General features: G+C 43.9%; 1 protein-coding gene across 1 annotated transcript; it reads right to left on the bottom strand.

Moving 5' to 3' along the window:
• Window positions 1-56,889: 56,889 nt before the first annotated feature.
• Window positions 56,890-136,653, bottom strand: LOC122934213 (arylacetamide deacetylase-like). The gene is made up of 5 exons (XM_044289507.1): window positions 136,434-136,653; window positions 115,539-115,761; window positions 72,423-72,492; window positions 69,642-69,813; window positions 56,890-59,090 (listed from the first exon to the last, which is right to left on the bottom strand). The coding sequence occupies exons 1-5, from the start codon at window positions 136,569-136,571 to the stop codon at window positions 58,485-58,487; spliced, it is 1,209 nt and encodes a 402-aa protein (XP_044145442.1). The 5' UTR covers window positions 136,572-136,653; the 3' UTR covers window positions 56,890-58,484.
• Window positions 136,654-144,179: the final 7,526 nt, after the last annotated feature.

The following is a 144,179-nucleotide window of genomic DNA, read 5'->3' as shown; positions in this document are numbered from 1 at the left end:
ATTTCACTGCTTCATGTGTTGGAACAGATGCAGGTAAATCTGGCTGGTCAGGGGACTTGAGATGAGACTTGAGATGAGTCTACATTTCACGGCCACATGGGCCCTTTGGGGGCTGAACTGCAGGAGAAGGTGGACATTGGAGCACAAGCAATGTGTAGCGAAATGGATGGTTTTTCTACACAGGTGACAGAAGAGGAGGAGCAGGAGCAGTCAGAGGAGCTACAGGGCGATGAGGAAGACAAGGCAGAGTACCCAGACACATTGTGGCAGTATACAGTGGAGATGGAGGCAGGGAGTCCCTCTGAGTCACTTGCACAAATGGCCCGTTGCATGCTCACTTACTTGCGTAGTCACAGCCTAATTGTTGCCTATTGGCAGAGGGATGACTTCTGGCTCTCCACCTTGTTGGACCCTCGCTACCAGTCCAAAATGGTAGCTGAGCGGGAGGACAAACTGAACTACTACAGAGACATCCTATGTAGTCAGTTGGCCGCTGCCTATCTGCACCATCGTCTATCCTCTCAAAGGTCTGACCGGGAGGCCCTCTGCACTTACGTTCCTCTGCCATGGCTGCTGTAGCAGGGTGGGGGGGGGGGGGGTAGGAGCTCTTCCAGCCCCTTCAGCAGCAATTTGAGTCTAGAATCGCTGATGAGCAGCTTTCTTCACCCACCTAGTGAAGAAACTACTAACCAGCAGCATCTAGACCAGGAGCAGAACCTGAACTAGCAGGTGGTGGCATACTTGGACAGCACCCTGCCATCCCACATTGAAGAGCCGCTGGACTACTGAGCAGCCAAACTGGATTTGTGGACGCAACTCGCTGAGTTTGCCCTGGAAAAGTTGCCCTGCCCGGCCAGTAGTGTTAAGTCACAGCAGGTGTTTAGTGCGGCGGGGGCCAGGAAGAACTTGCCGGTCCACCCAAAATGTGGAGAGACTGACTTTTGTCAAGATGAATCAGGCGTTGATCAGCCAGGATTTCCACCCACCAATGCCTGATGCATCAGACTAGATCATTTGTGGTGCCACACCAACACTTTGACAAAGGAGACTAGTTTCTTCTGGCTACCTGCCTCAACTACTATTCTGATGCTGCCACACATCTGATGCCAAGTGCTCCTTCTTTCGCCCACCATCTTTAGCTGGTACTGGTATTGCCACCCCCACCCCACTCTGTCACCGGGTCACTCTGTGGTCTCCTGATGCTGCTGTCACCTCCACACTATGTCACCTCGCCACTCTGTAGTCTTCTTATGCTGCTGCCAGCTCCACACTATGTCACCTTGCCACTCTGTGGTTTCCTGATGCTGCTGCCACCTCAACACTATGTCACCTTGCCACTCTGTGGTCTCCTGATGCTGCCACCTCCACACTGTCACCTTGCCACTCTGTGGTCTCCTCATGCTGCTGCCACCTCCACACTATGTTACCTTGCCACTCTGCGGCCTCCTCATGCTACTGCCACCTCCACACTATGTCACCTTGCCACTCTGTGGCCTCCTGATGCTGCCACCCCCTCCACACTGTCATAGTACCACTCTGTGGCCTCCTGGTGCTGCTGCTGCCACCTCCACACTGTCATTGTGCCACTCTATGGCCTCCTCATGCTGCTTCCAACCTACCACTATGTCATAGGGCCATTCTGTGGCCTTCTCATGCTGTTCCCACCCTTCCCACTTCATGACTGGGCCACTATTTTGCCTTTCGGCCTTGCTGACATCATCATTTATTTGACCCTTCTTCTGATCTGTCAGAATGAAGGAAAAATTAGAAACGCACAATGGATCCTGTTTGTGTAGCAGCTGTAAGGCCTGTATGGTCTCATCAGAATTTACTTGTAATTTGGTAGCCAAAAGCAGGAGTGGGTACAAAACACAGAAGACATGTAAATATTCCATTCACGTGTCCTCACTGTTTTGGATCCACTACTGTTTTATTTGGCATTAGCAATACTGATGGATTAGGGCTCTTTCACACCTGCGTTATAGTCTTCCGGCATAGAGTTCCGTCGTCGGGGCTCTATGCCGGAAGAATACTGATCAGGATTTTCCTAATGCATTCTGAATGGACAGTCCGTCCTTCAGGATGCATCAGGATGTCTTCAGTTCCGGAACGGAACGTTTTTTGGCCGCAGCAAATAGCGCAGCATGCTGCGCTTTTTGCTCCGGCCAAAAATCCGGAACACTTGCCGCAAGGCCAGATCCGGAATGGCCATTGAAAGGCATTGATCCGGATCCGGCCTTAAGCTAAACGTCGTTTCGGCGCATTGCCGGATGCGACGTTTAGCTTTTTCTGAATGGTTACCATGGCTGCCGGGACGCTAAAGTCCTGGCAGCCATGGTAAAGTGTAGTGGGGAGCGGGGAGCAGCATACTTACCGTCCGTGCGGCTCCCGGGGCGCTCCAGAGTGACGTCAGGGCGCCCCAAGCGCATGGATCACGTGATCGCATGTACACGTCATCCATGCGCCTGGGGCGCTCTGACGTCATTCTGGAGCGCCCGAGAGCCGCACGGATGGTAAGTATGCTGCTCCCCCGCTCCCCACTATTACTATGGCAACCAGGACTTTAATAGCGTCCTGGGTGCCATAGTAACACTGAAAGCATTTTGAAGACGGATCCGTCTTCAAATGCTTTCAGTACACTTGCGTTTTTCCGGATCCGGCGTGTAATTCCGGCAAGTGGAGTACACGCCGGATCCGGACAACGCAAGTGTGAAAGAGGCCTTACTGACCAAATGCTGTAATGAAGCCAAATGCTGAGTGAAGGCGGATGCTCCACAGACGGGATCTGTTTTTTTTGGGTTATTGTTCTGATGGATCATCAACACAAACTTACTGCTGACACCCTCTCCACTCTGTTGGGGGGCTCTGCTTGTATAAGCGTTTAATAGAACAGGTAGAGAAGTGGAATAGACGGCTCTACTGCTCAGGTAAATGGTAGAGGTGCAGAGCTGCTTGGTCTGACTCACCCAGTCAGAAATATAAAATAACAAATAAATAAGAGATAAGCAGGCACACTCTTATTTGGGTACAGGTATTATTTATTGGTAATCTGATGTGCGTGCGGTCTAGTGGAAAATTATATAGGTAGTCCCTTTTAATAAAATGAAGGTATATTGGTGTAGTAATGAGTCTTTTTAACACATTTTCCCAGAGAAAATATAGGTGTAAAAATTTCCTACATAAATGGTGGGTAAATGCTTTAAATATATATGAAAAATTGAGAGAAAATTTACAGTCTTTCAGATGCAGAAAAAAATGTCTAAAAAATATAAATGTTCATAAAATCTTGCATATAATAATCACTGATCAGGATTAAAATTCTGTAATGATCTACAGGATGATCATTCAGAATCACTGTTACACAGGGTTGTTGTCCAGTGATGCCCCTTTGTAAAATTAAAATATAACAGATTGCCGTTCTGTAGAGGATCAATGATGCGCCTTTTAGAGAATAGTATACGTGTGTAACAGTTTATAACTGGTGGTAATTCTGTTCGTATGGTGCGCTGTGGAAGAAAGTGGTGCTCTGTGCCTCGGTGCGGCGTCCCGCACTGTCCCTGGCTACAGAAATCACTTACCCTTCCCGGCGCTTGATCTCTTGAGTTCTCTGGTGATGGTCTGCTGTTCCTGGGAGGCTCCCGCGATCCAGTCCGGTTCTCCAGAGACAGCGGCGTGCCTCGTGTTGCCAGGGACGCCGGGGGGCGTGGTTCGCGCGTCTAGAGGATGACGTGGGTGGTCACGTGATCACAGACTTTCTCTCAAGCGCCTTCACAGTGTTCTCCTAACTCTATGTGAGTGGTGAATGTTCCGATAATCCTCAGCTTCCTTAAACGCGTTTCGGGACTCTATCCCTTCATCAGTAAGTGGAGGATTATTGCGGATGCTGTGGTTTTTATAGGGCAGTGATTAACCTGTTTGTTAACCAATTATTGTCGCCAATAAAGTTACTATGTTATCTTGGTTGATGTATTCAATTGGTTACTTTATTTCAATAGGCGCATAAATTTGTGGCTGGAGTAAGAATGTAAGAATCTTCTGGTTCTCAAGAAATAATGATAAAATATAAGAATATAAAAATAAAAATTAATTATTTTATTGATAATTTAATCCATTAGGTTTGTGGTGTGAGTAAAAATATATAGTTCATTGAAGAGTAAGTAATGAAACCATCACCAGAGAACTCAAGAGGTCAAGCGCCGGGAAGGGTAAGTGATCTCTGTAGCCAGGGACAGTGCGGGACGCCGCACCTAGGCACAGAGCACTACTTTCTTCCACAGCGCACCATACGAACAGAATTACCACCAGTTATAAACTGTTACACACGTATACTATTCTCTAAAAGGCGCATCATTGATACTCTACAGAACGGCAATCTGTTATATTTTAATTTTACAAAGGGGCATCACTGGACAACAACCCTGTGTAACAGTGATTCTGAATGATCATCCTGTAGATCTTTACAGAATCTTAATCCTGATCAGTTAATTTTTATATGCAAGATTTTATGAACATTTATCTTTTTTAGACATTTTTTTCTGCATCTGAAAGACTGTAAATTTTCTCTCAATTTTTCATATATATTTAAAGCATTTACCCACCATTTATGTAGGAAATTTTTACACCTATATTTTCTCTGGGAAAATGTGTTAAAAAGACTCATTACTACTCCAATATACCTTCATTTTATTAAAAGGGACTACCTATATAATTTTCCACTAGACCGCACGCACATCAGATTACCAATAAATAATACCTGTACCCAAATAAGAGTGTGCCTGCTTATCTCTTATTTATTTGTTATTACCTGATGAAGGTGTAAAAGAAGTGTGCTTCTCCTTGGCGCTAATATTGACCTATAAGGCTGAGTTCCTACTTGAGTTATTTTGTCACTTTTAGCCCCGTGACTGCCCAAATAAGTGAAGTGTGCAGTGATTCTAAGAGCGACTCCTGTCATCTGCATGTCATACAGGCTCACAGTAATATTTCACTACCACAGCAGACTCCCTATGCTTTTTACTGCAAGGCACAGTGTTCTACACCACTATAAAGGCTCTCTGAAGCCATGAAAATAGACGTTTTTTTAAAGCAATTCGAATAAATGTTTTAAAAAAATTTGGGAACTCGTTCGAATCAAATTTTTGAAAAATTTGCTCATTGCTAGTCAAAGCATCTAGCAGAAAATAATGATATGTAAAGAGGAATGTAAAGAGGTATGTGCTCCTTTTTTTCCACTGGTGATCAAAACCTAGACGCCACTGGTTTACTTGGGAGCCTATATGTATTATGTTGTAGAAAAAGTGAAGCGAGCACTCGCTCTATGGCAATACTCAGATTTATTAGTAAAATGCTTATTAATTGCACTTAAAATACAGTAAAACACAATGGTAAAAACACTAAATAAAAAGAAATATAATAAAACTATAATAAGGTCGACCTTGGTATAACACTGATATTCACATTTGTTGTATGGTACCTTAGTTGAGCATAATAACTCGCTTAATATATACACATCTTCCAATGGTGTCCAAATAGGTGAAATAAAAAATAAGGTGATAAATTATTAAAATAGTGAGTTTTAAATAAAGTCTGTAATAATTAATGGTGATAATAGGTGCGTGAGTAAGGAGGGCACCTGTTGGAGCTGTGTGTCAATGCACGCTTTGTGTTGCTTTCTGTGGCAACCAAACAATGTCCCGATCACTCAATGAATAATAGACCGCGGCAGGCAGTATACTCCGTTGAAAATGTTCAACTGTTCAAAGGTGGTCTGATTAGACTCATCGACTGGAGTCTTACCTCTGTTTCGAGGTTGTGAACAAATCTTACCTCCGTATAAAGAGGTTGCTGGTTTCGAACGCTGAAAAGGACCACTGGGCTCACCGCTGCGTCTTCACGGCTTTGCAGGAGCTGACAGTCCAGCCCGGTATCGCAATAGTACGAATGAGACTTGCGTCCGGTCTCAGTACTTACTCAGATGATTAGAGCTGTTTCGCTGATTGTCCGGTGTCAGGTTCTTAAATAAATCTTTCCCTTTATTACATGGCCATGCAAAGTCCTTTGCAAGGAGGTGTGAACGGAGTGTCTGATAGCCCAGACGCGTTTCGGGATATTACTAATCCCTTCCTCAGTGGTATATCTTACACTCCTTACCTCCTCCTTTTTATACGTTCCTAGGGTCCTCTGTGAGACCCGGTTTCCATAATCCAGGATTGGAGTCATTTTGACTATTTCTGCCATGTTGCGGTTCTGGTGCGTTTTTATTGCGTTTTTTCTCTTATAGGTGCGTTTTCACTTGTTTAATCTTCTTATGATCATAATCAGTTAATAAACCCCAATAACAAATGTGTATCTATAACTCATGTATTTAAACCATGATATATCATTAAAAAAAAACTTATTTCATTGCATTAAAATTGATATTAACAATATGATTATAAAAATGACAATAATAAAAACAGCGTTATTCATACAAATATAAAAATGACAATAATGACAATAATATGAGGATTCAGATGAATGTTGGCAGTTCTATATTCTTGGCATGGAGATGGTCTCCATGCCAAGAATATAGAACTGCCAACATTCATCTGTATCCTCATATAATTGTCATTATTGTCATTTTTATATTTGTATGAATAACGCTGTTTTTATTATTGTCATTTTTATAATCATATTGTTAATATCAATTTTAATGCAATGAAATACGTTTTTTTTTTTAATGATATATCATGGTTTAAATACATGAGTTATAGATACACATTTGTTATTGGGGTTTATTAACTGATTATGATCATAAGAAGATTAAACAAGTGAAAACGCACCTATAAGAGAAAAAACGCAATAAAAACGCACCAGAACCGCAACATGGCAGAAATAGTCAAAATGACTCCAATCCTGGATTATGGAAACCGGGTCTCACAGAGGACCCTAGGAACGTATAAAAAGGAGGAGGTAAGGAGTGTAAGATATACCACTGAGGAAGGGATTAGTAATATCCCGAAACGCGTCTGGGCTATCAGACACTCCGTTCACACCTCCTTGCAAAGGACTTTGCATGGCCATGCAATAAAGGGAAAGATTTATTTAAGAACCTGACACCGGACAATCAGCGAAACAGCTCTAATCATCTGAGTAAGTACTGAGACCGGACGCAAGTCTCATTCGTACTATCGCGATACCGGGCTGGACTGTCAGCTCCTGCAAAGCCGTGAAGACGCAGCGGTGAGCCCAGTGGTCCTTTTCAGCGTTCGAAACCAGCAACCTCTTTATACGGAGGTAAGATTTGTTCACAACCTCGAAACAGAGGTAAGACTCCAGTCGATGAGTCTAATCAGACCACCTTTGAACAGTTGAACATTTTCAACGGAGTATACTGCCTGCCGCGGTCTATTATTCATTGAGTGATCGGGACATTGTTTGGTTGCCACAGAAAGCAACACAAAGCGTGCATTGACACACAGCTCCAACAGGTGCCCTCCTTACTCACGCACCTATTATCACCATTAATTATTACGGACTTTATTTAAAACTCACTATTTTAATAATTTATCACCCTTTTTTTATTTCACCTATTTGGACACCATTGGAAGATGTGTATTTATTAAGCGAGTTATTATGCTCAACTAAGGTACCATACAACAAATGTGAATATCAGTGTTATACCAAGGTCGACCTTATTATAGTTTTATTATATTTATTTTTATTTAGTGTTTTTAAAAATTGTGTTTTACTGTATTTTAAGTGCAATTAATAAGCATTTTACTAATAAATCTGAGTATTGCCATAGAGCGAGTGCTCGCTTCACTTTTTCTACAATTTTCATTACATTAAGGTAGGGCGTCCTTAATTTTTAGTTTGAAGCACCGTGCCACCCACTAGCAATAAGTGAGCCACTCCATTCAGCGAAACCTATATGTATTATGTGCTATTATTTTTGTTGTAACTTTATTTTCTGATACATACATTGACTTTTGACATTACTATTGGACTGTAGTCATACTAGTTCTCTTCTTGGGTGGCAGTATCTATCTCTTGTTAGGGACATATAGGGCCTATTAGGAGGTTCCTGACATGGGATCGCCCCTACCAGGGTGGCCATTCCATTTTGCTGGGCAGGACCTATAGTTTGATAGGGTGAGTCAATTTCCCTTTCCTTGTCCTGCCCAGCCTCATTGCACAAATTGGGTAATTTTTTATTATAATCAGTAAAAGTTACATTTTACACTGGTGAAGGTACTCTGTGATTACATTATAATAAAGTTAGGGCTGTTTCACACGAGCAAGTCCTTTGCAGGAATCACGCTCCGTGTGTGAGTGTGATCCTCCGCTCTGGACTTGCAGGAGCGCACGGCATTTTACTGATTTATAATGCTATGTGTCTCTGCATGACCTTATTTCTACAGAATCATACTGACAGCTTTATGTCACTGTGATCCTGTGGAAAAAAGGCCATGCAGAGACACATAGCATTATAAATCATGATAATGCCGTGCGCTCCTGCAAATCCAGAGCAGAGGATCACACTCACACACGGAGCGTGATTCCTGCAATGGACTCGCTCGTGTGAAACAGCCCTTACACTAGTGACTACTTGACATCTGATGTCTATATCTATCAGAACTGTGAAACATTTTTCAATTTTCTTTGTTAAACAGTTTTCTGCAACACTTTCCCTAGTGCATGAGCACTTGCCATGTCTCTCCCTATGCTCAACTTACAGGAAGATGGTGGAGACAGGGATGAGGCTTTTATATGGCTGTGACATCACAGGGGATGGCTATCTGCGGATTGGCTGGCTGCACGGCATTATGGGTGATTTTGCTTTTCCGGGCTTCTTACTTTCACTTTGTAACACATGCAGCCACCATTTAAAAAAAAATTTAAAAAAATTGTTACCACGGAGCACGAGGAATTTCAGGTTCATGGCAAACTGAATTTTTTTTAAACTTTGGATCCAATTCAACTTTGGATGCTTCGATGTATTCAACACAACTCCTTGTAACAGTGAAAATCTGGAGAGCAGAAGTCTTCAGAGCTTCTTGTGCAGTGGATTCAGGGATACCACAAATGCGGATGTTTTTTCTGTTAGCTGCGGTTCTCTTGATCTTTTATAGCCAGTAGTGCTGAATTAATTTGGGTTTGACATTTCAGAGCTTGATCTGCTAGTGCTGAGCTGTGAGATTGAATTGTGACATAAGTCTGGCCCAGCTGTTGTAAGTCCTCTTTTATTTCTGTGTGTTTTTTTTTTTATAACAGAATGAGAGTGCTTGAGAAAGGATCTAAATATAGGTGCAAACCTCTAGTCTGGTGCCTCAGAATCACTGTCTGAGGGCTCATGCACACAAACTCATTTTCTTTCCGCTTCCTGTTTTTTACGGACCGTATTCAGAACCATTCACTTCAATAGGTCCGCAAAAACAACGGAAGTTACTCCGTGTGCATTCCGTTTCCGTATTTCCGTTTCTCAAAAAAGTAGTGCATGTCCTATTATTGTCCTCAAATCAAGGTCTGAGGCCCCATTCAAGTCAATGGGTCAGCAAAAAATATGGAACGCACACGGAACACATCTGTATTTCATCAGTATTTTGCAGATCCATACTGTAGAAATGCTATGCCCAGTCCATATTGCTCATGTGTTTAGTGATTAATAAGTTACTGTTTCCGATTCTGATCCGCAAAAAAACTGATCAAATACGGAAACCAGGGGGGGCGGAGCTAGCGCCTGAGGAAGATGGTGGTGTGTGTCTGAGCTCCGTCTAACTAGCATTGCTTTATCGCAGCTTACGTCAGCTAAACCGACCAGACCATGGTAAAAATCGGCAACCCGAGACAAGGGGATACCCAGCAACATCAGAAGCCACCCGTTACCTCGGGAGATATGGACAGATTCATTAAAAAAGCGGCGGCAATACACGCTGCAAAAGAAACCAAAATGGCGCTGGCGGCTGGTAGTCCCTTTTAATAAAAGCTAGTGGGCGCCAAAATCTTCCTATTTCTAGGAAATACCTGAAATCGGTCCTTACCAAAGCACTGGAACCGCTAGTAAGTGAAGTTTCCTCCATGAGGCAGGACATTAAACAGATCGGGGGCAGAGTGGAGGATCTGGAAACTGCTCACAACGCCGTGCTGGGCTTCCAGGCGGCTGCTTCTACTAGCTTACAAACGGTCCAAAACCATCTGAATTGTGTCTATGCGGCACTAGAGGACCAGGAAAATCGAGGACGAAGGAACAACCTGAGGTTCCGAGGCTTGCCCGAATCTATTTTGACCTCAGAAATACCGGAGGCTATGAATGGCCTTATGTGAACAGCTACTGGGTCCCGATTATCCCAGCCCGATCATTGAAAGGGCTCACAGGGCCCTCCGCCCTAAACCGAAGCAAGCCGAGCCGCCTAGAGATATAATCTGCCGATTCTTAAACTTCCAGGACAAAGAATACATATTGGAATGCGCTAGAAAAAAATCGGAAATCTTGTTTAGAGACTATCGTATTCATATATATCAAGACCTGGCTCCGATTACCTTGAAAAAACGCAGAGTACTTAAGCCCCTGACAGAATGGCTCATCCAAAGAAGAATCACCTATAGATGGACATTTCCTTTTGGCATTTCGTTCCTCTACAACGGGAGCAGGGTTACAATCAGAACCCATGCTGACCTGGATCATATGTTTCAACACCTGGAGATTCCTAGCATGGTAATAGAGAACTGGGACTTAATCCAGGATGTTGCCTCCTTGCCTGAGGTCCCCAAGCCGCAACCCTTTGAACCCAGGAGGACCCCTAAAGCCCAGCGACAGAGGAAGAAAACCAACCCAATCACACCTAGACGTCTATCTACAGACTCCTTTTGATTCTGAATGCGTCTTTTATGTCTGTTTTCACCTAAACCAAATTTCTTCCTGTTAGAAGTAACCGAAGAAATGTTCTCATTTTCTCTCACATAAGTGTTTTGTACTCACCTTAGATGTTATTCTCTATCTCTTGCTCTAATGTCCCCCCTGCATCATATATATAGTGACAAGTTGTAAGGAGTCCTGGGGGATGGACATCTTTAGCCTTCCACATTAAGGGGGCTGAGACGACCTATCTTTATTAACCCCGGTCCCCTAGTCTCTTGAAGACCTCTATTGTCTGGTCGGTAGTACCGGAGTGGGAGGAGTTTTCTGGAGCGCTCCCTACCTCTGGTGCCTATATAAGGCAACCTCGTTAAAGCTCTGCTGTTTTAAGGGTTTACCCATATTCCCCCCCATACTGAGTAATGTACATGCAGATCCGTTGCTCATGCCTTATGTTTTTCCTTTGTTATTTTAGTTATTGTGTTCTCACTGTTATATCGTCACCGGAAGACCTCAGAAGGATGGACTTGGTATGGGATGCTCATCAAAGGTTAGACCTCTCCACCACACTGATCACAAATCTCTTCCACCAAACACCCCAAATTTACCACCTTTTCATAAGCTACAGAAAATTTGTCTCTCCTCGCATCCCAGATGGATGACCTCAAGATAGCTTCTTACAACGTCAGAGGCTTTAACTCGCCATCTAAAAGGGGTCAGATATTTGGGATGCTGAGGAGAGAAGGGGTAAAGGTGGTGTTCTCCATGAACGCACTAAGGGCCATTTCCCCAACCTTTCATACTCGTACTTCTCCCAATGGTACCATAGTGGCTCCAACTCTGCAAATTCTAAAGGAGTTAGCATAGGGCTACAGAGAGTTCAGTTCCAGTTTATGGATCAAAGTTTAGACCCGGAGGGCAGGTTTATAATGCTGAAGGGGAAAATTCTCCAACATGTCTATACCTTTGTCAATGTATATGTACCCAATAGGAAACAGATCTCCTGGTTGAAAAATATTTTGGATAAAGTATGCGACTTCAGGGAAGGAACAGTAGTGATGGGAGGGGACTTTAATCTGGTAATAAATCCCCTATTGGATTCTTCCTCGGGCAAATCTGTACACTCTCAGTCCGCTGTTCGTTCCCTGACTTCGAAGCTCTGGAGAACCCAACTTATTGATGTTTGGCGCACTTTCCACCCAGACACTAGAGACTTCTCCTTCCACTCGACAGTCCATGGCTCATATCAACGCCTGGACTATCTCTTTGTTTCCAAGAATCATATACAGTACTGCAAAGACACTAGTATAGGCAATATCCTCCTATCTGATCACTCCCCTATATACTTGACCCTTATCCCACCAAAGCAAAACAAAACTCTTCGATCTTGGAGGTTGAATGAACAATTATTAGGAAACACTGACTCCAGATCGAAAATTAAAACAGTCCTAGAGGACTATTTCCACCTAAACGCCTCCACAGAAATTTCCTCCCAAACCTTATGGGACGCCCATAAGGCGGTAATCAGAGGTCAATGTATTAGTATTGGTGCATATCTCAAGAAAATGAGGAACAAACAAATAGACGAGTTACATGAAAATATCACTAGACTAGAACAAACACATAAAGTTTCCCTACTCAAGACCCACTTAGAAGAACTAAACGGATATAGGCGATCTCTTAAAGATCTTCTTAATACTCTTTCAGCGAAATACTACCTAAACTCGCAACACAAGATTTTTGCCCACGGAAACAAAGCATCTAGATTTGTGATGAATAGGGTGAGGGCGAGGAAGTCAAACAACTTTGTCCATAAACTCTCCACTGAGTCAGGCTCACAAGTCTTTGACTCAGAATCAATTGCATCTCAGTTTAGAAGTTTTTATGAATCATTATACAACCTAGACACCTCTACCTCCTCTCTCTCCTCCCCAGAACTCTTGTCTTCTATCTCTGCCTATCTAGATAAAATACACCTCCCTACCCTCTCTGAGGAAAACAGAACCATGTTATCTTCCCCCTTCACACCAACCGAACTACTAGAGGTAATACGTAATTCCCCTAAAGGGAAGAGCCCCGGCCCAGATGGCCTACCTATCTCATATTATTCTACATTCCACGATATCCTCATCCCACATCTTATTCCACTCTTCAACCAAACCCTATCTAATACCCCTTTGTCCGGCGACATGACCAAAGCCCATATCGTTCTGATCCCTAAAGAGGGCAAGGACCCGACACTTTGCCCTAGTTACAGGCCTATCTCTCTCCTTAACATTGACCTTAAGTTGCTAGCCAAACTGCTGGCAAATCGATTAGCGTCTATCCTGCCATCGCTGATCCATAGAGATCAAACTGGCTTTGTTAGGGGGAGAGAGGGCAAAGATAATACAGCCAGAGTCCTCAATATTCTTTATCATTCTAAGAAGAAGGCCTTGCCTTTAGTCCTTCTCAGCACAGATGCTGAGAAGGCTTTCGATAGGGTCAGGTGGTCCTTTCTGAAGTCGGTCCTTTCCTCACAAAAATTTCCAGCTTCTTTCTTATCAGCTATAGATGCTATGTACTCTAAGGCCTCCGCTTCCATTTCGGTTAACAACACTATCTCTTCTCCCTTCATGATTAGGAACGGCACTAGACAGGGATGCCCCCTTTCGCCCCTTCTTTTTGTTCTATCTATGGAACCCCTCCTACAAATCATCAGATCCGATAGAGACATTAGAGGAGTGGATCTGGGGGACCAGGAACACAAGGCGGCTGCATTTGCTGATGATCTGATGATAATGATTAGAAACCCTTCTGTTGCTCTCCCCAAGATCTATTACCACTTAGAAACATTCGGCAAATTCTCCAACTTCAAAGTTAATCATAGTAAATCCCTGATTATACACACGGGCCTCTCCACCTCCCTGATAAAAAAGCTAGAACAAAAATCTCCCTTTAATTGGTCAAGTCCTCATTTAACATACTTAGGGGTTAAGATTAGTAATGACCCTTCCCAATTGTTTGCCTTAAACTACTCGCCCTTATTAAACCATATTTCCACCTCCCTAAAAGAACTTGACTTACCAATTCTATCTTGGTTTGGTAGAAAAAACTTACTCATGTCCCTAGTCTTACCTAAACTCACTTACTTAATTCAAGTTCTTCCTATTCCCATCCCCTCCTCATATTATGCATCTCTCCGATCATTGTTTAGTTCCTTCATATGGAACGGGAAGAAGGCCCGTCTCTCATATACCACCCTTAACAGACCCAAGGCCCTGGGAGGAATTGCCCTTCCTGATCCGGAACTATACGGGAGGGCTGTCCTGTTGGCTAGAGCAGTGGACTGGTTGAGAATTCCTTCTCACAAATCCTGGGTCCAGATGGAACAGTCATTAATTGGCTCTTCCTTTAAAGCTCTTCTACTGGGACATAGGTGCTCTCTTCCCCTTCCCTTGGAAGCAACCCCTTTGATCAGGGCTACTTACAACGCGTGGAAGTGGCTTCAATCCACATACCTCCATACCCTCTATCCTTCTCCACTTCTCCGAGTGTGTGATATTCTACGAACTGCCCCTAAAGTACTACAAGAGAGTTTACCCACGCACCTCAGAGATTCTGATATTAGATTAAGAGTTCTACTCACCGACAATACTCCTCTTTCATTAAATCAGTTGAGGGAAACCCTGGTGATTCCCACCTCTAGCACGCTTAATAACCCAGTATACTACATTAAAACATACTTATCCCAACACGTCTCTTCAGGTGACCTGCTGAGACCATTAACATGGTTCGAGAGTCTGATTGAGAATTCACAAGATCCCAAGAAGATCATATCGCAATTATATGGCAGATTTAGATCCCATTCTCCTAATGTCCTGCCTTCCTTCATTGGCCAATGGGAGAAAGACCTGAAACATAAGTTTACAGCTAGAGAGATTGACATCATCCTACAATCTCCACATAAATCATCTAGATGCGTCCGTATCCAGGAGAATGGATATAAGATAATGACTAGATGGTACAAGACGCCAGATGTTGTTTCTAGATATTCATTGTCGGGATGTGACAGATGCTGGAGGTGCCTCTCAGACAGAGGCTCTTTTATACATATATGGTGGGAATGTCCCAACCTTTATGGGTGGTGGGAGAAAATATTTAAAAAAACTAATCATATGTGGAACTGACCTAGCTCCTTCACCAGAGATTGCACTCCTGGGCGTCTTCCCCTCTGGACATAGGATCTCTAATCGAGAGCTCTTTAAACACTTGTTAGCTGCAGCCAGATTTCTCATTCCAAGATTATGGCTTTCAACAGATATCCCTTCCATGGATCAATGGCTCTTAAAAGTGGATCAAATCCACAGATTCGAGGAAATCTCAGCCTGGGAATTGAGAAATTTCCAAAGTTTTAAGAGAACATGGAAAGACTGGAAGACGTTCAGGGATGCCAACATATAGCTCAAAACTAGAGTTGAGCGAACACCTGGATGTTCGGGTTCGAGAAGTTCGGCCGAACATCCCGGAAATGTTCGGGTTCGGGATCCGAACCCGATCCGAACTTCGTCCCGAACCCGAACCCCATTGAAGTCAATGGGGACCCGAACTTTTCGGCACTAAAACGGCTGTAAAACAGCCCAGGAAAGGGCTAGAGGGCTGCAAAAGGCAGCAACATGTAGGTAAATCCCCTGCAAACAAATGTGGATAGGGAAATTAATTAAAATAAAAATTAAATAAATAAAAATTAACCAAAATCAATTGGAGAGAGGTTCCATAGCAGAGAATCTGGCTTCCCGTCACCCACCACTGGAACAGTCCATTCTCAGATATTTAGGCCCCGGCACCCAGGCAGAGGAGAGAGGTCCCGTAACAGAGAATCTGTCTTCATGTCAGCAGAGAATTAGTCTGCATGTCATAGCAGAGAATGAGGCTTCACGTCAGCCACCACTGCAACAGTCCATTGGCATATATTTAGGCCTAGCACACAGGCAGAGGAGAGAGGTCCCGTAACAGAGAATCTGGCTTCATGTCAGCAGAGAATCAGTCTGCATGTCATAGCAGAGAATGAGGCTTCACGTCAGCCACCACTGCAACAGTCCATTGGCATATATTTAGGCCCAGCACACACACAGGCAGAGGAGAGAGGTCCCGTAACAGAGAATCTGTCTTCATGTCAGCAGAGAATTAGTCTGCATGTCATAGCAGAGAATGAGGCTTCACGTCACCCACCACTGCAACAGTCCATTGGCATATATTTAGGCCTAGCACACAGGCAGAGCAGAGAGGTCCCGTAACAGACAATCTGGCTTCATGACAGCAGAGAATCAGTCTGCATGTCATAGCAGAGAATGAGGCTTCACGTCACCCACCACTGCAACAGTCCATTGGCATATATTTAGGCCTAGCACACAGGCAGAGGAGAGAGGTCCCGTAACAGAGAATCTGTCTTCATGTCAGCAGAGAATCAGTCTGCATGTCATAGCAGAGAATGAGGCTTCACGTCAGCCACCACTGCAACAGTCCATTGGCATATATTTAGGCCTAGCACACAGGCAGAGCAGAGAGGTCCCGTAACAGACAATCTGGCTTCATGACAGCAGAGAATCAGTCTGCATGTCATAGCAGAGAATGAGGCTTCACGTCACCCACCACTGCAACAGTCCATTGGCATATATTTAGGCCTAGCACACAGGCAGAGCAGAGAGGTCCCGTAACAGACAATCTGGCTTCATGTCAGCAGAGAATCAGTCTGCATGTCATAGCAGAGAATGAGGCTTCACGTCACCCACCACTGCAACAGTCCATTGGCATATATTTAGGCCTAGCACACAGGCAGAGCAGAGAGGTCCCGTAACAGACGATCTGGCTTCATGTCAGCAGAGAATCAGTCTGCATGTCATAGCAGAGAATCAGGCTTCACGTCAGCCACCACTGCAACAGTCCATTGTCATAAATTTAGGCCCAGCACCCAGGCAGAGGAGAGAGGTCCCGTAACAGACAATCTGGCTTCATGTCAGCAGAGAATTAGTCTGCATGTCATAGCAGAGAATCAGGCTTCATGTCAGCCACCACTGCAACAGTCCATTGGCATATATTTAGGCCTAGCACACAGGCAGAGGAGAGGTTCATTCAACTTTGGGTAGCATCGCAATATAATGGTAAAATGAAAATAAAAATAGGATTGAATGAGGAAGTGCCCTGGAGTCCAATAATATATGGTTATGGGGAGGTAGTTAATGTCTAATCTGGACAAGGGACGGACAGGTCCTGTGGGATCCATGCCTGGTTCATTTTTATGAACGTCAGCTTGTCCACATTGGCTGTAGACAGGCGGCTGCGTTTGTCTGTAATGACGCCCCCTGCCGTGCTGAATACACGTTCAGACAAAACGCTGGCTGCCGGGCAGGCCAGCACCTCCAAGGCATAAAAGGCTAGCTCTGGCCACGTGGACAATTTAGAGACCCAGAAGTTGAATGGGGCCGAACCATCAGTCAGTACGTGGAGGGGTGTGCACACGTACTGTTCCACCATGTTAGTGAAATGTTGCCTCCTGCTAACACGTTGCGTATCAGGTGGTGGTGCAGTTAGCTGTGGCGTGTTGACAAAAGTTTTCCACATCTCTGCCATGCTAACCCTGCCCTCAGAGGAGCTGGCCGTGACACAGCTGCCTTGGCGACCTCTTGCTCCTCCTCTGCCTTGGCCTTGGGCTTCCACTTGTTCCCCTGTGACATTTGGGAATGCTCTCAGTAGCGCGTCTACCAACGTGCGCTTGTACTCGCGCATCTTCCTATCACGCTCCAGTGCAGGAAGTAAGGTGGGCACATTGTCTTTGTAGCGTGGATCCAGCAGGGTGGCAACCCAGTAGTCCGCACAGGTTAAAATGTGGGCAACTCTGCTGTCGTTGCGCAGGCACTGCAGCATGTAGTCGCTCATGTGTGCCAGGCTGCCCAGGGGTAAGGACAAGCTGTCCTCTGTGGGAGGCGTATCGTCATCGTCCTGCCTTTCCCCCCAGCCACGCACCAGTGATGGACCCGAGCTGCGTTGGGTGCCACCCCGCTGTGACCATGCTTCATCCTCATCCTCCTCCACCTCCTCCTCATCCTCGTCCTCCTCGTCCTCCAGTAGTGGGCCCTGGCTGGCCACATTTGTACCTGGCCTCTGCTGTTGCAAAAAACCTCCCTCTGAGTCACTTCGAAGAGACTGGCCTGAAAGTGCTAAAAATGACCCCTCTTCCTCATCCTCCTCCTCCTCCTCCTGGGCCACCTCCTGTTCCATCATCGCCCTAAGTGTTTTCTCAAGGAGACATAGAAGTGGTATTGTAACGCTGATAACGGTGTCATCGCCACTGGCCATGTTGGTGGAGTACTCGAAACAGCGCAACAGGGCACACAGGTCTCGCATGGAGGCCCAGTCATTGGTGGTGAAGTGGTGCTGTTCTGTAGTGCGACTGACCCGTGCGTGCTGCAGCTGAAACTCCACTATGGCCTGCTGCTGCTCGCACAGTCTGTCCAGCATGTGCAAGGTGGAGTTCCACCTGGTGGGCACGTCGCATATGAGGCGGTGAGCGGGAAGGCCGAAGTTACGCTGTAGCGCAGACAGGCGAGCAGCGGCAGGATGTGAACGCCGGAAGCGCGAACAGACGGCCCGCACTTTATGCAGCAGCTCTGACATGTCGGGGTAGTTGTGAATGAACTTCTGCACCACCAAATTCAGCACATGCGCCAAGCAAGGGATGTGCGTCAAATTGGCTAGTCCCAGAGCTGCAACGAGATTTCGCCCATTATCACACACCACCAGGCCGGGCTTGAGGCTCACCGGCAGCAACCACTCGTCGGTCTGTTGTTCAATACCCCGCCACAACTCCTGTGCGGTGTGGGGCCTGTCCCCCAAACATATGAGTTTCAGAATGGCCTGCTGACGTTTACCCCGGGCTGTGCTGAAGTTGGTGGTGAAGGTGTGTGGCTGACTGGATGAGCAGGTGGAAGAAGAGGAGGAGGAAGCCGAGAAGGAGGAGGTGGCAACAGGAGGCAAAGAATGTTGCCCTGCGATCCTTGGCGGCGGCAGGACGTGCGCCAAACAGCTCTCCGCCTGGGGCCCAGCTGCCACTACATTTACCCAGTGTGCAGTTAGGGAGATATAGCGTCCCTGGCCGTGCTTACTGGTCCACGTATCTGTGGTTAGGTGGACCTTGCTACAGATGGCGTTGCGCAGTGCACACTTGATTTTATCGGATACTTGGTTGTGCAGGGAAGGCACGGCTCTCTTGGAGAAGTAGTGCCGGCTGGGAACAACATACTGTGGGACAGCAAGCGACATGAGCTGTTTGAAGCTGTCTGTGTCCACCAGCCTAAATGACAGCATTTCATAGGCCAGTAGTTTAGAAATGCTGGCATTCAGGGCCAGGGATCGAGGGTGGCTAGGTGGGAATTTACGCTTTCTATCAAATGTTTGTGAGATGGAGAGCTGAACGCTGGCGTGTGACATGGTTGAGACGCTTGGTGACGGAGGTGGTGGTGGTGGTGTTGGTGGTACATCCCCTGTTTGCTGGGCGGCAGGTGCCAACGTTCCTCCAGAGGCGGAGGAAGAGGCCGAGGCGGCAGCAGCAGAATAGGCCGAGGCGGCAGCAGCAGAAGAGGTAGCAGGGGGAGCCTGAGTGACTTCCTTGGTTTTAAGGTGTTTACTCCACTGCAGTTCATGCTTTGCATGCAGGTGCCTGGTCATGCAGGTTGTGCTCAGGTTCAGAACGTTAATGCCTCGCTTCAGGCTCTGATGGCACAGCGTGCAAACCACTCGGGTCTTGTCGTCAGCACATTGTTTGAAGAAGTGCCATGCCAGGGAACTCCTTGAAGCTGCCTTTGGGGTGCTCGGTCCCAGATGGCGGCGGTCAGTAGCAGGCGGAGTCTCTTGGCGGCGGGTGTTCTGCTTTTGCCCACTGCTCCCTCTTTTGCTACGCTGTTGGCTCGGTCTCACCACTGCCTCTTCCTCCGAACTGTGAAAGTCAGTGGCACGACCTTCATTCCATGTGGGGTCTAGGACCTCATCGTCCCCTGCATCGTCTTCCACCCAGTCTTGATCCCTGACCTCCTGTTCAGTCTGCACACTGCAGAAAGACGCAGCAGTTGGCACCTGTGTTTCGTCATCATCAGAGACATGCTGAGGTGGTATTCCCATGTCCTCATCATCAGGAAACATAAGTGGTTGTGCGTCAGTGCATTCTATGTCTTTCACCGCTGGGGAAGGGCTAGGTGGATGCCCTTGGGAAACCCTGCCAGCGGAGTCTTCAAACAGCATAAGAGACTGCTGCATAACTTGAGGCTGAGACAGTTTCCCTGGTATGCATGGGGGTGATGTGACAGACTGATGGGGTTGGTTTTCAGGCGCCATCTGTGCGCTTTCTGCAGAAGACTGGGTGGGAGATAATGTGAACGTGCTGGATCCACTGTCGGCCACCCAATTGACTAATGCCTGTACCTGCTCAGGCCTTACCATCCTTAGAACGGCATTGGGCCCCACCATATATCGCTGTAAATTCTGGCGGCTACTGGGACCTGAGGTAGTTGGTACACTAGGACGTGTGGATGTGGCAGAACGGCCACGTCCTCTCCCAGCACCAGAGGGTCCACTAACACCACCACGACCATGTCCACGTCCGCGTCCCTTACTAGATGTTTTTCTCATTGTTATGGTTCACCACAACAACAAATATATTATTTGGCCCAATGTATTGTATTCAAATTCAGCGGGATATAAATTTGAGGCCTAGTATTTAGGCGCTGGGTGACCGGTATGGATTTAGTGACAGAATTAGACTTGGAAATGCACAGAAGCGTGTGTGTGAAGTTATTCTGAATGACCCAATGTGCACCTTGAATATTATATACCCTTTTTGGGATAGATTTCAAATAGCTCTGATATAGCAGGAACCACTAAATTATGAAATTGCTAAATTGGGAATTGTACTTCAACCCAGAACAAAAAATGTGCTTTGACGGGCACTAAATAACTTTCCCAGCTACAACAGTACAGCGGTAACGAGAGATTTAGAGGGATTTAAATTTGAGGCCTAGTATTTAGGCGCTGGGTGACAGGTATGGGTTTAGTGACAGAATTAGACTTGGAAATACACAGTAGCGGGTGTGTGTGAAGTTATTCTGAATGACCCAATGTGCACCTTCAATATTATATACCCTTTTTGGGATAGATTTCAAATAGCTCTGATATAGCAGGAACCACTAAATTATGAAATTGCTAAATTGGGAATTGTACTTCAACCCAGAACAAAAAATGTGCTTTGACGGACACTAAATATCTTGCCCAGCAACAACAGTACAGCGGTGGGTAACGAGAGATTTAGAGGGATTTAAATTTGAGGCCTAGTATTTAGGCGCTGGGTCACCGGTATGGATTTAGTGACAGAATTAGACTTGGAAATGCACAGAAGCGTGTGTGTGAAGTTATTCTGAATGACCCTATGTGCACCTTCAATATTATATACCCTTTTAGGGATAGATTTCAAATAGCTCTGATATAGCAGAAACCACTAAATTATGAAATTGCTAAATTGGGAATTGTACTTCAACCCAGAACAAAAAATGTGCTTTGACGGACACTAAATATCTTGCCCAGCAACAACAGTACAGCGGTGGTAACGAGAGATTTAGAGGGATTTAAATTTGAGGCCTAGTATTTAGGCGCTGGGTGACAGGTATGGGTTTAGTGACAGAATTAGACTTGGAAATACACAGTAGCGGGTGTGTGTGAAGTTATTCTGAATGACCCAATGTGCACCTTCAATATTATATACCCTTTTAGGGATAGATTTCAAATAGCTCTGATATAGCAGGAACCACTAAATTATGAAATTGCTAAATTGGGAATTGTACTTCAACCCAGAACAAAAAATGTGCTTTGACGGACACTAAATATCTTGCCCAGCAACAACAGTACAGCGGTGGTAACGAGAGATTTAGAGGGATTTAAATTTGAGGCCTAGTATTTAGGCGCTGGGTCACCGGTATGGATTTAGTGACAGAATTAGACTTGGAAATGCACAGAAGCGTGTGTGTGAAGTTATTCTGAATGACCCTATGTGCACCTTCAATATTATATACCCTTTTAGGGATAGATTTCAAATAGCTCTGATATAGCAGAAACCACTAAATTATGAAATTGCTAAATTGGGAATTGTACTTCAACCCAGAACAAAAAATGTGCTTTGACGGACACTAAATATCTTGCCCAGCAACAACAGTACAGCGGTGGGTAACGAGAGATTTAGAGGGATTTAAATTTGAGGCCTAGTATTTAGGCGCTGGGTGACAGGTATGGGTTTAGTGACAGAATTAGACTTGGAAATACACAGTAGCGGGTGTGTGTGAAGTTATTCTGAATGACCCAATGTGCACCTTCAATATTATATACCCTTTTTGGGATAGATTTCAAATAGCTCTGATATAGCAGGAACCACTAAATTATGAAATTGCTAAATTGGGAATTGTATTTCAACCCAGAACAAGAAATGTGCTTGAACGGACACTAAATAACTCGCCCAGCTACAGCACTAGGGACAGATTTAGCTGGATATAAATTTGAGGCCTAGTATTTAGGCGCTGGGTGACCGGTATGGATTTAGTGACAGAATTAGACTGGGATATGGCCAAAAAATGAACAGACTATTGCTGGTTAAATGCACTTGGTGTGACAGCTTCACCCTGATGTAGGCTTTAGCCAAAAAACAACCACACCATTGAGGGTTAAATGCACTTGGTGACAGGCGCAGCTTGCCCCTGATTTTGTATATGGCCAAAAAATGAACAGACTATTGCTGGTTAAATGCACTTGGTGTGACAGCTTCACCCTGATGTAGGCTTTAGCCAAAAAACAACCACACCATTGAGGGTTAAATGCACTTGGTGACAGGCGCAGCTTGCCCCTGATTTTGTATATGGCCAAAAAATGAACAGACTATTGCTGGTTAAATGCACTTGGTGTGACAGCTTCACCCTGATGTAGGCTTTAGCCAAAAAACAACCACACCATTGAGGGTTAAATGCACTTGGTGACAGGCGCAGCTTGCCCCTGATTTTGTATATGGCCAAAAAATGAACAGACTATTGCTGGTTAAATGCACTTGGTGTGACAGCTTCACCCTGATGTAGGCTTTAGCCAAAAAACAACCACACCATTGAGGGTTAAATGCACTTGGTCGCAGCTTGTGCTGGCGCACCACAAGACACAAAATGGCCGCCGATCACCCCAGAAAAATGAGACTGACAAACGGTCTGTGCAGCCTAAAAACAGTGAGCAATTGAGGATCAGCAGCTCAATGATCCACAGCTGCAGATCGATCAGTTAATCAAGTCCTTTGGAGGAGTTAATCTGCCTAATCTCGCCCTACTGTCGCAGCCGCAACCTCTCCCTACGCTAATCAGAGCAGAGTGACGGGCGGCGCTATGTGACTCCAGCTTAAATAGAGGCTGGGTCACATGGTGCTCTGGCCAATCACAGCCATGCCAATAGTAGGCATGGCTGTGATGGCCTCTTGGGGCAAGTAGTATGACGCTTGTTGATTGGCTGCTTTGCAGCCTTTCAAAAAGCGCCAAGAAAGCGTCACAAAAGCGCGAAGAAAGCGACGAACACCGAACCCGAACCCGGACTTTTACGAAAATGTCCGGGTTCGGGTCCGTGTCACGGACACCCCAAAATTCGGTACGAACCCGAACTATACAGTTCGAGTTCGCTCATCCCTACTCAAAACCCATCTTTAGATCTTGGGTCTTCACCCCATTGGAACCGGAGCCCTAATCTCTCCCTACAAAGGTACCCTGAGTCTGCTAGATACTTTTTACCCTATATTACTCGAACTCCAATTGTCTCTGGCACCCATACCAATCCATACCTGTAATCTACACCTGTACGACTAACTTAAAGGATCTGACCGCAAGATTATTTGTGGCTAGTTTTGTAGTCTAGTAATGATAATACTGCATTGTTAAGCCAATGTATACCTTGTGATGATACTGTTACTATTTCCTGTTACCGTATTCGAGGGACTGTACCCTACAGTTGTATTGTCTAACTGATTTCAATAAAAAAATAAAAAAATACGGAAACCATACGGATATGTTTTTTGCAATAACGGAACGGAAGAGGACTTAAATTAGAGAAAAAAAAACTCAGATACAGAACAATGGATCTGTGAAAAACGGACCGCAAAACAACAACGATCGTGTGCATGAGCCCTGAGGCTGAGGTGTTGAAGAGAAAAGGCGTTGAAGCAGCAATAACTATTAATATGCAGATCTGCAGGATAGGTCAGGCCCAAGGATATAATACAAGATATTGCAGGGTGTGCGGAGATAGTAAGGTCTGACTAGTACAGTATGTAAACAGTGTTTCTTCACCAAGCACCAACAACCCAGTGATAGTCCTCTCAGTTAGGCCTCATGCACACGACAGTATTTTTTCACGGTCCGCAAAACGGGGTTCCGTTGTTCCGTGATCCGTTTCCGTTTTTGTTTCCGTGTGCCTTCCTTGATTTTTGGAGGATCACCAGACATGAAGGAAAGTGAAAAAAAATCTAAGTCAAGTTTGCCTTGTAAATGATAGGAAAAAAACGGACACGGATCACGGACGCGGATGACAATCTTGTGTGCATCCGTGTTTTTTCACTGACCCATTGACTTGAATGGGCCAGCGAACCGTTGTCCGTGAAAAAAATAGGACAGGTCATATTTTTTTGACGGACTGAAAACACGGACCACGGACGCGGATGACAAACGGTGCATTATCCGAGTTTTCAACGGACCCATTGAAAGTCAATGGGTCCACAGAAAATCACGGAAAACGGAACAACGGACACGGAACACAACAACGGTCGTGTGCATGAGGCCTTATAAAGAACATATGCAACCTAGGATATATAGGCTGAAAGTAGGGTGTGGTTGCCTGACACTATCACAAATCTCAGGCTTGAAATGAGTGATTATGCAGACTATTGTGCTCTCTTGCTTCCCCCTCTCAAACGCACAGTGAGGCCGTATAATCAAGATGGCCGACAAATGTGGATTCACCGGGTGGTGCAAGGAGGATGCAGGAACCTGTGACTATTATGTTGCAGGGTGGTCCTTGGCAATATTGCAATCTACTGATGTTGTGTCCCCCCTGGAGTAATCTGGCCAGTAGAGGTGAAGGTCTGAGGTCTTGTGAAGCTGTGTTTAAGAAGGTAGTCTGTTATAAATGGCAAATGAGGGCCATAGAGATGCATCATTTTTCAAAATCTAAGACCTATGCAATCTACTTGATTGTTTTGAAGTGTTGCATCTATTCATGAATTATCATCCAGAAAATCAAAATGGTTGCAATGGTGGTCGTGGCATGGCAGAGATAATGGGGACCATGTAGAGAGGTCAAGAACCCTCAAGAAAGTTACTGCTGGGAGCTGGGAGCCGTTAGGCAGGGTGGCCGGGTAATGAAGGAGATGAAACCAAGTTGCTGAAAGTGTGTTGAGCAGATATGTCTGATAAAGTTTTTTTTGTTTGTTATTAAATGCTTTTTAGTGTTTGGTGTCTTGTTTTTCAAAACGCCTGTTGAAGCTATGAGGTTTTATTTTTTTAGCATAGGTGTTTTTCCAACTCATTGTCTATAAGAGAAAAAAAATATGATTAAAATTCCCCCAAAAATGCACAAAAAATTATTGCGCATGAAAAAAAGGCAAAAGGTTTTCAAGGCATTTTTCTATGGTCAAACAAATAATAGACCAAAGTGCAGTTTTGTTTTTGGCATAATGTGTGAATAAACATTGACGTTTAAATTACAAACTTGTATTTTGCCTCTGTACTGCGCCCGCTTATCCTAACTACCAGAGGGAATCTCCACACTAGTTTGAAGGGAATCCTTCAAGGGAGGGATGATAAATTCCTGATTCTGAACTATTCCTATATTCCTCAATATTCTCCATTTTTACAATTTTAGAATATTCTAACTGTTATATGTCATGCAATTCAGAATTCCCATGGACTTTTATCCAACATCTGGAGCTGGATTTTTACAACCAAAAATGCAAACAATAAAAAATCACAATAAGTGCAGAAAATGCAGAAAAACCCTAGGAAACAAATGTGTGAACCGAGCCTTAGGCCCCTTTCACACGAGCGAGTATTCCGCACGGGTGCGATGCGTGAGTTGAACACATTGCACCCGCACTGAATCCTGACCCATTCATTTCTATGGGGCTGTTCACATGAGCGGTGATTTTCACGCATCACTTATGCGTTGCATGAAAATCGCAGCATGCTCCTCTTTGTGCGTTGCGGTGCGATAATCCACGCAACGCAGGCCCCATAGAAGTGAATAGGGTTGCATGAAAATCGCAAGCATCCGCAAGCAAGTGCGGATGCGGTGCGATTTTCACGCATGGGTTCTAGGTGACAGTCTATTCACTGTATTATTTTTTTCCATGGTGATGGAGCATGTGATCTGACATCACCACAGGTCCTTTAGCCCACAGCTAGCAAAGAACAGACCGGGAACGAACTACGCGAACAAGAGGATAAGGTGAGTTAACTTTTTAATTTTTTTAACCCTTCCAGCACTATTATACTATGCATTCTGTAGTCAGAATGCTATTATTTTCCCTTATAACCATGTTATAAGGGAAAATAATACAATCTTCAGAACATCAATCCCAAGCCCGAACTTCTGTGAAGAAGTTCGGGTTTGGGTACCAAACATGCGCGGTTTTTCACACGCGAGTGCAAAACGCATGACAATGTTTTGCACTTGCGCAAAAAAATCGCGCATTTTCCCGCAACGCACCCGCCTCTTATCCGGGCAAAAAACATGACGCCCGTGTGAAAGAGGCCTTATAGTGTGACCATAGCTTAAACTAGGAAAATAATTTGCAAGATAAAGAGCCTATCCTTTACAGTTCACAGACTATCATTTTTTTCCTCAGACAAGAATCTCAAAAGCAACAGAAAAACTCCATGTTTAAAAAGTAACAGAAAGTAAGTATAAAAAAAAGTTTGTGTCATGTGAATAGATTTATGGTGCATTCATGGTGAACTAACTCAACAGACTCATCTCCTAAGTAATGCAACTAGGCCATTTCTTTAATTTGCATTGTAGTTCGGTTCAGACGAACTTCAGGTCAAAGTTCGGGTTCGGGACCCGAACTTGGCCTGAACTTGACCCCGAACCCGGACCCCATTAACCTATTGCGGACACCGCGGCACCCTGGGTCAATGCCGAGGGGAGTTCTGTGACCCCCCCCACCCCGTATCAGTGATCGCTGCGGATTAACCCCTTCTATGCCGCTACCGTGGCATAGAAGGGGTTTGTGTTTGAGGTAACGCATCGATGTCTCAGAAGGCAGCCCGATGCCTTGCAGAGGCTGCCCAATGGCTTGCACGACATCAGGAAGTGCCTTCTACGGGAGCCGAGGAGATCCAGCCTCAGTCTTGGTCTCCTAGGCAACCTGTTAGTGTATTACTCTGTGTAATACATTAACAGGCAAACCATTACAATACAGATGTATTGTAATGCATTGCAGAGGGGATCAGACCCCCAAAAGTGAACGTCAGAAATAAAGTAAAGAAAATAAAAAGTTAAAAAAGTGTTTTTAATAAAATTAATAAAGTAATAAAATTAATAAAGTAAAAAAAGAAAAAATGCCCCTTTCCCCTTATTTTATAATAAAAAACTGAAAAAAACAACACACATATTAGGTATCACCGCGTCCATAATGACCAGCTCTATAAATATTTCACATGATCCACACTGTCCGATAAATACCATTAAAAAATTAAAATAAAAACGGTGTAAAAAAAAAGCTATTTTTGTCACCTTACATCACAAAAAATGCAACACCAAGTGATCAAAAAGGCGTATGCCCCCCAAAATAGTACCAATCTAACCATCACCTCATCCCACAAAAAATTAGCCCCTACCTAAGCCAATCGCCCAAAAAAATGAAAAAAATTATGGCTCAGAATATGGAGAAACTAAAACATCATTTATTTTGTTTAAAAAATGCTGTTATTGTGTAAAACTTAAGTTAATAAAGAAAAGTGGACATATTAGGTATTGCCGCGTCAGTAAGAACCTGATATATTAAAATATCACATGAACTAACCCTTCAGATGAACAACGTAACAAAAAAAAAAAAACGGTGTAAAAGAAGTTTTTGCCTTACATTATAAAAAGTGTAATAGCAAGCGATCAAAAAGTCATACGCATCCCAAAATAGTGCCAATAAAACCGTCATCTCACCCCACAAAAAATCATACCCTACCTAAGATAATCGCCCCAAAACAGTAAAAACTATGAGTCTCAGACTATGGAGACACTAAAACATGATTTTTTTGTTTCAAAAATGAAATTGTGTAAAACTTACATAAATAAAAAAAGTTGAGATATTAGGTATCGCCGCGTCCGTAATAACCTGCTCTATAAAAATATCACATGACCTAACCCCTCAGGTGAATAACGTAAAAAAATTAAAATAAAAACGATGTAAAAAAAGCCATTTTTTGTTGCCTTAAATCACAAAAAGTGTAATAGCAAGCAATCAAAAAGTCATACGCACACCAAAATAGTGCCAATCAAACCGTCATCTCATCCCGAAAAAAATGAGCCCCTACACTAGACAGTCACCCAAAAAATAAATAAAACTATGGCTTTCAGAATGTGGAGACACTAAAGAATAATAATAATAATAAAAAAATATTTTGGTCATATTTGGTATTGTCGCGTCTGTGACAACCTGCTCTATAAAAATACCACATGATCTAAGATGAATGTTGTAAAAAACAAAAAATAAAAATGGTGCCAAAACAGCTATTTCTTGTTACCTTGCCTCACAAAAAGTGTAATATAGAGCAACCAAAAATCATATGTACCCTAAAATAGTACCAACAAAACTGCCACCCTATCCCTTAGTTTCCAAAATGGGGTCACTTTTTGGGAGTTTCTACTCTATGGGTGCATCAGGGGGGCTTCAAATGGGACATGGTGTCCAAAAAAACAGTCCAGCAAAATCTGCCTTCCAAAAACCGTATGGCATTCATTTCCTTCTGCGCCCTGCCGTGTGCCCGTACAGCAGTATACAACCACATATGGGGTGTTTCTGTAAACTACAGAATCAGGGCCATAAATATTGAGTTTTGTTTGGCTGTTAACCCTTGCTTTGTAACTGGAAAAAAAATGATTCTAATGGAAAATCGGCCAAAAAAGTGAAATTTTTAAATGTTATCTCTATTTTCCATCAATTCTTGTGGAACACCTAAAGGGTTAACAAAGTTTGTAAAAATTAGTTTTGAATACCTTGAGGGGTGTAGTTTGTAAAATGGGGTCATTTTGGTGTGGTTTCTATTATGCAAGCCTCACAAAATGACTTAAGACCTGAACTGGTCCTAAAAAAGTAGGTTTTAGAAATTTTCAGAAAAATTTTAAGATATGCTTCTAAACTTCTAAGGCTACTTTAGCACTAGCGTTCGAGCGGATCCGTTCTGAACGGATCCGCTCATATTAATGCAGACGGTGGCTCCGTTCAGAACGGATCCGTCTGCATTATAACTTAGAAAAATTTCTAAGTGTGAAAGTAGCCTGAGCGGATCCGTTCAGACTTTACATTGAAAGTCAATGGGGGACGGATCCGCTTGAAGATTGAGCCATTTGGTGTCATCTTCAAGCGGATCCGTCCCCATTGACTTCCATTATAAGTCGGAACGGATCAGCTCGCCTCCGCACTGCAGGCGGACACCCGAACGCTGCTTGCAGCGTTCAGGTGTCCGCTCACTGAGGAGCGGGCTGAGCGCTGGCAGACGGATGCATTCTCAGTGGATCCGCCTCCACTGAGAATGCATTAGGGCCAGACGGCTGCGTTCAGGGCCACTTGTGAGCCCCTTCAAACGGAGCTCACGAGCGGACACCTGAACGCAGGTGTGAAAGTAGCCTAAGCCGTGTAACGTCCCCAAAAAATAACATGGCATTGTCAGAATTATCAAAACATGAAGTAGACAGATGGGGAATGTAAAATAATAACTATTTTTTGAGGTATTACTATCTATTATAAAAGTAGAGAAATAGAAATTTGCTAATTTTCTAAATTTTCTGTAAATTTGGTATTTTTTTTATAAATATTTGTATTTATTTTTTTACTCCATTTTACCAGTGTCATGAAGCACAATATGTGACGAAAAAACTATCTCAGAATGGCCTGGATAAGTAAAAGTGTTTTAAAGTTATTCACACATAAGTGATACTGGTCAGATTTGCAAAAAATGGCCTGCTCCTTAAGGTGAAATATGGCCTTGTCCTTAAGGGGTTAAAATCAATGGGAACCCGAACTTCACTTTATTATTTTCCGTTATAACCGAAAACAATACTGTTAGCTTTTTCAGATCTGAGTTTGAGTCGTGAAAACTCAGATCCGATAGTATATTCTAAAACAGAGGCGTTCCCATGGTGATAGGGACTGCTTGAAGTTAATATATACCATGGGATTAGAGAAAACTCTGATCCAATGGTATATTCTAACACATAGGCATTCCCATGGTGATGGGGACGCACCTCTGACAGGGCACTGCTATCCGCGGCACCTGAGGGGTTAATTGCGCGGGCGGCAACTCCCTGTCAGAGGTTGGGTGCCGGGAATATTTCTACAATGCTTGCGCCCCCCCCCCCGGTATTAAAATCATTGGTGGGCAGTGCGCCATCTCCCCCCCTCCCCAGTATTAAAAACATTGGTGGGCAGTGCGCCCCCTCCCTAGTATTAAAATCATTGGTGGTCAGTGCGCCCTCCCTCCCTCCCCAGTATTAAAATCATTTGTGGGCAGTGCACCCTCCCCCCTTCATCATTGGTGGCAGCAGCAGTTCTGATCGGAGTCCCAGAAGTATAATCCTGGGTCTCCAATCGGTTACCATGGCTGCCAGGACGCTACTGAAGTCCTGTCTGCCATGTTCAGTTATTCAGCAGCATTATACTTACATGCGCTGTGGCCGCCCGGCGTTCCTTCTTCTTGTAACTCACAGGTCTGTGCGGCGCATTGCTATAAGCATAAGAAATGCACCGCACAGACCTGTGAGTTACAAGAAGAAGGAGCGCCGAAACGCCACAGCGCATGTAAGTATAATGCTGCTGAATAACTGAACATGGCAGACAGGACTTCAGCAGCGTCCTGGCTGCCATGGTAACCGATCGGAGCACCAGCATTACACTGCTGGGACTCCAATCGGAACTGCTGCTGCCACCAATGATGGGGGGAGGCGGAGGGCGCACTGCCCACAAATGATTTTAATACCGGGGAGGGGGGGAGGGCTCACTGCCCACCAATGATTTTAATACCGGGGAGGGGAAGGAGGGCGCACCGGCCACCAATGATTTTAATACCGGGGAGGGGAGGGGGAGGGCGCACTGCCCACCAATGATTTCAATACCGGGGAGGGGGGGGGATGGCGCATTGCCCACCAATGCAAACATTGTAGAAACATTCCCGGCACCCGACCTCTGACAGGGAGCTGCTGTCCGTGCAATTAACCCCTCAGGTGCCGCGGATGGCAGCGCCCTGTCAGAGGTGCGTCCCAATCACCATGGGAACACCTCAGGCTTTAAATATACAATCGGATCGGAGTTTTCTCCAATCCAATGGTATATTTTAACTTGAAGTGTCCCCATTACCATGGGAACGCCTCTGTATTAGAATAAAATAACCCGAACCCGGACTTCAGTGAAAAAGTCCGGGTTCGGGGTTCGTGAACCAAAAAACGTAAAGTTCAACTCTATATAGGACAGTGATCTAACGTTACTGACTAATCTATGGCTCGGCGTCTTATTTTTCCATTCAAATGCTTTGTGCTAAGATTTAGTGGAACAAATTGCCATTTTTCATGTTAGCTATCATAACGTGTTTTTACATGAAACAAAACTGACAGGGGACTGTGTGAGATATTTAGTAAGATGTTTCTGGGTGTGTATGACAGAACTAAACAAGATGTTAGCCATAAAGCCTTCTAGCTAAGTTTTGTAAGGTTTTCCTATGCTATAAGGTGATTAAAGGGTTTGTCTCAACAAGACTATCCCTTCCCACAGCCACTGCTATGGCGTATTGACACCATACAAAGGGTACTCTGCCTGGGATCCTCCTATATTAGACAAAGTGGAGAGCCACTAACAAAGTGCAGCTCTTAAGCTTGCAGACCCAGTATATGTATGATGTACAATGATTCAACAGAATAACCGGCAGATAATCCACTGCCCATATGGGGTGGCTGAAACCTATAGAAATCCTTATCTGCAAAAACTATCTTCATGAGACAACCCTTTTAAAATGTGTCACTTTGTACCATTGTTAATGCCAGTCCTTCTAAAAAAAACTGGTCAGGACAATATCATAAGGCTGCAATTCAATTGTATTTTCACAACTTAAACCACTTTACTAGTCCACTTTATTTGATAAATGTACCACATTATAGTAAACTGTTTTAAAGTGTAAATGTCATATTTATTTTTTTGTAATGTGTAGGGGCAGTGATACTGGACATTTTTGTAATATACTTCAATTGCTGAATTTGTATCTTTCTATTAGAAAAATATCTCTAAAGTGGCCCATTTTGAGCCTTAGCAGCGCTCCTTTGTCTTCTGTTTACATAACTGTGGAGACTTGTTCAACACCGACTGTGTTATGTAAGGCTACTTTCACACTGGCGCTCGGTGCGGATCCGTATTATATCTGCACAGACGGATCCGCACCGATAATGCAAACGCTTGTATCTGTTCAGAATGGATCCGTTTGCATTATTCTTGAAAAATAAAAGTCTAAGTCAAAATGGATCCGTATTGACTTAGGCCTCTTTCACACGGGTGTGATTTTTTTCCCCCAGATAAGATGCTGGTGCGTTGTGGGAAAATGCACAATTTTTCGGCACGATTGCAAAACATTGTAATGTGTTTGCACGTGCGTGAGAAAAATCGGCATGTTTGGTACCCAAACCTGAACTTCTTCACAGAAGTTCGGGTTTGGGTTAAGTGTTCTGTAGATTGTATTATTTTCCCTTATAACCATGTTATAAGGGAAAATAATACAGATCGGGTCCCCAGCCCGATCGTCACCTAGCAACCATGCGTGAAAATCGCACCGCATCCGCACTTGCTTGCGGAAGCTTGCGATTTTCACGCGGCCCCATTCACTTCTATGGGGCCTGCGTTGCGTGAAAAACGCTGAATATAGAGCAGGCTGCGATTTTCACGTAACGCACAAGTGATGCGTGAAAATCACAGCTCATGTGCACAGCCCCATAGAAATAAATGGGTCAGGATTCAGTGCGGGTGCAATGCGTTCACATCATGCATTGCACCCGCGCGGAATACTCGCCCGTGTGAAAGGGGCCATACTTTGAAAGTCAATGGGGGACGGATTTGTTTTCAATTGCACCATATTGTGTCAGTGAAAACTGATCCGTCCCCATTGACTTACATTGTAAGTCAGGACGGATCTGTTTGGCTCTGCATCGCCTCAAAAGCGCAACTGAGACCAAACGCAGCCAAACTGATGCATTCTGAACGGATCCTTATCCATTCAGAATGCATTGGGGCTGAACTGATCCGTTTTGGGCCGCTTGTGAGAGCCCTGAAATGGATCTCACAAGCGGACCCAGAAACGGCAGTGTGAAAGGAGCCAGCAGAATTACAGAGGGGAGTTGCTTTAGAGCTACTTTTGTAATAGAAATGTATGATTTCAGCAATTAAACTATATTACAAAAATGTAAAAACACAAATGCAATCGCACTCTGCAACCAGCACTCTGCCCTGCCTTTATGCTGGATGTTGAATGAGGCATTGGTGTACATTTTGCCCCAAAGCGTAATAAGCCACTCACCACGTCAAGGTCGCCTTCATGAGTGGTCCCTAACACTAGTTCCTACCTTTTATGGGCCATGACAGCCACATAAAGTCCAGGGAGCGCAGGTACAGCATGCACGCCAAGCACACTCTGCTTTTAACCCCGTCCGGTGCCATTACAGCTTTCATCGGATCCAGGGATGCAAGTACTCACATGCATGCTGAGCCCACTTTATACTTCTCCTGGAGCCTAATGGCTACTGGTAGGTGCTGTATAAGCAGACTCAGTTTTATACTGACTTTAAAACCAGCCTCCAGGGGGCAGATTAACTGGACAGGTGTGCTTGACTGCTTGGAGATATTACAAAAATGTTCAGTATCACTGCCCCCACACATTACAAGAATAAAAAACAATTATTACAGTTACACTTTAACACTTTATAGGCATATAATACATGTGTCATTACAGCATCACTTTAAGTATTACAGGACTTCTGTACTTAAAGCGAGTGTGTCACCAGCAGATTAAACCAGGGACAATGCCTTGTAGGACAAGCTCAGATGAATATGATTATACTTTTCATGTAGCGTTTCTGGAGAAAAAGTATGCTGAATTCTATGTTTGTGTACAAACCTTCTTTCCTCTAGACGCAGAGGGTGTCCCCTCATCACAGTCACAGTCCTGGGGATAAACAGATGATGGGAGATATCTCTGTACTGATCCCTGATATACAGTCCTGATCAAAAGTTTAAGACCGCTTGAAAAATTGCAAAAAATCATATTTAGCATGGCTGCATCTTAACAAGGTTCCAAGTAGAGCTTCAACATGCAACAAGAAGAAATTGGAGTGAGACAAAACATTTTTTTAGCATTCAATTTAATGAAGACAAAGAATAAACTGAAACAGGCTGTTTTTCAGCTGATCAAAAGTTTAGGCCCACACCTCCAAAAATCCCCTAAACCCCCCAAAACAGAAATCCAACTTCCAAACATGAATTCTGTAATGAGTAGCTCCGCCGTTATTGTTTATCACTTCAAAAATTTGTTTCGCCATGCTTGATGCAAGCGTTTCCATGAGGTGAGTGGGAACATTTCTCTACAAGTGGTGAAGACGGCCGCACGAAGGCCATCTACTGTCTGGAACTGTTGTCTATTTTTGTAAATTTTTCTTGCCATCCATCCCCAAAGGTTCTCAATTGGATTTAGATCAGGGGAACACGCAGGATGGGCCAAAAGAGTGATGTTATTCTCCTGGAAGTAGTCCCTTGTCCTGCGGGCATTGTGTACTGTAGCGTTGTCCTGTTGAAAACCCAGTCGTTACCACACAGACGAGGGCCCTCAGTAATGAGGAATGCTCTCTGCAACATCTGGACATAGCCAGCGGCCGTTTGACGCCCCTGCACTTCCTGGAGTTCCATTGTTCCACTGAGGGAAAAAGCACCCCAGACCATTATGGCGCCTCCTCCAATGTGGTGCGTAGAAAACATCTAAGGTGGGATCTGCTTGTCATGCCAGTAACGTTGGAAACCATCAGGACCATCAAGGTAAAAAAATTCTCATCAGAGAATAAAACTTTCTTCCACCTTTGAATGTCCCACTGTTTGGTGCTCTCTTGCAAAGTCCAAATTAGCAGTTCTGTGGCGTTCAAGGAGACGAGGTCTTTAAAGAAGTTTTTTGTTTTTGAAGCCCTTCAGTCTCAGATGCCGTCTGATGGTTATAGGGCTGCAGTCAGCACCAGTAAGGGCCTTAATTTGGGTCGAGGATTGTCCAGTGTCTTGACTGACAGCAAATTGGATCCTCCGGCTCAGTGCTGATGAAATTTTTGGGGGTCTTCCACTTGACTTTTTTGTTCCATAACCCTCAGGATCATTTAAGAAATTCCAAATGACTGTCTTACTGCGTCGCACCTCAGCAGCGATGGCGTGCTGTTAGAGACCCTGCTTATGCAGTTCAACAACCCGACCACTTTCAAAAAAGGAGAGTTTTGCCTTTGCCATCACAAAGTGTGACTACCTGACAGGAAATGACAATGAATCCACATCTTTGCACAGATTTGGCCTTTTAAAAGCATGTGGTCCTAAACTTTGGATCAGCTGAAAAACAGCCTGTTTCAGTTTATTCATTGTTTTCATGAAATTGAATTCTCAAAAAATGTTTTGTCTCACTCCCATTTCTTCTTGTTGCATGTTAAAGCTCTACTTGGAACCTTGTTAAGATCCAGTCATGCTAAATATGATTTTTTGCCATTTTTCAAGTGGTCTTATACTTTTGATCAGGACTGTATTTATACATAGATATTAGATGTCCCCTCAGTCATCTTTTTTCTAAAGTGAATAACCCCAGTTTTGATAATATTTTAGGGTACTGTAGTCCATCTATTCCGGTTATTACTTTAGTTGCCCTCGTCGTCTGAACCCTCTCCAGCTCTGCTATGTCTGCCTTGTTCACAGAAGCCCAGAACTGTACACAGTACTCCATGTGTGGTCTGACTAGTGATTTGTAGAGTGGTAGCACTATGTTCTCATCACGGGCAGCTATGCAACATTGATGCAACCCATAATCCTACTGGCAGCAGCTGTCTGACACTGGTTTCTACAGCTTAGTTTGCTGTCCTTTTCCATGTCAGTGTTACCCAGTGTTTTACCAATTATTATGTACAGGTGACTTGCATTATTCCTTCCCATGTGCATAACCTTACATTTGTGAGTGTTAAACCTCATCTGCCACTTCTCTGCCCAAGCCTCCAATCTATCCAGCTACATCTGTAGCAGTATACTGTCCTCTTCAGTGTTAATTACGTTATACAGTTTAGTGTCATCTGCAAAAATTGATATTTTACTGTGCGAGCCTTCTACAAGATCATTAATAAATATATTGAAGAGAATAGAGCCCAATAGTGACCCCTGAGGTACTCCGCTAGTGACAGTGACCCAATCTGAGTGTGTACCACTAATAACCACCCTCTGTTTTCTATCATTGAGCTAGTTACTTACCCACTTACAGACGTTTTCTCCCAGTCCGAGCATTCTCATTTTATATACTAACCTTTTATGCGGTACAGTGTCAAATGCTTTGGAGGAGTCCAGATATGCGACATCCAAAATGTAGGGGTTATCCAAAAATTCATATTGATGATCTATTCTCAGGATAGGTCATCAATATCAGAGGGTCCTACTCCGGGCATGCTTGCTTCCTTTCCCAGCCCCTCCCTCTCTTTCTTGATTGAGAGTGCCTTGTTTCATAATGATCTCGCTGGGTCCCTTGTTTTAGGCCTCATGTGTGCCCACTGCTGGGGACTGCAAATAGTGAGGCACACATTTGTTTGCATGAGCCCTTAAAGGGGTGTTCTAGGCAGATAATTATACCAATCAGTGACTGAAAGGGTCACTGCTAATAGCCAGTGACTGGCTGAGAAGGCTTTTTTTTACTGGAATGTCCGGTGTGTCCACCTGGAGATCAATTGGGACCAGAACAGTGTTGGAGTGGCGGCATTGGGGATCAGGCTTACTTCTTATTTATAACCGTTTCGGACCTATTTTTTTATTAGTAAAGCTAAATTGTGTGTCTATAATATCTCTATAAAGTCGGGGTCTGTCTATTACATACCTAATAGCCAAATAGAAATGTGTTCCCTGATACCAAAATGTTGTTCACATGGAAATGTAATTAGGCATGTGACTGCACAGTGAGAGGGGTGGGTAGGTAACGCTACTGTAATTTGGCTGAAAATGGTACCTGTTCAACAAAAATTGAAACAGGAGAAATCTGAAGCAGAAACATCTGAGCTTTTAAGAACAAGACTGCATACAGCTTTAAGGAGCACTCGTCTTTCTGGCTGAGTTATGTGTTCCTGTTTTTTCTAAATGACACAAGTGATTTATACATTCATATAGAAACATGCTACAGACATTTATCTCTGAATTGTTATTATGACACAGGCATCAACCCTGTTATGTGGTAACACCATGATTGCATAATGAAGACAAACTTGCATTTCACTATAAAGGGACATTTTTGAATATTGCTGTAAAATGCTGGAGAAAACACTGAACCTCAGGAATCAATGCAAAGGGATAGGGATGGATTGGCTATTGACTCCTGAAGAAATTCTGGTGGGTCGGTCAAGTTACGCATCCATTCCGGCAGCAGGCAAGAAAGTGCTAGTGCAGAACGAGCAGAATATCATTCTGCTTTTTACTGGTGATCTGACAGGAAGGTATGCTGTGGCTCTGCCTCTGGAGACTGATATACTGAGATAGGAACAGGATAAGAAGATTATAGAGAGAGGACAGGTGATAGGGAGGGACAGTGTAAGAAGATTATAGGGACAGAAGAGGTGATCGGAAGGGACAGTGTAAGAAGATTATAGCTAGAGAATACTGAGCTACATTTGGGAGTTTGAGGATTATTAGGGGTGTAATCAGGGAGAATTGCTCACTATCAGGTATATTGGCTGGCAGGCTACTGTCAGCTCAGCTTCTGGCAGCTAGTTCTACATTACAGATTCTTTTTCTAGAAACTAGTTTCTATTTACCATTTGTAATTGGGCATCTCAATGTGTTATAGCCGTGTTACTGAACATGTACATTGCTACAATATAATAGGTGGGTTGGACACATCAGAAAACAAATTTTACATCAGTAACACAAATTATTACCATCTTACTGGAGACAACTGCATCACAGCGTCTAGTTAAAAGACGCCTGGCATCACTGCCAAAGAATTGTAGTCATACCTGTGTTTTAGTGGAGGGCTGGTATTATTGCTTTAGAGTGTTTAGTTCAAACACGTTACACTATAAAAATTGCATTTATTACTATTGTAAGTTTGTACAGTGCACTCCTTGTGGAAGGAGAGGGATTTGGGACATTTCACTGAACATTTGTCCTTAAATTTCATAAAAAAACACTTTTAATTTTATTAGTATCATTTAATAATCTGTGTGTTCCAAAGCTGTGACTTTTTATTTATAGGCCTAATAATAAAATGCCTGGAAAATGGTACAGTGCAAAACGAAAGACCTTGTCGTCCCAGAATCAGAATGTGGGTAGCAGCACCAGTCAGCCATCCAGTAGTAGTATTAGTAGTAGCTCATGTAGTGGGCCACAGACCTCCTTGGCTTCTGAAAGGTGCAACATGATTATTAAGGGCACAGTAGGATAACATGGAGGTCATCTCTGAGTCTGACACTGTACCTTCGAGGCAGGGGTCACCGGATTCCTGCTGCTCATCCTGCTTGCAAACCTTGAGAAGCCTTTCAGTTGCATCCTCTCTGTGATCACTGTCACCTCCCGGTGGGATACCTTCTTTTTTTCCTAAGAAGAGGCAACAAAACCCCACCACACACTATGGGAGATAATTATAAGAGTGTGCCTGTTGATCAGTTGTGTGAGAATAATCAGCGTTTAGACTACCATGAGGAGGGGGTTCAGGGGGAGGTGGGGGACCATATGGATACCTGTGTAAGTAGGTGGTCGTAGTGGCAGCCATAGCCTCGGTAGTGGCAATAGGGGAACTGGTAGCAACAGTTGCACTCGGGGCAAATACAGAGTTAGGAATTGGGGGGGGGGAGAGCTCTCACTAACATATCACAGTCTGATAAAAGTGGCTGGGAGGGTGAGGACTCTGATGTTGATTGTGTGTTGGTAACATCTGGATTTGGGTGCTGAGGAGGAGGTAACATCTCAGGAGAAGGGTGGTATCAGTGGCAGCAATAAAGAGTAGAGGCACTTTATGGCCAGAACATCCCAAGTAACTGCCAGGGCCAGATCTGCTTCGGGAACTGGTGATACCACTGACACTGCGAGCGCAGCCCCAAACTGTTCCAGACCTAAACCAAGTTTGACTGCCTCTAGTATTGCAAAGTACGTGAGTATCATCCATCTGGCAATTTTTCTCCACACTGCTGGAAGTTAAAAGCATTGCCATGTGCAAGATCTGCAGAATGAAAATAAGGCAAGCACATTCAAACACAAACATAGGCATCATGGCTCTATGTGCTATTGCAGCACATGAAGAAGCATCACAGGTTACTTTAGGAACATCGAAGCGTCTGCCACCTAGGGCAACAAGTGTCATCCTTCTCCCGGTCTCCTTTGTGGCAGCCAGGCCACATTCACGTGCAGTACAATTTCATTGTCATCATCATACTGCTTTTCCTGCTCAGACTCTTCCTCCAATGCTGCATTGTCAGCCCTGGATAATGGAATGTGTGGCCAGGAAACAACTCTACAGGCCCAATAATCCACTGGTGCGCAAGCATAACGGCCACCTTAACAAGTTATTGGTTATGCAATCTCTGCCATATCACTTAGTAGAGTCTGTGGTCTATTAGGAAACAGATGGAATGGGCTCAGCCTCACTGGAAGACACATAGCTCCCATTTTTCCCCCAAAAAGCCAGCCCTGCCTTGTACTGGCATATGGCGGAAAAAAGTGGGCTACTCCTTCCAATACTTGAAATATAGCAAGTTGCACACCAAACCTGGAGCTGATTGGCCAAGGAAAAAGTAGCTACACACCTGATAACTTGCTAAAGTGCATCAAGCAGCAAAAATTGCTCTGGTAGTCTCCCATCCAACTGGGCTAGGTGGTCAGCGACAATGGGCAGAACACTGAGGCTGCACTGCATTTAGGGGAAATAACATATGCTTCCTGCATGGCACACATGATAAATCTCGTCATGCAATGTTTTTTTTTGAAAAGCTTGGAGAAGGTGCTGGCAATGTCCAGGGGATATATACACTGAACAAAAATATAAACCTAACACTTTCGGTTTTGCTCCCAATTTTCATGAGCTGAACGCAAAGATTTGAAACATTTTCTACATACACAAAAGACCCATTACTCTCAAATATTGTTCACAAATCTGTCTAAATCTGTGTTAGTGAGCACTTCTCCTTTGCTAAGATAATCCATCCCACCTCACAGGTGTGGCATATCAAGGTGTTGATTAGACAGCATGAATATTGCACAGGTGTGCCTTAGACTGCCCACAATAAAAGGACACTCTGAAATGTGCACAGTTTTGCCTTACTGGGGGAGGGGGGGGGGGGGCAGAAAACCAGTCAGTATCTGGTGTGGCCACCATTTGCCTCACGCAGTGCAACACATCTCCGTTGCATAGAGTTGATCAGATTGTTGATTGTGGCCCGTGGAATGTCGGTCCACTTCTCTTCAATAGCTGTGCGAAGTTGCAGAATATTGGCAGGAACTGGAACACGCTGTCATATATGCCGATCAAGACCATCCCAAATATGCTCAATGGGTGACATGTCCGGTGAGTATGCTGGTCATGTAAGAACTGGGATGTTTTCAGCATCCAGGAATTGTGTACACATACTTGCAAGATGGGGCCGTGCATTATCATGCTGCAACATGAGGTGATGGTCGATGATAAATGGCACAACAATGAGCCTCAGGATCTTGTCACAGTATCTCTGTGCATTCAAAATACCATCAATAAAATGCACCCGTGTTCGCTGTCCATATCATATGCCTGCCCATATCATAACCCCACCGCCACCATGGGCCACTCTATCCACAACGTTGACATCAGCAAACCGCTCACCCGACACACGCTGTTTGCCATCTGCCCTAAACAGTGAAAACTGGCACTCATCAATGAACAAAATGCTTCTTCAATGCACCAGACCCCATTGAATGTGAGCATTTGCTCACTCAAGTCGGTTACGACGACGAACTGCAGTCAGGTCCAGACCCCGATGAGGACGACGAGCATGCAGATTAGCTTCCCTGAGACGGTTTCTGACAGTTTGTGCAGAAATTCTTTGGTTATGCAAACCGATTGTTGCTGCAGCTGTCCGGGTGGCTGGTCTCAGACAATCATGAAGGTGAACATGCTGAATGTGGAGGTCCTGGGCAGGTGTGGTTACATGTGGTCTGCGGTTGTGATGCCGGTTGGATGTACTGCTAAATTCTCTGAAACTCCTTTGGAGACGGCTTATGGTAGAGAAATGAACATTTATTGCACGGGCGACAGCTCTGGTGGACATTCCTGCAGTCAGCATGCCAATTGCACGCTCCCTCAAACGTTGCAACATCTGTGGCATTGTGCTGTGTGATCAAACTGCACATTTCAGAGTGGCCTTATATATATATATATATATATATATATATATATACAAAAATAAGGGCTGTAACTTTTAATGTGCACAAAAGGTTAAAAATAGAGCATCCCATTATACAAAAAAATCATCAAAAACATTAGTCACATAAAGTACCTATTGTTAGGGACCGTGAACATATATTCATCACTGACTATGGATCAGGACCTAAAACAACAGCCAAAACTATAAACAGAAAGTGCAGTAATAACAACAGATGAAAGGGGTCTTACCCACTGTAGCATCGCAAGGTATACCAATGCTTCATACAGTGGAGGAGGCTGATGGTGCTGTTCTTTTCTTTTATACCATGGGATATCTGTGGTAAGCATGGGTCTCCTGGATGTAAAAAATTATATTACACCATAAGTTGGTAAAGATGGAGGGAGCTAGTATACTCTAAAAGCCTAACCATGGAGCAACCTGCCCTGACAAGGGCGACCCCATCTGTAACCTCACCCTAGTATATGGTCCTGTACCCCATTATACCCCTAGCTCTTCCCTACATGCCTTGTTTCTGATGTTAACTGCGACCTGCAGTGATAGTAAGGTGTGCTGTTATACCACTTGATCTGCGACATTCCAACTAGCTGGAATTCCACTTTGCACCTGCTGAAGCATCTGTACGAGCATCACAAAGCTGTAAATGATTTTGTCATGCACCATTCCATCTCAGCAGGGAGCATGTGTTGCTTCAAGGTATGGCAGTGGCGGCTCATATGAGACATCTGTCACATACTGAAGCCATTCAAAGAGACTACAAAATTTGTCAGTAGGGATGACTGCAGCACAAACATTGTAATAATCCCCCTGATATTTATCTTAGAACAGATGCTCACTCTGATGCAACAAGGTATGATGGTCGATGAAGAATAGCTTATGCAAATTGCTATCCATTCTGTTTGGGACCCACAAGAAGAAACTCTCATGGAGGGGGAGAATGAGGAGCTGCCACTAGAGGAGGAGGAGGATGATGATTACGATGACACCAGCCATGACACTCAATAATCTTATTGAGGGACAGAGCCAGAAAGAACTGGCTCTTCAGGCATGCTGACCAGAATGGTGAGCTGTATGCTTGCTTTATTATGTACTGACAGGCATATCATTGACATAAAGCAGTATGATGATAACTGGTTAGCTATAGTTTTTGACCCTTGCTATCAACACAAAATGGGGGAATGCTTTGCTCCTGTCGAAAGGGAGGCCAAATTACTTTATTACCAGGAAACACTATGTACACAGCTTGTCACAGCTTTCGGCGAGCAGACGCTTGCTGCCAGCATATCTGGAAGCGAGGCCCTTCTCCATGGCCCGCAGAGTTACCCACCTTCTGCAGTCTCTGCTGCTGCAAGTAGGAGAAGCCACGGCAGCAGCAGTTAGTTCAGTCTCCTCGATATGATGTACCAGTTTTTTTACATGCCATGCCAAGCTGAGGCAAATTACCAAATGGAGACCTACTGTCTCAACTCCCAGGTTCAGTCCTACCTGGACTCTGGCCCTTCCTGGGGGCATACTGTGTTCTTTGACCACATGGGCTTCTGGGCAGGCAGACTACAAGTGGTTTCCTGAACTGGCACAACATGATCTCTGTCTCTATCCAGTGTCATCTCAGAGAGGGTTTTTAGCACAGGAAGGGTGGCGTTGTGACACCCAAACAAAGTTGTTCTGGGAGGATTTTCACATTTCCCTGACTGAGGCCGATGACATACCCTTACCACTACACAGTGGCCACTACTATTACTAGTACATACATCTGCTGCCTTGTCTGTTCCATGCCATGCTGCTACTGCTGCCACTACTATTGCAGCTTTATGCCATTATTATCCTACCCTTTCCATATCCACAGAGTACCACTGCCAATTCTTCTGATAATTAGCAATTGTGCGTGTATAAATTTGGGCGGGAATTCTTCCCCCCATTAAACCATAATTTTTGAAAACTTGTGCAGAACAAGCCACTCTCTCTTCTGACATTGTGTGTGTGTATAAACAAGGACAGGGATCTGCCTCAGCTGAGGCATAATTTTTGGATGCTTAGTCCCAACAAGTCACTGTCTTGTTGCCATAACACTATGTGTGTTTTAACACTATCTGCCCCTGACAATGAACAATTTTTTGTAATATGAAAAAGCCTAAAACATGCAACAGTGCAGTGTGTTTTTAAAAACATTGTTTGTTAACACTGTCAAACATATCAATAAGGAAAATACTGGGCACTCTGGCTAATGGAAAACCATATGTTTTATTAGTTAATAATATTGATAAAATACCATAAAATCGATATCCGTAGTATAAATAACAGTACTTCAATACTAAAAGTGATATTAATGTTAATACATACTAAATAAATGACCTTACTTTAATATTCTAATACATACTATACAGTGCAAAGATGTAAAATCCTAAAAAATCACATAATATATCTCAAGAATAAAAACTATAAACTCATCAGTCCGTATATCTGTTGCTGTTTGAATATCTTAAGTGGATCCTAAGTGCAGGAATGGACAGTCTCAAGCAGTATTCATTAGGTGAGCGTTTAAGCGGCGTCCCGCTATACTCACTGTTTCAGAGGCGTCCCGCTGAGTTCTTAAGAGATAAGGCTTTCCTCAGCTGCTGTTCCGGTACAGTGTAATATTGCTGCAAATAGAAGAAAAACCTCTGCCGATCTCTTCAGTCGCTCTGGACACCGCTCGGCTACAGATAACAGCCGGTATCTTGCGAGCTTCTGTGTACCTTCTCCCACGCCCGTACAGCTCTGCACTTGTAAAGTCTTTGCTGTGTTCGTGCTGTATTTGTTAAAATCGGCGTGTCAGGTCCTTAATTTTCAGGGAAAACCGGCATCAGAGTCTTCTGACAGATGGGCTAGCAGTTCATACGGGGGTCTTGAGCCAAGCCAGATGCGTTTCGTGGTTTAATATCGCCCCTTCTTCAGTGGTACTCAATCCCCCATAAGTTCCCCCTTTATATAGCAGTTTCAGGTTCAAATCCCTGAATCAGGTGTGGGCTGTTATTTTTCCCACAAAACCCGGTACGGATTTCCTAAGTAGTTGGTATAGCAAAAATGATATTATTTTCTGCTTGTGATGGACTTCATATATTATCATCAACACGTTTAACTCCATGTTATTTTGTTTCTAAATAATATATTCTTAATCAAAAAGTTACATATAGTTCATTCATTTTCACTTTCAGAAGGCAATAAACCGCATATAATCGTTCTGCGGTATCGATGCAATTTTTTTTAGATTTTATTATTTTTTACTGCCGTCCGAGGTGAAACAAATTTCTCTACCTTACATTCTATCTCAAGTATAACACAAATATATTAAATGACCCACTGCCCCACAAATATCCTCATCTGTTGTGTACGGATGGAGCAGAGTTAAAGGATAACTGTCACATTTAGAACCTAATTTCAATTTTCATATATGTAGTTACTAATCACATGATATTCCAGAATCAGTTACTATTAGACTGACTTACCCCATATTTAATAAGATTCAGCCCTTAACAACCAGTCTGCATAAAACTCTAATTTCACTATTCAGTTAAGATGGCCGCCACTGCCCTCACCCTGAGGCTAACCCCGCCTGCCCTCACTAGCCAGTAACAATAGCCCCCCAAAAGTGTCAGTAACCAGAGCCCTGCCCCCTAAAGGGTTACTCTCCTGCAGCACAAAGGGGTCCTCTTACCACATGTTGCTTTCATTTATACACTGAGCAGATGGCAGATCTCCCTTCCCTGGTCTGCACTGCTTCGACTCTGCATTCTCCAAGTCTGCTGAGTGAGGGAGCGTCTGCCAAGCGCAGGGACAGGGAGAAGTGCACACAGCCCAGGCACTGTTATCAGCTGCTGGGGAGGACCTGGCTTTAATCATTTACTTACACTCCCTGGCTGTCTGTAATCTGACCATGCATGCTGCGTGCTTCTGTGTCCTCCGTCCTTCAACAGAGGACTGGACCATGCCTAGCAACCCTATTTTAAGCACAGGTAAAAGTAGGCAGTACAGGGAACAAAACTGGGGAATTAAGGGGTAATTGAATACACAGTGAAAAGTTGAAATAGGGCCACCAAGGTGATATTAATCACCACAATCCAATACTCCCAAAAAAAAAAAAAATATGACAGTTATCCTTTAACCTCTTAAGGACACATGACGTACCGGTACGTCATGATGTCCTGGTACTTAAGGACACATGACGTACCGGTGCGTCATGTATGGTTCCGATCACCGCCGTGCGGCGGGCGGTGATCGGAACCCGATGCCTGCTCAAATCATTGAGCAGGCACCTAGGCTAAATGCACCGGGGGGTCCTGTGAGCCCCCCCCCCCCATGTTGGCAATCGCAGAAAACCGCAGGTCAATTCAGACCTGAGGTTTTCTGCGTTTCCGGGTTATCCGGGTCTCTGAAGACCCGATAACCCGAAACAGGATGGTGATGGTGGTGTGATTTCACCCCACCAATCACCATCCAGCGATCCTGAGTGGTGATGGTGACATCACCACTCAGGATCGCTTCTGATTGGTCTGTGGCAGATTCAAAAGAGGCAGGCGCTCCTCTCCTCCTCCTTTTGTGTTCCGGAGCCGGAGGAGAGAGGAGCTGCCTGCATGTGTCGTCCGTCGGTGCCAGCATCACCCCTGTGCCCCCCAGGACCCGATCTGTGCCCCAGCACCCCCCCATCTAAACTTCAGGTACATAGGGAAATTATGGGGGAAAGTTTGGGTTAGGCAGGGAAAAAAAAGGGAAAGTTAGCTTTGATTGCATCACCCTAAGTTAGGGTATCTGGGGTCCACAGCACAGCTGTGTGACCCTAGACCACCCAGGGGTGCTGCCGCTTGCCCCCCCTGCCCCCCCTCACTTTTTTGGGGTGCAGGATTTTTATTTAATTTTTTTGTGTGCGCTGACTGTGGCCAGCCATCTTAGCGTTCGGCCACTGTTAGCGAATCGCACACCCCACCGCTGATCAACTTCGGACGGTTGATCAGCGGTTTCAAATTTTTTTTCACATTTTTTGCCCTTTTTTAGTTATTTTTTTTTTTTCTGTTAGTTTTAGGATTAAGTCCGCGAAACACCCGTGCCCCCACACACACGCACACCAAATAAAGATTTACACACACGCACATACACACGCAGACACACACTCCCCTATGGCCCGCCGGACGTTCTCGGCAGAGGAGGCATACGCCCAGCTTGCCTCTGACTCCGAGAGTCCCAATGAGGACGAGGATGACCCCACATTCCTGTTGTCATCCGCGTCCTCCTCATCATCTAGCGATGATGATGAGCCCCCAAGGCGGCAGAGGCGCCGCCAGGCGGAGCAAGGGGACCGCCATGTTAGGGACCCTGTGGCCCAGCCTAGTACGAGCAGCTCTGGGGCTCGTACTGGTTTCCCGGCCCACCAGTTAAATCGATCGGAGCATCCTGCCGGTGAACTATTCTGATGTAGCCCAGAGTGATACGAGCCCGTGATTCCTGATTTTGTAGGCTAATCAGGAATCCAGATTTCCACAGTGGTCTACACTGAATATGACTTTTTTTGTCATTTTTTCAGTGACCCACTGGTAAATCTGATGGTGGAGCAGACGAACCTGTACGCCCAACAGTTCGTTGCTCAACACCCGGGCTCCTTTTTGGCCAGGCCCGGTGGCTGGACGCTGGTCAGTGCAGCCGAAATGAGGACATTTTGGGGCCTCGTGCTGCATATGGGCCTGGTCAAGAAACCCAGTGTCAGGCTGTACTGGAGTGGGGACGTCCTCTACCAGATCCCACTTTACAGTACGGCCATGACACGCTCCCGGTTTGAGGCCATCCGGAAATGTCTGCATTATTCCGATAATGCAGCATGTCCCCCCAAGGTGATCCTGCCCATGACCGTCTGTATAAGATACGGCCGGTCATCGATCACTTTGGGGCCAAATTCATGGAGGCCTATGTACCTGGAAGGGAGGTCGCGGTTCATGAGTCTCTCATTGCGTTCAAGGTGAGACTCATTTTCCGCCAGTATGTGCCCTCCAAGCGGACGAGGTATGGCGTGAAGCTATACAAAATTTGTGAGAGTACCTCAGGGTACACTTACAAATTTTGTATATACGAGGGGCAAGATTCCCGGATTCAACCCCCAGAATGTCCCCCCACTCTGGGTGTTACCGGGAAACTTGTGTGGGACCTTATGCACCCACTGCTGGATAAGGGTTACCACCTGTACATGGATAACTTTTATACCAGTATCCCCTTGTTCCAGTCCCTTGCCGCCAGATCCACGTCCGCTTGTGGGACCATGCGGAAAAATCAACAAGGCCTCCCTTCCCTCCCCCTCCAGGTACCTATCCCCAGGGGTGAGACCCGTGCCCTTACCACTGGAAACCTGTTGCTGGTCAGGTATAAGGACAAGAGGGATGTTCTTATGCTGTCCACAATTCATGGTAACGGCATCACCCCTGTCCCTGTGCGAGGTCCCGCGGCAACGGTCCTCAAGCCCGATTGTATCATCGACTACAATCGGTATATGGGAGGAGTTGACCTCTCTGATCAAGTCCTCAAGCCATATAATGCCATGCGCAAAACCCGGGCATGGTACATAAAAGTTGCGGTCTACTTGGTACAGGTTGCCATGTACAACTCTTTTGTGCTGTCCCGGAGCGCTGACAACACAGGGACATTCCTCCAGTTCTATGAGGCAGTCCTCAAGGCCCTGATCTTTTCGAACCAGGAAAGAGCAGGCCGGAGTACCTCGGGAACTGTAGGTGCCCGGATTGTCCCTGGCCAACACTTTCCAGGTGTGGTCCCCCATACTGGAAAGAAGGGACGAACCCAAAAAAGGTGCAGAGTGTGTCACAGGAGGGGGATACGGAAGGACACCACAACTCAATGTGACACATGCCCCGATCATCCGGGCCTCTGCATTATTGGTTGCTTCAGGGAGTATCACACTTCCATGGAGTACTAAATTTATATCCCAATTTAGCACTGACATCGGATAAAAAAAATGGTTCTCAGACTTGAGACACCCAAAAAAACTTAAATAATTTATTAAAAGTAGACATATTAGGTATTGCCGCGTCCGTAATAATCTCCTCTATAAAAATACCCCATGACCTAACCCCCCAGATTAACACGGTACAGAAAAAAAAAAGGTGCAAAAAAGATTTTTGTCACCTTACATAATGAAAAGTTTAATAGCAAGCGTTGAAAAAGTCATATAGCCCCCAAAATAGTGCCAATAAAACCGTCGTCTCATCCCGCAAAAAATGAGCCCCCATATAAGATAATCGGATAAAAAATAAATAAAAAAATGACACTTAGACTTTAGAGATTCCCCCAAAAAAAATTGTATCAAAAGGATAAAATAGTCAAAAAACTAAATAATTGTAAAAAAAGTAGACTTATTAAGTATCGTCGCGTCCGTAAGAATCTCCTCTATAAAAATATGCCATGACCTAACCCCCCAGATTAACACGGTAAAAAAAAAAAAAAAAACTGTGCCAAAACCGCTATTTTTGGCACTTTTTCAATTCAATCCGTTTTTTACGGTAACAAAACAAGGGTTAACAACCAAACAAAAGTTAATATTTATTACCCTGATACTGCAGTTTACAGAAATGCCACATTTGTGGTCGTAAACTGCTGTATCAGTAAAAGGGAGGCCGCAAAAGGAAAGGACCAACATGGTTTCTGGAAGGCCGATTTTGATGGCCTTTTTTATTGACACCATGTCCCTTTTTAAGCCCCCCTGATGCCCCCCTAGAGCAGAAACTACATAAAAGTGACCCAATCTAAGAAACTACACCCCTCAAGGTATTCAAAACGGATTATACAAACTTTATTTACCCTTTAGGTGTTCCTCAACAGTTAATGGCAAATGGAGATGAAATTTCTGAATTTCAATTTTTGGTAACCTTGCCTCACAAAAATGTAATGTAGAGCAACCAAAAATCATATGTACCCTAAAAATAGTAACCAAAAAAAGGCCACCTTATCGCGTATAGTTTCCAAAATGGGGTCACTTTTAGGGAGTTTCTACTCCAGGGGTGCATCAGGGGGGTTGAAACAGGACACGGTGTAAATAAACCGGTCCATAAAAATCAGCCCTCCAAAAACCAAACGGCACACCCTTCACTCCACGCCCCGCTGTGTGGCCGTACAGTAGTTTACGGCCACATATTGGGTGTTTCTGTAAACGGCAGAGTCAGTGCAATAAAGATACAGTCTTGTTTGGCTGTTAACCCTTGCTTTATTAGTGGAAAAAATGGGTTGAAATGGAAAATTTGGCAAAAAAAAATGAAATTCTCAAATTTCATCCCCATTTGCCAATAACTCTTGTGCAACACCTAAGGGGTTAACAACGTATGTAAAATCAGTTTTGAATACCTTGAGGGGTGTAGTTTCTTAGATGGGGTCATTTTTGGGTGGTTTCTATTATGTAAGCCTCGCAAAGTGACTTCAGACCTGAACTGGTCCCTAAAAATTGGGTTTTTGTAAATTTCTAAACCTCTAAGCCTTGTAACATCCCCAAAAAATAAAATATCATTCCCAAAATAATTCAAACATGAAGTAGACATATGGGGAATGTAAAGTCATCACAATTTTTGGGGATATTACTATGTATTACAGAAGTAGAGAAACTGAAACTTTGAAATTTGCTAATTTTTCAAATTTTTTGATAAATTAGGTATTTTTTGGTGCAAAAAAAATAAAAAATTTAACTTCATTTTACCAGTGTCATGAAGTACAATATGTGACAAAAAAACAATCTCAGAATGGCCTGGATAAGTCAAAGCGTTTTAAAGTTATCAGCACTTAAAGTGACACTGGTCAGATTTGCAAAAAATGGCCTGGTCCTTAGAGGGAGTCTGTCACCACATTTGAGCATATTAGACTGATCAAATAGCGTTATATGTGCCACCGAGAACTTAAAAACGGTACCTTTGTTGTATCTAATGGATTTTTCTTTCAGCCAAAAATGAACTTTTAAGATTCTGTAAATGCGCCCTCTCAAGTGCCCAGGGCAGGTGTCTCAATCGTCCGAGCCCCAGGCAGCACCTCCTCAACGGCTCATAACCCCGCCCTCCGTGTGCTTTACTCTCCTCCTCTCTCCTTTTCCACTGCGCCCGCTACGAATTTGAGCCGTGCAGCCGCAGTGGAAAAGGAGAGAGGAGGAGAGTAAACGGGCAGGCAGAGGCACACGGAGGGCGGGGTTATGAGCCGTTGAGGAGGTGCTGCCTGGGGCTCGGACGATTGAGACGCCGCCCTGGGCACTTGAGAGGGCGCATTTACAGAATCTAAAAAGTTCATTTTTGGCTGAAAGAAAAATCCATTAGATACAACAAAGGTACCGTTTTTAAGTTCTCGGTGGCACATATAACGCTATTTGATCAGTCTAATATGCTCAAATGTGGTGACAGACTCCCTTTAAGGTGAAATAAGGCTATGGGGTTAACACTCCTGTTTTCTGAGATTTCTGAGTTGTGTTATCTAATCTAAGCAAACACCTTCAATTGCTTTCCAATGGCTTTTGTCTCAAGATAACGCGATGAGTTAAGAGCTGGAGTGCTAACCCTGCTACATCTGTATGTGAATTGGATGCCACTTTTCCTCTCTTTAGGGTAAAAAAAAATCCTTCCAGACTCCAATCAAGCAATCAGAATAACTCCCTGGATCAACAACCAATCTCCAGAAATCTAGTAACTATTATTACACTCCCGAAATATATCCAGGCCCATCTTGAACTCTTTTAGTGAATTCACCATCACCACCCCTCCACAGGCAGAGAGTTCCATAGTCTCACTGCTCTTACCGTAAAGAATCCTCTTCTATGTTTGTGTGCAAACCTATTTTCCTACGTAGAGGATGTCTCCTTGTCACTGTTACAGTCCTTGGGTTAAATAGATGATGGGAGAGATCTCTGTACTGACCCCTGATATATTTATACAAAGTTATTAGACTGCCCCTTAGTCGTCTTTTTTCTAAAGTGAATAACCCTAATTTTGATCATCTTTTTGGGTATTGTAGTTGATCCATTTCAGTTATTACTTTAGATGCCCTTCTCTGAACCCTCTCCAGCTCTGCTATGACTGTCTTGTTCACAGGAGCCCAGAACTGTACACAGTACTCCATGTGTGGTCTGACTAGTGTTTTGAAATTCTACAAGATCATGAATAAATATATTGAAGAAAATAGGGCCCAATACTGACCCCTGTAGTACCCCACTAGTAACAGTGACCAAATCTGAGTGTGTATCGTTAATAACCACCCTCTGTTTTCTATCACTGAGCCAGTTACTTACCTACATACAGACATACAGACATTCCAAGTCCATACCCAGTCCAAGCATTCTCATTTTATATACTAACCTTTTATGTTGTATAGTGTCAAATGCTTTGGAGAAGTCAAGATATACGACATCCATTTATTTGCTATGGTCAAGTCTAGAACTTACCTCCTCATAGAAACTGTTTAAATTAGTTTGACATGACCGATCCCTCATGAAACCATGCTGATATGATGTTATTTGCTTATTTTCATTAAGGTATTCCAAGAGAGGATCTCTTAGAAAACCTTCAAACAGTTTACCCACGAAAGCTGTTAAACTTACTGGCCTATAGTTTCCGGGCTCAGTTTTTGGACCCTTTTTGAATAGCACCACATTTGCTATGTGCCAATCCTGTGGAACACTCCCTGTCATTATAGAGTCTTTAAATATCAGATATAATTGTCTGTCTATGACATTATTTAATTCTCTAAGGATACGGGGGTGTATGCCATCTGATTCCGATGATTTATATATTTTAATCTTTTTTAAGACGCCGCTGTACTTCTTCCTGGGTCAGACAGGGCACTTTTAATGGGGAATTTACTTTTACATTCTGCATTTCATCTGACTGTTTATTTTCCTCTGTGAATACAGTGGAGAAAAATAATTTTTAATAGCTTTGCTTTCTCCTCATTGTTCTCTGCATCTCCCCACTCATCACATATGTAAAGGGCTGACATCTTCAGATTTAGACTTTTTACTATTTATATAATTGAAGAACATTTTAGGGTTAGTTTTACTCTCTTTGGCAATAAATCTATCTGTCTATAGTTTGGCTGCTTTTATTTGTCTTTTACATATTATATTTTTTTTCCTTATAGTTTTTCAAAGCTTCCTTGCTACCCTCCGGTTTTTGTGATTTAAATGCCTTCTTTTTGTCAGTTATTGCTTTCTTTACATTTCTATTTATCCACATTGTTTTTTTATTGTCCCTTATCCTTTTATTTCCATAAGGTATGTACTCTCACAATTTGGGCTCATGTACACGACCGTATGTATTTTGCAATCCGCAAAAAATATTGATGACGTCCACGTGCACTCTGTGTTCTCCACGTTGCAGAACGGAACAGCAAGCCCCTATTAGAACAGTACTATCCTTGTCCGTAATGCGGACAATAATAGGACATGTTCTATCTCTTTGCAGAACAGACATATGGAAACAGAATCCACATGGAGTAGTTTTCGTTTTTTTTGTTGCAGACCCATTAAAATGAATAGTTCCGCATATGGTCCACAAAAAAACAAAAAACAGAACGGACACAGAAAAAAATATATGTTCGTGTGCATGACCCCCTAGAGTTTAGGATGCCTTTAAAAATATCCCATTTTGTGGGTGTACATTTATTTTTGAGGACTTTGTCCCAGTTAGTTAGACTCATATGTCAGTTATTCGGTAAGTTATTTCCATCAGTTATTGTAAGCCAAAACCAGTAGTAAAGCCTACTCAGAGATGATCAGGTATAATGGAAAGATTTTCACCTGTTCAGGGTTTTTATGCCGCACCTAGTTTTGGCACTACAATAACTGATGGAAATAACTGATCAAATAACTAAAGTGTAAATGAGGCCTTAGTTGGCTAAATTTAGCTTTTTTGAAGTTTGATATTTTTGTTCCTCCCTCAAAAAACACTCTTTTGAATAACATTTGGAAGTTTATTATTGTATGGTCACTATTTCCCAGGTGTCCCCCAACCTGCACATCTGTTGTTCTGTCATGTCAATTGGTTAATACCAAGTCCAGTGTGGCCGTCCCTGTGGGTCCAGAACCAGTTGGGAAAGGTAATTGTCTTTGGTTATTGTCAAGAACCTGTTTCCTTTATGAGATATACAGCTTTCCCATTCTATTTCTGGGTAGCTGAAGTAACCCATAATAACAACCTCATGATCTGTAGCCTCATCTATCTCGTTTAGTCGTAGATTTTCTGTGGACTCTGGTATATTCAGCGGCTTATAATAAACTCCTATTAGTATTTTATTATTGTTTTTGCCTCCATGTATTTCTACCCACAGTGACTCCACATGTTCATGTCCCTCACTTATATCTTCACGGAGTGTGGGCTTTAGACAGGCAAACCCCTCCCACTTTCCGGTTTTGACTATCCTTTCTAAACGGAATGTAACCCTGTACATTAACTGCCCAGTCATAGCTATCATCCAGCCATGTCTCAGTTATTCCAACTATGTCATAGTCCTCCTCACACATCACTAATTCCAGTTCACCAGTTTTATTACTTCAGGCTTCTGGCATTAGTGTACATACAATTGAGAAGTTTATGTATATTTGTTACTCTACACCTTTCCTTATGAACTGTTCTAGTCCCTCCTTCCATTCCGCCCCCAGTTCAATTACCTTGCCCCCGGTCTCTATCTGCACTATATTCCCCTCCTATAATGTAATTACCCTCCCCACCAATCCTTAGTTTAAACACTCCTCCAACCTTCTAGCTATCTTCTCCCCTAAAACAGCTGCCCCTTCCCCTTTGAGGTGCAGCCCAATGATAGAACCTGTAACCAACAGAGAAGTTGGCCTACTTCTACAGGAACATAAACCCCTCTTTCCTACACCAGTTCTTGAGCCATTTGTTCACCTCCTTAATCTCCTGCTGCCTTTCTTGTGTGGCTCGTGATATAGGTAGTATTTTGTAAAACACTACATTTGAGGTCCTTGCCCTAAGCTTGTGACCTAAATCCCTAAAATCTTTTTTAAGCATGCTCCATCTACCTCTAACTTTTTCATTGGTTCCAATATGGACCATGGCTGCTGTATCTTTGCCAGCCCCTCCCAGTAATCTGTCAACCTGATTCGCGATATGTTGAACTCAAGCGCCAGGAAGATAACACACTGTTCAAAAATCACGGTCTTTGTGGTAGATCGCCATATCAGTACCCCTAATAATTGAGTCTCCCACTACCAGCACCTGTCTGACCTGCCCTGCTATCCTGCTTACTGGAGCTGATATTCCCCTGACTGGCACAGGAAGTGTCTTCCTGCAGCAGTGCTCTCCCTGAACTAACATTCCCCTCATTTGCCAACCTTGAAAACTTGTTGGGGTGTGTTAGATTGGGGCTAGCCTCCCTGGCACTCTTCCCTCTACCCTGCTTTCTAAATGTTACTCAGATACCTACCTCACTTTCCTGAGCCTCCATGCTACCACCCTCCCCTATAGAGTGAGCCGCTAACTCTGTCCAAAATTGCCAACGCTTCTTAGTGTTGAAACTTGCTCATTTAGATACACGATGTGAAACATTGATGAACAAGTCATTTGCTCACATTTTGTACAACGATATGCACTGTGAAATGGCTGTCCCAGGACTGCATACATTAGACAAGATGTGCACTGGACTGCGCTGCCAATAACGGAACACATACTAATTGCGGATTACGCAAGAAAAGAGAAAGAAAAATTACAATACAACCATGCAATTCTAAGCAACTGAATTACTGTAGTCCCCTCCTAAAGTCCCTGAATCTCAAGTCATGTAATCTAAAGTCACACACTTAATACAGACACACACAAATAAAAAACGTGAATGTTCACAAACTCACGTTGTTTGTCTGCTTGTATAAGTGCTGCTCCCAAACATGTCTGGTATAGAATATTGAAATAGGCATAATGAGGTTCAGTTGTAGAATTCAATAATTAATTGTGTAAAAAAGCAAGTTTTATTTGTATAAACAAAAGTTTCATCATCAATTAGAAAAATGAAGTAAGAGTGAAGAAAATCATACCTTCACCTTTTTGCAAACAAAGTTTTTCATAATAGATGCCATGAGAATAAGAGTTCATCCTGGGTCACAATTATTGCATGAATGAAATACAGTATGGTTAAATGGACAGATATCAAAAAATTAATTATACTATAGACACATTCCTGTAAAAGGTGCAAAATAAATGTGACTCCCATTTAGCATTGTCCTTTACACAAGAGTGGTCATGAATCTTGAAGGAACACCATTTTAGGAGTAAATAAGATCTCAGCTGAACTCTGAGGCTTCAAGTGGCACCTTAATCAACTTTTTGGTTTGCTAAATTATCCACCAACATATGACAAATGTCCAAGTCACCAAGTGTTGATTTAGTTGATTTGTGTCATGTCACCCCTTTAACTTCTAAGCATTGTGAGTAGCTATATATACAATGCTTGTCTTAGGCCTCTTCCACACTTGCGTTGTCCGGATCCGGCGTGTACTCCACTTGCCGGAATTACACGCCGGATCCGGAAAAACGCAAGTGTACTGAAAGCATTTGAAGACGGATCCGTCTTCAAAATGCTTTCAGTGTTACTATGGCACCCAGGACGCTATTAAAGTCCTGGTTGCCATAGTAGTAGCGGGGAGCGGGGGAGCGGTATACTTACAGTCCGCGCGACTCCCGGAGCGCTCCAGAGTGACGTCAGAGCGCCCCATGCGCATGCATGACGTGCCATGCGATCACGTGATCCATGCGCTTGGGGCGCCCTGACGTCACTCTGGAGCGCCCCGGGAGCCGCACGGACGGTAAGTATGCTGCTCCCCGCTACACTTTACCATGGCTTTAGCGTCCTGGCAGCCATGGTAACCACTCTAAAAAAGCTAAACGTCGGATCCGGCAATGCACCAAAACGACGTTTAGCTTAAGGCCGGATCCGGATCAATGCCTTTTAATGGGCATTCATTCCAGATCCGGCCTTGCGGCAAGTCTTCAGGATTTTTGGCCGGAGCAAAAAGCGCAGCATGCTGCGGTATTTTCTCCGGCCAAAAAACAGTTCCTTTCCGGAACTGAAGACATCCTGATGCATCCTGAACGGATTTCACTCCATTCAGCATGCATGGGGATAATCCTGATCAGGATTCTTCCGGCATAGAGCCCCGACGACGGAACTCTATGCCGGAAGACAAGAACGCAGGTGTGAAAGAGCCCTTAATCATTCCTAAATCTTACACTTTAAACTAGCCATAGAAATTTCACCTTACGCTATGGTCACATCTCTGGCGCAAACTCCGGCAGTCTGTTCCAACAAAGGAACAGGTTACCAGAGTTTACTTTATCCGTCATAGCCAATTACCATCAGATCCCCATGAAATATAATGGGATCTAATGTGTATTCAGTGGCTTTCCAGCATAAATGTCAGCTTTCTGCCAGATATGCATGCAGAGGTATTTGTCCAGTCGAAACCTGGCATTTATGCAAGAAAGCCGCAGTAACCCTCTTATATCCCATTATAGTCCTGACTCCTTGGCGATCTGGTGGTGCCCCCTCCCAGAACACATTACTAGAGTTTGTACCATAGATGTAATCCTACCCTTCACAGAATCCATCAGTGTCTGAAGCCAATGGGAACAAGGATCTAGTTGGCTCATTATGCAGTTAGTGGTTGACATCTGTTGGCCAATTGACTATTTTAGGGATGAGTGAATTGATTTGTACGCATTGATTAGTTCATGTGAACAAATTTTATGTGTGAGGGAGCGTCATTCTACAGACAATTCTCTAATGTGCCGACAGATTAACATGGCCAAACATCTTGCACAGCCATAATATTCTTGGGTATGCACCATTACTACAAGTATCAGCGCATGCACATAGGATCTGCCTGGTAAACCGAATCAGTGACTGTGCACCTGCCGTTAAAACTCATTTAGCGGCACAAGAGAATTTGTTGAATTTGTATGTAAAAATATGTTTATCCTTAGTTTTTTTAGATTCTTAGGCTAGATTAGAGCCTTAGGCTCTGAGGATATATCCATTTTAGTTGTCTCGAAATGTAGTTTGATGACAACCATGTCATCTCAAGAAATTTTAGAACTGGTTTGATAAAGTAGCTACTGTATGTAAATAATTATAATGCCAATAGAATGAATAATCTTTAAAGAAGCACTCCCACAAAAAGGTAAATGATCTGTAATCTGTAGTGAATCTCACCAGTGACTGTATTTGTGAGTTATAACCTCCCTTCTGATCCTTAGCTGTGTCATGTGAACAGCACTCTAATTTCCAACTGACACAGGACAGCAAGTCAATTACTTCTCTGTTCATTCCGATGAGACCGACATTGAGGTTCTCATAGGAATACACAGAGAAATTGACTTCCTGTCCACATAAGATGCCGTGTTATTTGGAAATACAGAGTGCTGAACACATTGCATAGCTGAGGATCAAAGGGGGTGGGGGTGGGGGGGAGATAACTCACAAATACAGTCACTAGTAAGAAATTACCATCACTACAGTTTACATCATGCACCTAACAGGTCACAGAATGCTAATTTTTGTGGGCGTGCTTCTTTAAGTTTAGAAGACACATGGAGAGACAAGCTGTTATAAAATATGTGTCTCTCATAATTTAGTAGGAACAGGAATTAACACCGAAAAACATTGACATTGTATTAATTTCCTTATAGACTTGTCACAGGTTGGTATCGAGCCAGTCTAGATATTTGTCCACCGCACGATTTGCTAAAGAAAAATCAAATGGCCATACATTCATTAAAAGTATACCATGGAACGTGTCATAGTGTTCATGTACTACATGTACCCCAACTTTTCTAAGTCTTGACACATACATTAAGCCATCATCTCTAAGCACATCATACATGCAGGTAATTACATACGTCAGTGGCAGACCAGATAACTTTTCATCGGCTGCCAACAAAGGAGAAGCTCTCACATCCAAAAGTCCTGGGTACTTTTTAACGAACAAGGTATTCTGGTTCTTAGGCATATTGTAAACGTGATTCTTTTTTAGGGATTCAGGCAACAACGTACTCCAGTTAACATACTTAAATAAATGAGCATTTTCAGATCCTATATGTTTGTTAGACATCATTGCTTCAAACAGGGATCGATCTGTGGTGAAGTATTCACTCCAGAAACGGACCATCAGAGTCCTGGAGAGTAAAGGCATGTAGAGATTTTCTTTGTAAGATGGAGTATTCAAGTCAAGAGCTTGGAGAGCTGGATATAGTAATGCTTGAATCTTGAATTTCACATTGACTTCTGGGTCGTGAAGCAGCTGTAAAAATCAAATCCATGTCTTAAGAAACAAATTAACGGCTGTATAGGAGTCAGCAACTATTTCATCACATGCAGAGTCAACATGTTTATTTTTGTTCAGAACATTGAAATACTTTTGAAAGCTTGAGATTTCATTGAAATTTAAAATAAATAAATAAATTGTGTTTCATGGGCAAGCAGAGAAGCAAGACAAATGTCAATTGTATATACTTTGCATTTTATCCTTATTAGGTTTGGTTGCTTCAAACCCGTATAGCCAATTAAAAAAATGCATATATAAGAAACTGTTTCCCCACACAGTAATAGCAAAATGCACTGTAACAATGTACAGTAGTTATTCAAAGTTGAACTGGTATATGCATGAAGCACCAAGTAAAGGTGGATTAAGGCTACACTGACACGCCAGGGAAAAAACGATGTATGACGGACACATTTTTTTTTTTTAAACGCCCATCCCAAGTCTATTTTACAAGAACAATAGTAGTCTACGGGGTTATTTACATGGCCATTTTTTTATTATGACCAGTGACTAACAGACATAAAAAAAATTAAATATGTTCTATTTTGTCCCTTATCATGGCCCAGAAAGCCCCAATACAGTTGAAGGGAACCGGTTTTAAGGTCCATTTCTCAGACAAGCATCAATTAAAAAACATTTTCATTTTCTAACAGATGATTTTTCAATCTGTTGGAATGTTGGCAAAATGTTTTTCGTGCATCTCATTTGGGAAGTCTAAACCCTGCTGGCACTGAGATTTCTGTTACTGAAAATCTGACACAAAAGTGTAAGCAATTTGCTATTGATATGAATAGCTCTTTGTCCAGTAACTACAGTTTAACATAATATACACTTATTGTTACTTCACAGCTTTGAAGGCTTTATTTCAAGGTTATCCCATATTTGTAAAATATTTTGATTAAAAGATACAGATGTAGCACGCACCATCTGTACTCTCTATGCACTACTCTATTTGAGAACCATGTCAACATGCAACACATAATTTGTCTAGCTTGAAGTCTAAAACAAAGTATATTCGAATGACGCACTTCTCAAACAGCATAATATTCTAATAGAGTAGCGCACCATCTGCGTATTTGTGGTGCTTGCTACATCTAAAAATATTTTTCCCATATAGCAAACGTCAAAACAGAAATAAAATGGCCCATTCACAGTTTTTTAGGTTGCATCACCACCCACAAAAAATGTAAAAAGTGACACACAACAAAATGGTATATATGAAATGTGCATTTCGTTCCACAAAAAATGAGCCCTCACACTTAACTGCAAAAAAGTTATGGGGGTGAGAATATTGCAACAAAAAGTTTATTTTAATTTTTTTTAAGTATTACAACACAACATAATACAATTGTGTTTTTTCCCCCCCAATTTCACCCTATTATGAATTTTTTGCAGCTCCCCACTATATCGTATGCAATATTAAATATTAGTGCAATTAGAAAGATCAACTTGTCCCGCAAAAAACAAGCCCTCACGCGGTTATGTGAATGAAAAAAAAAAGTTATAGCCCTGGAAATGAAGTGAAAAAAAAACCCGCTAAAATGAAAAAAACATTTGGGGCTGAAAGGCACAATGGTCTGGAGAGGATTCACTGACTTCTATGGGACAGTTTTCTAGGCATGCTCTGTGACCTGTGCAGAAGTCACTGTACATGGACTGGAATTAGATAAGCAGTGACCATCACTCATTGTGAATGGAGGATCCTATGTTTTCCATATATAGACATTTAGCAGAAGGACCAGGCTTCGCACAGGTTTATTTCAACTATTTTATTTAACCCCTTCAGTTCCTAGTCACTTTTCACCTTAAATCCAAGATGATTTTTGCAAATCTGACTTGTGGTACTAATAACTTTGGAACGCTTTTACTCATCTAAGCCATTCTGAGACTGTTTTCTCGTGACACATTGTATTTCATGATAGTGATAAATTTCTGTCAATATTATTCATTTTAATAAAAAAAAAATGTACAAAAGAAATTGAAACATTTGCAACTTTCCAAATTTTAATTTCTCCTCTTTTAAAACAGATAGTGATACCTCATAAAATAGGAAGTACTTTACATTTCCCATATGTCTATGTTTGGATCATTTTGTGAATGCCATTTTATTTTTTGGGGACGTTAGAAAGCTTAGAAAGCAAAGTGACTTCAGACCAGTTCAGGTCTGAAGTCACTTTGTGAGGCTTACGTAATAAACACCCAAAAATGACTCCATTTCAGAAACTACACCCCTCAAGGTATTCAAAATAGATTTTCCAAACTTTGTTAACCCTTTGGGTGTTCCACAAGAATTAAAGGAAAATGTAGATGACATTTCAGAATTTCACTTTTTTGGCAGATTTTCCATTTTAATCCATTTTTTTTTCTAACAAAGCAAGGTTTAACAGCCAAACAAAACTCAATATTTATTGCCCTGATTCTGTAGTTTATAGAAACACCCCATATGTGGTCGTAAACTGCTGTACAGGCACACGGCAGGGCACAGAAGGAAAGGAACCCCATATGGTTTTTGGAGGGCAGATTTCACTGGGATAATTTTAAGTTGCCATGTTACATTTGAAGAGTAGAAACTCCCAAAAATAACCCAATTTTGGAAACTATGGGATAAGGTGGCAGTTTTGTTGGTACTATTTTTGTGAGGCAAGGAAACAAAAAATAGCTGTTTTGGCACTGTTTTTATTTTTTGTTATTTACAACGTTCATCTGACAGGTTAGCTCATGTGCTATTTTTATAGAACAGGTTGTTATGGATGTGACAATACCAAATATGACTACTTTTTTGGTTGTTTGTTACAGTTATACATAATAAAGCATTTTTGAAAAAATGATTTTTTTTTTGTGTCTCCATATTCTTAAAGTCATAGTTTATTTTTAATTTTTTGGACAACTGTCATTTTTTTAGGTATGAGATCACTTTTATTTATTTTTACACACTTTTTATTTTATTTTTCTACAGTGTTCACCTGAGGGGTTAGGTCATGTGATATTTTTATACAGCAGGTTACTACCTAATATATATATATATATATATATATATATATATATATATATACACTTTTTATTTATTTAAGTTTTACAAAATAACAGCATTTTTGAAACAAATAAATCATGTTTTAGTGTCTCCATATTCTGAGAGCCATTTTTTTTTTTGTGCGATTCTCTTAGGTAGGGTCTAATTTTTTGAAGGATGAGATGTCGGTTTGATTGGTATGCTTTTGGGGTGCTCATGACTTGTTGATCGCTTGGTATTGCACTTTTTGTTATTTAAGATGATAAAACAATGGCTTTTTTTAAACCTTTTTTTTTTTTTGTGTTTTATTTACTGTGTACACCTAAGGGGTTAGTTCATGTTATATTTTTATAGAGCAGGTCGTTATTGACATGGCAATACCTAATATTTATACTTTTTTATTTAAATTTTACACAATAGTATTATTTTTGAAACAAAAAACAAATCATGTTATAGTGTCTCCATAGTCTGAGAGCCATAGTTTAATTTTTTGGGCGATTGTCTTAGGTAGGGGATAATTTTTGGTAGATGAGATGATGGTTTGATTGGCACTATTTTGGGGACTTTTTGATCACTTGCTATTACATCTTTTGTGATGTAAGGTGACAAAAAAATTGCTTTTTTGACACTTTTTTTTACAGTGTTCATCTGAGGGGTTAGTTCATGTTGTATTTTTATAGAGCAGGTTGTTACAGACGTAAAGATGTCTAATATGTCTACTTTTTTATTTTTTTACATTTGACACAATAAAAGCATTTTTGAAACAAAAAATAATCATGTTTCATAGTCTGAGAGCCATATTGTTTTGGGTGATTATCTTAGATAGGGTATCATTTTTTTGCGGGATGAGGTGATGGTTATCACGGATGATGTTGCAGATAGCTGTAACTTATGAATAAACGTCCGACTGCCTTGATCCCAAACTAAGGAGCATATAGGTGAGCCCTATAAAACCCTAAGAGCTCTCCCTGACTGCTATGCCCATGCAAGGGTCTCCATGGTAGACGATTGCATGCCTATGAACCTAAGACTGTGTGACACCTGAAAACCCTATAAAAGTGAGGGGACACGACCACTAACTCCTTGCACTTAATACGGACAGAGTCAGGGTCACCTAGAATCAAGCCAGCAAGGAAACACAATACATGACAAGAGTTATCTGAGCAAACAGCAGCAGCAGCCTCCAGCAGTGAACACTTCATCCAGGAAGTAGTATAAACTGCAAAGTGAGGCAGTATGGGAGGGAATATAAAGGGAGACGATTTTGCTAAAACGGTCCACTACCACCAGAATCACAGTCCCCGTGGAACGAGGCAGGTCCGTAATGAAGTCCATGGACAGATGCGTCCAAGAACGGGAAGGAATGGGTAACGGGAGGAGAGAACCCGATGGCCATGAATGAGGGACCTAGGCATGAGCGCAGGTCTCACAGGCTGCCACAAAACCCTCAACCGTCTTATGAAGAGCCGGCTACCAGAATCTCCGAGCAATGAGATCCACTATGGCTCTACTCCCCGGGCGCCCAGCAAGGACAGTATCGTGGTGCTCCTTAAAAATCTTGTGTCGTAAAGCGAGAGGCACAAACCACTTCCCAGGAGGACAAAGATCAGGAGCCTCTGCCTGGGCTGCCTGAACCTCTGCCTCCAAATCAGGATAAAGAGCAGAGACAACCACCCCTTCAACCAAAATGGAACCCGGGTCTTCAAAGTTCCCCCCTCCCAGAAAACAACGTGACAGGGCATCCAGCTTCACATTTTTAACCCCAGGGCGGAACGTGACAACAAAATTAAACCTAGAAAACAACAAAGACCATCTGGCCTGTCTCGGGTTCAGATACTTGGCCGATTCCAAGTAGGCCAGATTCTTCTGTTCGGTAAACACGGTAATAGGGTGTATGGCTCCCTCTAACCATTCCTCAAAAGCTAATTTGATGGCCAACAACTCCCTATCTCCCACATTGTAATTTCTCTCTGCAGAGGAGAGTTTCCTTGAGAAAAAGGCACACGGTCGCCATTTGGCAGGAGAGGGACCCTGAGATAAGACCGCACCCACACCCACCTCAGAAGTGTCCACCTCAACAATAAAAGGTAGAGAGACATCAGGTTGTACCAAAATGGGAGCAGAAGCAAAACTCTCTTTGATACTAGAAAAGGCTTTAAGCGCATCTACCGACCACGAGGAAAAATCTACCCCCTTTTTAGTCATATCAGTGAGTGGCTTAACAACAGAGAAATAAATCAAAATTAACTTTCTGTAATAATTGGCAAAACCCCAAAACCGCATCAGCGCATTCAGATTCTCAGGAAGCTCCTAATCAAGCACAGCGCTGCACTTCTCAGGGCCCCTGCGAAAACCAGAAGCGGAGAGAAGAAAACCAAGAAATTGAATCTCCGGAACCGCAAACACACATTTTTCCAGTTTAGCGTACAATTTATTCTCCCACAGAATCAGCAAGACCTGACATAGGTGGTCCCGATGAGTCTTGAAATCAGGAGAAAAAATCAAAATGGCATCTAGATAAACCAGAACAAATTTCCCCATTAAATGATAAAAAATGCTATTCACAAAATGTTGGAAGACGGCCGAAGCATTCATCAAACCAAAGGGCATAACCAAATTCTCGAAATGACCCTCAGGGGTATTGAAGGCAATCTTCTATTCGTCCCCTTCCCTGACCCTGACTAGGTTGTATGCCCCTCTTAAATCCAACTTAGAAAAAACTTTAGCCCCAACAATCTGGTTAAACTGGTCCGGGATCAGAGGAAGCGGATATGGGTCACGAATTGTGATACGGTTCAGCTCCCTGAAATTCAGACAAGGTCTTAAAGAACCATCTTTTTTCTTAACAAAAAACAAACAAACAGCGGCAACAGGTTACTTCGAGGGTCGGATGTGTCCCTTTCTCAGGCTCTCAGAGATATAAGTACGCATAGTGACGCTTTCAGGTTGGGAGAGATTGTCTAAACTTAATTTTGGCAGCTTGGCGCCTGGGATGAGATTAATAGCGCAGTCGCACTCCCGGTGAGGAGGCAACTCCTGGACACCACTCTCTGAAAACACAGAGAGAAAAGATGGTACAGTCTTGGTAAAAACCTCTGAAAGAGACGCCGTTAGGCAATTCTCTCTGCAAAACTCACTCCAACCATTTATTTGCCTTGCTTGCCAATCAATGGTGGGGTTATGTTTAGTGAGCCAGGGTAGCCCCAACACTAGAGGAGTAGGTAATCCGCTTAGGACAAAACATGACATATCCTCAACATGAGCGTCACCCACAGTCAAATGGATATTGTGAACTATGCCCTTTAACGATCTTTGAGAAAGTGGAGCGGAATCGATAGCAAAAACAGGTATATCCTTTTCCAAAGTGCATACCTGGAAACGATGCGTTATTGCAAATTGATTATCAATGAGATTGACAGCTGCTCCACTATCTACATAAATCTCACAAACAATGTTCTTGCTGTCTAGTGCCACCCTGGCAGGTAGGAGAAAATGGGAACTACAAGCAAACGGCAAACCTTCAATTTCCGCATCAACCTTGCCAATAGTAGCAAATGGAAAGTTTTTAGATTTTATTATTATTTTTTTATTACCCTCAGAAAACTCCATGAATCTGCTAGAGGGGCAAACATTAGCTAAATGATTTATACCCCCATAACAGAAACAAACCCTCCTCTGAGAGCTGAATCCTCTACTATCAGAGGCAAGCAAACCCAGCTGCATGGCCTCCTCCTCAGAGGGGATTGAGAGAGACTGAGACACCTGCGCACTGAATGAGACAGCCCCACTGTACTTAGGCTGAATATGACAGGAAGGAGTAGTATCCTCTCTCTCTCTAAGACGCCTGTCAATGCAAACATCTAGAGACATGGCAGATTCTAACGAGGCTGGTCTCTCATGAAAAGCAAATGCATCTTTCAATCTTTCCGAAAGACCATGGCAAAATTTACTTCGGAGTGCAGCATCATTCCAACCAGTCTCAGCTGCCCATCTCCGAAATTTAGAACAATATATCTCTGCGGACTGTTTACCCTGGCATAAAAGATGCAGCTTAGATTCAGCCAGAGCAATACGATCCGGGTCATCATATATCTGCCCCAGGACTACAAAAAAAATTCATCCACCAATCGGAGGAGCCGTGCCCCCACCGGCAGCAAAAAAGGCCCAAGACTGAGCTTTATCCCTGAGCAGCGAGATGATGATCCCCACCTTCCGCTCCTTATTACCAGAGGAATGGGGAAGTAGGTAAAAATGGAGTTTGCAAGCCTCTCTAAAGCAAACAAAATTCTCACTACCCCCGGAGAACGTATCCGGAAGCAAGATCTTAGGCTCCGAACAAACTCCATGAACGCCAGCAGAACCGGTCACCTGAAACTGAGACACAGTTTTTCGGAGATCTGCTACCTCCAGCGAAAGACCTTGCATGCATCAAGGCTGAAACCAGATCCATGCTTAAGACGGTTATGGCGGTTCATAATGTCACGGATGATGTAGCAGATAGCTGGAACTTATGAGTTAACGTCCGACTGGCTTGATCCCAAACTAAGGAGCATATAGGTGAGCCCTATAAAACCCTAAGGCCTCTTTCACATGAGCGTGGCGTGTGAGGGTCCGATAAGATGCGGGTGCGTTGCAGTAAAATGAGTGATTTTTCCGCGCGAGTGCAAAGCATTTTAATGCATTTTGCACCCGCGTGAGAAAAATCGCCATGTTTGGTACCCAGAACCCAACCCGGACTCAATCACTGAAGTTCAGGTTTGGGTTAGGTGTTGTGCAGATTTTATTATTTCCCCTTATAACATGGTTATAAGGGAAAATAATAGCATTCTTAATACAGAATGCAAAGTAAATTAGGGATGGAGGGGTTAAAAAAAAAAAGTTAACTTACCTGCTCCATAGCTGCCGGTCTCTGTTCTATCTTCAGGACCTGGCAAAAGACCTGTGGTGACGTCACTATGGTCCAATCACATGGTTCATCACCATGGTGAGGGACCATGTGATGTGACGTCACCACAAGTCCTTAGCCGGCAGCTCAACATTACAGAAGAAGACAGAGATCCGCAACTACGCGATCAAGTGGACTTGGTGACTACATTTATTTTTATTTTTAACCCCTCCATCACTATTTTACTTTGCATTCTGTATTCAGAATGCTATTATTTTCCCTTATAACCATGTTGTAAGGGAAAATAATACAGATCGGGTCCCCAGCCCGATCGTCACCTAGCAACCATGCATGAAAATCGCACCGCATCCGCACTTGCTTGCAGATGCTTGCAATTTTCACGCAGCCCATTCACTTCTATGAAAAACGCAGAATATAGAGCATGCTGCGATTTTCACTCAACGCACAAGTGATGCGTGAAAATCACTGCTCATGTGCACAGCCCCATGTAAATGACTGGGTCAGGATTCAGTGCGGGTGCAATACGTTCACCTCACGCATTTCACCCAGTGTGGAATACTCGCCCGTGTGAAAGGGGCCTAAGAGCTCTCCCTGACAGCTGTGCCCATGCAAAGGTCTCCATGGTAGACGATTGCATGCCCACGTACCTAAGACTGTGTGACACCTGAAAACCCTATAATAGTGAGGGGACACCACCACCGTCTCCCTGCACTTAATATTGACGGAGTCAGGGTCACCTAGAATCAAGTCAGCAAGGAAACACAATTCATGACAAGAATTATCTGAGCAAACAGCAGCAGCTGCCTCCAGCAGTGAACACTTCATCAAGGAAGTAGTATAAACTGCAAAGTGAGGCAGTATGGGAGGGAATATAAAGGGAGATGATTAGTCTAAATAGGTGACACCTGAGAGAAGGAAAGGAGATGACAAAGTGAAACCAAAACAAAGAATGTCATGCAAGAGGTAGAGAAGGACGTCTGCCAGACCTTCTCACAGAACTGGCGGTGACAATGGTTAGACTGTTACTGTTTTGGTGGGCATACACCTTTTTGATTGCTTGGTGTTTCACTTTTATTGATGTAAGGTGACAAAATAATTGGGGGGTTTTTAGCACAGTTTTTATTTTTATTTTTTGATGGTGTTTACCTGAGGGGTTAGGTCATGTGATATTTTTATAGAGCCAGTCTATATGGATGCAGCAATACCTAATATGTCTGCTTTTTTCCCCCCTATTTTTTACAACAAAAAATTTACTTTATTTTAGGAAAAGGGTGCTTTTTTTTTTTTTTTTTTACTTGTAACAATTTTTTGTAAAACTTTATTTTTTTTAAAAAAAATTTCACTTAATATTTTTTCTTACTCTGGGACTTCAACTTTTGGGGTCTGATCCCCTTTACAAAGCATTACAATACTTCTGCATTGTAATGAATTGGCTGTAAGTGTATTGCACGCTGTAATACACTTAGAGCTTCCTGCCTGTGAGATCCATGAGCCTGGATCTCACAGGCTGTCACGGAAGGCAGCCACGATGCCTAAGTAAGGCATCAGGCTGCCTTCCCTGTCATCGGGTCCCAGTAACAGCAGTGTCCACCCTGCAGGATCCCACACGTGCTGCGGTCAGTGCTGACCGCGGCAGTGCGAGGGTTAATGCGCCGGGATTGGTGTTTTCACTGACGGACCCCTGCCACTGATCGGGCGGGCGCAGGATTGTACGGCCCTGAGACTTTAGACCTACTTTCCAGCGCCGTACGGCGCTGGTATCCTACGGGTTAAGGTTTGTGTGTGTCGTTAAAAGATATTGACAGTATCCCCTATAACAGTGACATCTACAGCACCCTCCCCCATAACAGGGACCTCCACAGCCACCCACCCCTTAACACTGCCCCCCCCACAGTGCCCCGCCTCCTTAAAATGGAACCTCCACAGCAGCCCACCCCCATAACTTTGACATTCTCAGCAGCCTGCCCCTTTAACAGTGAGTTTCACAGCACCCCACCCCCTTGACTGTGACCTCCACAAGGGTCCACCCTCTTAACAGTGACCTCTATAGCACCCACCCCTTAACACTGACCATAGGTTACAGTCCCCCTTTACAGAGACCTTCACAGCGACTGCCCCTTTAACAGTGACTGTAACAATACCCTGCTCCCTTAACAGTGACCTCCACTATACCTACCCTGCTCCCTTAACAGTGACCTTAAAGTATCCCACTGCCTTAACAGTGACCTCACAGTACCCCACTGCCCCTTTAATAGTGGCCTCCACAATCCCCTCCTCCCTTAACAGTGTCCTCCACAGTTCCCGCCCCTTTAACAGTAAAATCCACAGGGTCTTCCCCTTTAACAGTGACCTCCACAGTACCCTGTCTCCTTAACAGTGATTTCCACAATAACCTGCCCTCTTAACAGTGACCTCCACAGCAGCTGCCCCCTGAACAGTAGCTTCAACAGCACCCAGAAGTACAGAGTTCTTCAATAGCAAGCTATAGGCAACCTATTATGGAACCATATAACACACATTTCTAATACGACACTGTGCATAAAGGCCAAAGTAATAAAAATAATTGCAGAGATAACACTGGAAACTGGCAAATAATGTATCTTTGCAGTCTTACCATTTGTGCCACAGCAGCAGCTAAGTTTCCTCCAGCACTGTCTCCAGATACTGCAATACGACTGGGATCTACAGAATACTTTTCTAGGACCCTTTCTTGCAGAAAAAATTTAACTACATTGTACACATCATCAAACTGGATCGGGAAGTGAAACTTTGGAGCTAGACGGTAACTGTGAAGAAATAAACTTCATATTAAATGCAAGTCATCAAAGGCACTTTAAGATCTAAACTCAAAATAAATATTTTAAAGATAAAAATAGAAAGAAATATCTAGAGATCTACAAAAGAATCAAAACACCAATATTCGCATAATCAGTGATGTTCTTCAATTAAATAAACTACACTGATGCTACAGGCCGCTAAGAGATTTTTCAGGGATTTTATATAGTGCTGGGGTGCTCGGATGCTCGAGTAAAACACATCGGGATGCTCGGGTGCTCTACTGAGCACCTGAACACGATGGTAGTCAATGGGAGAACCCGAGCATTAAACCAGGGACCCCTTGCTCTGAAGAGGGGAGGGTGCCTGGTTCATAGGAAAAGGTCAGAAATTGATGGAAACACCACCAAAATGGTTCAGGAACAGCATGGGGAGGATGTCTGGGTGCATCTTGGACTCCCAGGTCGCTGCTGGGAGCGATGTTGTCCGAGTAGTAATTTTACAGACTGACAATAATACGCATCAAACCGAAGATAAAATCAATTTTAGAGGAAAAATTGTTGGGAAACATTCTCTCTTGTATATTTACTTGTATGTAAAGTGCTGCCAAAAGTTACAAAGAAGAGGCACTCCGATACAACCTGTATATCACATAATGGAGGGCCTCATTCACATTGTGAATATAAAAAACAGAAAGGGGAGGCAGCGACTCGTGTGTGGTATTGCTTTACAGACAGATATAGTCTCGTGATAGAGTCACAAGAACAAAAATCGCCCTGCTGGTGTTTTTATATATATTCCCGACTAGCATCCAGGATAGGGCCTGACTGCAGCCTTGGTTCCCAACTGCACTTTTACTAAGTTCAGTGCAGTAATAAGATAAGACAAAGAAAAGCTGGAATCACTTGTCCTGTATGGACTGGCACAACATATGTTGTTTTATGGGAAAAATCATTCCATTGTATTTTGAAGTGAAAGTCGTTTGTTTATGGGTAATTATTTTGAAGCACAGACATCGGTTTGATCTGCATCTAAAACTCTGTTGATGTTTTTGTCTTAAAGCTGTGTTTCTTGATGTTATGTTGTTTGGGTTTGCTGGGGGCTAGGATGCTCTTAATAGTTGAGGCCCATCTATAGGTTAGGTTATTTTTGGGATACATAAGATATGTTTTGCTAAGTGCGGGTCTTGAAGTAATATGCGCCAATGTTTGGCCAGTATCTCTTTGATGTATTTATTTGAGGTGGTGTACTGTGCACCTCAAATAAATACATTTAGTAAAACATCTCTCATGTACCCAAAAATCACCTATAGGCAGTCCCCAACTATTAAGAGCATCCTAGCCCCCAGCAAACCCAAACAACATGTGTTTTAAATAGAACCTCATGTTTTTTGTATGTATGCTTAGAATATTGTCCTGATGAAGAGGGCTATATGAAACGCATAGACTTTAATAAATCGGCTTGAAAGTATATGCCTTGCCTGTGACATCGTGCCTGACAGCGACGGACAAGTGGTTTCAGCTTTTCTAGTATTTTCTAGTTTTTCCTTTTCATTGTCTCATTTACATTGTGGTACAATTGTTCAGATAGTGGGACTCCTAAACTCATAAAGCCTATGCACTAAGGGAAAGGGCTGCCAAAAATTACAAGGAACCGGCACTCCAATACACCCTTTATTACACATAAAGGAGGGCATCATACACACCCTTGAAAATGTATGATTGATGGCCTGCTGGTGACCCTCAAAAACATTAGGGGCGAGGGCCTGCTGCTGAGCTGACCATCTAAGAAATTTAGGGGTGAGGGTCTGCTGCTGAGCTGACCCTCTAAAACATTAGGAGCGAGGGTAGCCTAATAAGCATGTTGATAAGATGGAGGAGGACGAGAAAACTGAGATTGAACCATATATCCTTTTTAGTGGCGTAAGGGGTGCATAGTAATACAGTGTATTCAATACACCATAAAAGCCATGATTAGAGTGCCTTTATGTTCAGCCACTTTCTTCTGGTGGAGTAGAGAAGTCAGGGGCAATCGATAGTACTTATGTGCTATTACTATGTAAAGTTTCAGTTTTAAGGGACTATAGACTTGACATTTTGCACTGAAATCTAAGTTATTTAACAACCACTGTAAGTGATACAGAAGACTGCTATCGAAGAGAAAACAGTTAGGGCTGTTTCACACGGGCGGATGCCGTGCGTGACATCCGCTCCATGAAAGAGTGCCAAGACCCGATGCAGACTGCAGAGGCACGGAGCATTATCAGTCATGTTAATGCTCCGTGCCTCTGCAGTCTGCATCGGGTCTTGGCACTCTTTCACAGAGCGGATGTCACGCACGGCATCCGCTCGTGTGAAACAGCCCTTAGTGGTCTTTCAGAATTGTCCTGTCCTCAGAGCTTCAGTTTTCATTCCTTAATCCTTTGCAATATGCTTTATACTCATTTGACATTAAGTTAATGATTAGTGATATTGTTTGAACTTCAGCATGACTGAGGATCAAAAGTTTAACTGAAAGTCGTATGCACATATTGGGAGTCTGTGCCTGAGGAGGTCATACAGTAGTCTGAAGCAAAAGGACAACAGCAACAATAAGCTTTTGAAAAGCAGATAATACCTACTTGATCGACACAATTACAGCGTTTAGGTTGTGTGCAGATTGTTTTGATAGTTTGTCATACGATTTCATGGCTGCAGGACAGTCAGATAACAAACAAGGATCAGATTCATTCATTCTATGTACCAGAAAATTGCATAACACTCCAATATATTTATAGAAACATGACTCTCAAAGATACTTTACAGATTAAATATTTCATTATGTGGAAAAGTCCTACCAGTGGCCTCCAAGTTATATAACTTTTTATGGCTGCTCTGTTTTTAGATTTAGAATTTCCTCCACGAGAGTAGCAAGCTTATCACTAGTACAATGACAATAAAGTTTCAGGACCTTGCTCACCATTTTTGCAGGAAGAAAGGAAGGAAGTTGTTAACCAAACTTGCATGGCCACATATGGTGCTATCTAAACAAAAGACCTGGTGTAGTTAATTTACATATCCCATAATGATCCCCTCTATCATTTTGTGCAGTTATATGCCATTTTATTTGTTTATTGCCCTTGTGTTTCTACAAACTGGATTCCAAAAAAGTTGGGACACTATACAAATCGTGAATAAAAACTGAATGCAATGATGTGGAGGTGCCAACTTCTAATATTTTATTCAGAATAGAACATAAATCACGGAACAAAAGTTTAAACTGAGAAAATGTACCATTTTAAAGGAAAAATATGTTGAATCAGAATATCATGGTGTCAACAAATCCCCAAAAAGTTGGGACAAGGCCATTTTCAACACTGTGTGGCATCTCCCCTTCTTCTTACAACACTCTACAGACGTCTGGGGGCCGAGGAGACCAGTTTCTCAAGTTTAGAAATAAGAATGCTCTCCCATTCTTGTCTAATACAGGCCTCTAACTGTTCAATCGTCTTGGGCCTTCTTTGTTGCACCTTCCTCTTTATGATGCGCCAAATGTTCTCTATAGGTGAAAGATCTGGACTGCAGACTGGCCATTTCAGTACCCGGATCCTTCTCCTACGCAGCCATGATGTTGCGATTGATGCAGAATGTGGTCTGGCATTATCTTGTTGAAAAATGCAGGGTCTTCCCTGAAAGAGATGACGTCTGGATGGGAGCATATGTTGTTCTAGAACCTGAATATATTTTTCTGCATTGATGGTGCCTTTCCAGACATGCAAGCTGCCCATGCCACATGTACTCATGCAACCCCATACCATCAGAGATGCAGGCTTCTGAACTGAGCGTTGATAACAACTTGGGTTGTCCTTGTCCTCTTTGGTCCGGATGACATGGCGTCCCAGATTTCCAAAAAGAACTTCGAATCGTGACTCGTCTGACCACAGAACAGTCTTCCATTTTGCCACACTCCATTTTAAATGATCCCTGGCCCAGTGAAAACGCCTGAGCTTGTGGATCTTGCTTAGAAATGGCTTCTTCTTTGCACTGTAGAGTTTCAGCTGGCAACGGCGGATGGCACGGTGGATTGTGTTCACTGACAATGGTTTCTGGAAGTATTCCTGATGTGGTGCAGTGTCGTTTAAGAGCCCGGAGATCACGGGCATCCAGTATGGTTTTATGGCCTTGACCCTTACGCACAGAGATTGTTCCAGATTTTCTGAATCTTCAGATGATGTTATGCACAGTTGATGATGATAGATGCAAAGTCTTTGCAATTTTTTGCTAGGTAACACCTTTCTGATATTGCTCCACTATCTTTCTGTGCAACATTGTGGGAATTTGTGATCTTCTACCCATCTTGGCTTCTGAGAGACACTGCCACTCTTAGAAGCTCTTTTTATACCCAATCGTGTTTCCAATTGACCTAATTAGTGTTAATTGGTCTTCCAGCTCTTCGTTATGCTCAAATTTACTTTTTCCAGCCTCTTATTGCTCCTTGTCCCAACTTTTTGGGGATTTGTTGACACCGTGAAAATTTGAATCAACGTATTTTTCCTTTAAAATGATACATTTACTCGGATTAAACGTTTGATCTGTCATCTACGTTCTATTACAAATAAAATATTGACATTTGCCATCTCCACATCATTGCATTCAGTTTTTATTCACAATTTGTTTAGTGTCCCAACTTTTTGGGAATCCGGTTTGTACCTGCTTCCACAAAATACTGATTGACGGCTGCAATATACCTGTTGCCCTAAATGAAAAGGGTGGTGTGATATAACTGTTGTGGCAAAAAATAATAATTGAGGGGTTTGATATACCTGCTTCCACAAAATACTGATTAAGGGGTTCGATATACCTGTTTACACCAAATATTGAGTGAGGCCTGCGATATACCTGCTTCCACAAATTACTGATTAAGGGGTTTGATATACCTGCTTCCACAAAACACTGATTGAGGGCTGTAATATACCTGCTTCCACAAAATACGGATTAAGGGGTTTAATATACCTGCTTACACCAAGTATTGATTGAGGTCTGTGATATACCTGCTTCCACAAAATACTGATTAAGGGGTTTTATATACCTTTTTCCACCAAATATTGAGGCCTGCGATATACCTGCTTCCACAAATTACTGATTAAGGGGTTTGATATACCTGCTTCCACAAAACACTGATTGAGGGCTGTAATATACCTGCTTCCACAAAATACGGATTAAGGGGTTTAATATACCTGCTTACACCAAGTATTGATTGAGGTCTGTGATATACCTGCTTCCACAAAATACTGATTAAGGGGTTTTATATACCTTTTTCCACCAAATATTGAGGCCTGCGATATACCTGCTTCCACAAATTACTGATTAGGGGTTTGATATACTGCTTCCACAAAACACTGATTGAGGGCTGTAATATACCTGCTTCCACAAATTACTGATTAAGGGTTTTTATATACCTTTTTGCACCAAATATTGATTGAGGCTGCGATATACCTGCTTCCATAAAATACCGATTAAGGGGTTTGATATACCTGCTTCCACAAAACACTGATTGAGGGCTGTAATATACCTGCTTCCACAAAATACGGATTAAGGGGTTTAATATACCTGCTTACACCAAGTATTGATTGAGGTCTGTGATATACCTGCTTCCACAAAATACTAATTAAGGGGTTCGATATACCTGTTTACACCAAATATTGAGTGAGGCCTGCGATATACCTGCTTCTACAAATTACTGATTAAGGGGTTTGATATACCTACTTCCACAAAACACTGATTGAGGGCTGTAATATACCTGCTTCCACAAAATACGTATTAAGGGGTTTAATATACCTGCTTACACCAAGTATTGATTGAGGTCTGTGATATACCTGCTTCCACAAAATACTGATTAAGGGGTTTTATATACCTTTTTCCACCAAATATTGAGGCCTGCGATATACCTGCTTCCACAAATTACTGATTAGGGGTTTGATATACTGCTTCCACAAAACACTGATTGAGGGCTGTAATATACCTGCTTCCACAAATTACTGATTAAGGGTTTTTATATACCTTTTTGCACCAAATATTGATTGAGGCTGCGATATACCTGCTTCCATAAAATACCGATTAAGGGGTTTGATATACCTGCTTCCACAAAACACTGATTGAGGGCTGTAATATACCTGCTTCCACAAAATACTGATTAAGGGGTTTGATATACCTTTTTCCACCAAATATTGAGGCTTGCGATATACCTGCTTCCACAAATTACTGATAAGGGGTTTGATATACTGCTTCCACAAAACACTGATTGAGGGCTGTAATATACCTGCTTCCACAAAATACTGATTAAGGGGTTTTATATGCCTTTTTCCACCAAATATTGATTGAGGCTGCGATATACCTGCTTCCACAAAATACCGATTAAGGGGTTTGATATACCTGTTTCCACCAAATATTGATTGAGGCCTGTGATATACCTGCTTCCACAAAATACAGATTATGGGGTTCGATATACCTGTTTCCACCAAATATTGATTGAGGCCTGCAATATACCTGCTTCCATTCTGCAGGGGTGGTAGGGGTCGGGCAGGTGCACCAGGCTGGAGCCTAAGTGTGAAGTTGGAGAAGGCGCGTGCAATTAATTCAAAGGATGCACCAGAGTTGGTTGAGTGGCTCATTCAGCCTTCCGTTTCTGCACTCTTCTCATCCTCTGTATCTTCACCCTCCTCACTCTCTGCTGTGTGCACCCCCAAAGACACCACCACCACCATAGCCCCTCCACTCGAGTCAGAGGAATTATTTTCCCATCCTATCCCAGACCTTACCGATGCGCAGCCATTCTTGACATCGGGTGAGGAAGAGGAGGTAGCAATGGCCACCACCCAGCGGTCTGACGACAGTACCCAGATCATCTCAAGGAGGGAGGTCCCCGCTGTTGCTGCCTACTCCAAGATCTCAAATGTCAGTGGTGGTGAAGGTGATGATGATGATGACGTGTCAATGGAAGTCACGTGGGTGCCCACAAGAGAGAAAGAGGAGGGGCGTTCAGAGGGATAGACGGAGCAGCAGAGAGGGAGTAGAAGGAGTAAAAGCAGGCAGAGCTCACAGGACACAGGAGGCAAAAAGCAGACTGCAAATGTACCTGAAGCGAGCCACCCACCATGCTTAGTCACTTCTGGTGCTCTGAGGACACCAGCACATGGCTCCTCGGTGTGTTATTTTTTTAACATTCGACAAATTAATCTTATTAGGTAAGTATTCAAACCACCATGGAGCAGGCACAATGTTTAATATAGGGTATAATGCAATATAATAGTAATAAAATGCAACACTAAAATATATAAAACACTAAAACACAATATAAAACTTGCTGGGAATAAGGTGCAAAAAAAGGGATTCCCGTCACAACAAATTATCCAGTTAATGTCCTTATTAATTCATCTGATGTCGATGCTATATTACTGGCAACCAGTACTCTTTGGTCTAGCGTTACATCCAAAAAGTCACAAGTGGTGATAATATTGCACTATATTGATATTGTGCAAATGAATGGTTGCTTCCTGAGCACCGCACTTCACCTGTTGGTAAGAGATCTTCACACTGGCTAGGGTGCGCTCAGGTGTATATTTTCCGGGTGGATTGTTACTGGCAACCTTTACGTTTTGATATAACGCTGCATCCAAAAAGTCACAAGTGATTTTGTTACCGCACTATATTAGTGTAAAGCGGATAAGCAGCTGCTCACTGAGCACTCACCCCACCTGATGATACAGGTCCTTCTCAAAAAATTAGCATATTGTGATAAAGTTCATTATTTTCTGTAATGTACTGATAAACATTAGACTTTCATATATTTTAGATTCATTACACACCAACTGAAGTAGTTCAAGCCTTTTATTGTTTTAATATTGATGATTTTGGCATACAGCTCATGAAAACCCCAAATTCCTATCTCAAAAAATTAGCATATCATGAAAAGGTTCTCTAAACGAGCTATTAACCTAATCATCTGAATCAACTAATTAACTCTAAACACCTGCAAAAGATTCCTGAGGCTTTTAAAAACTCCCAGCCTGGTTCATTAGTCAAAACCGCAATCATGGGTAAGACTGCCGACCTGACTGCTGTCCAGAAGGCCATCATTGACACCCTCAAGCAAGAGGGTAAGACACAGAAAGAAATTTCTGAACGAATAGGCTGTTCCCAGAGTGCTTTTTTAAGGCACCTCAGTGGGAAGTCTGTGGGAAGGAAAAAGTGTGGCAGAAAACGCTGCACAACGAGAAGAGGTGACCGGACCCTGAGGAAGATTGTGGAGAAGGACCGATTCCAGACTTTGGGGGACCTGCGGAAGCAGTGGACTGAGTCTGGAGTAGAAACATCCAGAGCCACCGTGTACAGGCGTGTGCAGGAAATGGGCTACAGATGCCGCATTCCCCAGGTCAAGCCACTTTTGAACCAGAAACAGCGGCAGAAGCGCCTGACCTGGGCTACAGAGAAGCAGCACTGGACTGTTGCTCAGTGGTCCAAAGTACTTTTTTCGGATGAAAGCAAATTTTGCATGTCATTCGGAAATCAAGGTGCCAGAGTCTGAAGGAAGACTGGGGAGAGGGAAATGCCAAAATGCCTGAAGTCCAGTGTCAAGTACCCACAGTCAGTGATGGTCTGGGGTGCCAAGTCAGCTGCTGGTGTTGGTCCACTGTGTTTTATCAAGGGCAGGGTCAATGCAGCTAGCTATCAGGAGATTTTGGAGCACTTCATGCTTCCATCTGCTGAAAAGCTTTATGGAGATGAAGATTTCATTTTTCAGCACGACCTGGCACCTGCTCACAGTGCCAAAACCACTGGTAAATGGTTTACTGACCATGGTATTACTGTGCTCAATTGGCCTGCCAACTCTCCTGACCTGAACCCCATAGAGAATCTGTGGGATATTGGGAAGAGAAAGTTGAGAGACACAAGACCCAACACTCTGGATGAGCTTAAGGCCGCTATCGAAGCATCCTGGGCCTCCATAACACCTCAGCAGTGCCACAGGCTGATTGCCTCCATGCCACGCTGCATTGAAGCAGTCATTTCTGCAAAAGGATTCCCGACCAAGTATTGAGTGCATAACTGAACATAATTATTTGAAGGTTGACTTTTTTTGTATTAAAAACACTTTTCTTTTATTGGTCGGATGAAATATGCTAATTTTTTTAGATAGGAAATTTGGGTTTTCATGAGCTGTATGCCAAAATCATCAATATTAAAACAATAAAAGGCTTGAACTACTTCAGTTGGTGTGTAATGAATCTAAAATATATGAAAGTCTAATGTTTATCAGTATATTACAGAAAATAATGAACTTTATCACAATATGCTAATTTTTTGAGAAGGACCTGTATGTGGTCTTCACACTGGCTGGTGTGCGCTCAGGTGTATGTTCTCGGGGCAAATTAGTACCTGTGTTCCGGTAAAGCTTTCTTGCAATTACCTTTACTGTCTCTCTGTCCCGCTCTACACACAGTTCTCGCGAGAGTATCCAGCACCACAACCAGTACGCTTTGGTCTAGTGTTACATCCAAAAAGTCACAAGTGGTGATAATATTGCCACTTGTGACTTTTTGCATGTAACGCTAGACCAAAGCGTACTGGTTGTGGTGCTGGATACCGATGCTCTGAAAAGATTCCACAAATAACTGAAGCATGGCCATGCGACTTTAACTCTAAGATTATTTAAGGAGACGATCTTTCAACAATTTGAAAAAGTAAAAGCAAGGAGTGACCTGTACTCCAACTCTCGCCCTCTGGGTGAACTTTCTGACAACTTCGGGTGCTAGGGTCGAACACCTCGGGATGCTCGGGTGATCTACCGAGCACCCGAGCACAATGGAAGTCAATGGGAGAATCCGAGCATTAAACCAGGCACCCCCTGCTCTGAAGAGGGGAGGGTGTCTGGGTCATAGGAAAAGGTCAGAAATTGATGGAAACACCACCAAAATGGTTCAGAAACAGCATGGGGAGGATATCTGGATGCATCTTGGACTCTCAGTTTGCTGCTAGGAACGATGTTCTTCGAGTAGTACGCCACTTTTACAGACTGACATTAATACACACAAAACTGAAGATAAAATCGATTTTAGAAGAAAAATTGTTAGGAAACATTCTTTCATGAATATTTACTTGTATGTAAAGTGTGAGTGCTGCCAAAAATTACAAGGAAGAGGCACTCCAATTCAACCTGTATATCACATGATGGAGGGCCTCATTCACATTTTGGTACAATTTATTCAGGTAGTGGGACTCCTACACTCATAAAGCCTATGCACTAGGTGAAAGGGCTTCCAAAAATTACAAGGAACAGGCACTCCAATACACCCTTTATTACACATAAAGGAGGACATCATACACCTGCGAGGGCCTGCAGGTGAGCTGACCCTCTAAAAAAGATTATAGGTGAGGGCCTGCTGGTGAGCTGACCCTCTAAAACATTATATGCAAGAGCCTGCAGGTGAGCTGACCCTCTACAACATTAGGAGAAAGGTCAGACTAATAAACATGTTGATATTATGGAAGAGGAGGAGGATGAGAAAAGGAAGATTGAACCATATAATTCTTTTTGTGTTAGAAGGGTTGCATGGGAATACAATGTATTCAGTACATATATAAAAAAAAAACATTTAAAGTGCCTTTATGTTCAGCCGCTTTCCTCTGGTGGAGTAGAGAAGTCAGGGGCAGTCCAGGCCTTGTTCAACCTGTCAGCATTTTCAGTTGACAGACGGATGCGCTTATCAGTTATTATGACCCCAGCAGCACTAAATACCCGCTCTGACAAAACACTGGTGGCAGGGCAGGCCAGCACCTCCAAGGCATAGAGCGCCAGTTTGTGCCATGTGTCCAGCTTGGACACCCAGTAGTTGTAAGGCACAGAGGGAACTTTGAGGACGCTGACACGGTCTGCAAAGGGCTCTTTCACACCTGTGTTATTGTCTTCCGGCATAGAGTTCCGTCGTCGGGGCTCTATGCCGGAAGAATCCTGATGAGGATTATCCTAATGCATTCTGAATGGAGTGAAATCCGTTCAGGATGCATCAGGATGTCTTCAGTTCCGGAACGGAACGTTTTTTGGCCAGAGAAAATACCGCAGCATGCTGCGCTTTTTGCTCCGGCCAAAAAAACTGAAGACTTGCCGCAAGGCCGGATCCGGAATGAATGCCCATTGAAAGGCATTGATCCGGATCAGGCCTTAAGCTAAACGTCGTTTCGGCGCATTGCCGGATCCGACGTTTAGCTTTTTCTCAATGGTTACCATGGCTGCCGGGACGCTAAAGTTCTGGCAGCCATGGTAAAGTGTAGCGGGGAGCGGGGGAGCGGTATACTTACAGTCCGTGCGGCTCCCGGGGCGCTCCAGAGTGACGTCAGGGCGCCCCAGGCGCATGGATGACGTGATCACATGGCACATCATCCATGCGCATTGGGCGCTCTGACGTCACTCTGGAGCGCCCCGGGAGCCGCACGGACTGTAAGTATACCGCTCCCCGCTCCTACTATGGCAACCAGGACTTTAATAGCGTCCTGGGTGCCATAGTAACACTGAAAGCATTTTGAAGACGGATCCGTCTTCAAATGCTTTCAGTACACTTGCGTTTTTCCGGATCCGGCGTGTAATTCCGGCAAGTGGAGTACACGCTGGATCCTGACAACGCAAGTGTGAAAGAGGCCTAAGTACTCTTTCACATCTTCCAAAACTTTTCTCTGCTTGTGACACTAGGCCACGCATAAGGGTGAGGGTACTGGCGGGGTGTCACAGAAGTTCGGGTTTGGGTTAGGTGTTCTGTAGATTGTATTATTTTCTCTTATAACATGGTTATAAGGGAAAATAATAGCATTCTTAATACAGAAAGCATAGTACAATAATGCTGGAGGGGTTAAAAAAAATAAAAAATTATTTATCTCACCTTAATCCACTTGATCGCGAAGCCCAGCTTCTCTTCTGTCTTCTTCTTTGCTGTGCACAGGAATAGGACCTTTGATGACGTCACTGTGCTCATCACATGGTACAATCACATGGTTCATCACCATGGTGAGGGACCATGTGATTGGATCATGTAATGTGACGTCACCAAAGGTCCTTAGCCGGCAGCTCAACATTACAGAAGAAGACAGAGATCCGCAACTACGCTATCAAGTGGACTCGGTGAGTTAATTTATTTTTAACCCCTCCATCACTATTTCACTTTGCATTCTGTATTCAGAATGCTATTATTTTCCCTTATAACCATGTTATAAGGGAAGATAATACAGATCGGGTCCCAAGCCCGATCATCATCTAGCAACCATGCATGAAAATCGCACCGCATCCGCACTTGCTTGCGGATGCTTGTGATTTTCACGCGGCCCCATTCACTTCTATGGGGCCTGCGTTGCGTGAAAAACGCAGAATATAAAGCATGCTGTGATTTTCACGCAACGCACAAGTGATGCGTGAAAATCACAGCTCATGTGCACAGCCCCATAGAAATGAATGGGTCAGGATTCAGTGCGGGTGCGATGCGTTCAACTCACGTATTGCACCTGCGCGGAATACTCGCCCGTGTGAAAGGGGCCTTAATCTGCTCATCCTCTTCCACCTCTTCTGCCCATCCACGCACAGATGGAATTAAACTTCCATGGGTACTACCCTCTGTAGCGGAGGCAACCGTCTCCTGCTCCTCCTCCTCATTATCCAATTTGTGCTGAGAAGATGAACTGAGGGTGGTCTGGCTATCACCCTGTGTAATGTCTCCCCCATTTTCACCTCTTCCACATGCAAAGCGTCGGCCTTAATTGTAAGCACCAACCATTTTAGTAGACACAGAAGTGAGATGGTTACGCTGATAATAGCGTCATCATTGTTGATTCCTCAAAGTTTCTTAAAACCAAACAGAGGTCAGACATCTATGCCAACTCCTTGCTTGTAAAGAGCGGTAGCTAACTGGAAAGGTGACGACCATGTTGCAGCTGGTTTTCCACTACTGCCTTTTGCTGCTCACAAAGCCTGGCCAACATGTAGAATGTGGAGTTCCAGCATGTGCTCATGTCGCACAACAGTTGGTGAGCTGGCAATTTTTAGCGCTGCTGCAGTGTTGACAGACTGGTGGAAGTAGTCGATGACTTGTGGAAATGGGCACACAAGCGGCTCACCTTTACCAGTAGCTCAGGCAAATTGGGGTAAGTTTTGAGAAACCGCAGAACCACTAAGTTGAAAACATGGGCTAGGCATGGGATGTGTGTGAGCTTCCCGAGCTCCAAAGCTGCCACCAAGTTACGGCCATTATCAGACACAACCATGCCTGGTTCTCGGTTAAGTGGCAAGAGCCACAGCTCACTCTGGTCTTTTATCCCCTGCCACAGCTCTGCAGTAGGGTTCTGTTTGTCACCTAAGCAGATCAGTTTAAGCACGGCCTGTTGACGCTTCTCTACTGCAGTGCTACACTGCTTCCAGCTACCGACTGATGGCTGACTGGTGCTGCAGGATAATTCTGAGGTGGAAGTGGAGGAGGAGGGAGAAGAGGAGAAGTGGGGGTTGGAGCCACTAACGTAGGTGGTAACAGAAACCCTTATTAAATTAGGGCCCGCAATCCTTGGCGTCGGTAGCACCTGTGCCATCCCAGGGTACAACTCGCTCCCAGTCTCCGCAACCTTCACCCAGTGTGCCGTCAGTGAAATGTAGCGTCCCTGGCCACAAGCACTTGGCCATATGTCAGTGCTTAAGTGGACCTTCCCAGTAACTGCGTTGGACAGGGCACGGTTGATGTTACGAGACACATGCTGGTGTGAGACGGGTAAGGCACACCTAGAAAAATAGTGGCGGCTGGGGACTGCGTAACGAGGGATGGCTGCCGACATCAGGCTGTGGAAGGCCTCAGTGTCCACAAGCCTAAATGGCAACATTTCCAGGGCCAGTAATTTGGAAAGTTGCGCATTTAGTGCTATGGCCTGTGGGTGGGTGGCTGGGTATTTGCACTTGCGTTCAAATGCCTGGGGTAATGAAATTTGTATGCTGCGCTGGTACATGGAAGTGGATGTGGTCACTGATGGTGCTTGCGAAAGTCCAGGTGCATGATGGGAGGTATCCAGGCCTGCACCTTCAACAGGGAATTGGCCAGCATGTAAGACAGGGGAAGAGGAGGCAGTAGTTTGACCCACAGACACAGATTGCAGACCAAGGTGTTTGGCCCACCTTTTATGGTGCTTTCATGCCATGTGGCGGATCATGCTGTTGGTGGTGAGGTTGCTAGTATTCACGTCCCTGCTCATTTTTGTATGGCACAGGTTGCAAATTACAATTCTTTTGTCGCCTGCACTTTCCTCAAAAAAGCGCCAGACTGCGTAACACCTACCCCTTGGCAAGGGAGATTTCCGCAAGGGTTTTCTCCGGGAAACAGTTGCGGGCCTGTTTGGTGTGGCCTGCCTTTTATCTTTTGCCTCTTCCAGCCTGTTGTGGTGCTGCGGATCCCTCCCCCTCTGTACTGCTGTCCTCGCTTTGTTTGCCACCTTCCCAGGTTGGGTCAGTGACTTCATCGTCCACCACCTCCTCTTCTACTTCCTCGCTCTTGTCATGCTCCTGACTTGTTGACCTAACAACAACCTCACTTATTGACAACTGTGTCTCATCCTCATCATCAACCTCTTGAGACACTAATTGCTGTTGACTTATTGGTAACTGTGTCTCATCATCATCCACCTTGTGAAACACTAATTGCCGTTCCCCACCGTCATCTTCTTGTGACTATGGATGCTCAAGAGTTTGGAAATCAGGGCACAAGATCTCTTGTCCCTCTTCAAGCAGGCTTGTCGAGAGGCCCAAATGAAGGAATGGCGCTGAAAAGAGCTCCTCGAAATATCAGAGTGTGGGATCACTTGTTTTGAAAGACTCTGTGTTGACCAGACTCTTGGCTACTGAGACTGGACTTGGTGGAAGACATGGTGGCTCTTAACCGAATGGAAGCATTATCTACTGCAATCCAACTGACCACCTGGTCGCAATGGTCTGACTTCGAGAGGGTTGTCCTGCACCGCCCTGCAAACTGGGACATGGAGCAAGGTATCGTGGATGATTGTTTTTCTTGTGCTCTGGCAGCAGGCACAGTTTCAACACGCCTAGTGCCACAGCCTCTGTGTGCACCATCAGCACCACGGCCACTTCCCTGTCCCTTACTGCTCGCCTTCTTCATATTAAATATTATATATGCTTGAAAGTATGTCACACATACAGTACCGTAGGACTTGTAAGTGTATGCGCACCAAAAAATTAAAAACGGTATTTGGGATGCGCACACGTTACACAGGAGAAAAACCGCAGATAATGTCGCTGATGTCAGCAGCGGCTAATATAAAATTACAGGGAATGTCACAGGTATTTGGGATGTGTAAATGTTACACAGGAGATGTACCCCAGGACACCGTCTACGGAGAAAGTACACTGGATGTCACAGATATCACAGGAGATGTAGCGCAGATAATGTCGCTGTCTGCAGCGGTCTGACTATTGCACGCTATTTAGCACTGGATGCCCTACAAATAGATATTGCTGCCACACACAATAGTCCTTAAAAGGACTTTTGGGTCTCTGACAAGTTTTTCTACATACAAAAAAAATGCACAGCTCTCCCTGACTAACACTGAGCCGAACACGTGTCATCGGGTGCTATATAGTACCCGATGATGCGTTCCGGCCAGCCAATCACTGTAGTGCCAGTAACCAACATGGCATTACAGTTAAGGGCAGTATTTACCTGCGTAGCAGCTAACAAAATCGCGAGGAGGAAACTTGAGCAAATACCGCCATGTGCTGAGCATCGAGATGCTCGAGCAAAACTGGTGTTCGGCCGAGCATGCTCGATCAACACTAGTACCTATGTATTTTTATTTGCCTTTATTGAAAAGGGCTGGCTAACTAAAAATAATTTCTTGAAATTTTTCTGGGTCTAATTCACACATATCGGTTGTAAAATTTGATTTTGAACCTCATAAATTCAACCTGAATGAAAAGTGCACAACTGCCCTGAATAGTCATATCTGACACTCCAAGGTGTCTTAGTTCTGTACCTAACCTCTTTCAAACTCTTTAACAGCCAGACAGCATTAATTATATCGAAGTGACAGCAACAAATATGCCTATGGGTTAACGAATGATAGCCGGCGGTAACAAACAGCATGTTGAAAAACACACTGCACTGTCTTATTTTAATGCTTTTTCAACATTAACCCTTTTGCTAGCAGCACCATACATGTATGTTGATGGAGCAATGGATAAACATGGTGCCCGCTCACTGTTTCAAACAGCAGAGACCCGTGGGCTAATGCCCGCGATTGGCATTATTGCTAGTGTGATCACTGCATCTAAAAGCTGAAAAACCCAGAAGCGAGCGCTTCCAGGTTTCTTACCGGCAACCTCAGTGGCCAATGAGGATGCCAGTAATTTAATGCGATGGGTCTCTCTGAAGATACTCAGGGTTTTGGAGATGCAATTCTTATTCTGGCCAGCAGGTGGCAGGCCAGCATAAAAAATTTGCAATTCTGCCATCAACATAGATCTTTTTGAAACATTATGGTACAGAATAAAAAAATAAATAGTAAGTCTTGTAGCCTCAAACACGAGCTACAAAACCATAAAAAATGTAAAAAAAATTAAAAAATATATATGAAAATTTTTAAAATTTGAATCATCCTCCTTTCCAAAGAATAATAAAAAAATACATAACAAAAAATATAAACGGCATGGTCATCACCTGGTCTGAAAACGCCTGTACTATTAAAATATAAAAATATTTTTCAAATACAGCGAATGGCATAACGGAAAAAAAACTGTCAAAATGGCTGTTTCTCTATTTTTTCATTGTTTCTCTTACCACAAAAAATGTAATAAAATGTGATTTTAAAAAAATCAAGCACACTCCAAATTGGTATGAATAAAAACTACAGATTGTTCCGCAAAAAATGAGCCCCCACAAAGCACAGTAGATATAACTATAAAAAAGCTATGCGGGTCAGAATATAATTATGTATGACTATGGCCTCATGCACACGACTGTTGTGTGTTTTGCGGTCCGCAAAACACGGATGGCGTCCGCATGTGTTCCGCAATTTGCGAAACAACACGGACAGCCATTAATATAACTGCCTATTCTTGTCTGCAAAAATGCGAACAAGAATAGGACAGGTTAAAATTGCAGACCGCGGAATGGAGCAACAGATGCGGACGGCACACTGGGTGCTGTCCGTATCTTTTGCGGCCTCATTAAAGTGAATGGGTCCGCATCCGAGCCGCCAAAACAATGGCCGTGTGCATGAGGCCTATTTAGAAATAAACATATACATTTGTGGTATTGTAATTGTACTGACCCAGAGAATGAAGGGCACAGGTCAGTTTTGCAACAAAGGGAACGCCGTAGGGACAAAACCCATGAAACGGTGAAGAAATTAATTTTTTTTTCCAATTCCACCCTATTTGGAATTTTTTTCTTGCTACATTGCATGCCATATTAAATGGTGGCATTAGAAAGTACAACCTGCCCCGCAAATCTTTGTCAGAGCTTAGCAACCAATAGGAAAGTTGCCTACCACTTTACTATATAAGAAACTCCCCAGCAGCCATTTTATGCAGTTTTTTTTGCAGTTGTGAGAGACAGCGAGCAGTGACATTGCTGTGCTCTGTGCTTTTATCTGGATTCTATTCCTATCCAATTACATTAAATAGTTAGTTAACTCCTATATACAGTCCTGATTAAAAGTTTAAGACCACTTGAAAAATGGCAAAAAAAAATCATATTTAGCATGGCTGGATCTTAACAAGGTTCCAAGTAGAGCTTCAACATGCAACAAGAAGAAATGGGACTGAGACTAAACATTTTTTGAGCATTCAATTTAATGAAAACAACGAATAAACTGAAACAGGTTGTTTTTCAGCTGATCAAAAGTTTAGGACCACATGCCTTTAAAATGCCAAATCTGTGCAAAGATGTGGATTCATGGTCATTTTCTGTCAGGTGTCACACGTTGTGATAGCAAAGGCAAAAAACTCTCCCTTTTTGAATGTGGTTGAGTTGTTGAACTGCATAAGCAGGGTCTCTCACAGCGTGCCATCTCTGCTGAGGTGGTAGTCATTCCAGTCAAGACACTGGACGATCCTCGACCCAAATGAAGGCCCTAACTGGTGCTGACTGCCGCCCCATAACCATCAGACAGAATCTGAGACTGAAGGGCTTCAAAAACAAAGTACGTCTTTAAAGACCTCGTCTCCTTGAACGCCACAGAACTGCTCGTTTGGACTTTGCAAGAGAGAACCAAACATTCAAAGGTGGAAGAAAGTTTTATTCTCTGATGAGAAAAAATGTAACCTTGATGGTCCTGATGGTTTCCAACATTACTGGCATGACAAGCAGATCCCACCTGAGATGTTTTCTACGTGCCACAGTGGAGGGGGCGCCATAATGGTCTGGGGTGCTTATTCCTTCAGTGGAACAAGGGCCCTCGTCTTTGTTGTAACAACTGGATTTTTCAACAGGACAACGCTACAGTTCACAATGCCCGCAGGACAAGGGACTTCTTCCAGGAGAAGAACATCACTCTTTTGGCCCATCCTGCGTGTTCCGCTGATCTAAATCCAATTGAGAACCTTTGGGGATGGATGGCAAGGGAAGTTTACAAAAATGGACAACAGTTCTAGACATTAGATGGCCTTCGTGCGGCCGTCTTCACCACTTGGAGAACTGTTCCCACTCACCTCATGGAAACGCTTGCATCAAGCATGCCAAAACGAATTTTGGAAGTGATAAACAATAACGTCGGAGCTACTCATTACTGAGTTTGTGTTTGGAAGTTGGATTTCTGTTTTAGGGGGGGATAAGTTTTTTTTGGAGGTGTGGTCCTAAACTTTTGATCAGCTGAAAAACAGCCTGTTTCAGTTTATTCGTTGTTTTCATTAAATTGAATGCTTAAAAAATGTTTTGTCTCACAAGCATTTCTTCTTGTTGCACGTTGAAGCTTTTCTTGGAACCTTGTTAAGATTCAGCCATGCTAAATATGATTTTTTTGCCATTTTTCAAATGGTCTTAAACTTTTGATCAGGACTGTATAATACAGATAGTTAGTGGGAGATACTCAGTGTAGGTTAGATAGTGATATAGTGTAGCTCAGTGTTTCCCAACCAGTGTGCCTCCAGCTGTTACAAAACTACAACTCCCAGCATGCCCGGACAGCATTTGGCTGTGCGGGCATGCTGGGAGTTGTAGTTTTGTAACAGCTGGAGGCACACTGGTTGGGAAACACTGGTGTAGCTGATCCAGTGCAGGGTGTTAGGTAGTGTGATAGAAAACACTGTTTCTCTGCTGTACCATACATACATGCTACAGACATAGTGCTGTGATGTCACAACAATACTTAGTGCACCAATCAGTAATGTGGAGTCAGACCAAATGCGTATCATTAGTGCCGATGTGCGCAATCGCGAAAATATAGACTGGAGATTGAGAATTCTAGAATTCGGAAATTTATTGCGAGTATTATACAAAAAAATTGCTAAATATCGCAAAAACAAATATTGCCTATGACGCTCATCACTAACAGACAACAGTATAAAGGCAACAATATGTAGCACAATATGTAGTTATCATAAATTGAAAAACTTTGGCATACGAGAAACTTAGCACTCTTGAAGAGTATGGGCTCATGCACAAGGCCGATGGTTGGCTGTGCCCACATCATGGATGTGGATCCATTCACTTGAATGGGTCCACAATCTGGAAGGTCGGTGCAGAATAGAGGCATGGAAGCCTACGGAAGCACTATGGAGTGCCTCTGTGGGGTTTCTGTCAATGCCTCCACACTGCAAATAAATAGAACATGTTCTATTTTTTTGCGGTGCAGATAGCTCACGGACCCATTCAAGTTCAATGGATCTGGATACACTGCGGCAGCCGCACGGATGGTGCCTATGCATTGAGGACTGCAAATTGTGGCCCCTAATACACGTAAACGCAGAACAGGAATGGCTGTGTGAATGAGCAAATATGGAAAAGAAGGGGAGCAGTAATAATTTAAAACTTAACTTTTACTAAATCTATTCTCCCAAGATGGGGAGTAAGAGACCCCTTACAAACAAAAATCACAACAAAACAGACATAACCCATACAAAGGGGGGGGGGCGGGGTTGTTTTGGGGATTTGGCGCAGCGTAAGTGGTGCTGCACACCAACACAGGTATCGCCCTCCCCAGGCCTATGGTAGTGACACAAAGACCTGTGATGGAGGGACCGAGTGATCCCTAGTGTCTGAATCCCTTGGAGTGGTCAAAGGAGCAAACATAAAAAATGGAAAAATCTTACCAATTTTTATGGGCCTCACTTAGCGACCACGTATTTATGGGTTAAAGCAGGAGGCGGTCACATGTGGCAGGTAGGTACTTCATCCAATATTCATGGAAGACGGAGAAGCACGTCAGGGGTATCCAAACGGTCCGGTATTAGAGTGGCATCAGGAAAGAAACTCACCCTAGTACCTCCCTGCTTGGCCTATCCTGGCCCTAGTGACCTAACACGGGGTCCGTGCCCCGCAAGGGGTGGCCCCGTCCGGAACCTCGCCCTGATGTGAAATCCCTAGGTGACCCTAACAAAGGGTGACTAGGGGCAAATTCTATATCTCAAGGCAAGTGGAGATATAATTTGATTAAATTGTATATATCTCATAAATCATTTAAGATTGTAAAAGACTCGAATGCACACATAACTGTACGTGTCTAATCATATGTAAGCGTGTCCCGGCGCGTTTCTTAATGTAACATATCTAAATTAATCCACTGTTCTTAAAACTAAGACCCCATAAATCATCAAGGGACACGGGGCTTAGTATTATGGCGTCAGATTATTGCCACTGTAATAGATATCCCAGTGTAGCAAGTATGCGGGGGGTATTTAATCAAGCAGTAACCTCCACTTTAATAAAGACTGATGACAGAGTGAGGCATATGGAAGATCCTATAAAGACACATAGAGAAAAGCTGTGTAAATACAATACTATATGTAAGTGCCCATGCTGCCCACCTTATGTTAGGTGTGAGCATGTACTCACATTGCTGCTGGAGCGGTGTAAAAATTATCCAGAAGCGTCGGCCTGCAGGTTCAGTGTGCCGTCCCTCACAAAAGATGTACACCTGGCTACTGCACTTTGGCGCGCAGTATTTAAATGGAGAAGGGGGAGAGGGACGTCAGTCTGTGCGCATGTCCCCCATGACGCTGACCCACATGACATGGCCCGATCACATGATTCGGCCAGACGGGGTTGCGGCTGCCGCCACAGGGCGCATGCGCTATCGGGAACAGCGTTATCGGGTGGGGCCAAGGGTGGAGGCAAATGTTATGACGCGATTGCGTCGTCATGCCTGCAGGGCCGTCCGATGGGCGCAACTCAGAGAAGGGGGGGGGTGGAAAATCGCCAAACCGCCCCATTGAGATGCGTCACAGCAGTGTAATCTGCTGATGGAGGAGGTGGAGCTACACAAGGGAAGTACGGGTCCAACCCCAAAAGCTACAACACTGTCATTCCCCAGATGGGGAAGGATTAACCCCTCACTGATTGGACTAGGTGGAACATTTTGGTAGGTTGAAAAACTAACTAGCCTGGAAGGGGGGACAAAGAGGGAGAGCAGACATCTAGCAAGGAAAGCATTGTGGAGTATCCTATGTCTAGATAATGAGCTTGAAGAAGCTTAATTAGTGGCGATATGGGCTATCGGACCAGTAGTTAAATATACTACATAGGGGATGCCACATATAGGAAGAGAGGGTTCAGATATAGCAGCCAAAATGTAGTTGTTCGTTAAGGCCGTGAGGGTGGGACGTATTAAGTTTAAAGATCCACCAGCATTCACGGTGGAGGATCCGCCTATCCCAGTCGCCCCCTCGAACCGGTTTATTGACTCTTTCAATTCCCATGAATTTATAGGCTGATGTGCGGCCTCCGTACGACGAGAGAACGTGCCTGGCTATCGGAGTGTCCCTTCCATTGCGGATATCCCCCAGGTGTTTGCTCATCCGTTTGCGGAGTTCCCTCCGGGTTTTGCCCACATAACGTAAACCGCATTCGCAGCTAAGTAGGTATATCACCCCTACGCTGCGGCAGTTAATGAACTGCTTGATCGTGTGGGTTTTATCCGGGGGGTTCGCCACAAAGGATTTGCCCTTTATAAGCCTTTCGCAAAAACTACAGTGGCCGCATTTGTAACAGCCTACGGTGTCCCTGTCCAGCCATGTCCTTTTGTTGACCGTGGGGCTGAAATGGCTGTGTACTAATCTATCCCTCAGGTTAGTACCTCTTCTGAAAGTAACCGAGGGGTGTGGGCTCAGATTTTCGGCTAAGTCGGGGTCCATCAAAAGGGTCTCCCAGTTACGGCCAAGGATCCCTTTTACTTGGGTAGCAGCTGAATCAAAGGTGCCTATTATCCTTATAGTTTTCTTTGTGTCAAAGTTGGACTGTGTAGTGGGACATAAGAGAGTGGTCCTACTGTGTCCCAGTGCCTTTTGATATGCTTGTCTCAAAATTCTATCTGGGTAACCGCGTTCACGGAACCTAGTTCTGATGGTGGACACCTGCTGTTTGAATTCGCTCAGTTCGGAACAATTACGTTATATATTGAGGGATATCTATTACAGTGGCAATAATCTGACTGACAGGAGCCATAATACTAAGCCCCGTGTCCCCTGATGATTTATGGGGTCTTAGTTTTAAGAACAGTGGATTAATTTAGATATGTTACATTAAGAAACGCGTCGGGACATGCTTACATATCATTAGACACGTAAAGTTATGTGTGCGTTCTAGTCTTTTACAATCTTAAATGATTTATGAGATACAGACGTGGACAAAATTGTTGGTACCCTTTGGTCAATGAAAGAAAAAGTCACAATGGTCACAGAAATAACTTTAATCTGACAAAAGTAATAATAAATTAAAATTCTATAAATGTTAACCAATGAAAGTCAGACATTGTTTTTCAACCATGCTTCAACAGAATTATGTAAAAAAATAAACTCATGAAACAGGCATGGACAAAAATGATGGTACCCCTAACTTAATATTTTGTTGCGCAACCTTTTGAGGCAATCACTGCAATCAAACGCTTCCTGTAACTGTCAATGAGACATCTGCACCTCTCAGCAGGTATTTTGGCCCACTCCTCATGAGCAAACTGCTCCAGTTGTGTCCGGTTTGAAGGGTGCCTTTTCCAGACTGCATGTTTCAGCTCCTTCCAAAGATGCTCAATAGGATTGAGGTCAGGGCTCATAGAAGGCCACTTTAGAATAGTCCAATTTTTTCCTCTTAGCCATTCTTGGGTGTTTTTAGCGGTGTGTTTTGGGTCATTGTCCTGTTGCAAGACCCATGACCTGCGACTGAGACCAAGCTTTCTGACACTGGCTAGTACATTTCTCTCTAGAATTCCTTGATAGTCTTGAGATTTCATTGTACCCTGCACAGATTCAAGACACCCTGTGCCAGACGCAGCAAAGCAGCCCCAGAACATAACAGAGCCTCCTCCATGTTTCACAGTAGGGACAGTGTTCTTTTCTTGATATGCTTCATTTTTTCGTCTGTGAACATACAGCTGATGTGCCTTGGCAAAAACTTCGATTTTTGTCTCATCTGTCCACAGGACATTCTCCCAGAAGCTTTGTGGCTTGTCAACATGTAGTTTGGCATATTCCAGTCTTGCTTTTTTATGATTCGTTTTCAACAATGGTGTCCTCCTTGGTCGTCTCCCATGTAGTCCACTTTGGCTCAAACAACGACGGATGGTGCGATCTGACACTGATGTTCCTTGAGCATGAAGTTCACCTTGAATCTCTTTAGAAGTCTTTCTAGGCTCTTTTGTTACCATTCGGATTATCCGTCTCTTAGATTTGTCATCAATTTTCCTCCTGCGGCCACGTCCAGGGAGGTTGGCTACAGTCCCATGGATCTTAAACTTATGAATAATATGTGCAACTGTACTCACAGGAACATCTAGTTGCTTGGAGATGGTCTTATAGCCTTTACCTTTAACATGCTTGTCTATAATTTTCTTTCTGATCTCTTGAGACAGCTCTTTCCTTTGCTTCCTCTGGTCCATGTCGAGTGTGGTACACACCATATCACCAAACAACACAGTGATTACCTGGAGCCATATATATAGGCCCAATGGCTGATTACAAGGTTGTAGACACCTGTGATGCTAATTAGTGGACACACCTTGAATTAACATGTCCCTTTGGTCACATTATGTTCTGTGTTTTCTAGGGGTACCATCATTTTTGTCCATGCCTGTTTCATGAGTTTATTTTTTTACATAATTCTGTTGAAGCATGGTTGAAAAACAATGTCTGACTTTCATTGGTTAACATTTATAGAATTTTAATTTATTATTACTTTTGTCAGATTAAAGTTATTTCTGTGACCATTGTGACTTTTTCTTTCATTGACCAAAGGGTACCAACAATTTTGTCCACGTCTGTATATACAATTGAATCAAATTATATCTCCACTTGCCTTGAGATATAGAATTTGCCCCTAGTCACCCTTTGTTAGGGTCACCTAGGGATTTCACATCAGGGCGAGGTTCCGGACGGGGCCACCCCTTGCGGGGCACGGACCCCGTGTTAGGTCACTAGGGCCAGGATAGGCCAAGCAGGGAGGTACTAGGGTGAGTTTCTTTCCTGATGCCACTCTAATACCGGACCGTTTGGATACCCCTGACGTGCTTCTCCGTCTTCCATGAATATTGGATGAAGTACCTACCTGCCACATGTGACCGCCTCCTGCTTTAACCCATAAATATGTGGTCGCTAAGTAAGGCCCATAAAAATTGGTAAGATTTTTCCATTTTTCATGTTTGTTCCTTTGACCACTCCAAGGGATTCAGACACTAGGGATCACTCGGTCCCTCCATAACAGGTCTTTGTGTCACTACCATAGGCCTGGAGAGGCCGATACCTGTGTTGGTGTGCAGCACCACTTACGCTGCGCCAAATCCCCAAAACACCCCCCCCCTCCCCCCTCTTTAGGGGTTATGTCTGTTTTGTTGTGATTTTTGTTTTTAAGGGGTCTCTTACTCCCCATCTTGGGAGAATAGATTTAGTAAAAGTTAAGTTTTAAATTGTTACTGCTCCCCTTCTTTTCCATATTTTCTTATTTCTCTGAGCGGTACCCAGGAGATCTGATCCCGCAGGTTAATATCCTGGGAGGACACTTTATTTTTCACTGTGTGAATGAGCCCTTAAGGGGTAGTGGATATTTTAGACATTTACAACTACACTCTGCATATGAGACCTCTAATAACAAAGCACTTTTTGATATTCAGTCAAATGAATGTGTGGATTTTTTGGGTAAATAATAAGGGTAATAGAGGTAGTAATGCAAAGATATATAAATTGGTACCATGGGGATATTTGGATGCAAGTCCCCTTTACTAATCAGTGAAAATCTTAACAGCTAAAAAGGAGTTCCTCACAAAAGTGTGGTTCTTATTGAGATTATTTATTGCCAGAAGTTGGATATCGACTGAACCACCATTTATATCAAAGTGGGAAATTTAACATACAGTATATAGTGAAAGGATAAGAGAAATTTTTAAACGCCAATAAGAAAAAAATGTGATAATTGGAGCAATGTCTGGTCTGATTGGGATTCTAACTAATGACTCCGTCTTTATTATTAATTTATTTTTTCTCCAGCAAGGCACTCCTTGGGTAAGGGATATTGGAAGGGAATAATGATAAATAAAGATCCTGCTTTATAATTGCAATAAGTGTTGAGCAAATTGAAGTATCCGAAGTCGAATTTCAGGCAAAATTTGATTTGTCACTAAGCCGAATTTCCTCGTGCTTGGTGGTAATGAATCAATTTTTCCTGAAACAATACATACCGTACTCACCTCCTCTATTGTTGAGCGAGCATGCTCGGCCAAACACCAGTTCGGCTCGAGCATCGCTATGCTCGGCCGAACACCACGTGTGTTCGAGTCAGTATATTTAAATTTAAGTTAGCATCTATTTCTGAAAGTTTCTGCCAGGATATGAACTCCCAACGTTGTACATTAGAGGCAAGGACCTTATCCACTCAGCTATAAAGATGAATGCTAAACTATGTTAGAAAAACCTCATAGTAGTTTCTGATTTAGTGAGTATTCCTATTCAGCAGAAGACTTAGTTTTTATTTCTGTCTAGGTAACATGTAGCTGTACAGTGTAGTGGTAAACATCCTTGCCTCTAATGCACTTTCCCTCTTCAGAGCAAGTGGTGCCTCGGGTTCTCCCATTGACTTCCATTGTGCTCGGTAGAACATCATGAAGTGTTCTACTCAACACTAACCTCCTCCATTTACTCACAGAGAGGCCGTCAAGAATAAAGATGGCCACGATGGCCTCTCCGCAAGCAAATGAATGAGGTAAATATGTATTTTTTTGTTTTTAACCCCTGAAGTCCTCAATGTGTCAGATGCCGCAATCAGCGTTGAATGCGGTATCTGATGGGTTAAATGAGGGAGGACGATGAGATCGCGGTTCCCTATCATTTCGCCCATTACAATGGAAATGTGATTCGTGATTAAGCAATTAGTAACAAATCAAATTTTCTGTGAACTTCGGTGAAGCAGCCAAACAAATTTTTGATAACTTTGTTCATCTCTTATTATTATGCTTTATACATTTATACAAAAAAACTGAAAGTAGCATGAATACATTAATGATATTTGCAGCATACAGTCTAGAGATCCACTGGTGCTTACAGTGGATAAAGGAATATAAACCAGGTAGTGGTGCTGAAAGTACTCCGACGTACCTTTTTCCTGGGAAGAAGCTTGGCGAAATTACAATATATTGTATAATATATTGTTATCTTTATACTGCCTGAGATGTTCTATTGGTGCTTTGAACACACCTTCTCATTCAAAGAGTTTTCTTTATTTTCATGACTATGAAAATTGTAGATTCACACTGAAGGCATCAAAACTATGAATTAACACATGTGGAATTATATACATAACAAAAAAGTGTGAAACAACTGAAAATGTCATATTCTAGGTTCTTCAAAGTAGCCACCTTTTGCTTTGATTACTGCTTTGCACACACTTGGCATTCTCTTGATGAACTTTAAGAGGTAGTCACCGGAAATGGTCTTCCAACAGTATTGAAGGAGTTCCCAGAGATGCTTAGCACTTGTTGTCCCTTTTGCCTTCACTCTGCGGTCCAGCTCACCCCAAATCATCTCGATTGGGTTCAGGTCCGGTGACTGTGGAGGCCAGGTCATCTGTGGAGGCACCCCATCACTCTCCTTCATGGTCAAATAACCCTTACACAGCCTGGAGGTGTGTTTGGGGTCATTGTCCTGTTGAAAAATAAATGATGGTCCAACTAAACTGCAAACCAGATGGAATAGCATGCCGCTGCAAGATGCTGTGGTAGCCATGCTGGTTCAGTATGCCTTCAATTTTGAATAAATCCCCAACAGTGTCACCAGCAAAGCACACCCACACCATCACACCTCCTCCTCCATGCTTCACAGTGGGAACCAGGCATGTAGAGTCCATGCGTTCACCTTTTCTGCGTCGCACAAAGACACGGTGGTTGGAACCAAAGATCTCAAATTTGGACTCATCAGACCAAAGCACAGATTTCCACTGGTCTAATGTCCATTCCTTGTGTTCTTTAGCCTAAACAAGTCTCTTCTGCTTCTTGCCTGTCCTTAGCAGTGGTTTCCTAGCAGATATTCTACCATGAAGGCCTGATTCACACAGTCTCCTCTTAACAGTTGTTCTAGAGATGTGTCTGCTGCTAGAACTCTGTGTGGCATTGACCTGGTCTCTAATCTGAGCTGCTGTTAACCTGCGATTTCTGAGGCTGGTGTCTCGGATGAACTTATCCTCCGCAGCAGAGGTGACTCTTGGTCTTCCTTTCCTGGGGCGGTCCGCATGTGAGCCAGTTTCTTTGTAGTGCTTGATGATTTTTGTGACTGCACTTGGGGACACTTTCAAAGTTTTCCCAATTTTTCGGACTGACTGACCTTCATTTCTTAAAGTAATGATGGCCACTCATTTTTCTTTACTTGATGGTCCCAACCCCATTTATAAGGCATGAAATCCCACTTATTAAACCTGACAGGGCACACCTGTGAAGTGAAAACCATTTCAGGTGACTAACTCTTGAAGCTCATCAAGAGAATGCCAAGAGTGTGCAAAGCAGCAATCAAAGCCAAGGTGGCTACTTTGAAGAACCTAGAATATGACATATTTTCTGTTGTTTCACACTTTTTTGTTATGTATATAATTCCACATGTGTTAATTCATAGTTTTGATGCCTTCAGTGTGAATCTAAAATTTTCATAGTCATGAAAATAAAGAAAACTCTTTGAATAAGAAGGTGTGTCCAAACTTTTGGTCTGTACTGTGTATATATATATATATATATATATATATATATATATATACACTCACCTAAAGAATTATTAGGAACACCTGTTCTATTTCTCATTAATGTGATTATCTAGTCAACCAATCACATGGCAGTTGCTTCAATGCATGTAGGGTTGTGGTCCTGGTCAAGACAATCTCCTGAACTCCAAACTGAATGTCAGAATGGGAAAGAAAGGTGATTTAAGCAATTTTGAGGGTGGCATGGTTGTTAGTGCCAGACGGGCCGGTCTGAGTATTTCACAATCTGCTCAGTTACTGGGATTTTCACGCACAACAATTTCTAGGGTTTACAAAGAATGGTGTGAAAAGGGAAAAACATCCAGTATGCGGCAGTCCTGTGGGAGAAAATGCCTTGTTGATACTAGAGGTCAGAGGAGAATGGGCCAACTGATTCAAGCTGATAGAAGAGCAACGTTGACTGAAATAACCACTTGTTACAACCGAGGTATGCTGCAAAGCATTTGTGAAGCCACAACACGCACAACCTTGAGGCGGATGGGCTAAAACAGCAGAAGACCCCACCGGGTACCACTCATCTCCACTACAAATAGAAAAAAGAAGCTACAATTTGCATAGGCTCACCAAAATTGGACTGTTGAAAGACTGGAAAAATGTTGCCTGGTCTGATGAGTCTCGATTTCTGTTGAGACATTCAAATGGTAGAGTCCGAATTTGGCGTAAACAGAATGAGAACATGTATCCATCATGCCTTGTTACCATTGTGCAGGCTGGTGGTGGTGGTGTAATGGTGTGGGGGATGTTTTCTGGGCACACTTTAGGCCCCTTAGTGCCAATTGGCCATCGTTTAAATGCCATGGGCTACCTGAACATTGTTTATGACCATGTCCATCCCTTTATGACTACCATGTACCCATCCTCTGATGGATACTTCCAGCAGGATAATGCACCATGTCACAAAGCTCATTTCAAATTGGTTTCTTGAACATGACAATGAGTTCACTGTACTAAAATGGCCCCCACAGTCACCAGATCTCAACCCAATAGAGCATCTTTGGGATGTGGTGGAACGGGAGCTTCGTGCCCTGGATGTGCGTCCCTCAAATCTCCATCAACTGCAAAATGCTATCCTATCAATATGGGCCAACATTTCAAAAGAATGCTATCAGCACCTTGCTGAATCAATGCCAATAAGGCAGTTCTGAAGGCAAAAGGGGGTCCAACACTGTATTAGTATGGTGTTCCTAATAATTTTTTACGTGAGTGTATATATATATATATATATATATATATATAGATATATTATTTTTATTTTTTTCACTAACCCCTCCATTGGAACTTCCGTGTGCAGCTACTCATTAACATGGACTACTTTCATGCCATGGTCCATTTGATACATGTTTGGTGCCAATCATCAGTTAATTCTTGAGGAGTGCAGCTCTTTATTTAGATTGGTATGGATTATAGGGGGATGTTGGCATGATGTTTTACATGGCATTTAGTGCTGTCTCATACTATGGCATATATTATCATCTTTTTTTATCATCACAGAAACAAACTGATGAAGATGTGTCAACGTTTCTATTATATTGTTTTTTGTTTTTTTATTCTAATTTTCTAGGGGTTAGTGTTAGTACCACCACACAGTGCTTTATTGGTGTTTTGTGTATGACCAATATCTGTAGGTTTAGTAAGATAACTTGTACAGTTTGTAAAATATTCATTACACACTTTACTGACATCATCTATAGTAATAAACAAGGGGGATGGAAGCTCCGTATGGGAATATCAGGCCTGCATTCGTAGTTTTCCATACAGTATATAAAGAGACATAAGCACATACATGTATTAGACATGCCTATATCTCTTCATGTTCAGCTTTCTAGCAGAAGCCTGAAGGTTTTGTGCCAATATTGACTGGTATTTGGAACTGTTCATAATTCCCTCTAGCTTAACTAAGGCCCCAGTTACAGCTGAAGAAAAACAGCCCCAAAGCATGACACTTCCACCTCCATGCTTCACTGTGGGTATGGTGTTATTTTGGTGATATGCAGTGTTGTTTTTGCACCAAACATATCTTTTGGAATTATGGCCAAAAAGTTCAACCTTGGTTTCATCAGACTATAACACTTTTTTTCCCACATGCTTTTGGGAGACTTCAGATGTGTTTTCGTCTTGCCACTGTACCCCATATATGAAGAATACAGGAGATTGTTGTCACATGTACCACACAGCCAGTACTTTCCAGATATTCCTGCAGCTCCTTTAATGTTGCTGTTGGCCTCTTGGTAGCCTCCCAGACCAGTTTTCTTCTCGTCTTTTCATACATTTTTGAGGGATGTCCAGTTCTTGGTAATATCACTGTTGTGCCATATTTTCTCCACTTGATGATGACTGTCTTCACTGTGTTCCATGGTATATCTAAAGCCTTGGAAATTATTTTGTACCCTTCTCCTGACTGATACCTTTTAACAATGAGATCCCTCTGATGCTCTGGAAGCTCTCTGTGGACCATGGCTTTTGCTGTGGGATGCGACTAAGAATATTTCAGGAAAGACCAACTAGAGCAGCTGAACTTTATTTGGGGTTAATCAGAGGCACTTTAAATGATGACAGGTGTATTTAACATGATTATGAATGTAATTGCTTAATTCTGAACACAGCTACCCAGTTATAAGAGGGTGTGCACACACATGCAACCATCATGATTTTCACGCACGGTTGCTAGGAGACGATCGGGATGGAGACCCGATCATTATTATTTTCTCTTATAACATGGTTATAAGGGAAAATAATAGCATTCTGAATACAGAATGCATAGTAAAATAGCGCTGGAGGCGTTAAAAAATAATTTAACTCACCTTAATCCACTTGCTCGCGCAGCCCGGCATCTCCTTCTGTCTTGATCTTAGCTCTGTGTAGCAACAAGGACTTTTGGTGACGTCACAGTCATCACATAATCCATCACATGATCTTTTACCATGGTGATGGATCATGTGATGACCGGAGTGACGTCACCACAGGTCCTGTTGCTAAACTTGCTACACAAAGCTAAGATGAAGACAGAAGGAGATGCCGGCTACGCGAGCAAGTGGACTATGGTGAGTTAAATATATATATTTTTTTAACCCCTCCAGCGCTATCTTACTATGCATTCTGTATGTTATAAGGGAAAATAATACACTCTACAGAACACCGATCCCAGACCCGAACTTCTGTGAAGAAGTTCGGGTACCAAACATGCGCGATTTTTCTCACGCGGATGCAAAACGCATGACAATGTTTTGCACTCGCGCAAAAAAATTGCGGGTGTTCCCGCAATGCACCCGCACATGTTTCCGTAATGGCCGTGTGAAAGAGGCTTAAGAGCGACGCCTGTCATCTGCATGTCATACTGACTCACAATAATTATTTCACTACCGTAGCAGACTCCCTATGCGTGTTACTGCAAGGCACAGTGTTCTACACCACTAGAAAGGCTCTCTGCATCCAGGAAATAGCAGTTTTTTAACGCGTTTTGCCGCAAATAAATTTGGATCAAACCAAATTTTTTGAAAAAAATTGGGCAAATCGGCCGAATCGATTATTCTTTTTTTATTCGCTCATCTCCACTCAGGATATCTCAAGACAAGAGGAAAATTAAGAAATTACACATCTCAATAACTCACCTAAGGGCAACCAGTACTTATTTCCTTTCATTTGATAGTTTTGTGGTGCTCAGAGTTAGGGCTCGTTCACACGACCGTTGGTGTCCCGTGCCCGTGCTGTGAACTGCAAATGGCGGTCCGCAATGCACAGGCAACTTCCATGGGGCAGGCGCATGGGGATTGCAGACCCATTCACTTGAATGGGTCTGCGATCCCTCCGTTCCGCAAAAAGATAGAGCATGTTCTATCTTTTTGCAGTGCGGAGGCACGGAACAGAACCCCAGAAAGCACTCGTAGTGCTTCCAAATGTGGTCCGCAATACAGGAATGGGACACCAACGGTTGTGTGAATGAGCCCTTAGTGAATGGAAATCATATACTTTAGTTGCTTTAGAAAGCAAATTTGTCGCACTGGACATGCTCTGCCGAGAGTGCTTTCCAAAATTGCGGTATGTGTTGGCATCATGTGATTGGAAATTTTATCCGGTGATATTTCCTTGTGTTTGGAATACCATGCTGCTAATTCTGGCCTCTGTATTATGTTCTAATTTTGGAGCTTCTCTCCTTACACAAATTATATGGAATACCAGAAATAGCGTTATAATTAGAGTTGAGCGAACACCTGGATGTTCGGGTTCGAGAAGTTCGGCCGAACATCCCGGAAATGTTCGGGTTCGGGATCCGAACCCGATCCGAACTTCGTCCCGAACCCGAACCCCATTGAAGTCAATGGGGACCCGAACTTTTCGGCACTAAAAAGGCTGTAAAACAGCCCAGGAAAGAGCTAGAGGGCTGCAAAAGGCAGCAACATGTAGGTAAATCCCCTGCAAACAAATGTGGATAGGGACATGAATTAAAATAAAAATTAAATAAATAAAAATTAACCAAAATCAATTGGAGAGAGGTTCCATAGCAGAGAATCTGGCTTCCCGTCACCCACCACTGGAACAGTCCATTCTCAGATATTTAGGCCCCGGCACCCAGGCAGAGGAGAGAGGTCCCGTAACAGAGAATCTGTCTTCATGTCAGCAGAGAATTAGTCTGCATGTCATAGCAGAGAATGAGGCTTCACGTCAGCCACCACTGCAACAGTCCATTGGCATATATTTAGGCCCAGCACCCAGGCAGAGGAGGGAGGTCCCGTAACAGAGAATCTGTCTTCATGTCAGCAGAGAATTAGTCTGCATGTCATAGCAGAGAATGAGGCTTCACGTCAGCCACCACTGCAACAGTCCATTGGCATATATTTAGGCCCAGCACACACACAGGCAGAGGAGAGAGGTCCCGTAACAGAGAATCTGGCTTCATGTCAGCAGAGAATCAGTCTGCATGTCATAGCAGAGAATCAGGCTTCACGTCAGCCACCACTGCAACAGTCCATTGGCATATATTTAGGCCCAGCACACACACAGGCAGAGGAGAGAGGTCCCGTAACAGAGGATCTGGCTTCATGTCAGCAGAGAATCAGTCTGCATGTCATAGCAGAGAATCAGGCTTCACGTCAGCCACCACTGCAACAGTCCATTGTCATAAATTTAGGCCCAGCACCCAGGCAGAGGAGAGAGGTCCCGTAACAGACAATCTGGCTTCATGTCAGCAGAGAATTAGTCTGCATGTCATAGCAGAGAATGAGGCTTCACGTCAGCCACCACTGCAACAGTCCATTGGCATATATTTAGGCCTAGCACACAGGCAGAGGAGAGAGGTCCCGTAACAGACAATCTGGCTTCATGTCAGCAGAGAATCAGTCTGCATGTCATAGCAGAGAATGAGGCTTCACGTCACCCACCACTGCAACAGTCCATTGGCATATATTTAGGCCTAGCACACAGGCAGAGCAGAGAGGTCCCGTAACAGACAATCTGGCTTCATGACAGCAGAGAATCAGTCTGCATGTCATAGCAGAGAATGAGGCTTCACGTCACCCACCACTGCAACAGTCCATTGGCATATATTTAGGCCTAGCACACAGGCAGAGCAGAGAGGTCCCGTAACAGACGATCTGGCTTCATGTCAGCAGAGAATCAGTCTGCATGTCATAGCAGAGAATGAGGCTTCACGTCAGCCACCACTGCAACAGTCCATTGGCATATATTTAGGCCTAGCACACAGGCAGAGGAGAGAGGTCCCGTAACAGACAATCTGGCTTCATGTCAGCAGAGAATCAGTCTGCATGTCATAGCAGAGAATGAGGCTTCACGTCACCCACCACTGCAACAGTCCATTGGCATATATTTAGGCCCAGCACCCAGGCAGAGGAGGGAGGTCCCGTAACAGAGAATCTGTCTTCATGTCAGCAGAGAATTAGTCTGCATGTCATAGCAGAGAATGAGGCTTCACGTCAGCCACCACTGCAACAGTCCATTGGCATATATTTAGGCCCAGCACCCAGGCAGAGGAGGGAGGTCCCGTAACAGACAATCTGGCTTCATGTCAGCAGAGAATCAGTCTGCATGTCATAGCAGAGAATGAGGCTTCACGTCACCCACCACTGCAACAGTCCATTGGCATATATTTAGGCCCAGCACCCAGGCAGAGGAGGGAGGTCCCGTAACAGAGAATCTGTCTTCATGTCAGCAGAGAATTAGTCTGCATGTCATAGCAGAGAATGAGGCTTCACGTCAGCCACCACTGCAACAGTCCATTGGCATATATTTAGGCCCAGCACCCAGGCAGAGGAGGGAGGTCCCGTAACAGAGAATCTGTCTTCATGTCAGCAGAGAATTAGTCTGCATGTCATAGCAGAGAATGAGGCTTCACGTCAGCCACCACTGCAACAGTCCATTGGCATATATTTAGGCCCAGCACACACACAGGCAGAGGAGAGAGGTCCCGTAACAGAGAATCTGGCTTCATGTCAGCAGAGAATCAGTCTGCATGTCATAGCAGAGAATGAGGCTTCACGTCAGCCACCACTGCAACAGTCCATTGGCATATATTTAGGCCCAGCACACACACAGGCAGAGGAGAGAGGTCCCGTAACAGAGAATCTGGCTTCATGTCAGCAGAGAATCAGTCTGCATGTCATAGCAGAGAATGAGGCTTCACGTCAGCCACCACTGCAACAGTCCATTGGCATATATTTAGGCCCAGCACACACACAGGCAGAGGAGAGAGGTCCCGTAACAGAGGATCTGGCTTCATGTCAGCAGAGAATCAGTCTGCATGTCATAGCAGAGAATCAGGCTTCACGTCAGCCACCACTGCAACAGTCCATTGTCATAAATTTAGGCCCAGCACCCAGGCAGAGGAGAGAGGTCCCGTAACAGACAATCTGGCTTCATGTCAGCAGAGAATTAGTCTGCATGTCATAGCAGAGAATGAGGCTTCACGTCAGCCACCACTGCAACAGTCCATTGGCATATATTTAGGCCCAGCACACACACAGGCAGAGGAGAGAGGTCCCGTAACAGAGAATCTGTCTTCATGTCAGCAGAGAATTAGTCTGCATGTCATAGCAGAGAATGAGGCTTCACGTCAGCCACCACTGCAACAGTCCATTGGCATATATTTAGGCCCAGCACCCAGGCAGAGGAGGGAGGTCCCGTAACAGAGAATCTGTCTTCATGTCAGCAGAGAATTAGTCTGCATGTCATAGCAGAGAATGAGGCTTCACGTCAGCCACCACTGCAACAGTCCATTGGCATATATTTAGGCCCAGCACACACACAGGCAGAGGAGAGAGGTCCCGTAACAGAGAATCTGGCTTCATGTCAGCAGAGAATCAGTCTGCATGTCATAGCAGAGAATGAGGCTTCACGTCAGCCACCACTGCAACAGTCCATTGGCATATATTTAGGCCCAGCACACACACAGGCAGAGGAGAGAGGTCCCGTAACAGAGAATCTGGCTTCATGTCAGCAGAGAATCAGTCTGCATGTCATAGCAGAGAATGAGGCTTCACGTCAGCCACCACTGCAACAGTCCATTGGCATATATTTAGGCCCAGCACACACACAGGCAGAGGAGAGAGGTCCCGTAACAGAGGATCTGGCTTCATGTCAGCAGAGAATCAGTCTGCATGTCATAGCAGAGAATCAGGCTTCACGTCAGCCACCACTGCAACAGTCCATTGTCATAAATTTAGGCCCAGCACCCAGGCAGAGGAGAGAGGTCCCGTAACAGACAATCTGGCTTCATGTCAGCAGAGAATTAGTCTGCATGTCATAGCAGAGAATGAGGCTTCACGTCAGCCACCACTGCAACAGTCCATTGGCATATATTTAGGCCTAGCACACAGGCAGAGGAGAGGTTCATTCAACTTTGGGTAGCCTCGCAATATAATGGTAAAATGAAAATAAAAATAGGATTGAATGAGGAAGTGCCCTGGAGTCCAATAATATATGGTTATGGGGAGGTAGTTAATGTCTAATCTGGACAAGGGACGGACAGGTCCTGTGGGATCCATGCCTGGTTCATTTTTATGAACGTCAGCTTGTCCACATTGGCTGTAGACAGGCGGCTGCGTTTGTCTGTAATGACGCCCCCTGCCGTGCTGAATACACGTTCAGACAAAACGCTGGCTGCCGGGCAGGCCAGCACCTCCAAGGCATAAAAGGCTAGCTCTGGCCACGTGGACAATTTAGAGACCCAGAAGTTGAATGGGGCCGAACCATCAGTCAGTACGTGGAGGGGTGTGCACACGTACTGTTCCACCATGTTAGTGAAATGTTGCCTCCTGCTAACACGTTGCGTATCAGGTGGTGGTGCAGTTAGCTGTGGCGTGTTGACAAAAGTTTTCCACATCTCTGCCATGCTAACCCTGCCCTCAGAGGAGCTGGCCGTGACACAGCTGCCTTGGCGACCTCTTGCTCCTCCTCTGCCTTGGCCTTGGGCTTCCACTTGTTCCCCTGTGACATTTGGGAATGCTCTCAGTAGCGCGTCTACCAACGTGCGCTTGTACTCGCGCATCTTCCTATCACGCTCCAGTGCAGGAAGTAAGGTGGGCACATTGTCTTTGTAGCGTGGATCCAGCAGGGTGGCAACCCAGTAGTCCGCACAGGTTAAAATGTGGGCAACTCTGCTGTCGTTGCGCAGGCACTGCAGCATGTAGTCGCTCATGTGTGCCAGGCTGCCCAGGGGTAAGGACAAGCTGTCCTCTGTGGGAGGCGTATCGTCATCGTCCTGCCTTTCCCCCCAGCCACGCACCAGTGATGGACCCGAGCTGCGTTGGGTGCCACCCCGCTGTGACCATGCTTCATCCTCATCCTCCTCCACCTCCTCCTCATCCTCGTCCTCCTCGTCCTCCAGTAGTGGGCCCTGGCTGGCCACATTTGTACCTGGCCTCTGCTGTTGCCAAAAACCTCCCTCTGAGTCACTTCGAAGAGACTGGCCTGAAAGTGCTAAAAATGACCCCTCTTCCTCCTCCTCCTCCTCCTCCTGGGCCACCTCCTCTTCCATCATCGCCCTAAGTGTTTTCTCAAGGAGACATAGAAGTGGTATTGTAACGCTGATAACGGTGTCATCGCCACTGGCCATGTTGGTGGAGTACTCGAAACAGCGCAACAGGGCACACAGGTCTCGCATGGAGGCCCAGTCATTGGTGGTGAAGTGGTGCTGTTCTGTAGTGCGACTGACCCGTGCGTGCTGCAGCTGAAACTCCACTATGGCCTGCTGCTGCTCGCACAGTCTGTCCAGCATGTGCAAGGTGGAGTTCCACCTGGTGGGCACGTCGCATATGAGGCGGTGAGCGGGAAGGCCGAAGTTACGCTGTAGCGCAGACAGGCGAGCAGCAGCAGGATGTGAACGCCGGAAGCGCGAACAGACGGCCCGCACTTTATGCAGCAGCTCTGACATGTCGGGGTAGTTGTGAATGAACTTCTGCACCACCAAATTCAGCACATGCGCCAAGCAAGGGATGTGCGTCAAATTGGCTAGTCCCAGAGCTGCAACGAGATTTCGCCCATTATCACACACCACCAGGCCGGGCTTGAGGCTCACCGGCAGCAACCACTCGTCGGTCTGTTGTTCAATACCCCGCCACAACTCCTGTGCGGTGTGGGGCCTGTCCCCCAAACATATGAGTTTCAGAATGGCCTGCTGACGTTTACCCCGGGCTGTGCTGAAGTTGGTGGTGAAGGTGTGTGGCTGACTGGATGAGCAGGTGGAAGAAGAGGAGGAGGAAGCCGAGAAGGAGGAGGTGGCAACAGGAGGCAAAGAATGTTGCCCTGCGATCCTTGGCGGCGGAAGGACGTGCGCCAAACAGCTCTCCGCCTGGGGCCCAGCTGCCACTACATTTACCCAGTGTGCAGTTAGGGAGATATAGCGTCCCTGGCCGTGCTTACTGGTCCACGTATCTGTGGTTAGGTGGACCTTGCTACAGATGGCGTTGCGCAGTGCACACTTGATTTTATCGGATACTTGGTTGTGCAGGGAAGGCACGGCTCTCTTGGAGAAGTAGTGCCGGCTGGGAACAACATACTGTGGGACAGCAAGCGACATGAGCTGTTTGAAGCTGTCTGTGTCCACCAGCCTAAATGACAGCATTTCATAGGCCAGTAGTTTAGAAATGCTGGCATTCAGGGCCAGGGATCGAGGGTGGCTAGGTGGGAATTTACGCTTTCTATCAAATGTTTGTGAGATGGAGAGCTGAACGCTGGCGTGTGACATGGTTGAGACGCTTGGTGACGGAGGTGGTGGTGGTGGTGTTGGTGGTACATCCCCTGTTTGCTGGGCGGCAGGTGCCAACGTTCCTCCAGAGGCGGAGGAAGAGGCCGAGGCAGCAGCAGCAGAATAGGCCGAGGCGGCAGCAGCAGAAGAGGTAGCAGGGGGAGCCTGAGTGACTTCCTTGGTTTTAAGATGTTTACTCCACTGCAGTTCATGCTTTGCATGCAGGTGCCTGGTCATGCAGGTTGTGCTCAGGTTCAGAACGTTAATGCCTCGCTTCAGGCTCTGATGGCACAGCGTGCAAACCACTCGGGTCTTGTCGTCAGCACATTGTTTGAAGAAGTGCCATGCCAGGGAACTCCTTGAAGCTGCCTTTGGGGTGCTCGGTCCCAGATGGCTGCGGTCAGTAGCAGGCGGAGTCTCTTGGCGGCGGGTGTTCTGCTTTTGCCCACTGCTCCCTCTTTTGCTACGCTGTTGGCTCGGTCTCACCACTGCCTCTTCCTCCGAACTGTGAAAGTCAGTGGCACGACCTTCATTCCATGTGGGGTCTAGGACCTCATCGTCCCCTGCATCGTCTTCCACCCAGTCTTGATCCCTGACCTCCTGTTCAGTCTGCACACTGCAGAAAGACGCAGCAGTTGGCACCTGTGTTTCGTCATCATCAGAGACATGCTGAGGTGGTATTCCCATGTCCTCATCATCAGGAAACATAAGTGGTTGTGCGTCAGTGCATTCTATGTCTTTCACCGCTGGGGAAGGGCTAGGTGGATGCCCTTGGGAAACCCTGCCAGCGGAGTCTTCAAACAGCATAAGAGACTGCTGCATAACTTGAGGCTGAGACAGTTTCCCTGGTATGCATGGGGGTGATGTGACAGACTGATGGGGTTGGTTTTCAGGCGCCATCTGTGCGCTTTCTGCAGAAGACTGGGTGGGAGATAATGTGAACGTGCTGGATCCACTGTCGGCCACCCAATTGACTAATGCCTGTACCTGCTCAGGCCTTACCATCCTTAGAACGGCATTGGGCCCCACCATATATCGCTGTAAATTCTGGCGGCTACTGGGACCTGAGGTAGTTGGTACACTAGGACGTGTGGATGTGGCAGAACGGCCACGTCCTCTCCCAGCACCAGAGGGTCCACTAACACCACCACGACCATGTCCACGTCCGCGTCCCTTACTAGATGTTTTTCTCATTGTTATGGTTCACCACAACAACAAATATATTATTTGGCCCAATGTATTGTATTCAAATTCAGCGGGATATAAATTTGAGGCCTAGTATTTAGGCGCTGGGTGACCGGTATGGATTTAGTGACAGAATTAGACTTGGAAATGCACAGAAGCGTGTGTGTGTGAAGTTATTCTGAATGACCCAATGTGCACCTTGAATATTATATACCCTTTTAGGGATAGATTTCAAATAGCTCTGATATAGCAGAAACCACTAAATTATGAAATTGCTAAATTGGGAATTGTATTTCAACCCAGAACAAGAAATGTGCTTGAACGGACACTAAATAACTCGCCCAGCTACAGCACTAACGAGAGATTTAGCAGGATATAAATTTGAGGCCTAGTATTTAGGCGCTGGGTGACAGGTATGGGTTTAGTGACAGAATTAGACTTGGAAATACACAGTAGCGGGTGTGTGTGAAGTTATTCTGAATGACCCAATGTGCACCTTGAATATTATATACCCTTTTAGGGATAGATTTCAAATAGCTCTGATATAGCAGAAACCACTAAATTATGAAATTGCTAAATTGGGAATTGTATTTCAACCCAGAACAAGAAATGTGCTTGAACGGACACTAAATAACTCGCCCAGCTACAGCACTAACGAGAGATTTAGCAGGATATAAATTTGAGGCCTAGTATTTAGGCGCTGGGTGACAGGTATGGGTTTAGTGACAGAATTAGACTTGGAAATACACAGTAGCGGGTGTGTGTGAAGTTATTCTGAATGACCCAATGTGCACCTTGAATATTATATACCCTTTTAGGGATAGATTTCAAATAGCTCTGATATAGCAGAAACCACTAAATTATGAAATTGCTAAATTGGGAATTGTATTTCAACCCAGAACAAGAAATGTGCTTGAACGGACACTAAATAACTCGCCCAGCTACAGCACTAACGAGAGATTTAGCAGGATATAAATTTGAGGCCTAGTATTTAGGCGCTGGGTGACAGGTATGGGTTTAGTGACAGAATTAGACTTGGAAATACACAGTAGCGGGTGTGTGTGAAGTTATTCTGAATGACCCAATGTGCACCTTGAATATTATATACCCTTTTAGGGATAGATTTCAAATAGCTCTGATATAGCAGAAACCACTAAATTATGAAATTGCTAAATTGGGAATTGTATTTCAACCCAGAACAAGAAATGTGCTTGAACGGACACTAAATAACTCGCCCAGCTACAGCACTAACGAGAGATTTAGCAGGATATAAATTTGAGGCCTAGTATTTAGGCGCTGGGTGACAGGTATGGGTTTAGTGACAGAATTAGACTTGGAAATACACAGTAGCGGGTGTGTGTGAAGTTATTCTGAATGACCCAATGTGCACCTTGAATATTATATACCCTTTTAGGGATAGATTTCAAATAGCTCTGATATAGCAGAAACCACTAAATTATGAAATTGCTAAATTGGGAATTGTATTTCAACCCAGAACAAGAAATGTGCTTGAACGGACACTAAATAACTCGCCCAGCTACAGCACTAACGAGAGATTTAGCAGGATATAAATTTGAGGCCTAGTATTTAGGCGCTGGGTGACAGGTATGGGTTTAGTGACAGAATTAGACTTGGAAATACACAGTAGCGGGTGTGTGTGAAGTTATTCTGAATGACCCAATGTGCACCTTGAATATTATATACCCTTTTAGGGATAGATTTCAAATAGCTCTGATATAGCAGAAACCACTAAATTATGAAATTGCTAAATTGGGAATTGTATTTCAACCCAGAACAAGAAATGTGCTTGAACGGACACTAAATAACTCGCCCAGCTACAGCACTAACGAGAGATTTAGCAGGATATAAATTTGAGGCCTAGTATTTAGGCGCTGGGTGACAGGTATGGGTTTAGTGACAGAATTAGACTTGGAAATACACAGTAGCGGGTGTGTGTGAAGTTATTCTGAGTGACCCAATGTGCACCTTGAATATTATATACCCTTTTAGGGATAGATTTCAAATAGCTCTGATATAGCAGAAACCACTAAATTATGAAATTGCTAAATTGGGAATTGTATTTCAACCCAGAACAAGAAATGTGCTTGAACGGACACTAAATAACTCGCCCAGCTACAGCACTAACGAGAGATTTAGCAGGATATAAATTTGAGGCCTAGTATTTAGGCGCTGGGTGACAGGTATGGGTTTAGTGACAGAATTAGACTTGGAAATACACAGTAGCGGGTGTGTGTGAAGTTATTCTGAATGACCCAATGTGCACCTTGAATATTATATACCCTTTTAGGGATAGATTTCAAATAGCTCTGATATAGCAGAAACCACTAAATTATGAAATTGCTAAATTGGGAATTGTATTTCAACCCAGAACAAGAAATGTGCTTGAACGGACACTAAATAACTCGCCCAGCTACAGCACTAACGAGAGATTTAGCAGGATATAAATTTGAGGCCTAGTATTTAGGCGCTGGGTGACAGGTATGGGTTTAGTGACAGAATTAGACTTGGAAATACACAGTAGCGGGTGTGTGTGAAGTTATTCTGAATGACCCAATGTGCACCTTGAATATTATATACCCTTTTAGGGATAGATTTCAAATAGCTCTGATATAGCAGAAACCACTAAATTATGAAATTGCTAAATTGGGAATTGTATTTCAACCCAGAACAAGAAATGTGCTTGAACGGACACTAAATAACTCGCCCAGCTACAGCACTAACGAGAGATTTAGCAGGATATAAATTTGAGGCCTAGTATTTAGGCGCTGGGTGACAGGTATGGGTTTAGTGACAGAATTAGACTTGGAAATACACAGTAGCGGGTGTGTGTGAAGTTATTCTGAATGACCCAATGTGCACCTTGAATATTATATACCCTTTTAGGGATAGATTTCAAATAGCTCTGATATAGCAGAAACCACTAAATTATGAAATTGCTAAATTGGGAATTGTATTTCAACCCAGAACAAGAAATGTGCTTGAACGGACACTAAATAACTCGCCCAGCTACAGCACTAAGGACAGATTTAGCTGGATATAAATTTGAGGCCTAGTATTTAGGCGCTGGGTGACAGGTATGGGTTTAGTGACAGAATTAGACTTGGAAATGCACAGTAGCGGGTGTGTGAAGTTATTCTGAATGACCCTATGTGCACCTTGAATATTATATACCCTTTTAGGGATAGATTTCAAATAGCTCTGATACAGCAGAAACCACTAAATTTTTAAATTGCTAAATTGGGAATTGTATTTCAACCCAGAACAAAAAATGTGCTTTGACGGACACTAAATAACTTTCCCAGCCACAACAGGACAGCGGTAACGAGAGATTTAGCGGGATATAAATTTGAGGCCTAGTATTTAGGCGCTGGGTGACCGGTATGGATTTAGTGACAGAATTAGACTGGGATATGGCCAAAAAATAACCACACTATTGCTGGTTAAATGCACTTGGTGATGGGCGCAGCTTGCCCCTGATGTAGTATATGGCCAAAAAATGAACAGACTATTGCTGGTTAAATGCACTTGGTGTCACAGCTTGACCAACCACACTACTGAGGGTTAAATGCACTTGGTGACGGGCGCAGCTTGCCCCTGATTTAGTATATGGCCAAAAAATGAACAGACTATTGCTGGTTAAATGCACTTGGTGTGATAGCTTGACCAACCACACTACTGAGGGTTAAATGCACTTGGTGTGACAGCTTCACCCTGATGTAGGCTTTAGCCAAAAAACAACCACACCATTGAGGGTTAAATGCACTTGGTCGCAGCTTGTGCTGGCGCACCACAAGACACAAAATGGCCGCCGATCACCCCAGAAAAATGTGACTGACAAACGGTCTGGGCAGCCTAAAAACAGTGAGCAATTGAGGATCAGCAGCTCAATGATCCACAGCTGCAGATCGATCAGTTAATCAAGTCCTTTGGAGGAGTTAATCTGCCTAATCTTGCCCTACTGTCGCAGCCGCAACCTCTCCCTACGCTAATCAGAGCAGAGTGACGGGCGGCGCTATGTGACTCCAGCTTAAATAGAGGCTGGGTCACATGGTGCTCTGGCCAATCACAGCCATGCCAATAGTAGGCATGGCTGTGATGGCCTCTTGGGGCAAGTAGTATGACGCTTGTTGATTGGCTGCTTTGCAGCCTTTCAAAAAGTGCCAAGAAAGCGTCACAAAAGCGCGAAGAAAGCGACGAACACCGAACCCGAACCCGGACTTTTACGAAAATGTCCGGGTTCGGGTCCGTGTCACGGACACCCCAAAATTCGGTACGAACCCGAACTATACAGTTCGAGTTCGCTCATCCCTAGTTATAATATTAAATGCTTAGGATTGATTTTTCCCCTCTTATTAAAATGTTATAAACAATGGTAAAGTTGCTGTTATATCCAGATTATTCCCTGATTCCCCCCCAAAAATTTATCAATAAGTTTTATGTTCCCAAAATTGGTTCTATGGCTTTTGAAATGCAACAACATAAAAACTCTGTGTGGGGAATTTATCATGAGGGTCATATTTAAAGTCAGTTTTACTTAAGTCTGAGTTGACATACTTTGTGCCAAATGTTGCATGTTAATGGTGTTGCATCCCCATTTCCACCCCTTTGACATGAGCATCAAAGTATTTCATGCTCCGATGCTCTCCCTTGCCCTGCAGTGGATTGTGCAGGCTAAGGGCTTGTTTATTTATTTATTCACACTCCTAGGCGGAGGCTTCCACCCTGCAGTGTTGCTGGTGACGTCACCGACTCTGATGGGTGGGCTTTTACAGGCTAGGGCAGTGCTAAGCCTTCCCATCAATGCCGGTGACATTGGTCACCGGGCTCAATCCTAGGACGAAGCCTCCACCTTGCTTACCCTATAATTAGCCCGGAATGTCACCAGATCTCCATAAAAAGCCTTTGCCCTGTGAGATTCAGCACAGGGCAAAGGAGAGCATCGGAGCATGACATTTTCAGATGCTCATATAAGGGGGGCTTACCTCGATGAAAACAGAGGTATGTATGGGTTCAGCTCTGAACCCGGACAACCCCTTTAAATCTGGTGCATCTTAAAGGCTAAATGCACATGATCAGGATTGCATGCAGATTTTCTGCGTGGATTTGCGTACAGAAAATACACGCGGTAGGTGATGTACATTGTATTCTATGAGAATTTTAAATTCTCATGCACACAATGCAGATTTTTTTCTGTGCCGATTTGGACCTACAGTGCGGATTTTAAAATCTGCAGCATGTCAATTTATTTCATTTTTCCTGTCTGGATTTTCTCCCTCCACTTCAATGGAGACAGTAAAATATGCATGCGGAAAATCAGCACCAAATCCGCATGTTAATCTGTACCTATTGATGTGTATTGACCGCACGGATTTCCCTGCAAACACCTGCAGATTTTAGTGCGGATTGTCCGCACAAAAATCCTGAACGTGTGCATTTACCCTTAACCTAATACTCCTGTCTTGAAATGTTACTCCGTTTCTTTTTACAACATCCCCCTACTACAGTGAGTTTGTAACTTTTTTGTGACTTTTTAAAAACATTGCAGTGATAATTCTGAAGTGAAACTAATTAATATAGCTAACCACACACTCCCCCACCTAATTTTTAAAACTGGAGTCAAAGTGTAAAAATGCAAATAGGCACAAATTATTGCACAAAAGCCCCAAAACTTGCAAAAGTCTTTTCTTGTGACTGTTTAAACTTAAAGACAGAATTCTGGAGTGTAGGACATGATAAATTGTCTCCTACTGTATGTTTTTGAGTAGGTAGCAAAATATAGAACAACTATGCATAATTGCTATCACCATAATTCATTGAGGGAAGTGGTGCTTTACAAAAAGTAGACGAGTACCCCTGGTCTATACAGTATCCTTCTAGATTTCATGATTTACCTGCACTTCCTAAGCACCATCCGCCACCATGAATGTAGACAATTGCTCTTCTCAATGCTTTTGACTGTTCTTTAGGTATAAATAACCGGACTGGAACGTTGTTAAATGATGTGTCTGTGACAATAACATGGTTATCAGATGTGGGTTCTGTGTGTTTGGAATGCATAAAAAACCTCATCACATCCATGTAAGGCTTCACCCCAAACATCTCTGCCACGGTAGCCTGTGATTAAGATACAAAATGCACATGTAAGCAAGTGTTAATGTAAAGACAAAGCATAAAAAATAGCACAAAAGGATCCTAAGAACTGTTGCAAGTGGCATGTGCCATAGTCAAAGGCTGAAATGTTTTTGAGATTTTTTTCAATGTCCCTATTATCTCTGGTAAGATATGCCAACTGGATCCAGTCTAGGACAAGAGCCCATCATCACACAAAAAAGTATCACCATTTAAAAATTCGGAATCTATAACAGAGGCCGATGTTCTCCTAACTGGAACTAAACTTTAAGAATTTTGACATCTGTTGCATCAATGTGACTGAAGAATTTTTAGCTACAAACATAATGTACATGTGCCAAAGGTTAGATTTAGATTACAGATTGTGTCTGTTTTAGACTCATTAGTAAAATGTATCATGAGTAGGGCTTAGCGAACCAGAACTTTAAAGTTCGGGTTCGTACCGAACTTTAGGATTTTTGGACCCCGGACCCTGAACCCGAACATTTCAGTAAAAGTTTGGGTTCGGTGTTTGGCGCTTTCTTGGCGCTTTTTGAAAGGCTGCAGAGCAGCCAATCAACAAGCAGTTAACTGTCTGACCTTAGAAGCCATCACAGCCATGCCTACTAATGGCATGGCTGTGATTGGCCAGTGTAGCATGTGACCCAGCCTCTATATAAACTGGAGTCACGTAGCGCTGCACGTCACTCTGCTGTGCTTAGTGTAGGGAGAGGAAGCAGCTGGGGATTTCAGGGAGAGAATAAGAGAAAGTCTTTGCTCAAAATCTGAATCTAACTAAGCGATCTACATACATGTGTTTTGTGGGTGCAGAGCACTTTTTTTTTTCCTGCCCTGAGCCCATTGACCGAACAAAACCAGCACTGCACCTGAGCTTTTGGGACATTGAAAATCAAACATTTTTTGGGCAATATACAACATCTGGATTAGTCAGTGTGCAATTTAAGCTACAAATACAGCCATCATGCTCTGGGGTTTTAAAAAAACACTTTTCTGCCAAAAACCACTATTTTCAGGCCTTGCAGCATCAGCACGTGTGAAATTACAGGCTTATATACTGCTGTCAAATTCAGTTGGGAAAAAAAAATTGTTGGCAGCCTTTGCTGCATATGTCATAGTGAGATACACCCTTAATACATTTGGGTTATATTCAGATATTTGAAATACCGACATTTGGTGCACCAATATTTAATTCAGGCCTACTGTGGGTCAGGCCGTGTGAGATATACCCTTTATATACAAGGCGTATAGTCTTTCATTAATAAAACACCCTTTTTGGGGCAAAATACATAATATTTAAGGCCTTGCATCATAAGCACGTTTGAAATTCCTGGGTTATATACTGCCACCATATTGAGTTATTAAACAAACACCGTTTGGGCAAAAAAAGTTTATTTGGCAGCCTTTGCTGCATAGGTCATTGTGAGATACACCCTTAATACATTTGGGTTAGGCCTCATGCACACGACCGTTTTTTTTATGGTCTGCAAAAACGGGGTCCATAGGTCCGTGATCCGTGACCGTTTTTTCGTCCGTGGGTCTTCCTTGATTTTTGGAGGATCCACGGACATGAAAAAAAAGTCGTTTTGGTGTCCGCCTGGCCGTGCGGAGCCAAACGGATCCGTCCTGAATTACAATGCAAGTCAATGGGGACGGATCCGTTTGACGTTGACACAATATGGTGCAATTGCAAACGGATCCGTCACCATTGACTTTCAATGTAAAGTCTGGAGTCTCTTTTATACCAATCGGATCTGAGTTTTCTCCAATCCGATGGTATATTTTAACTTGAAGCGTCCCCATCACCATGGGAATGCCTCCATGCTAGAATATACTGTCGGATATGAGTTACATCGTGAAAACTCATATCCGACAGTATATTCTAACACAGAGGCGTTCCCATGGTGATGGGGACGCTTCTAGTTAGAATATACTACAAACTGTGTACATGACTGCCCCCTGCTGCCTGGCAGCACCCGATCTCTTACAGGGGGCCGTGATCAGCACAATTAACCTCTCAGGTGCCACACCCTCCCCAGTTTGAATATCACTGGTGGCCAGTGTGCGGCCTCCCCCGGCCCCCCTCCCTCTATTGCATTATTAACATTGGTGGCAGTGTGTGGCCTCCCCCGGCCCCCCTCCCTCCCTCTATTGCATTATTAACATTGGTGGCAGTGTGCGGCCTCCTCCGGCCCCCCTCCCTCTCTCTATTGCATCAATAACATTGGTGGCAGTGTGCCGAATCCCTGTGTCTGTCACTTACCAGTAGGAGGAGCTCCCGGCCGGACACAGACATCGCAGCAGCCAGCAGGTAAGTATGATGCTTCTACTATTGCTAAGTAACCATGGCAACCAGGACTGCAGTGGCATCCTGCTTGCCATGGTTACCGATCAGAGCCCCAGCGATTAAACTGGGACTCCGATCGGAACTCCGCTGCCACCAATGATCGGGGGGGGAGGGGGGAGAGGGGAGGTCGCACACTGCCACCAATGTTAATAATGCCATAGAGGGAGGGAGGGGGGCCGGGGGAGGCCGCACACTGCCACTAATGTTAATAATGCAATAGAGGGAGGGAGGGGGGCCGGGGGATGCCGCACACTGCCACCAATGTTAAAAATGCAATAGAGGGAGGGAGGGGGGCCGGAGGAGGCCGCACACTGCCACCAATGTTAATAATGCAATAGAGGGCGGGAGGGGGGCCGGGGGAGGCCGCACACTGCCACCAATGTAAATAATGCAATAGAGGGAGGGAGGGAGGGGGGCCGGGGGAGGCCGCACACTGGCCACCAATGATATTCAAACTGGGGAGGGGGGGGTCTGCCCCCTCTTACAGGGGGCTATGATACGCACAATTAACCCCTTCAGGTGCAGCACCTGAGGGGTTAATTGTACGGATCACAGCCCCCTGTAAGAGATCGGGTGCTGCCAGGCAGCAGGGGGCAGTCATGTACACAGTTCATTGTATATTCTAACTAGAAGCGTCCCCATCACCATGGGAACGCCTCTGTGTTAGAATATACTGTCGGATCTGAGTTTTCACGAAGTCACCCTCCACCTAGTCCCCCTCCACCACCGCTTCCACCTACACTGCTACATCCACCGCCTCCTCAAACTCCTACTCCATATCGAACTCCACCTCAAAAATCTAATTTTTTATTTTTTTTGTACGTATTATATTTTATATCATTTCACTACTTTGTCATTTACATTTTCGGGTGAAAGTCACCAATTTTTGGGTGTATAGTACCACTGCTATACCTAGTAGACCGGTAGAAAAAAATAATAATAATTGGCAGTTACATTTTATGGTGAAATTCAGCAATTTGTTGGTGTGATGTACCACTGATATACCAATTAGACCGGTAAAAAAAAAAAAAAAAAAATATTTGTCAGTTACATTTTAGGGTCAAATTCACAAATGTTTGGGTGTAATATACCCCTCCTCTACCTAATTGACAGCTTAATAAATTTCAATAATTTTTATTTTACATTTTCGCGTGACAATAAACAATTGTTTTCTGTCGTAGACCCCTGCTCTACCAAGTAGACAGGTTAATAAATTTCTGTAATTTTTCTGTTACATTCTTAGGTTGACATTATACAATTTTAGACGTGAATAAACTCCTGCTCTGCATAGGTGACAGGGAATACAATTTCTGAAATGCTTCTTTAATTGATGCGCGCCACCTCCTTTGATTCAATGCTTAAACTTAAGCAATTTGTACCACATTCGCACTTCAATAATTTGTCCCACATTTCCGCTATACTCTTTTGGCCAACATTTGCGCCTCAAAAGCTTTTCCCACTTTTCAGCTTGACTCTTTTGTCCCACATTTGCTCCTCAGTAGCTTTTCCCACATTTCTGCTCGATCCCAATTTTTTTAAAATAACTTTATCTCCCTTAAATTTGGTCTCTTTTTCTCACGCTCCCTCTCTGGCCTGGAACCCTGATTCCCCGCCACCCGTGATCACCATGGTAGGCGCATAAAAGAACATCAAAAGTTGATAGAGCAGATATCAAATTAAATCGTGAACATCACGGGGACGTGCGACATGGTGGGGCAGTAAGTATGCACACGCCTACACAAACTAACTGAGAAGTGTCAGCCCCTGCAACTTCTGGGTCTCCAAATTGGGCACATGGCCTGAGCTTGCCCTTTATGCCTTGGAGGTGCTGGCCTGCCCTGCAGCCAGTGTATTGTCTGAACGTAAGTTTAGCACGACTGGAGGTTTATATTTCCCATTGTTTTGGGGTGTACCCTAATAAAAATAAATAATAAATGTAAACCAAAAAGCAGTGTAGGCTACCTCCTCCTCCTCCGCCGCCACTTCCACCTACACTGCCACATCCACCGCCTCCGCAACCTCCTACTCCATATGGACCTGGTCCTCCTAGATCAAGATTATTATTTTTTATTTTTACGTATTTGATGTTATTTTAAGTCATTTCCCTATCCACATTTTTGCGACATTTGCAGCCCTCTAACCCTTTTCATGACATTTGTACAGCCATTTTAGTGCTCAAAAGTTCGGGTCCCTATTGATTTCAATGGGGTTCGGGTTAGCGGTCAAGTTCGGGTCCCGAACTCAAACTTTTTTCCCAAGTTCAGCCGAACCCGTCAAACCCAAACATCCAGGTGTCCACTCAATTCTAATCATGAGTTATGAAACAATGTAAAGAAAATGAACAAAATTTAAAACTTTAGCTGAATCAATGGCAACCTACTCTTAAAATTAGTCATAGTAACAATAATGAGATGACTATTAGTTACGTAAATATATACATGTAACTCCTAAACACTTAGATTTGGCAACATGCATAAAAACTAATAGTAGGCAATCACATTGCTGCTTTAAAATTAATTTTACAAAGGGGCTTAAAGGATTTGTCCAATGAGAGATAATTATTGTACCTTCAAAATGCTTGCCCTAAGTCCTGCAAATACCTTTTTTTGCAGAGAGAAGCCATGATGGACCAGCCTATTCCACACCAGTGATCATTTATACAATTCTCAATATATTCAAATCCACTATAATGGGAGTTACTTCTACAGAGTGACTCTTCTTTATGGATCACAGTAGGGTGCCACAGGCAGGGAAATCTGCCCTCTACAACATTCATATGCCCTATACGAGCATATAGACATGGGTTGTCTTCTGGAGACAACCTCTTTAAAACGAATGCTTTAGAATCTGATTGGTTGCTATAGACTACTCATCTATTTTCCATGGCATTATAAATCTCTATTTAAAAAAATTAAATAAATCTAAACAACAAATTTAACCTGTTCACTACAAGCGCCGTACATGTACAGCACTAGAACGATGTGTAAACATGGCGCCCGCTTGCACATGCAGCGGGCGCCATAGCCGGCAGATCTCTGCTGTTTCAAACAGCAGAGACCTGCGGCTAATTACCGTGACTGTCAATAATGCCGATCACTGTAATTAAATGCTTTAGATGCTGTGATCAAGTGAGGTCACGGCATCTTAATGTGCAAAAAAACAGAAGCTTGAGCTTTTAGGCTTCCTACCGATGTTCGGTGTGGCCAAATGGGGCATCGGTACTTGTGCTGAACACTTTCAGCCTCGCTGATGAGGCTGAAAGTGTTAATGCTGAAATTCTTATTTTGGCCACCAGATGGTAGGTCAGGATAAGAAATTAGCTAAATAGAGTTTAAATGGCATTTGAAAAAATAAAAATAAAAAAACATAATTTATACGCTCATATATGAACCACTAAATCAGAACACAAAAATGAAAAAATAAATATAAAAAATAAAAAAATATAAAAGTTGAAATCCCTTTCCGTATAATTAAAAATAAATACCTAAATAACAATAAATATAAAAATCATGGGTATCACAGTGACCAAAAACGCCCATACTATTAAAATAAAATAAAAAATCCAATATGGCAAATAGTGTAACGGAAAAAAGGATCAAAATGGCCGATTTGCCATTTTTTCATTGCTTCTCTTACCCAAACTTTTTATAATAAAATGTGATTAAAAAGTCACGCACACCCCAAAATATTATCAATAAAATCTACAGATTGTTCCGCAAAAAATGAGCCCCTAAACAGCTCAGTAGACATAAGTATAAAAAAGTTATTAGGGTCAGAATATGGTGCTAAAAAAATATATATATATATATATATATATATATATATATATATATTTATATTAAAATTTAAATTTATTTTTACACTATTTAGATATAAGGAACCTATACATATGGGGTATCGTTGTAATTGTACTGAACCAGAGAATAAAGGGTATGGGTCAGTTTTTGCCATAAACAAAACGCTGTGGAACAAAACCAGTAAAACTGTGGAGGAATTGTTTTTTTCCCAAATCCACCCCATTTTATGCCATAATTAATGATGGTATTGGAAAGTACAACTTGTCCTGCAAAACTTAAGCCCTCATACAGCTATGTGACTGGGAATATAAAATAGTTACAGCTCAAGGAAAATAGGGAAGAAAATTGAAAATTGAAAAAAAAAAAAAATGTAGCCTAAGGGCTCTTTCATACCTGCGTTATAGTCTTCCGGCATAGAGTTCCGTCGTCGGGGCTCTATGCCGGAAGAATACTGATCAGGATTTTCCTAATGCATTCTGAATGGACAGTCCGTCCTTCAGGATGCATCAGGATGTCTTCCGTTCCGGAACGGAACGTTTTTTGGCCGCAGCAAATAGCGCAGCATGCTGCGCTTTTTGCTCCGGCCAAAAATCCGGAACACTTGCCGCAAGGCCGGATCCGGAATGAATGCCCATTGAAAGGCATTGATCCGGATCCGGCCTTAAGCTAAACGTCGTTTCGGCGCATTGCCGGATGCGACATTTAGCTTTTTCTCAATGGTTACCATGGCTGCTGGGACGCTAAAGTCCTGGCAGCCATGGTAAAGTGTAGCGGGGAGCGGGGGAGCAGCATACTTACCATCCGTGCGGCTCCCGGGGCGCTCCAGAGTGACGTCAGGGCGCCCCAAGCGCATGGATCACGTGATCGCATGTACACGTCATCCATGCGCCTGGGGCGCTCTGACGTCATTCTGGAGCGCCCCGGGAGCCGCACGGATGGTAAGTATACCGCTCCCCCGCTCCCCACTACTACTATGGCAACCAGGACTTTAATAGCGTCCTGGGTGCCATAGTAACACTGAAAGCATTTTGAAGACGGATCCGTCTTCAAATGCTTTCAGTACACTTGCGTTTTTCCGGATCCGGCGTGTAATTCCGGCAAGTGGAGTACACGCCGGATCCGGACAACGCAAGTGTGAAAGAGGCCTTAGGGTTAAAATACAGTATATACACCTTCATGTATATAACAATGATTTAAAAACAACTAACAAAACAATGTTAGGGGTTAGTCATTCTTATTCTAAATCCCATAATTTTAAACACTTAGGTTACTGTGCATCATAATTTGGTGACAATCCATAAAGCTTAGTATGCAAAATGGGACAGTACTCCAGTCCCCTTTTATTGTAAATGAGCAGGTATGGAAAGAGTAGGAATAATAGAACTTCTTGATAAAGCTACAGAGGCTAAGTAGACTCTGCTAATGCCAATGCTCACACAGGTCAAAGACATAAAGATTGTTAAAATAACAGAAAAAAAGGTGACATCCCCAGTAGCAAGTAATGTATTCCTCTGTATGGGGTTCTACATTGTTGAACACACCAGGCAACATATTAAGTTCAAAAAGTCAGATCTACAAGGTCACAAAATATCCAGACATATGGTATTAAAAGGCATTCAGGTCTAGTGCAGTGAAGGTTATTGTCTATATCCCTGATGATCTAGGGCAGGGGTAGGCAACCTCCAGCTCCCAGCTGTTGTGAAACTACAACTCCCAGTATGCATACTTGCTCTGCTCTTCCAAGAACTCTCATAGAAATGAATGGAGCATGCTGGGAATTGTAGTTTCACAACAGCTGGGAGCCGGAGGTTACCTACCCCTGATCTAGGGCACTGAAGTGGGCGAAAGGCTACATTCCTGGCCGTGTATACAACAGTAAATGAGAGTTAATGGCTGCACCCCTGGTGAAGTAAGGTAGTAAAAGAGTCAAAGTCTGTATCCCTTAGGGCCTATGGCAGTGACAAAGTTAATGTCTATATGCCTGGTGATCTATGGTGTTAGTGTAAGCATCCCTGGTGATCTAAAATAGAAAAAGGATTAATGTCAATAATCCTGGTGGTTTAGGGCATTGAAGGAGTTAATGCCAGAATTCCTGGTATTTTAAGGCATTAAGATAATAATATCAGCATACCTTGTGCTATAGGACAGTAAAGGGGTTAATCTAAGGATTTCTGTTGGTACAAGGCAGTGCAGCCAATCACAGCATACTTGAGTGGGTTGATGCAAGGATCTATGGTGGTCTAGGGCAGTCAAATGGTAAATGTTAAGATGAGTAAATTTTAAAAAAATTTGGTTAGCCCAAAAAAAAAAGAAAAAAGAAAAGTGGATCGATCTGAATATATTTGCGGCGAATCGTGTTGAAAATGTTTATACCCTGGCTGCAGAGAGCATTTATAGTGGTATTGAACACTGTGCCTTGCAGTAACATGCATAGAGAGTTTGCTTTGGTAGTGAAATAATACTGTGTGTCTGTATGACATGCAAATGACAAGTGTCGCTCTTAGAATCACAGAACACTTCACTTATTTGGGCAGTCACGCGGCCAAAACTGACCAAATACTGAAGTATGAACTCGATGTTAGCGCCAAGCAGAAGACCACTCCTTTTACACCATCGTCAGCTGATTCCACATAGATGTCTATAGAACCTGTTCTATTAAATGCTTATAGAAGTAGAGCCCCTCCAACAGAGTGGAGAAGGTGTCAGCAGCAAGTTTGTGTTGACGTCCCTGATTATTTTGCCCTTCCTCTGATCCGTTAAAACAATAACCCACAAAAAATGGATCCTGTCTGTGGAGAATCTACCTTCACTCGGTCAGCATTCAGTCAGTAATCCATCAGTATTGGTAATGCCAAAAATAACAGGAGTGGATCCAACCCAGAGATGACACGTGAACAGACCATTTACATGTCTTCTGTGTTTTGTACTCACTCATGCTTTTGTCTACCAAATCATAAGCCAATTCTAATGGGACCATACAGGCCTTACAGCTGCTACACATTTAGGATCCATTGTGTTTATTTTTTCCTTCCTTCTGACAGATCAGAAGGGTTAAATAAATGATGATGTCAGCCAAGCCAAAAAGGCTAAATAGTGGCCCAGTCATGAAGTGGGGAGGGTGGGAACAGCATGAGGAGTCCACAGGGTGGCCATATGACATAGTGGTGAGGTAAAAGCAGCATGAGGAGGCCACATGGCCCAATGACATAGTGTGGAGGTGTCAGCAGCATCAGGAGGCCACAGAGTGGCAAGGTGACATAGTGTGGAGGTGGCTGCAGCATCAGGAGACCACAGAGTAGCAAGGTGACATAGTGTGGAGGTAGTAGCAGCATCAGGACTGCACAGAGTGGCAATGTGACATATTGTGGAGGAAGCAGCAGCATGAGGAGACCACAGAGTGGCAAGGTGACATATTGTGGAGGTAGTAGCAGCATTAGGAGACCACAGAGTGACCCAGTGACAGAGTGCGGAGGTGGGTAGCAATAACAGTACCCGCTGATGATGGTGGTTGTAAGGAGCACTTGGCATCACATATGTGGCATCAGGCAGATGGCAGCATCAGAATACTAGCTGAGGCAGGTTACCAGAAGAAACCAGTCTCTTTTGTCAAAGTGTTAGTGTGGCACCATGGATGATCTAGTCTGATGCATCAGGCATTGGTGGGGGGAAATCCTGCCTGATCCACGCCTGATTCATCTTGGCAAAAAGCCAGTCTCTCCACATCTAGGGTGGACAGGCAAGTTCTCCTTGGGATAACTATGGCCTTTGCAGCACTAAATACCCACTCTGATGACACACTACTGGCTGGGCAGGACAGCTTTTCCAGGGCAAACTCAGACAGTTGCGGCCACAAATCCAGTTTGGCTGTCCAGTAGTATAGTGGATCTTCAATGCCTCCCCTCTCCTGCACCGCCGGCGCCCTGGTGTAACACGGCGGCATACACGGTTGCTGGGGCAATGGGGGCAGAGCGCGTCCGGCCGCACGCTTCCTCTCTATGCGGCCGGCATCCCCATAGTAACGTATAAGGGGCTGAGCGCCGAGCTGGCCACTCGGCGCTTGGCTTCAGACATGGTGGGAGGTCATGTGGTGCTGGCCACATCACATGACCTCTCCTCTTCAGTATATACACAGGCAACCTGCTAGCCACAGGATGCCTGTGATTAATTGTCCAAGGCTATCTACTATAGAGTTACCTGCGCTATCTGGAATTGACCTGTGCCTTTTTTTGACCCGCTTCTGCTTGCTCTTTGTTACTGACGTGACCTCTTGGCTTGACCTTCGGCTTGTAACCTGACCTGTTCTTTCTTATTCCTGTGGCACCGTATTACTCTCCTGGTGGCCACCCGACAGTTTAGGGAGGGTGGGCAGGGACTGGTGGTCCCCTCCCCTACCTTTGTTATGGGTTACCCCTGGCCCCCTGTTTAGTGGATGCAGGCTAGGGTTAATATGGGGTAATGCTGGCATCCGGTTTAAGGGGAGGAGGCGGGCGTCTAGCAGGACAAATAAGCCCCTGTTCCGCCTCTTCTCTCCCTCTTTGAGCGGAAGCGCTGTCTGCCTCCCTCCATCCCTTGAAGTTGGCAGTTAGGTTTATAATTTTCAATTTTGGGGCTTCATACAGTCCTGATCAAAAGTTTAAAACCACTTGAAAAATGGCAAAAAAACATATTTAGCATGGCTGGATCTTAACAAGGTTCCAAGTAGAGCTTCAACATGCAACAAGAAGAAATGGGAGTGAAACAAAACATTCAATTTAATGAAAACAACGAAAAAACTAAAACAGGCTGTTTTTCAGCTGATCATAAGTTTAGGACCACACCTCCAAAAAAAAATGAAACCCCCCCAAAACAGAAATCCAACTTCCAAACGTGAACTCAGTAATGAGTATCTCCGCAGTTATTGTTTATCACTACCAAAATTCGTTTTGGCATGCTTGATGCAAGCGTTTCCATGAGGTGAGTGGGAACATTTCTCCAAGTGGTGAAGACGGCCACACGAAGGCCATCTACTGTCTGGAACTGTTGTCCATTTTTGTAAACTTCCCTTGCCATCCATCACCAAAGGTTCTCAATTAGATTTAGATCAGGGGAACACGCAGGATGGGCCAAAAGAGTGATGTTATTCTCCTGGAAGAAGTCCCTTGTCCTGCGGGCATTGTGTACTGTAGAAAAACCCAGTCGTTACCACACAGACGAGGGCCCTCAGTCATGGGGAATGCTCTCTGCAACATCTGGACATAGCCAGCGGCCGTTTGCACTTCCTGAAGCTCCATTGTTCCACTGAAGGAAAAAGCACCCCAGACCATTATGGCGCCCCCTCCACTGTGGCGCGTAGAAAACATCTCTGGTGGGATCTGCTTGTCATGCCAGTAACGTTGGAAACCATCAGGACCATCAAAGTTACATTTTTTTCTCATTAGAGAATAAAACTTTCTTCCACCTTTGAATGTCCCATGTTTGGTGCTCTCTTGCAAAGTCCAAACGAGAAGTTCTGCGGCGTTCAAGGAGACGAGGTCTTTGAACACGTTTTTTGTTTTTGAATCCCTTCAGTCTCAGATGCCGTCTGATGGTTATGGGGCTGCAGTCAGCACCAGTAAGGGCCTTAATTTGGGTCGAGGATCGTCCAGTGTCTTGACGGACAGCCAATTGGATCCTCCTGCTCAGCAGTGAAGACATTTTCTGGGGTCTTCCACTTTACTTTTTTGTTCCATAACCCTCAGGATCATTTAAGAAATTCCAAATTACTGTCTTACTGCTTCCCACCTCAGCAGCGATGGCGCGCTGTGAGAGACCCTGTTTATGCAGTTCAACAAACTGCACACATTCAAAAAGGGAGAGTTTTTTTGCTTTTGCCATCACAACGTGTGACTACCTGACAGAAAATGACAATGAATCCACATCTTTGCACAGATTTGGCCTTTTAAAGGCATGTGGTCCTACAATTTGGATCAGCTGAAAAACAGCCTGTTTCAGTTTAATCGTTATTTTCAATTAATTGAATGCTCAAAAAATGATTTGTCTCACTCTTATTTCTTCTTGTTGCATGTTGAAGCTCTACTTGGAACCTTGTTAAGATCCAACAATGTAAAATAAGATTTTTTGCCATTTTTCAAGTGGTCTTAAACTTTTGATCAGGACTGTATGTGGTTGCGGTTGGAATCTTTTATGTGGGCAAGGTACATGCCTGGTTGAATTTGCAACTTACAGCTGGAGGCAGGTTAATACAACGGAGAGGTGTTGGAGGCAAATGGGCGGAACTGCCCGCTGGGAGACCAGCAGCTGGTAAATCGCATGGTTCTGATGTTTATGGTTTTGCCATTTGAATAATTAGCTGTGGCTGATTACCACCCAACAACAATAAAGTGGTTAAAATAAAAGCAGTGTCAGTGTCCTTATTTGAAGGGGTTTCTTGGTATTGGTAAGGGGACAGAAGGAAAATAGAGTTCACCCCCCCCCTTCTTTTTCCTGGTTATACCGACAGTCTGGTATTTTACCCCGGCATCTCCTGACTATTCTTTGCTTACTCCATTTGTACTTCGTCGCATTCTTGGTTTTGACGAGGTCCTTTCACTATCCGTTGTTCGTCTTGTCTGTCTTCCCAGAACGTATTTTAAGCTAGGGACTGCCGTCCAGTTGTCCCCTGTCATTAGGACTTGCGAGGCAAGTAGGCAGGGCCAGGGGTGAGGGTGGAGTGCAGTGGTCACTATCCTCCCCCCTGCTTGTGTGTGTACGTGACCCTGACAGATGGCTGAAAGGGTGCACAACAAGTATGCCACCACTGCTGTTTCAGGTTCTGCTGTATGTCTAGCTGCTTGTGAGTAGTTTCTTCACTATGCGGGTAATGAAAGTTGCTCATCAGCAACTCTAGACTCAGGCTGGTTCTGATGGAGCTGTTACTGCTCCTGTCACCCCTCCACAGCAGCCATGGCAGTGAAAAGTGAGCACAGAGGGCCCCCCTGGTCAGACCTGTGAGAGGATGGACAATGGCACAGATAGGCAGTGGCCAACTGACTACATAGTATGTCTCTATAGTAGTTCAGTTTGTCCTCCCTCTCAGCGGGTGTAAAAAAAGCCCCAATTTTGGACCGGTAGCGGGGGTCCAACAAGGTGGAGAGCCAGAAGTCATCCCTCTGCAGAATGGTGACATTTCGTCTGTCACTACACAACAACAAGTGAGCATGCAGCGGGCCATTTGCTCAAGTGACTCATAGGGACTCCCTGCCTTCATCTCCACTGCATACTGCCACGGTGTGTATGGATCCTCTACTTCGTCTTCCTCATCGCCCTGTAGCTCCTCTGGCTGCTCCTCCTCTCCTGTTACCTGTGTAGAAAAACCACCTATTTTGCTACACATTACTTGTGCTCCAATGTCCTCCTCCTCCTATTCCAGTTCAGCCTCCACAGGGCTGATGTAGCCATGAGATGTAGGCACCATGTCTCCAGTCCCCTGACCAGACATATTTATCAGCATCTGTTTCAGGACATGAAGCAGTGTAATGAAATCATTCATCCCGTAGTCCTGGTGACTGACAAATAACGTGGCCTCCTCAACCGGCCTGAGCAAACGGCAGGTGTCACGCATGAGCTGCCACTGGCTGACATTGAAGTTACACAGGAGGGTACTCCTGTCCGCTTGGCTCATCAAGAAATCGTTTATTGCCTCTGTTCGTATAGTCAGTCCAACATATGGAGAGTGGAATTCCAACGAGTAGAAACGTTGCATATCAGCCTATGTTGGGGGATGCAGTTCTGCTGCTGCAGCTCAAGGATGGTGTGCTTTGCGGTGTACGAGTGGCTGAAGCGCGTGCAAAGTTTCCTTGCCATTTTTAGGATGTCTTGCAGATGGGTGGAAGACTTTAGGAACAGCTAGACAACCAGATTGAACATGTGTGCCATGCAGGGCGATTGGCTCAGCCCTCCTTGATGCAGCGCCGACACCATGTTCTTTCCGTTGTTGGTCACCATGGTTGAGTTGTCGTGGAGAAAGCCAGTATTAGATTTCTTGCTGAAGGACACGGAGCAGTTCCTCCCCTGTGTGACTCCATTTGCCAAGGCAAACCAGGTGCAGAACAACGTGAGAGAGATGAGAGGGGTCGCTCATGGCTTGCATACACTACATGCCTCCAACATAATTCTTGCGTCTCTACATGAAAATAATGTATTTGCTGTAAATCGCGAGAGGGGCGTTGCTGGAGACATTGACTTCACAAGAAATACAGTGCAGTGGAGTTCAGCCACCTCTATTTGCTTCCCGCTGTTTACTGCTTCTGAATTAAAATCGGGACAACCAGCTTCAGCTTCCTCTGATGTGAATGCCTACGGAGTCCTTTTGTTATGGCTTTGCACAGAGAACAAGAATGTTATGCACAAGTCTGATGGAACCCTTGGTCTTAAGAAACTGGACTTGGACTCCAAAGCAGAGGCTCTCCTGAGATCAAATGCAGACGGAGCAGATAAAAACACATGAATATTTTCAACTTAGTGAAGCTGCTTGATTTAATTGTGAATAGATGGTTGTGGCGAAACCAACCTCGCCACTGGGTTTTGGAGGGGCCTGGCTACTAGCCTCTTGCCCCAGGATTATGGGCCCTCTCATCAGCCAGGCCTCCTTTGTTCACAAAGGACTTGGACTAACTTGAACCCCTGGTCTAATTCGTGCCATTTTGGGATGTTAAATGTCTATGTGTATTGAAAAGGGTGGGACATTGTATACGTTGAGTAGGGAGGTCTGTTCCATTGTCTCTCTGTGTGTATTGGCGATGTCCTTTGTCCTGAGAGATAATTGAATTACTTCTCGGTTGTCTCCAGGACAGAGGATATTGTGCATTTGCCTGCCTGTTATGATTGCATCAACCCAGTGTGAGGTAATTCTATCATGGGCAAAGGGGAGGATTTTGTGTGGGAGTGTCTGAGTGTATTGTACGTGGTTATTGGCTGTTTTTACAAAACCCTGTGGGTGGTAACCTTGTTGGAAGATGTGTATAAAATGCTTGTGTGTTAAAATAAAGATGCTGCTTTATACCTTCATGAAGTTTTGGCTCATGTTTGGGGAATGCGATAACTACACTCTTGGGGATTGCTATATCACAATACTCCCCTGAGTATAAGCTCTTGTAAGAGCTTGTTCATGGCTCCTGCTCTCTGGATGTAGGAGAGGTTCACCCACTGGAAGCTGAAGCCTGGTTTTAGGTCTAGCGTGGGTGGAGGACGGTGAGACCCCAACCAAGCTGCGGCGGTTCGTGGGGTCTGCAGTGCGTACGGTGGAGTGCTTGGAGTCCTCGGAAAGCACTAGGAGCATCTATTGACGGAGGTACCCAGTCGGGGTGCCAGGAGATCCGTTACAATGGTAAAGGCAAAGTCTGCTGCTTTGTTGTCATCAGCGTCTTCATTATGTTTACTGCAGGACCCACGCCAACGTAATTCGGTCCATACAGCAAAAGGAGGTCTACAATCACCCATCAGTTTTCCAGAAAAAAAAACATGTTTGAAATAAAAAATGTCACCAATGAAAGGATAATGAAATTCGGTTCATACCAGAAAGTCTACAATCACCAATCAATTTTCCCTGTTTCATTGAAAAAATATCACCACTACGTAATACGGTCCATACCACAAAAAGGGCTTTACCGCATATAACTGCACCGCTGAATGGCAAATAGGCCCTTATTTTTTTCCACTTTTCTACTACACAAGGCTTTTCAACATATAAGTGCAACGCTGAACGACGAATATATATTTTTATTTTGCCACTAATACACAGCAAACAGAGCTTTACAACATACAGTCCTGATCAAAAGTTTAAGACCACTTGAAAAATGGCAAAAAAAAATCATATTTTACATTGTTGGATCTTAACAAGGTTCCAAGTAGAGCTTCAACATGCAACAAGAAGAAATGAGAGTGAGACAAAACATTTTTTGAGCATTCAATTAATTGAAAATAACAATTAAACTGAAACAGGCTTTTTTTCAGCTGATCCAAATTTTAGGACCACATAGGCCAAATCTGTGCAAAAATGTGGAGTCATTGTCATTTTCTATCAGGTAGTCACACGTTGTGATGGCAAAGGCAAAAAAACTCTCCCTTTTTGAACGTGATCGGGTTGTTGAACTGCATAAGCAGGGTCTCTCACAGTGCGCCATCGCTGCTGAGGTGGGACGCAGTAAGACAGTAATTTGGAATTTCTTAAATGATCCTGAGGGTTTTGGAACAAAAAAGTCAAATGGAACACCCAACAAAAATGTTATCAGCACTGAGCTGGAGGATCCAATTGGCTGTCCGTCAAGACACTGGACGATCCTTGACCCAAATTAAGGCCCTTACTGGTGCTGACTGCAGCCCCATAACCATCAGCCGGCATCTGAGACTGAAGGGCTTCAAAAACAAAATAACGTCTTCAAAGACCTTGTCTCCTTGAACGCCACACAACTGCTCCTTTGGACTTTGCAAGAGAGCACCAAACATGGGACATTCAAAAGGTGGAAGAAAGTTTTATTCTCTGATGAGAATAAAATTTAACCTTGATGGTCCTGATGGTTTTCAACGTTACATGACAAGCAGATCCCACCTGAGATGTTTTCTACGCGCCACATTGGAGGGGGCGCCATAATGGTCTGGGGTGCTTTTTCCTTCAGTGGAACACTGGAGCTTCAGGAAGTGCAGGGGCGTCAAACGGCCGCTGGCTATGTCCAGATGTTGCAGAGAGCATTCCTCATGACTGAGAGCCCTCGTCTGTGTGGTAACGACTGGGTTTTTCTACAGTACACAATGCCCGCAGGACTTCTTCCAAGAGAATAACATCACTCTTTTGGCCCATCCTGCGTGTTCCCCTGATCTAAATCCAATTGAGAACCTTTGGGGGATGGATGGCAAGCGAAGTTTACAAAAATGGACAACAGTTCCAGACAGTAGATGGCCTTCGTGCGGCAATCTTCTCCACTTGGAGAAATGTTCCCACTCACCTCATGGAAACGCTTGCATCAAGCATGCCGAAACGAATTTTGGTAGTGATAAACAATAACTGCGGAGCTACTCATTACTGAGTTCATGTTTGGAAGTTGGATTTCTGTTTTGGGGGGGGTTTTGATCAGCTGAAAAACACCCTGTTTCAGTTTATTTGTTGTTTTCATTAAATTGAATGTTCAAAAAATGTTTTGTCTCACTCCCATTTCTTCTTGTTGCATGTTGAAGCTCTACTTGGAACCTTGTTAAGATCCAGCCATGCTAAATATATTTCTTCCCATTTTTAAAGTGGTCTTAAACTTTTGATCAGGACTGTATGTACCTCTTACATCCAGTGGCGACTCCTCTCTGATGTAGATATTCTTGCAGCATCCCACTAGCTTATGTGGGAATTGCAAAAGTTTTTGGTTGTCTTCTGTAATTTCATGCTGCATTGTATTATTATGTGAAATCCCTATTTACCAGGCTGTCAGGTGCACCTCATACATCTCACTACTAGATGGGGGTAGCACCACAGTATATATAGTGCAATTCAGGCCTAATTAGGGAGTTGAGAGGAGAAGTAGGAGTGCAGCTACTAGGTTTATTTAATGCAAGTCAGTTCAAGGGAGAAATAGTGGATCAAGATACAAAGAACAACAGCCGTTCTATCAGTCTTTAAGGACCTTTGGATTCAAGATGAAAGACTTATTAGCTTCTGGCAGCCTCACCGTTAAAGAACTGGAGAAACAGAACCAGATTAAGGAGCTGAATATCAGTGAGTACATAACTAACTACCCTAGCCTGACACATTACTACCAGCACAGCCTGTTAATGGGATTCATCACATTCAACTTGCATGTATACCAGATACTGTTTTATTACTGGATGGAATCTGTTATCAAGAACCTGGTTATAGTAAAGTTTACAGTTGGATTTAAACCTGCCTCCTACTTCTAACTTCATACAACTACCATTCTCAACATTTTGCACCAACAAGGTGCTGACGTCATGACAATACCTAAGTCAGGGGCCCAGCCGCATAAGCACTTAGCACCCATTCACCATCAAGGGCACCTCAATCACCATCTGGCCGGGGTCCCCTGCAATAGAGTGTGCCCCGGAGAATCCAGGAGGGTAACATGTCTGGCCCCCAGGCAGAACAGTAGCCATATTAGGCCCTGAAGGCCCATCAAGTAACCATGGGGCAGCAGCCAGCTTCCTATAGTGCAGGCAGCGTGCGTCATTGAGGAGTACAGTACAGCTGTTACCCATAGCAACCGGAGACCACCTGTTCTGTAATTAGAGGAAGCAGCCACAGTCTGTTCATAAGTCATAACCCTATCAGCCACATTACCCCCAGAACAGTGCCAATCTGCCAGACAGTGTGACAGATTGGCACTGTTCTGGGGGTAATGTGTTTGATGGGGTTATGACTTATGAACAGACTGTGGCTGCTTCCTCTAATTACAGAACAGGCTGTCTCCGGTTGCTATGGGTAACAGCTGTACTGTACTCCTCAGTCCTCATGACGCACGCTGCCCGCACATTAGGAGCTGTACACTACAGATATGGGCGGGAAACTGAAACGACTTGTCAGGTGACACAACACTCCCCATGCTGCCGCCCGTCACTTATGGGTAACCTGTGCGAACTGTGGAGTTAGTTACTGAAAGTTACTACTAGCAGGGCTGGTCCCTGACAGGGCGCACAACGCGGACGAGCACCGCCATAACTCACATGACGTATTCATATCTGTTCATAGCCGGATTAGGCTCATACTGCATGTGAGGACAGTGAGGCTGAACAAGTTAAAACAAGGCGCTACAGCAAGGCCACTTACTCCGCCAGTGATGATTGCGTGCGCCTCCTTTTCTCACTTCAGAGCGGTGTGCCATAAGCCTCCAGCAGCCCACTTAAACTGACCAATCACTAAGCTCCTTAGTGTAAGGAGCTTTGTCATTGGCTGTTTCAGGCAGCAGCCTCGCTGCGCTGCCCTCGCCGTTCACAGTGCTCACTGTGCTGATGAATAGCAGGGAAAAGTCTAAGGCGTATAGGTACGCCTTAGACTTTTTCCAGGGAGTAAAATGGCCTGAACAGGCGTCTATGACACTTGTACAGGCGTTATTGTGACCTCTGATCAGACCTCAGATAAGACCCCCATATCAGACCTCCAGACCCACATATCAGACCTCCAGACCCCTATTAGAGCTCCAGACCCCCCATATCTGACCCCCCCATTAGACCTCTCCAGACCCCCCATTAGACCTCAATATGTAAAATAATAAAGTAACTTACCTCTCCTGCCTCCACTCTCCCTGTCCTGGCTGTCTTCTCAGGGCCTGCGCTGCAGTCACCTGACCTTCTGCAGCGTCAGGTCAGAGTGCGCTCTCTGCGTCCTGACGCTGCAGGCAGCCAGGACACAGCAGCGCCGACCCTGAGAAGAGCGAGCAGGAGGAGGCTCTTCTGTCCCCCTCCTCCTGCAGACTAATAAGCGCTTCCATTATGGAAGCGCTCACTAGTATTCCCTTTATAAGATGCACTGCGACCCCTATAGTTACGCCAGAGTCACCGTGTAGCACTTCCCTAAAAGTGCCCCTGTATGTTCTCCCTGTGTTTCCTCCCACACTCCAAAGACATACTGATTGGCAGGGTTAGACTGGCACACCAGAGGATAAGTGAGTAAAATAAATACATTTACTGCTGTGGAATCCAGCAACACTCCACTTGTCAAGGGAAGCATTTCCTCAATTTTGTAAAAAAATAAAGTAAAAGATGAATACATTTTAGGTTTAAGAAAATGCCTCTGTTATCCAGATGAAAGGCGAATAAGCTTTTGCTATTGCGTTCCCAGGACTGGCCGTAAAATATTCTCTAATTCAGCTCACTATTTACATAAGGAGGGGTAGAAGACGTTTGCTACAGAAGCTGCTGTTGTACACATACATATGCATAGCCAAGATTACATTGCAAAGGTACAGCACAGAATCACGTAAAAAGAGCGGTAAGCACCAGTGTATCTCTATGTATTGACTTGGACACAAGGTGACATCATTAACAGATTTCCTCCTATTAAGGCCTCTTTCACACGAACGTAAGGACTCCGTGCCTGTGCTGCGGACCGCATACGGCGGTTCTGCAATACACGGGTCACCAGCCGTGTGCATTCCGCATAACAAATGCGGACCTATTCACTTGAATGGGTCCGCAAATCCGGAGATGCAGTGTGGTGCGAAACGGACGCACGGAACGAAACCCCACGGAAGCGCTACGGAGTAGTTCTGTAATGTTCCGTTCCGTGCTTCCATTCCGCAAAAAGATAGAACTTGTTCTATCTTTTTGTGGAACGGACAGATCGAGGAGCCTAGTCAAGTGAATGTGTCTGCAATCCGCATGCGGCTTCCCCGCGGTCGGTGCCCATGCATTGCGGACCACAATTATGCATACCCTAATTCTGCAGGATTTCCTAAATCCTGCTTACAGACGTTCTAATAGTCTTATGCCATTGAAAAGCTGTTGAAAATACAAAATAGCTCAAGCACAGGAAAGCAGCAGCAGTTAATAGACATTAAACTTACCAAATGTGAAATACTTCTTGAAGCGGCATCCATCAGCATAACTTTCCATTTCTCCTCCATGTTGTCTGGCAGAGGTTTATAAATGTAATACGCCAGGAGAACAGAGAGAAGTACGAAGCACAGGGATTTGGACACCATGTCTACCTACAGTACCTACTTCTCTCCAGTGATTAACGCTCCCTTGCACTGACTATGTTAAAAGCCAGCAGCAGACACTGATAGGGCAAAGTTAATATGTTGGACAGGAGCCCACTTGTCATCTGATTCCCAGCGCAGTCTATGGAGACGCTGTGACAAGCAGGTAGGTTTGTGTGTGCGCACGTCTGTTTTATGTGTACCTGCCTTCAATAAGGAAATACAGTTTGGGGCTCTTCTCCGATTCCGTGTACAAGAGCACAGAGAAACTAAATCATCAACCTAATATAGTGCACAGAATACACTACAAGACCTTTGATTCACCTGTGACCTGGAGGCATTTCAACACATTGGAGGTCATTTGCAAAGACCGGCTTTTTACATCAATCTTTGTTTCCCCCCTGCACTACTGGAAGATTTGCCTAATTTATGACAATGCATGCGCCTCGTCATATATTAGGTACACCTCCTGCAATCAGTGCACCTGGAGTCGTTTTTGCTTCTCTTTATGTCTAAAACACTTATTTTCAGACATAAATGAATGTAAATTTGCCGGAGTTCTGGCCCCCGGCACTCCCTCGCCACTTTGGCGTAAAAATTCCCGAGCATAACAATATTGTCGTATGGGCATTTAAAAACTCCCAAAATGGAGTATTACTACCGTTTTTACAGCAAAATCTGGAGTAAAAATGTTTGTAAGTGACCCTCATTGCTTTTTGTCAACTTTTTGTTTTTTGGGGTATAAGCACTCCTTTTAATTAGCAAGAGACTGCCTCAGGGCTCATAAACCCCTATAGTTACGCCAGAGTCACCGTGTAGCACTGCCCTAAAAGTGCCCCTGTATGTTCTCCCTGTGTTTCCTCCCACACTCCAAAGACATACAGTGGGATGCGAAAGTTTGGGCAACCCTGTTAATCGTCATGATTTTCCTGTATAAATCAGTTGGTTGTTACGATAAAAAATGTCAGTTAAATATATCATATAGGAAACACACAGTGATATTTGAGAAGTGAAATTAAGTTTATTGGATTTAGAGAAAGTGTGCTATAATTGTTTAAACAACATTAGGCAGGTGCATACATTTGGGCACCACAAAAAAGAAATGAAATCAATATTTAGTAGATCCTCCTTTTGCAGAAATTACAGCCTCTAAAAACTTCCTGTAGGTTCCAATGAGAGTCTGGATTCTGGTTGAAGGTATTTTGGACCAATCCTCTTTACAAAACATCTTTAGTTCATTCAGTTTTGATGGCTTCTGAGCATGGACAGCTCTCTTTAAGTCACACCACAGATTTTCAATTATATTCAGGTCTGGGGACTGAGATGGCCATTCCAGAACGTTGTACTTGTTCCTCTGCATAAATGCCTTAGTGGATTTTAAGCAGTGTTTAGGGTCGTTGTCTTGTTGAAAGATCCAGCCCCGGCGCAGCTTCAGCTTTGTCCATGATTCCTGGACATTGGTCTCCAGAATCTTCTGATACTGAGTGGAATCCATGCGTCCCTCAACTTTGACAAGATTCCCAGTCCCTTCACTGGCCACACAGCCCCACAGCATGATGGAACCACCACCATATTTTACTGTAGGTAGCAGGTGTTTTTCTTGGAATGCTGTGTTCTTTTTCCTCCATGCATAACGCCCCTTGTTATGGCCAAATAACAAAATTTTAGTTTCATCAGTCCACAGCACCTTATTCCAAAATGAAGCAGGCTTGTCCAAATGTGCTTTATCCCACCTCAAGCGGCACTTTTTGTGGTGTGGGCGGAGAAAAGGCTTCCTCTACATCACTCTCGCATACAGCATCTCCTTGTATAAAGTGCGCCGACTGGTTGAACGATGCACAGTGACTCCATCTGCAGCAAGATAATGTTGTAGGTCTTTGGTGCTGGTCTGTGGGTTGACTCTGACTGTTCTCACCATTCGTCGCTTCTGTCTATCCGAGATGTTTATTGGTCTGCCACTTCGAGCCTTAACTTGAACTGAGTCTGTGGTCTTCCATTTCCTCAATATGTTCCTAACTGTGGAAACAGACAGCTGAAATCTCTGAGACAGCTTTCTGTATCCGTCCCCTAAACCATGATGGTGAACATTCTTTGTATTCAGGTCATTTGAGAGTTGTTTCGAGGCCCCCATGTTGCTACTATTCAGAGAAAATTAAAAGAGGAGGGAAACTTACAATTGACCCCCTTAACTACTCTTTCTCATAATTGGATTAACCTGTGTATGTAGGTCAGGGGTCACTGAGCTTACCAAGCCAATTTGAGTTCCAATAATAAGTTCTAAAGGTTTTGGAATCAATAAAATGACAACAGTGCCCAAATTTATGCACCTGCCTAATTTTGTTTAAACAATTATAGCACATTTTTTTGTAAATCCAATAAACTTAATTTCAGTTCTCAAATATCACTGTGTGTGTCTCCTATATGATATATTTAACTGACATTTTTTATTGTAACAACCAACGATTTATACAGGAAAATTATGACGATTAACAAAACTTTCGCATCCCACTGTACTGATTGGCAGGGTTAGACTGGCACACCAGAGTACCAGAGGGTCCCCTGGTGGGCTCAAGCTCTGACAATAATTGGCCCCTAATAAAATAGGACCCTTTTGGTTCTGTAGGCACAGAGGGTGGGAGTCATTTCTTCTGGTGGGCCCAAGGGAAATTAAGTTGTGAGCCCCACTAGGGACAGAGTTATGGTAATATCTATAATGCACTGCAGAATATGTTTGTGATATATAAGTGAGTAAAATAAATACATTAGCTGCTGTGGAATCCAGCAACACTCCACTTGTCAAGGGAAGTATTTCCTCCATTTTGTAAAAAAATAAAGTAAAAGATGAATACATTTTAGGTTTAAGAAAATGCCTCTGTTATCCAGATGAAAGGCGAATAAGCTTTTGCTATTGTGTTCCCAGGACTGGCCGTAAAATATTCTCTAATTCAGCTCACTATTTACATAAGGAGGGGTAGAAGAGGTTTGCTACAGAAGCTGCTGTTGTACACATACATAGCCAAGATTTCATTGCATAGGTACAGCACAGAATCATGTAAAAAGAGCGGTAAGCACCGGTGTATCTCTAGGTATTGACTTGGACACAAGGTGACATCATTAACAGATTTCCTCCCATTAAGGCCTCTTTCACACGAACGTAAGGGCTCCGTGCCCGTGTTGCGGACCGCATACAGCGGTTCTGCAATACACGGGTCACCAGCCGTGTGCATTCCGCATAACAAATGCGGACCTATTCACTTGAATGGGTCCGCAAATCCGGAGATGCAGTGTGGTGCGAAACGGACGCACGGAACGAAACCCCACGGAAGCGCTATGGAATAGTTCTGTAGTGTTCAGTTCCGTGCTTCCATTCCGCAAAAAGATAGAACTTGTTCTATCTTTTTGTGGAACGGACAGATCGAGGAGCCTAGTTAAGTGAATGGGTCTGCAATCCGCATGCAGCTTCCCCGTGTTCGGTGCCCGTGCATTGCGGACCACAATTATGCATACCCTAATTCTGCAGGATTTCCTAAATCCTGCTTACAGACGTTCTAATAGTCTTATGCCATTGAAAAGCTGTTGAAAATACAAAATAGCTCAAGCACAGGAAAGCAGCAGCAGTTAATAAACATTAAACTTACCAAATGTGAAATACTTCTTGAAGCGGCATCCATCAGCATAACTTTCCATTTCTCCTCCATGTTGTCTGGCAGAGGTTTATAAATGTAATACGCCAGGAGAACAGAGAGAAGTACGAAGCACAGGGATTTGGACACCATGTCTACCTACAGTACCTACTTCTCTCCAGTGATTAACGCTCCCTTGCACTGACTATGTTACAAGCCAGCAGCAGACACTGATAGGGCAAAGTTAATATGTTGGACAGGAGCCCACTTGTCATCTGATTCCCAGCGCAGTCTATGGAGACGCTGTGACAAGCAGTTAGGTTTGTGTGTGCGCACGTCTGTTTTATGTGTGCCTGCCTTCAATAAGGAAATACAGTTTGGGGCTCTTCTCTAGATCCGATTCCGTGTACAAGAGCACAGAGAAACTAAATCATCAACCTAATATAGTGCACGGAATACACTACAAGACCTTTGATTTACCTGTGACCTGGAGGCATTTCAACACATTGGGGGTCATTTGCAAAGACCGGCTTTTTACATCAATCTTTGTTTCCCCCCTGCACTACTGGAAGATTTGCCTAATTTATGACAATGCATGCGCCTCGTCATATATTAGGTACACCTCCTGCAATCAGTGCACCTGGAGTCGTTTTTGCTTCTCTTTATGTCTAAAACACTTATTTTCAGACATAAATGAATGTAAATTTGCCGGAGTTCTGGCCCGGCGCACTCCCTCGCCACTTTGGCGTAAAAATTCCCGAGCATAACAATATTGTCGTATGGACATTTAAAAACTCCCAAAATGGAGTATTACTACCGTTTTTACAGCAAAATCTGGAGTAAAAATGTTTGTAAGTGACCCTCATTGCTTTTTGTCAACTTTTTGTTTTTTGGGGTATAAGCACTCCTTTTAATTAGCAAGAGACTGCCTCAGGGCTCATAAACTCCTACCCTGCCTCAGGGCTAGAGATGTCGCAAACATAAAATTTTCCGTTCGCGAATGCGAATTTCCACAAATGTTCGCGAATGGGTGAACCGCCATAGACTTCAATAGGCAGGCGAATTTTAAAACCCACAGGGACTCTTTGTGGCCACAATAGTGATGGAAAGGTTGTTTCAAGGGGACTAACACCTAGACTGTGGCATGCTGGAGGGGGATCTAGGCAAAACTCCCATGGAAAATTACGTAGTTGACGCAGAGACGGGTTTTAATCCATAAAGGGCATAAATCACCTAACATTCCTAAATTGTTTGGAATAACGTGCTTTAAAACATCAGGTATGATGTTGTATCGATCAGGTAGTGTAAGGGTTACGTCAGCTTCACAGTGACAGACCAAACTATGACAGATCAAACTCCCTGTTTAACGCAAAGCAAACAACCACAAACAGTCCATTTGCACAACCGCAAACTCCCCATTTGCACAAGGTTGGATACCAAGCTAGCCATGTCCCGTTCCTTGTCCTCACTGATGTCATTGAAGGTCTCTTCCTCCACCCAAACACGTACAACACAGAGGGCCTCGAAAGGTGACAACAAGCCCCCTGGGACGCCTGCTGTGTTTGGTCTTCCACCTCCTCAAAGCCACCTTCCTCCTCTGACTCCTCTTCTTCAGACTCCTTTCTCTGCGTTGCCTCTCTCTGCGTTATTATAAGGTGTGTTAAGTAGTACTATTCCTATCAGTTTAATCCCTGTTACGTTCCCTATCAGGGGATGTGTACATGGAATCGATTTTAGGAACCGGGAGATGGAAAAAGATGCTTGGTCGGTCTTCCTACTTCCAATTTGGGGCACTGCACGTGCAATCTACTGTGCCACCAGATAGGAGTGGTGTGTTAATTAGTACTATTCCTATCAGTTTAATCCCTGTTACATCCACTAGTATTATTATTATTATAATAAGGTGTGTTAAGTAGTACCATTCCTATCAGTTTAATCCCTGTTACGTCCCCTATCAGGGGCCGGTCTATGGAATAGATTTTAGGAATCGGGAGATAGAAAAAGATGCTTGGTTGGTCCTTCTATTTCCAATTTGGGTCACTGTGCGTGCAATATACTGTGCCACCAGATAGGAGTGGTGTGTTAAGTAGTACTATTCCTATCAGCTTAATCCCTGCTATGTCCGCTAGTATTATTATTATTAGTATTATAAGGTGTGTTAAGTAGTACCATTCCTATCAGTTTAATCCCTGTTATGTCCCCTATCAGGGGACGTGTATGGAATAGATTTTAGGAACCGGGAGATGGAAAAAGATGCTTGGTTGGTCCTGCTACTTCCAATTTGGGGCACGGCGCGTGCGCCGTGCAATGTACTGTGCCACCAGATATGAGTGGTGTGTTAAGTAGTACTATTCCTATCAGTTTAATCCATGACTGTGCTTGTGAGCACGTTTGGATAGGTGTTTTTCAAAGCCTATGGCCGTGCTAAGGTAGTTCAGTGATAGTTAAATGACCCAGAAAACAATGATTCTGCAGTGTGGGCCCATTGCTGGCCTAGTAGGCTTTAATGATCACCTTAGATGATCACAAAGAAAATTAATGTTTTTTCTATGCAAAATTATCCAGCCGATCGCTTTTGGTCTGTTCACAATGAAGCAACGACCTTATCATCTGGGGTGTGCCAACATTGCCATTGCCAACACACCCATAGAGGTGGTTGCTTTATTGTGATACGCAAGCCCCTTCACCACAACAAGGTAACGATCACGAAGGGGAATTGACACATGTATGTGCCTTTTTTTTGCTTTTTGTTTTTTGCAGCCACAGTGCAGCACCAGAGGCCAGAAAAATTAGGCATGTACACATGCCTGAAAAATTAGGTATTGTAGCAGCGGCCAGAAAAATTGATGTTTCCCAGGCAGAAAGTACACTAAAACATTGCAGCTTGAACCCTAGTTGGTGGCGGATAAGTCACACAAGTCATCCGGCATTCAGAGATAAAATACAGCAGCGTGTGGACCATTTTTAGCCCAAGGCAGTTCATCTCAATCATCAGGCCTTTTTTAGTTGAATGTATCGCCCGTTGTGCTGTGACATTACCATTATACGCTGTGTAAAGCATACTTTTTAATTTATTTTGGAAGTGCTGCATCCTTTCCGACTTCCGGCAATTCGGTAACATTTCAGGCACTTTATACTTATACTGGGGTCTAGTAGCGTAGCCACCCAGTACAGGTTGTTCTCCTTCAGCCTTTTTATACAATGGTCCCTCAACAGGCACGACAGCATGAAAGACCCCATTTGCACAAGGTTGGATGCCGAGCTCCTCATGTCCCGTTCCTCGTCCTCACTGATCTCACTAAAGGTCTGTTCTTCCCCCCAGCCACGTACAACATCATGGGTACCAGATAGGTGACAATGAGCACCCTGGGATGCCTGCTGTGGTTGGTCTTCCTCCTCTTCAAAGCCACATTTCTCCTCTGACTCCTCTTCCTCAGACTCCTCTTCCAGCGTTGCTGCAGGTCCAGCAAGCGATGCTGATAAGACTGATTCTGGTGTTGATGATGGTGACCACAACTCTTCCTCTTCACGCTCCTCTACGGCCTGATCCAGCACTCTTCGCAGGGCACCCTCCAGGAAGAAAGCAAATGGGATGATGTCGCTGATGGTGCCTTTGGTGCGACTGACTAGGTTTGTCACCTCCTCAAAAGGACGCATGAGCCTATAGGCATTGCGCATGAGCGTCCAGTAACGTGGCAAAATAATCTCCAGCTCCGCAGAGGCTGTCCTAGCACCCCGCTCATACAAATACTTGTTGACGGCTTTTTCTTGTTGGACCAGGCGATCGAACATTAGGAGTGTTGAATTCCAACGTGTCGGGCTGTCGCAAATCAAGCGCCTCACTGGAATGTTGTTTCTGCGCTGAATGTCTGAAAAGTGCGCCATGGCGTGTAGGAACGCCTGAAATGGCCACACACCTTCCTGGCCTGCTTGAGGACGTCCTGTAAGCCTGGGTACTTATGCACAAAGCGTTGTATGATCAGATTAC

This window comes from Bufo gargarizans, chromosome 4 (assembly GCF_014858855.1).
Source record: "Bufo gargarizans isolate SCDJY-AF-19 chromosome 4, ASM1485885v1, whole genome shotgun sequence".
NCBI lineage: Eukaryota > Metazoa > Chordata > Amphibia > Anura > Bufonidae > Bufo > Bufo gargarizans.
The sequence above is the reverse complement of the archived record's forward strand: the minus strand, read 5'-3'. Positions and strand labels throughout refer to the sequence as shown.

Excerpts from the sequence above, each read along its gene's own strand:
- LOC122934213 (XM_044289507.1), bottom strand. The coding sequence starts at position 136,571 with ATGGTGTCCAAATCCCTGTGCTTCGTACTTCTCTCTGTTCTCCTGGCG. Across the intron at positions 69,814-72,422 it reads GCTGTAATTGTGTCGATCAA|TTACCGTCTAGCTCCAAAGT; the intron begins GTAGGTATTATC and ends ATTTCTTCACAG. Across the intron at positions 59,091-69,641 it reads CTGCTGCTGTGGCACAAATG|CTGCTTCACGACCCAGAAGT; the intron begins GTAAGACTGCAA and ends TGATTTTTACAG.